Consider the following 144,179-nt stretch of genomic DNA (forward strand, 5'->3'; position numbering starts at 1 on the left):
TGCACCACAATGAACATGCAGTCTTCTCAAAACAGGAGAAAACATAGCATCAATGCTTGGCCTGGCATACAGTTCTGCCACACAGAGATCATGGACCAGAGCTAGTCCCATGGCCATGCCTCTCTATCGGGGCTTGGAAATGTGAGTGAACAGATGGAATATTTGGTGCATATATTCCTTTCCTAATAGTCCCTTCTAGTTCCCAAATATTCCTTGCTCTTTTTTTTTTTCCTTTAATGAAACAAAATCAAACCCTTCTTATGGGAACAAAACACAAACTTTTTCCACTTAATGTGTGTGGTCTGTGGGTGATAGGCAGTAGTCCCTCAATTCTTCTGGAAATGTCTCCTGTGGGTCCAGAGGACCTGACAAGTTTCTGTCCCCTCATACACTTTATACATAATAATAGGACTGCGATAGTCCAATTGCAATAGATTTCTTCTGGTGGAAAGGCAATGCAGTTGATAACATTTCTGAAACCATGAGGGTTGATATTGTGCACTCCCTTTTCCTGGGAGTAATGCACGTTTCTTAATTAGGCATTGATTCTGCTCTTAGCGGGGACTCCTTAGATGATTTTTCTCCATGGCCCCTTTCTCTGCAGTCTTGGAGGCTGTTATGGAATGAATATTTTTGTGTCCCTCAAAATCATGTGTCGAAGCCTTAACCCCTAGCGTGGCTATATTTGGAGAAGGAGCTTTTAAGAAGTAATTCAGGTTACATGAAGGTACAAGATGGGCCCCTGATCCAGTAGGATCAGTATCCTTATAAAAAGAGACACCAGAGAGCTTGCTTTTTCTCTTACTCTCTACACTGAGCAAAGGCCATGTAAAGGCACCACAAGAAGGTGACAAGTTTGCAAGCTAGGACAAGAACCTTTACCAGAAGCAAATTGGCCAGAACCTTGATCTTGGACTTCTGTCCTCCAGGGCTGTGAGAAAATAAACGTCTGTTCTTTAAACCACCCAGTCTATGGTATTTTGTTATGGCAGCTGAGTTGACGAATATAAAGGCATTTTGTTTGCCCCCATCCTCAGTGACCACATCCTCAGAGGCTGCTGAGGAATATGCTCAGCTTCCTCAGTCCCCTTTATATTCACAGCAGGTTGGGGACCAAAAGGCTGTTTACTTTCAAAGAGTCAGAGCAATTTTTAAGTCTAGACTCATGGTTTGTTTAACAGCACTGCAGTCTCTATTCATATCTGTTTGAATCTAGTCAATTCCGTGTGCCAGCAAAAAAATAGTTTTTAGATCTGCTATCTTTCTTTACTATTTTGCCAAATGCCTCTCTCTCAAATTAAGCTCCCAGACTTCTCTGGCAAAGCTATGCCCCTTCTCTGATTTTCGTCCTGAATCATTTCACGCACTGACAGGTATTACTAGCTGTCACACCATTATTTTGATGTATTTTCCTGAATCATCTTAATCAAGTGAGAAGTTTTGGCAATAAAAAAGAGGGCTACATCCTTAATCTAATTTTTGCTTCAAGGCTGAATTTCAAAGGCCTTGGTGGCTCACATATTTTCATGATTTTATCTCTGACTGTAAAGGTTAAAAGCAATTTACTGCTCCAATATTTGTATACCTTAAATTTTTCAGATTTCTTCATGACTTTTTTTTTCTGACTTAAAAACAATCTAATTGTTTTCTGAGCTCCTCATCTTTGTGTAATACCTGGTCAAATACAGTCAACAAGCAATACACAGCATTATAATTCAATTTTCCAATATCTTCCCCAAGAATTAAAAGTTCATTAAGCATTTGACCTGGCATCCAAGTTAGGTCTGATGAGTTGTACCAAGTGTTTGCCATTGCATGACATAAAATGCTATCTTTCCATTCTCATGAATCAATTTCTTAATTGGCTATCACCTGGTCATTACAATAATGCCAGTGGCAACCTCACTTCCAATGACTATACCATTACCTCTATTACATAGGATAGGATAGGACATGTCATGCTATAGTAACAACAATGAAATTTCAAGGGCTTAAAAGAACATATCAACTTCTAATTCTGAAGGTGTGCAGGATGAGAGCTGGCAGAAGATTCTGCTCCATCAGGAGGTGGGATCTATTCCTCCACCCTTTGAATTTGGACTTGGCCTATGACCTGATTTTACCAGTGGGATGATAGGAAATGTGACGCAGGCAGAGACTTGAAATGACTATCACATCAGAGTTTGCCCTTGCTTGCTACACTGAAACCATACGAGAACCACATGGACAACCCCATTATAGTGTACTAGAAGATGAGGGGACACATGGGAGTGGGGTCAGCCTTCTGTGTCACAATTCACTAACTTCCAGAGATATGAGGGAGGCCATTTTAGACCATCCAGCCCACCAGCCAGCTGTCTATAAGCACAATTGAGCCCAACAGAAATCATTTGAACTCCCTCGGACCAGAAGAACTACCTAGCCACTAAAAAAAATCATGAGCTAAATGAAATAATTAGCTTTTTAAGCCAACAAATTTATTATATATTTTTAAATTTTAGATTTTTTTGTTACACAGCAAAATCTACCTGATACATGAACTGTTATCTAGAAATGAGGTGCTGCTATAACAAAAACCTGAAACAAGCTGCATTAGTTTGAGCCTGGGAGTTGGTGAAGTCTTGAAAAGCACAAGGAAATTGTTGGTGGAGCTTGGAAAAGCGACAACGAAACTGCTATTCAGGCTGGAAATGGCAATTCGCATTATATAGTGGTGAGAAAATTGTTAAAACTGCTGTCTGTGGTAACTTGGAATATAGAAATGTACCCAAGGAATTTGAGAATTTGGCTAAATAAATTGCTAGAATTTAGCATAGGAAATTCACAAATATTTATATCTTTGAATAAACAATATTAGCAATTTTCTCTGATGGTCTCCCTTTGCCCTCCAGGCATACCTCCTACCCTTCTCCCCAGGAGGCTGAACTGTGTGGACCACAGTTAACAGGCTACTTTACTCCATAACTTGTATTAGGTTCAAAAATTTAGAAGCACTGGCACAGAATAGGAGGGTGAGAGGATAGTGAAATTAGTGTGTTTTTGCCATGGCTCTTGTCTTGTCAAAACACAGGTTGATTCTGTTGGGGCTCCACTACTGAAGTATTCCTGCCCCACTCACAGCTACAGCTCCCTCTCCAGTTTCTCTCTCCCTTTCCCAATTTTAGCCCCCAGGGTGATAATATCAGCCCACCCACCCACTAGCCCAGGAGTGCTTTACATCCTGGATGGATTTCTTTTAAACCCTCCTGGGTTTCCTACTTAGACCTTGAAGGAGCTTTTGAATAGTAAATGACACATCAGTTGAAATATTATTGTTATTATAAATATTAAGTAAGAAGACCAGTAAGAATGAGAAATTCCTTAAGAATTATGGATTACTTTTACAGGCCTTAGTTTATAAGACTTCTTTGTATTGAGCATTATAAAGACAGATTTATGATGCTAAATACTATTTACTTTTCTTGCAGCTAAAGGGGAAAAGAAGATATTTTTTCTCTACATTGCAATGACTTTTTTAGTTAACTGTTAGCAAAACCTGCAATTTTTCAAGACTGAGTGCTTGAATTTTGCTAATTAGCACCGGGAAAAAGATGCTGTTCTGAGAAATCTAATGAAGATTATATGGAAAATAAAGGACAGAATAGGATTATTAACAGATGCCCAGAATATGGGCACGTCCTGGTTTCCATTTGTATAATATTGGTACAAACGTTAAAACAAACAAAATGTAAACATAATATTTAAAAAAACATTCATCTGCGTAAAAAATCAGTAGGAAAAGCAAGAGACTGAAATAAAGAATCAGGAGATTAGTGACCTCTGTTGGAGGGAGGGGGTGTGACTGGGAAGAATTGCACGTTCGTGCATATGGCTATGTAAACATTGGTGTGTACAAGTAAGAAAAATAGATAGATAGAATCATGTGCTGTAGGAGAATACTTAAATAATGATTAGATAAATATCACCTTATATCAACTTCACAATTCATGTTGAATATATTGATTGAAGAGTTTCAAAACAAGTTTTAATTCAACATGGGATAAATCATTTAAATTAAATTTAAGAAGGAAATTCAATTGAAATTACAGTATTTACACATAAAATTCTAATCACACATAAATAATCACAATGCTATACTGTAAAGAAAGATTAAAAGCAGAAGTTACCAATTAGGATTTGAAAAGCATGTATATAATATAATGGAAAATACCGCATATATTATCCAGGAAAAAACAGTAACAAGCAGATTGTTATCCTTCTACCCTTTTACGTTTGAGCCAATCAAAAATTTTAGAAACTGATAAGATAATTTCAGCAAAAACAAATAACTAAAACATTGAATGCACCAGTCAACACAGAATTAACTTGACTAAAATGCATTTTCTCTGTTTTCTTACTTAACATAATTCTATCTTTGAGTTCACATTTTCACTTTCTTTTCAATCTAAACATAGACTTTAGACTTTTTCAAATGTCATTTGATAGCTTCATCTTGTTTTGCAAATATTAGTAAAGAAGAAGTGTCAGACAGATGTATTCCAAAAGAAACCAAACCAGAAACCAGAATGGGAAATCTCGCTTTTAATTTGATTTATTTCTGCTGCAAGCTATCGCTAAATTTTATCTAGGCATCAGGGAAACACATGCTGAAACTACACCTACAATTCTTTAAACATATGTGTTACTGGGTTATATTTTTTGAGCACAATGAAAAAGTAAAACCTGAGATTTGGAGAATAAATTCAAATTTATATAATATTAATATCTATGTTTTGTTCTCAAAGGTGGTGTGGCCCAGAGCCCAGTTCCTGATCATCTTCTCTATCTATGCTCACTTGGTGATCTCACCCACGTTCCTGGCTGTAAATACCACTATAATCTGGATGACACAGAATTCATATTTCCATCAAAGAAGGTTCTCTTAAACTTTAAGCCTGAATACCCAGTTCTCTACTTAATATTTCCACTCAGACCCCTAACTAATACCAAAACTCAATTGTCCAAAGCTGACCTCCTGATCTTCCCACCTCCAAACTGCTATAAGCACAGCCATTCACATAACATTTGATAGGAAACTCCTTTCATTTGCTCAGACTCTGGAGACATCTTCGATCTTTTTCTTTCTCACACTTCACATCCAGTTCATCAGGAAATCCTGTTGGCTGTGCCTTCAAAATACATCCAGGATCTGGCTACTTCTCTCCATCACCACTACCACCATCCTGATCTGAGTCACCATCACCTCTGACCTGGACCACTGGGGTACTCTCCCATCTGGTCTCTGTTGCCACCCTTGCTCGACTATATTCTTAAACATGCATATCAAACCGTGTGTCTCCTCTGTTCAAAACCCTGCATTTGTTCTTCATTTCACTAAGAATAAAAGCCAAAATGTTTCTTGTTTCTCATTCTGCTTAATACGCAGTGTCTCCTTGCTGCTTCTTGATCAGGCCAGGTCCATTCCTATCTCAGTTCATGTGCGCTGGCTGGAATGCTCTTCTCTCAATATTTACTTTGCTGATTTCCACACCTTTTCAAGTCTGCTCAGATGTCACCAACACATTGTGGCCTACCTCGCCCACATTGCAACATGGCCCTTGCTTCCCTTCCATTCACTCTTGATCTCCCGTACATTCCTGAGTATGTATACACACGCACCGCATATGTGTTTGTGTATTTCATTTTTTCAACAGCATTCACATAGTGTCTGGCACATATATGCTCAAAAGATATTTATTAAGTGGAAAACTGAATGTGAAGGAATGAACATTTCTAACTAATGGATGCTAAAACTAGCTAGGATGCAAATATGGTAAATCATAATTGGTACACACTGTAATGTAATTTCTAATTTCAGAGGATTAAATAATTTCAAGATCATCCTCTTTAGTAGCAATGAAATTATTAGAATTACATTTAGCTTCCCTTTTTTCTCAGGCAAATCCCATTTCATTTATATTTTAAATACCAATTTAATTTTCCCAGTTCTTACTAGCATAGTCACAAATAAAAACAATTTAAATTTAAATTAAAAATTTGCATGACCATAAAATAAACCTGGTTAATGGAGTTGTTTTAAATATTGATAAGGTTCTGTCTAAACTGCCATCTTGCTATTTGTTTTATATTTATGCCATGTGTTCTCTGTTCTTTTTCCTCTCAACAGCTGTATTTTGATATTTATACAAAGATATAATTTTGACATCTAACACAAGAGGTAAAACTATTTTATTATTACATATAAGACTAACACCTTATATGTAAGTGGATCCATAATGCTGAATTCTATTCCAATTAGAAAGATTTTACTTGTCTCCTGAGACAGGACAACAGTAATTTCATCCAGTATCTAAGTCAGTTTTGATTTTGTGACCACTGTTAGGATTCGCTTTTTTTCCACAAAAGTTTGGCACATTTCAAAGTTGTAAAATTAACTTTTCATATCTAACTAATATGTCACTTGACAATATTGCAGTTCTTCTTTTAGAAATTAAGAAAAAGAACAAGTTACAACAGTGAGCACAAGATGTAATAACTAAAGCTGGGCTCTATCCCCTGCTCACTTAGCACGAGAATTTGGGGATGAAGAAGAAATTGTAAATTCTTTGTAGATAAAAGTCATTGGAGACATTATGGCTCTCAAGAGTCACAAGGAACTAGGGAGAATGACAGCAATAAAGATCAAATTTAAACCTATAGATGTATCTGCACTCAGATTTCATCAACATAATTTTTTCGTTGTATCTTTTCTTAATCTATTGCTTTGAGCTAGCAGTAGAAAAGAGTAGAATTTAAAAACTTGAAAAATATATAGAAACTTTATTATCTTTATAATTTCAAAAGAAATGAAACTTAACTCTCACAATTTTTTATCTTCGCACGTTTCCTGAATATACTGAAATATATTTTTATTTTGAGTAAAAGAAGATAAAAATAAGATTAAAATGGATAATAATTAAAATACATTTGAAGGAAATGCATGCTTTCATTTCTTTGAACTTACTAAAACTTCATCACTCTGATAGCTACAGATCATTATTACAGTAATTTCTATATCATGCAGTTCATAATAAGAGACAGTCATTGAAATATTGCCTTTTATTCATCACTTGGCTATGAGGCCTATACTATGATCAATATTGTTCTTGAAGTAAATAAGTGGGTAGGAGAAGGATGAATAGATGGATGGATGGATAGATAAATAGATAAATCCTTGCAATGTAATCATAGAGACAAATTATTTATAAAATATAGATAAATTTCTTTAAGTCAGTAGAGAAAAGTACAGCTGTCCTGCACTGGTCTGACGCCTTGTGCGAGTATCTGGAGAGAGGTGGGCTGTCCCATTGACTTAGTTCTTCTCAAGCTTAATTAATCTTTATTTCTAAAAGAGCTTATTTTCCTGTTGCAAATGAGCCTAGAACATGAAGAATATTATTGGGAAGCAGGTATGAGGAAGGGTGGGAAGGCCTGACTCTCCAAACACCAAAGCAAATCTTTTGCACCAGTTTTTAGCTATTTTCCTTTACTAAAAGCTTTTTCGTCTTTTTTTCTCCACCTAGGCTGAAAATGCTCCCTGCGCGCCTGTGGGAACACTGCTTCCTCCGCCCCACAGTCAACGTAAACGACCAAATCGCTCACAGGTGTTTTAGAAGAGTACCATGTAGGTCACTGAAGTGGATAATTTCCTTTGAGAACAAAAAACAACTCATTAGAGAAGGAGCTGACCACCTCCAGGTGTTATTTACTGAGTTGAACTCTCAAATATCCAAAGCATCCTCTCCCCTTTTGAGTATCGTCCCCGGGGTCTAACCACATCTGACATCTTCTCCTAGGGACACTGTTCACATAGCCCAAGTTCTTCTGATGAAAACCTTATAAGGAACAAATAAAATAAATTTGCTCCTGGGTATACAAAGGCATGAAGATCAATGGAGAAAGAAGAAGGGCATGTTTCTATGTGAATCATCTGTATAGTTACAGTTACAGCTTGCTAAAGAAGAGGAGAGTGAAAAGAGAGGGCTTAAGAAAATTATAGAAGACTTGGGGTTCCGTGTGGGTATTAATTACCAAAAATTTCTATTAAGGGAGAAATAATCACAGTTAATTACTCACTGCATTGATTGTCTTTGTATCAGTTTGACTCATGTATATAATTTGCTTTATCACTTAAACTGGCCGTTTCACTAGTTGATTAACTAATGAAACCAAATAAATTACTATATATGGAAAATATCTAAATAAATGCTATCATTGGGTTTAACCTGATTCTGGCATTCTTTTTTGTAATTTGTCTTTACGTTGGAAAGTAAAAGGTAGTAATCTTCACGTCATATAATTAATAATACATTCATTTGGTTTAGCCTCTATACTTGACGCCAATTACAAAAACAAAACACTTAAGAGGGAAAGTCTAATGAAGAGGTTTGCTTGCCGTATATTTTATTTATAAAACAATAAAAATAGATAATATACTATATGCCAATCACAGATATTTTATTATCTTCAAAGATGCTTCTGAGAATACAATCTCATTATCTTCATTCTGTAGATGAGGAAGTTGAGGCTTAGAGAGGAAAAGCATTCTGCCTAGGGTAAATCATTTAAAAAATTGTAGAAAAGAAATTGAACCTAAGTTTCTCTGGCAGCAAATATTATGCTCAGCTTCTAAATTTGAACTTAAACTTAAAAAAAGCCTAAACATCAGGATTAGAAAACAGTAAGAAAGATTTTTCTTATGTGGCTTATGCAAGAATTTGCACTAATTTTTGTCATCATGCCAGAACTGTGTATTGTATATATGGAACAATTGATTACAAAATTATACCATATCAAGACAATTACGGGAGTAATTTTTGTATATTTCATATAAAATGCATGCATTTTTATATTATCGTCTGTAGCAGCCTCTGGTGACCGTCTACTAAAATATCGTCACCTGCTTCTCCTTGGCTTCCAGACCTCTGTTGGTTCCTCTCTTATGGGAAGATAGATAGCACAAATCCTGGCACACAATAGATACTGAAAATAATATCTTTAAAAATATATGGAGAGTTGTTTCTCTATTACTGAACTTTTTTTATAAACTTAAACTTAGTTTCCATAAATGAAATCATTTACTGTTGACAATTCAGGTTTAATCACAGAAAGTGCCATTTTCCTAGAATCTGTCCAATAAAGTAAAAGATTACCAAAAAAAAGGAGTATTTTGAGAAAGTTTTTTTTTTTTTGTGGAGGAGGATTAGCACTGAGCTAACATCCACCGCCAATCCTCCTCTTTCTGCTGAGGAAGACTGGCCCTGAACTAATATCTGTGTCCATCTTCCTCTGGCTTTATATGTGCACACCTGCCACAACTTGGCTTGACAAGCAGTGCATAGGTCCGTACCCAGGATCTGAACCAGCGACCCCTGGGGCTCTGAAGCAGAATGTGCAAACTTAACCACTGTGCCACTGGACTGGCCCCAAGAAAAAATTTTTATTTTACAGAGAGGCAATCTATGTCTTTAAGCAAAGTAACGTGTATCATTGCAATGGTGTAAATTAATATGTATTATAAGGTAAATTACTCTATAAGTAATACAAATCAGCATAAATTTATATTGCATTAATTTATAAATTATATTTTACTTTATATTTGTTTGATATTATAAAATATATATAACAAAATAATACAATGCATATTACTATATATATGTGTGTGTGTATATATATATAATCACATTTTTACACATATATAAATTTGGGAAAGTTAAAACCAAACTCAAAATTAAAAATAGTTTCCAAAAAATTAAAAAATGAAAGGTGGAGAAGAAGAATGTTTTCCTTTTGTTTATGGACTAAGTCAGGTCTAAATTATTAGTGTAAGAAATACATTATTGTGTTTCTTAAAATCACCCCCAAATAACTGTTGTCATTCAACCTGTAGTTGGTATTTTCTTATATTCACATTTATTTGCAGTTTGTATTACTGTGGGAAATGTTTACATTTCAAAAGAAGATTTTGAAGAAAAAGTTGTGGAAATAGATCATCTTGCCTCGGGCTGTTGGAACACTGAGACACCACCACCAAACTGTTAGGAAACACGCGCAGTAGGGAGCAGGCACAGAGAAAGCACCTGCAAACTGGAATCTCAAGAAAAGCAAATGTAAGTCACACAGCATTTTTAAAGGGTTTTTCAGTTATTTCAATAATGTTACATTTTTGGTGAATCAGACCCTGCGTTCAATCTTAGTTTAATCTAGACTTTTCAAAGGCAGTGCAACAAACCAGCATTTTCATGTTGCTCAGAGGCCAAGGTTATGGATTTGACACCAATGCTGGCCGGTTAGTTTAACCTACAAACATTTGACTTGCTGAGGAGGAGTCCACTGGCTTCTCACGAGTGGAGCTTCAGTGAAAACACTCACGTCCCAGCAGGAACTCATCACCAGCACAGGAAAAAGACTCAGGGTGGAGTTCTGACAGTCAGTAACATCTTTCTGTTCCAAAGCCAACAAAGCTAACGTTTGTAATTTTCTTAACATCAGAGGATCATTTGAAAAGAAGACTAATCATAATTAATTCCATCAACAAAAGAGTCCTAGCTATGATCATCTCATCTCCTACACACACAAATAGACTCACTTGCCACGATGACCAGCTGTATCAGTTATTGTTTTCTCCGTGTGTTTGTTTGTGTTTGTGTTTTTAACCCTTGAGCATGAGTTGTTTTTACCTACATTTTAGATATATACGTATCCATGTCTACCTATGCTAACAAAATTGTTTGTGTTTGAAAATTAAATCGATTTTCTGTGAAGATGAAAGAGCTAATAACTACAGCATATATTCAGCTGAAAATAGTATTGATTCCATTCTCTGCTGACAAAATAACTAAGACAGTACTTGAATAGACTGGCAGAGCTTGCTACCTTTGCTGTGTGGGAAATTACCTTGACGCAACAGTAAACACCAAGGACGCTAACAGGGAAGCTTTTCCAGTGGTGGTGGAGCAGAAAGGTTCACAGATCAAATGAAAATGCTTGAATCACAAGGCTTATAAGTATGTTTAACGCACATGGAATGAAGCAAGGAGAAAGAGATGGAGTAAGTTAACACATTTAGAGAAGAACGCAAGTGTGTTGGAGGGACCATATTACCTGAATCGGTGGTACCCAATGTTCAATTGTCCTGTCTCTCTGTCTTTCCTGTGATGAAATAGTTACCAGAATGAGTGTTGAGGTTCAAGCAAGGGAGCCCACTGGGGGAAGATCCTCAGGGCAAATACACTCTGGCTTTATCAGAAAGACACAGGACAAATTTGCCTGGATAATAGCTATAGCTTGCCAATTAACTTGCTGAAAAGTCACGGGTTTTATGTGAGTTTGTTGGGCATAGAACTGTCAAGAGCAAAATAAGTGTCACCAAGGGGTGGCTGAATTAAGACCTCATGAATAATGAGTACTTCATATGTCTTATGTATATTTAATGTATCCTGCTATTTAGTGCCTCTGGTACCTCATGCATATTTAATACCCCATGCATAATCAGTGCTCCTGGTCCTTCCATCCTCTCTAGGTTTAACTCATACATGCTGTACTAGCTTCTTATCTATTCTTAACAAAGCTTATGAGTTTCATCCAGTTTTTCCTTGCTAGAATCAAAGATTCTCAAACAATACAACACATAACTGTTCCTCACCTATCAAACTCTAAATTATTTTAAACCAGCTGATTATTAAAAAATAATCAGGATTTTTAAAACTTAGGAAAAAGATTATATTTTCAAAGATGTGTGTGTGTATGAGTGTGGATGGATGGATAGATAGATAGATAAAGGAATGGTTGTATTCACACATAATGAGGATTAACTGGCTTAAATATATAAGAATTATTTTAATGTGGAAACATGGAATCACAAGGTGCATAATTATGAGAGAGAAATTTTGTTTCTTTTTTCAAAATTAACTTATATTTAATTGATAGGAAATTCAACAATGAAGTTATTTTGAAGCAATTATTTTTTACAGAATAAATTATTTTTTACAGCTAAATTACCAGAAGCACCAAATTATTTTATGAAATTAAATGGATGGATGTGGCATTAGCATTTTTTATCCTTTTGTTTCTTGGAATAAAAATGTACCATTATATGTCATCAATTCAGTTTTACACTCTCTATTATGCTAAAAATAATCCTCTCAAGTAATTACAGAGTGCTGTGTTCCCCTCAAACTGACTTATGCAAAGATAGTAATTCTGGAAGTAATATAATGTACAATATGTCCAGTTCGTGTTATTCTTAAGACTTAACCAACTTAATTACTGGGCAGGCTCACCTCGTCCACTATAAATCAGCCTTGAACATTCAGTCTGCTGGGTATGCTGTCTTGGAAGATTCAGTTGGTAAAATGTATTGATACCGACCCTGATATCAGTTTCCCCACGTTAAACCCAGCATATATGGGGTTAAAACCAAAACACTCATTCCCTGCCTACTCTCTGGAGGATAGAATACACTATCCTGGGTGGAGACAGACACCATCAAGGACAAGCACCTGGACTATCTCCTCCCCACAAAGAGATACAGACTGGTGGGAAAGCTGCTGACCAGCAAGGTCACAGGCTTCCTCCTCTCTGCAAGTAGTCTCAAGGCCGAAGACAGGCTGGTGGGAAAGCTCCGACCAGCAAGGCCATATGCTCCCCCTCCCCTGCCTAAAACCCCAAATAAAAACCCTTCCTTTTAGCTTTTCGGGGAGTTTGGGATTTGAGCGTTAGCTGCCCTCTTTCCTTGCTCAGCGCTGTGCAAAAATAAAATTCCTGCTTTCTTTCACCACCCCCGCTGTCAGAGATTGGCTCGCTACACAACAGGTGAACAAACTCACTTCAGGCTCGGTATCAGTTTTCGCTTATAAACCAGTGTGTTGATTTGTGTGTATGTGTGTGTTGGGGATAAAGGTGGTGATGATGGTAGAAGCTTCTCTCTCTATCCAGATACCAGCATGGAAGGAAGAAGGTAATGGTGCACCTGCTTGGAAGAAAAGAGAAAGGCAGAGAAGCAACCGTGATTATAATGTGAATTTTAAATTTTCAAAATAATATACCCATGATGCCCTTTGCTTTAAACAGTAGAGCCACATTGATTTCCCAATGTTAAATTTGTTTTGCTTTGTTCCTTCTGTCATCAGAATAAAATCAGACCAGTTATAGACTACAAAGTAATTTACTTTTTTGTGGGGAGATGAATATGAGAGCAAAGTGAGCTGTTCTAATCTTGAGCTACATATTTAAATTTCAAATTATACAGAGAAAAATATGTATTATCTCTTTGCAAATCAGGGATAAAATTTCAGTTCCAATAATTATAAATGTACTCATTTGAAGTTAATATCATTAACTGTCCAACTGGAAATCAAATGATGAACTTAGCCATCCATCAATCTAAAATATGTCAGAATCTAAAGATATTCTTGGGTATAGATTGGCAAAGTTAAATTAGCCTGAGGTTGTTGATCTGGCATTATCATGAACCAAGAAGAAAGGATAGTTGGCCTTTTGTTTACCAACTCTTGTTGTTCAATTGTGTCTCATAAGTCAGCACTTATGTGTCTGCTGTTATCATTTAGCCCTTTATTAACTGTTACTGTCAATGACTTCAGAGAAATTCCACAAGGCAAACACGATAAAAAAAAATGTCCATGCTATGGTTTTTCACACATATATTACATCTAAAGCAGGAACCGTTTTCCGTAAGATATAATTGCACATGGTAAAATATACAGATCGTAAGATTTAACACAAGGAATATTAACATGTGTACACTTGTGTAACCAACACTCTCCAGCAGATAGAGAACATCGCTCTCACCAAAATGCCCTTGTGTGTCTTTCCAGCCATTCTCCACTCTCCCAAGAAAACGCTATTCTAATTTCTATCATCAAAACATGCTTTTTCCTATCTTTGAACTTCAAATAAATGAAATCATGCAGTTTGCATTCTTTTGTCTTCATTCTTTTGATGAACATACTGTTATGGAGGCTCATCCTTCTGTACATCAGCATCTTGGTCCTTTTTATTGCTGCAAATCCTTTATCCCTTCCCTGTTGATGGAAATTTGGGTTGGTTGCAAGATTTTGCCACTATGAATAAAGTACTACAACACTCTTGTGCAAGTATTTTTGTGGCACATTTTTGGAAAATTTTTCATAAATAAATGAATCTAACTCTGAATGTTCTATTGCTGAATTTGATTTTATAAAACTTTGTTTTGTGCTGATAAAATAAATGTGTTTGTAATCTTTTTTGTAACATTCTTGCCAAGTTTGGGGTCAGAGTTATCCTGGCCTCACAAAGATAGTTGGAAAGATTTTTTGCTCTATTTTCTGGAAGAGTTTTTGTTTGTTCGTTTTTATTGTTTGTTTGTTTAAGACTGTACGTCTTTCTTAAACAGTTGATAGAATTCACCAGTGAAGCCATCTAGGCCAAAAAATTTTCTTTGCAGAAAGATTTCCCTTTGGAGTTCATGTCTCTAACAGATATGGGGCTATTCAGCCTGTCTTTCTTCTTGAGTTAGTTTCAGCAAATTGCAATTTTTAAGAAACTTAACCATTTCATCTATGCTGTCAAAGTTATTGGCATAAAATTGTTCATAATATTTTTATCCTTTTAATATCTATAAGATCATTGTACTATTTGCTTTCATTCCTGACAGTGATTACTGATTGACTATTTTTCTCCAACAGGCTTGTTAAGAGTGTATGAACTATGCTAATCTTTTCAAAGAACCACTTTTCTGCTTTGTTGATTTTCTCTATTCTTTCTCTGTTTGCTATTTCAGTGATTTCTAATCTTTATTATGTCTTTTCTCCTACTTATTTGGGTTTACTTTCATCTTATTTTTTCTGTCTTCTTGAGATGGAAGCTTAGATCATTGAGTTTAAACTTTTCTAATTTTGATATTGTGTTTTCATTAATGTTTGTTTTGAAATATTTTTTGTTTTCAGTTATTTCTTCTTTGACTAAAAGTTTTAAAATGTCTTTACTTAATTTTCAACTATGTGAGGTTATGTAGATTACTATTTGCTGTGGATCATTAATTTAACTCTGTTGTAGTCAGAAACATATTCTGTATAATTTTAACCTCTGAAGTTTATTGAGAAATTTTTCTTTTCCAGCCTATTGTGCATCATATACACTCAAAAAGAATGTGTTTTCTGCAGTTGTTGGATGGAGTAATTTTTAAATATCTGCTAAGTCTAGTTGTTTTACCGAGTACTGAGAGGATGTTAAAACCTTCAATTGTGAGTACAGATTTGTATATTTCTCCTTTTATTTTGATCGTTTTTTGATTCATGTGCTTTGAAGTTCTACTATTAAAATTTTTCTGCCTTTGGTGAATTGATCCTTCTACCATTATGAGATGTCCCTCTTTATCTCTGATAGTACTCCTTGATTTATGTCAGCTTTGTATGATATTAACGTCGTCACTCCAGCTTTCTAATACTTAGTATTTGTGCGTGTATATAAAGTTAATCTCTTATAAATACCATATAGTTACAGCTTGCTTTTTTTATTATTTGTGAAAATATTTGCCTTTTAATTGTAGTGTTTAAATCCATTTATATTTAATGTAATTATTCATATAGTTGTGTTTAAAACTATCATCTGCTACTTTTATAAGTATCCCCTCTCTTTCTTGTTCTTTTAATTCTGCTTTCCTGCCTTCTCCGGGAATGATAAAATATTACATATATTCAACTGTATTTCTTCTCTCTCTCTCTCTTTCTCACTTTTATTTCTCTTTTACTTGTTGCTGAGGAGCACATTGTAATCTTTGTATTTAATTTTACTTTTTTTACCACTTATTTACCACTTCAATCCTTTCTGTAAATTGAAACGTTGAACTGGTGTAGTGCTGAGGAATTTCATTGGCATTTCTTGCAGCATTAGTCTGCTGGCAACAAATTTTCTCAGTTTTACTGTATCAGAAAATATAATTTAGATTATTTTAACTGGATATAGAATCTTTTCTATGTGTACTTCACAAATACAGTTCCATTTTTGCACGTACGTTTGTGTGTACTTTAAAAATGTAGTTCCATTGTGTTTTGTTTTGCTTTTATTGTTCATGTGAATTCAACACTGTCAATATTATAGTCAATCCCCTCTATGTGTATATTTTCTTTAATGACTGATTTTAGATTTTCTCCTTATCTTTAATTCTTAGTAATTGGACTACCCTGTGACTGTTTGATTTTCTGAGCTATTTGTATTTATAGATAGATCATTTTAATTAATTTTGGAAAAATTCCATCCACTATTTCTTTAGATAATTTTCCTGCCCAGTCCTCTCTCTTTTCCTTTTGAGACTCCAATAACATCTTCCTTAGTTTATTTGATATGGTCCCATGTCATTGTCTTTTTAAAATTTTGGGGGGCTTTATTTTGGATAATTAAAATTTACCTTTTTCTAGTTCAATGATTCTTTCTTTTATACTGTTCATTTTGTAGTTTTGTATGTATTTTTGATTTCAGAAATTGTGTTTCTCTATTCTAGAATATATTTCTTTTTTATGGTTCTAATTTTATTGCTGGGATTTCCTGCCTTTTCTCTCATTCCTTCCGTTTTTTCCTGTGAATATTGATCATATACATATTATAATTATTTTAAAGTCTTTTTATGCTAGTTGCAATATCTGAGTTATTTGAGGAATTTGTTCCTGTTAAATTTATCCCACATATTGTGCATTCTCTTTCTTGCTCCTTCAAATTTCTTGTAATTTTTAATTGGATATTAGATATTGTGTATAAGGGTTGACTGAGCAACACTGATTTTGGTTTGTTTTGTTTTTTCCCAGAGAATATAAACTCTATTTTAAGACTAGTGGCTAAGTGAAAAGTTAATTCTTCAGATTTGTATCAATAATCAGTTTGCTCTGTGCCCAAGCAACAGATTTAAGAACATTTATCTCAGGTTTATGGCAGTTTACCATGCTTATAATATCGCTTCATGTATTTCTCAATAAGAGTACAATTTTGCTGTAATTCCATCATTTAAACATAAACTAAAGAGATATAGAATATTTACAAGCAAAAGTAACTTCAAACTTTCAGAGCACTAATGGTTCCTAATGTAATTGTACGTATATAATCTGCCTGGGTCATATATCCTCAAATGTATGCTTTTAATTATACAACCTGAAGAAACACCCCCAACAACAACAGAATAACAAACACTAAGTAGACAAATGTCATAGCAGAGTCTAGGGATATTTCGTTTCAGTAGAGCTTTAAGAATAAAGTGTTTCTTTCAAAAACGTTTCAATATGGAACAAAAGATTGTGTGTGTGTGTGTGTGTAAATGTGAACATCTAAGGATAATTCATTGGCCAGCAAAAAAAGTACCGTTTCAAATAGTCTTGAAAAAAGAAATTGTTAATGAGCTGGAAAATTAAGAATGTACTGGGTATAAATCATGCATATTTTCAATGACTTGAATTTATACATCTTTGCAAAATTACAAAGACAAGAAAGAATGAAAAGAATCATTTTAAATGCTACTGGAATCAGTATGATAGAAAAATATTTCCTTAGGAATTGCTTTCTTAGTGCTCATGGGGGCAAACTATATTTGTGAGAAATTATAAAAGAGAAGATAAATATTAGATCATTTTTCTGTGAACTGATATTTAGAGCTATGCATAATTATGCTGTTTATATTAACTGGTTATTTACCTTGTGATCTCAGCTTGATACAAGAATACTATGAATCTTTAAAGCCTCATATACAAAATTATCTCTTTTGTTTCAAATTCAGAAATACTGGAGAAAATATCACCAAAAAATATAAAGAAGGCATGAGAGGGAGTTATGAATAAAGAAAGAGATAAAGAAATGAAACATAAGAATTGACTATATTTCTTTCATATATATTTCTTAGAATTCCCTTATGAAGCAATTGGGAGTTTTCCTTGTGAGAAGTTTTAAACTGCAAATTTAAATTGCTTAATAAATATAGGACTATTCTGATGATCTTTTCCTTCTTCAATTACATTTAGGAGTTTGTGGCATTTAAATAATTTGTCCAGGGGCTGGCCTGGTGGTGTAGTGGTTAAGTTCACACACTTAGTGTTTGTAGCCCGTGGTTCGCAGGTTCAGATCCCGGGCATGGACCTACACACTGCTCATCAAGCCATGCTGTGGTGGCATCCCACCTACAAAATAGAGGAAGATTGGCACAAATGTTAGCTCAGCCACAATCTTCCTCAAGCAAAAAGAGGAGGATTGGCAACAGATGTTAGCTCAGGGCCAATCTTCCTCCCCAAAAAATAAATAAATGAAAATAAATAAATAAATAAAATCTGTCCTCACCACTTTAACTAGTGTCTGGCTTTCTTTAAAGTAATGATAATAATAATTTGTCCATTTAAATAAGTTGCCACATTTACCGTCATAAAGTTGTTAATAACATATACTTGTTATTGTAGCAATTGCTGTAAAATCAGTAGTGATGTCTCCTCTTTCACTCCCGATAGTGGTAAGCTGTGCCATCTTTTTTTTTCTGATCAGTCTTGTTAGAGTTTTATTGATTTCATCTATTGTGTTGAGGAAACAGCTTTGAAATTCATGAATTTTCTCTATTGTGTTTTTCTGTTTTCTGTTTCATTGCTTTCTGCTCTGCTATGTATTATTTCCTTTTGCCTGCTTACATTTATTTTCTTTTTTCTACTATTAAATACGGACACTGATGTCACTGATTTGATATCTTTTTTCTCTTCCAATAGTGCTGATAGTTCTATAATCTATGTGCTGGCACATTCTCCACGTTTTGCTATATTGTATTTTTATTTGTATTCTGTTCAAAAAACTTTACAATTTCCATTTGCTGATTTATCTTTACCCCTGAAATATTCAGAAGTGTATTATTTAGTGCACCAATACTTGGATATTTTCCAGATATCTTTCTGATATCAATCACAATAAACGTTCCTTTGAAATTCTACCAGGGAGAAAGAGTGAAAAAATACCTAGGTGGGCTTTTGGATTATAAGAAAGTGTGCGACCAGAAGCCTACACTTTTATTGGTATAATATGGAAGCTAATATATCACTTGTGTCACAGTTGTAAATAAATCATTTATCATAGCTCCCGGATTTTATAAAAACTCGATATAAATATTTTTTATTAATAAAAAGATTTTTCTACTTTGAGAAAAGAGGACAGTAAGATGAAATACAAGTTTAACAAAAAACTAGTCCAAAGGCTGAAAGCCTAAATAAATAAAATTGCATAATATTTTGAGGTCATGGCAAGATAATTGGTGCACCTAGTGGTTAATAAATATGTTGTTGTGCATGTAGAAGTTGAGGAAGATAGCAGAGGGTAAATTCCTAGTATGATAGAATTATGCCTATTTGGAAGTGTTTGTGTGACAAGCCAAAGACATAGGAATGACAGAGTATATTAAAGACAGTTGTCTTGTTATACTAACAGGTAGATCACAGCTAGGCAATGAGAAATACTAGCAGGTCAAATATATTTCTCTCAGATTAGTCACTTAAATTACAAAAATATTTCTAATAGCTACTTTGGAAATAGATATAACTGCCATGTGGAAGGAAATCTAGCAGTAATTTAGACCCAGAATCACATAGAAGTCAAATTTTCATATACAGACTAAGCACTTTCAGGGTCGTTTTGTCAGTTCTATTTTCACTTTCTTGTTTTTAAGTTAATGAAAGGAGAGGATAATTAAGTCATCAAAATAAATAATATTAAGCTGTTTTTTGTAAAATTTCCAACTATAGTAATTAACAAGAGAACTCGGAAATCTGTAGAATCTTTCTACAAATCGACATTTTTGAGGTTCACTAAATCCTTTTGACAAAATGTTGCTATACTTTATACCTCAAATGCTTTTAAAGATGCATACTAATGCCATCTGTTCGACTAGAAGCATCATATCTCTTCATGGTGATGTTACTTCACATATATTACCATACTAGAAGATTCAGTTAACATATTTCAAATGCATGTCATTACTTAAAAGTTATGATCTGTTTTTTGGGGAAGAAATGAGGTATGTTTCAATTTGCACATTGTAATGTCTACATGTTTTATATTCTATATTTGTATTATATATACCCTGTATATTCTAAAACCCACATTTTCTAGAGGGTAATTATTAATTTAATTATTGACAAGAGTAAAGTTGCTTCAGTTTTTCTTGGATCCTTTTAAATGGTTAGCATGTGGAAAGTAAAATTTTTTATCAACATCTAATCAATGTTTTTTGAAAGTATAGTCTTCTGCTTTCAAATTAAGGCAAAGGAAAATAAATTATTTCTTTTTCCTCATAATATACAAGAAAAATTAGGCCATTTTCTTATATGACACAGGGATTATCTTGAAGAATTTGAGGATAGCTGTTATGAAGCAGGTGTTGTTAGGCTGGAAGCCTAGCTGGGCTAGGGCAGTGGGGTGTCTTGCCAAGAAACCGAAGAAAGCACCCAGAGACCACGAACGAGACATATAGGTTTATTGGGTCCTACTTACAGGAGAGTGTCCAGTGGTGGCTGGCTGGACGGCAGTGTGCACCTGCAACCGCCCCTTGAGAGAAGCTTGCTTAAGCAGGCAGAGGAACAAAGGCTGCATGCTTGCCAAAGGGCTGTCCTTGGTACGACCAGCGTTCCTAGGAAGAGTAGCTCACATGGAGGGGCTCTGCGTCCCTGTAACACACAATGTTCTTCTTGCAGGATAAGGGAGGATCCGGGCTGGCCAGGCTCAGATCGTTAGAAATCCTGGTAGCTGGGCCGCCTGTCCAGAAGGGAGCCAGAAGGACACATGGTTGCAATGAACCTGGGGGTTTCTGCTGAGCCAGCAAGGCCCAGGCCTTACAGCTGCCCTACTTGAAAAGAATACAAAAGAAAGTTATAGATTTAAGATATATGAAGTTCTTTTATATTTTCCTTAATCATGTTCCTTGTCATAAACTTCGAACAATGAGTATTATTGACATAAACATTATGGTAAGAATCAAGATGCCCATATCTGTTATTAAAGGATTAACTGTTACAGGAATGGCCCTCTCACTAAAAAAGCTAAACAACCAAACAAAAAATATGAAACAACTGTTCCCAGATATGGGACAATAATGCTGGCCCCTGAAAGAAGGAAACAAACCAGGTGGTCGCTATGACGACCCCATTTTCCTTCCTGGAGGCAAATTCCAAGTTGTAGTTCAGGAGAGGTAATAGAAACCCAATCTAGCAGTGAAGGAGATAGAGATCGGAGTTGACAGAGCGATGAGGCCTAGTTATACACATCATCAGAGAGAGACCTCAGAGGGTCTCATCTCATCAGCGGTGACAAATTAACCACAAACTGAAGAGTGCTCTACACTCACTCTAACCAAGCAAGCTTTTAAAGGACCAGACTGATCTCAAATAACTTACCTATGTGAAAGAACAAAGTTCCACATTATTTAAAAGAATACAACAAAATCCCACACTTATTAACGTAAAATTAATACTATTTGGAAACTGACAAGATTCTTTTCTTGACCAAACTTTGGTGAGGCTCATCTGAGCTCTCCTTTTGACTAGACATCAATTCCTGGGCTTCTGTGTCCTTCCTTGTATAGTCCAGTTCTAGCAAGAATCTGGCTAAGTCAGTCGCAAGAATTCCCACACCCCATCTATATCTGATCAAATTCCTCATCCCGCATTCTTGCTATCTGATTGCCCTGAGCCCTGACCTGCCTTCAGCAAGCAACATGTAAAGTCAGTTTAGCCAGGATCCCCTCCTCAGGCCTGACTTTCCCTTTAGTAATTTTTCATCCACTGACCCCCTTTCTGTTCCTTGGCTATGAATTCCCACCTTTCCTTGTTGTAGTTGGAATTGAGCCCCGTTCTATACTGAGGTCTCTTTCTCCCTATTACAATAGTTTTTGAATAAAATATATCTTCACCACTTTAACTTCTGTCTGCTCTGGTTTTCTTTGATTAAAAACCAATAAAAAATTATCAGGCATAGGTGCAGCTAAGGAAAAGGCGGCAGCAGCATAGCTAGCCACATGCCTAAATTTATTTCCTCTCCCAAAAAATAAGAAAATAAGAAGGGATAACTAAATCCTGCACAAAATCATGCCTTCAGCACGACTGAAAGAAAGGGGAAAGGAAAGTACAAACTAACTGCGAGTGAAAAGGGAAAAATCACCAATCCCAGCAGGAACTCTCTCCTGTCTCTGCATTAGCCTTCGCCAGCCACCAGGCCTTGTGGAGAACAAAGTCAGAATGGGCAAAACCCTGGGGAAGACAGAAGACAGAGGCTAGCAATGGGGCCTAAGGGTGATTTGGGATGATCACCAGAAATACTAAATCCATCCCATCCCCAGAACTGCCGGAAAAATTCTCAGACAGATCAGAGCGTGGACTACAGGGAAGAGATTTCAAAGTGTGCGTGGTTTAAAGGAGCATGCCATTTAACAAAGCAGACACTAGGCAAAGACAGGCATGATTTAAAGGGACAGGCATCTATAAAGGAGTACTTTTTGAAATGCATAGCTTCTGGTGGAGAAAAATGGACATGAAGAGGGAAAAAATGTTTGACAGTTGGGTAGTGAAGGTAAAAAGGAGTGGAAAAACTTAAGTTCCCACAAGGCCAAAGAGAACCATAAAATAGGAGAATTCACAACTCTTCCTCACCATCAGAACACAGACAAGCTAACACGTCCACTCAGTGATGTGGTATATTTTGCCAATACTTTCTCCTACTTTATCAGTTGTCCTTTGACTTTTTTATGCTACTATTTGCTATGCAAAAAAGTTTTTATTTTCATGTGGTAAAATTTATGAATTATTTTCTTATATTTATTTCCTCTGAATTTTGAATCTTAGTTAGAAAGCTTTCTCCTAAACCAAGATTAAAGAAGAATTCGCCCATGTTTTCTTCTAGCACTTGTATAGTTTCATTCTTTTTACATTTAGGTCTCCAATCAATTGGGAAATTATTAGTATGTAAGGTGTGATGCATAGATCTAATTTTATCTTTTTTTCCCCAAATTGCTACCATTTCCCAGTAGAACAATGGGAAAAAGATGTGAATAGTCATGTATGTGTAGGTATGTATTTGTGCACACACAAACACATATAAACCATTTGCAAAAAGACTCAATCTCATTTATAATTAAAGAGATACAAACTGAAATAATATTGAAATACCTTTTCTCATCTATCAGACGGAGAAAATGGAAAAGCACGACAACAAATTCTGTTGGCAAGGCTATGGGGAAGCAACCCCTCTCATACAACACAAGTGGGATTAATAGAAATTAATACAGCTGTTCTAGAGGGGGATTTGTCAATAACTAACAAAACTATACGTGCTTATCTTTTGACCCAGCAATCCCACTTCTCAAACTCTACCCCAAAGATGCACCTCCAAGAATACAGAAATACCTGTGAACCAGGTTATTTATTTTAGCATTGTTTACAATTGCAAAATATTGGATATAGCCTAAATGCCCTTAAGTAGAAGAATACTGAAGAAAATATGCTACATTCACATAAAGAAATACTATGTAGCCATAAAAAGAATGAGAAAGATCTTTATGAATTGATTTGGAATGATCTCCAGCATATGCTGTTATATAAAAAAACAAAAGTGCAAAAATGAAATCTATAGTACGCTATTCTTCATGGAAAAATGCAAGAGAAGAGGAAAATTGAGAGGTATCTGCACATTGGTGCAAAAGCATTACAGAAAGGGTAATCCACAAGCTAAAGAGATTGTTTACCTACAAGGAAGTGGGTGTGAAAGGGTGGAATGGGGCAATATAGTGGTAAGGAAAAAAAGAACGCAATGTTTCTCTAAGTGTACCTTTTGTATTGCTTTGATCCCAGGAACCCTAGTATAATTTCAGATACCCGAAATTACAAATTAATAATTAAAATCACCAGAATATGAAGGAAACCAAAATGGAACACACACAGTGTATTACTCAGGGTTCTCCAGAGATAGAGAACAGCAGAACTAACCTATGTAACATTGGAAAACTACATTTTATTTAGACGTAATAAGACTAAAGATAGGACACGTACACTAGTTAGTAAATCTGTTTCCCACAGAGGCCGGCCCCGCGGCTGAGTGGTTAAGTTCGTGCACTCAGCTTCGGAGGCCCAGGGTTTCACTGGTTCGGACCTGGACAGGGACCCAGCACCGCTCATCAAGCCATGCAGAGGTGGCGTCCCACACAGCACAACCAGCAGGACCTACAACTAGAATACACAACTGTGTACTGAGGGGCTTTGGGGAGAAAGAAGATAAAAGAATAGAAGATTGGCAACAGATGTCAGCTCTCGTGCCAATCTTTAAAAAAAATCTGTTTCCCACAGGGCCATGAGTGAGAAATTCCATGGCTACATTTGTTAAGATTATTTAAATAAGTAAACGTATTGTAGATAATAAGTGAGGTTTCTTGCCGCCAAAGAAAGTTTTATACATAAGAACAGAGGGAAGACTAGAATGAAGCTGTAGTATTATTAGAATTGGACAAAACAGTGTGAACTTGTGGTTTTTTAGATAGATAGAAAGATAGGTAGATAGTTAAATAGATAGATAGACAGACAGACAGACAAAGATAGACACAAAGAGAAAGCTAACTGTGTGAGCATTGGTAGGTAGAACACATACGTCTGTATCATGCTCTGTCTGCTGAGAGGGCTGAGAAGCAGCGCCACCTCAGTAGAAAGGAGCACACTCAATCCCACATCTTGCTTTCTAAATTCCATTCTCCAATAAAGACTTAAGTTTCTATGGAAAAATAGCTGGTTTCCTGCATTTGAGCAGAGAAAATACAAGATAAGCCTGGAATATATTGTGGTGCCAGAAAATAGCAAAGTTCTTGAAAAAATGATGGGGGACATGGCAAAAGGACACAACAGCCAAACTGAAACAATTTGAGCAAAATAATAAATAGTTGTAATGTTGGATTATGACACAAAGAATAAAATTAGTGTCATGAACCCCATGCTGATATGAATAGATCGTTGCATAAATAAGTAACTGGACAAACGATGGATTTGCTCATAGAAGAATTCCCACTAATAAATTCAGGAGAAATGAAAGTAATGCAAATGTGCCATAAGGCAAACAGTAGCAATTTTGCGATTTGCTAGAATCAGTAGGTAAAAGTTTGGGGAGAAATAGAAATGAACATAGTAATAAAGTAGCCTCAATAAGATATTTTTCAATTACAATAGAAGCATAGTCAAACCGTAGTGAAGAAACTCAGCAGACACCATCTTGACCGAGTGAAACACCAGCACAAGAACGTGTATAACAACTTTGTTCTTAACAGCCAAACACATGAAAAATCCGAATGGCCAGCAATGTAAATGGATATACAAATTATAGTATTTTCACAAAATCGAATACTATTTAACAATAAAAACGAACAAATGATTGAGTCATGCGGCCACATAGGTGAACTTTAAGTGTATTATTCAGAGTGAAGGAAGTGAGACACAAAAGACTATGTACAGCCTGGTTATGTTTTGTGCAATCCCAAACAAGGCAAAGCAGACCTGTGTTTGCAGGGGTGGGAAAGCTGGCAGAAAAGAAAGGACTGATTACAAATTGCCATGGAGAATTTTGGAGTGATGCTAATATTCTGTATCTTGATTAGACTGTTAGTCACAAAACTAGATGTGCTTCTCAAAATTCATCAAAATGTACTCTTCAAATGGATGAATTTTTTTTGTAAGCAAATTTTACCCCAAAAGCCAGAATTTTTAAATTCCACTGACACTGCATTTTCAAATGACGCTAAATGAAACAATTTTCTAAAAGAAATTGGCAGGAAGTCCATTGAAATTGCTTATGCAGATCTGAGGGTTTCCTGGAGTTTATGATTTCTCACTGAGAAAAATGAGGTCTTCAGTTTCAAGCCTCAAAATATGAGACTTCAAAAGAATGAATCTTTTAGGGCTGGCCCAGTGGCACAGCAGTTAAGTTCACAAGTTCCGCTTTGGCGACCTGGAGTTTGCTGGTTCAGATCCTGGGTGCTGACCTACGCACTGCTTATCAAGCCATGCTGTGGCAGGCATCCCACATATAAGGTAGAGGAAGATGGCATGGATGTTAGCTCAGGGCTAATCTTCCTTAAAAAAACAAAAGAAAGAATGAGTCTTTTAAAGCCGGAAATGCACAGTAGTTTGGAATATGAGAAAGCTATTTGGTGAATAATGTGTTTAAGAACAAAGTAGGAAAGTAGAAGGCAAGTGAGGCAATGAAATCATAACCATAAAAATCAAGACAATAATTGTAAGAATTTTCTGTTATTTTTCAAAACTTTGTAGCTTGGACATATTTTACCTTGAAAATTATTTTCTTTCATAGAATAAATTTCAGAAGATTTGGTACCAGTGACTTACGAGAAAGCAGAACAAGGAGAAACAAATAAAAATCCAAAGCATTTAACATAAGTGACACTCAACAGAATAAAATTATAGGACTTGGCGGGGAGATGGTAAATTATTAAAAGGTTTAGCTTGATATACCAGGAAATATCTAGGTAGTTAAGTCCAGCAGGAAGATGGACATGAGAGTCTGGATCTTCAGGGTGAGGCCGGGATTAAAATTGTAGCCTTGGGCATGATATCTGAGAATTTAGCATGATGCAAGCTATCTCAATGTAGAGAAGAGAATTCAGATAGAGAAAAGACAAGCATAGAGAGATGAATTTTGGAAATTCTTACATGCAAGAGATGAGAGGAAGTAGCCAAATCAGTCAACGAAACAGAGAGAGTGTTGCAAAGGAAGCAAGAAGAAAAGTCAATAATAGAGTCCCAAATACTGGCAGTCTTCCATCATCCTTTACCCACCTCTTGCTTATGCTGCCTGGCTGTAAAATGTGTTCTGAGAGTGTCTTTACTCTTTGTCTTCAAATTTTCTTTCTTTTCTACATATTCTTGTACTCCACCTTTAATCAGAGGGATGCACCCACATCACTGTGAAGAAAATTAGGATTGGTATAGTATCCAGAGAATAGGAAGATAATAACTTATTATTTTATATTAGATTATGTTACACTTTCAATACAATGTATTTTAAGGACCGCTACATATTAATAGTAGTTAGTAATTTTGAACTGATAAAATTTCAGGGAAAAAACAGTAATGAAAACTTTCATTATAATTAGCAGTTCATTATGCACGCACATAATGTTTGCTGTGTGAATTATTGCTGGTAAATGAATATCAGTCATTCACAGTGAATTGTGTCATAAAGAACTTACAGTTGTCAACTAAAAATAGTTGTGCCATTATTTTTAACAAATGGCAGACAATGTGGACTACAATATGAATATCAAATTTAACCAGCAGATTTTTCCCCCTAATTTAAAGATATTCATCAGTCAGTACATCTATCCAAAAATGCACCTCCTTGGAGTAATATGTAGGAAGATTCATAGTATTTATTTGTGCTGGGTAGTCCTAAGCACATTAGGATTTTGTATATGTACCTCAAATACAGATTATTTTAGATATTAAATCAACAGGAAATTTGGATTACCAACTTTGTTCCTCATTATGTCAAAACAGATTACATGTACTTTACTCTGTTGGAAAATTGTCATAGTAAATTGACTTTTTAAAAACTAGACATGTTATTACTATCTATCAGAAAATTATAAATTTGCTTATCTTTGGAATCAACACATTTAAATATGTATGTACACATATATACACCTATGCATGTAAATACTTAAAACAATAAAGCTGACTATGATTTATATCTTAGGTGCCCTTGCATAGCACCATTAGACAATGCACAACTTTAAAACCATATGTGACTGCATTGCCCAAATATTATTTCGGTTAAGAAATTAATTTGCAGTTACTTCTTCAAGGAGGAAGCCTGACACTTCATGGAAGCATTCCTACTCTGAACTAGGTATTCACGCCAGCCTTTGTCCCCTCCATCCATGGAAATTTTATACAGGGTTTTACTTGCTCTTTCCTGCCCCCTCTTGCCACTCAGATGGCCTATCCAGCTAAAGCAATAGGATTATGTAATTTAAAATATAATAAAGAATATGGTTGAAGTCTTTAGTTATCTCTCCACAAGTTGCCTGGCCCTCATAAGTTCCATCCTTCACTCCTCTTCCCAGAAATAGTCAAGCACTAAATAACAGTGGTTTTATTTTTTGGCACACTGTGCAGGATTTTCTGAGAATAACCTCTGCTACTCACTCAAGACAATATTAGCATAGTCACATTAGTATTAGTCTTATTCTCCCACAGGAATATGATAAAAAGATACTTTTTTTCCTAAAGAAAACTGAATGATAAAACTGGAAAGAATATTGGGAGGTTATTTGGTGTGTCGATGAAAATAATCCATAACCAATCTATAAATGAAAATTTGGGAGATTTATTCTGAGCTAGAATGTGAGGACCATGGCCCGGGAGAGTCCTTCCACAAAGGAACGGAGCACTCCAAAGAAGCGGGGGTATACAGGGTGGTTATATACCCTCAAAGAGGATGTTTCACATATGATTGCAATGTCCCTCTTACAATAGCCACAAGATTGTCCTGTCAGCACAGCATTTGATGGACACAGCAGGTAGTGGGTCTCTTATCTCAGCGGGCGCAGCAGGAAGCAAGTCTGTTGTCTGGAGCTGAGTGGTCACAGGTGAGCGCAGCAATCAGTTCCTAGCCTAAGGAAAAATGCTTAATCTTTAAGGAAATGCCAACGTTGGGAGGGGGAGGGAAGTTGTACCTTTATCTCAAGGGCCTTTGTTCTTGCCGTAGGGACTATCTAAAACAGATATACAATGCATGCTCAATGGCCATGGTCAGGCCCTTTTGGAAAAACAAGGTCAGGCCGAATTAGGTTTACACAAAATGGCTTTCTCATATACTCCAATATATACTATTGCTTGCCATTTCTATTTGTCAGGTGTAATGACAATTTTGTAAGTAGAAAACTGAGATTTGAAGATGTCAAGGGATGGGCCAATGCTGGCATCCATAAATATCAACAGAACTGCCAATGAAACCCATCTTTACTGAATCAATCAATCTACTCATTAAATCTCAACTTTTTTTGTACTAACTAAAATGTAGAAAAATTTTCACAGTGTTCCATAATAATGATATAAAAAGTGTTAAGGCAATTTTTTAAATGGGGCTTTTAAAATTAATATTCATTTTTATCCTTTGCAGTTTTAGGGAAAGTTATCAAAATAAAGAGTTTGCATATTAAATCACATGTAAAATCAACCATTTTTTTAGCAGAGAGATCTGCATTCTTAAGGAAATCTTGATCTGCTAATAACTAAATGTTACTGATACCCAACCTCCATCTCAAGATTGTGAGCCTGATGCACAGTAAGCCCAACACTGAGACATGGGCGCTTGGAGATGGAAAAAGATTTATTCGAATTGGCCAAAATTAGTAGGTGGGAGCCTGGCTTTGCTCAAATCCGCCTCTCCAGGAACAGAAAGCAGGGGGCGTTTATGGAGCTAAGGGGTTTGGCAGGAGGAGCGAAACACAGGGGTCACCCTCCCAACAATCCCCTGGGCTATCTGGCTTCTGGGCTTTCATCTTGCAGAGGGCCGGCCATCCGATGATCACAACCTCCCTGAAGGCATTCTCATTCTTCTGCAAAACAGTTCACAAATCCTCTAGAAAACAAACTCACGACTCCTGAGATTCCTGAGTCACCCCTTAAGTTAAACAGGAAAACAGTTCATTGGCTTAATATCTACAGTAACCCTCAGGTACCCGGCTTCGTTACCATATGCTTCAATCTTTTGTGGGCTAATATAATCAGGAAAATTGCACAGAAAAAACTTAAAGATTGGTTTATTTCAACTCATAAAAACTCAGTGAAATAGAGCAGAGAGGAAGGACAGACAAAACCACCACAACATGAAATGGAAAACTAGGAGTGAACACAGATTAAGTCTTGTGGTTCACAGAACTGGCTAAAGGGCGCATGAAAGTGCCAGACTGGAAGCGGCAGTCGTGAAGTGCTGCCTCTGGAAAAGGATGAGATGCAAAGAGGCGAGTAGGAAAAAAAGCTGTGCTTCTTAAAGAGGAGGCAATGAAGGTAAAGAGGGGGAAATTAGAGATCTTGCAGAAATGAAAGAGAAATCAGATCCACCAGCCCTTTCTCATCCCCTCCTACTAGCAACAACACTCTCCATAAAGAACCTGCACGTCAGAGCATTGAGCTGATAGAAATGAGCACTCCCAAACTGGAAACCCTGAGCTCAAAATGAATAGGAGTAGAAAAAAGCAGACCACGTCCGTTAACCAACAATACGGCAAAAAAGTTGAAAAATATGAATGAAAGTTTTTCTGTTGATGAAAAATCTTAGCAAAATGCCATCAATAGAGCTAAAGATAACTATAACACAACATTCCAAGATGAAATAACTATCTCAAATAAGATCTGGAGAATATTTAGGAATATGAAAAAAGGGGCCGGCCAGGCCAAGTGGTTAAGTTCTCGTGTCCCACTACGGTAGCCCTGGGTTTCGCCGGTTCAGATCCTGGGCTTGGACATGGAACCATCCATCAAGCCATGCTGGGGCAGCATCCCACATAGCACAATCAGAAGGATCTACAGCTAGCATATACAGCTAGGTACTGGGGGGCTTTGGGGAGAAGAAGAAGCAAAAAAAAAGGAAGATTGGTAACAGATGTTAGCTCAGATGCCAATCTTTAAAATCAAAAAAGAATATGAAAAAAAAGAACTTTTAATCAAAAATATAAAAATTAAGAAAAGATGGGTAAAAACCCAGGAGCAATTGAAACAAGACTTGAATGAACTTATGAAAATAATACAAGAAAAAGGCAAAATCATATGAGAAACAGAGACAATATTACAAGGTTCCCAAGGGAGAACAGATTCAAATGAAAACGTAATAAAAATGACTTGGAAGAATAGGAAATCAGCCAAGAAAATGAAAATGAGATAAAGAAAGAAACAAAATGATCCCAGGAAAAAATGGTTGTGAAGGAAGACGAGCAGGTGAGGTTTGAACACACACAAAATGGTGACTCTGAAGAAGAACATCAAAATAATGCAATAGAAATAATAGTTAAAAGAGTAATTCAAGAAAAAATTCCAGAAATAAAAGACAATGTGAATCTCCCTTTGGAAGAGCCTACCAGTTACCGGGGGAAATTGGTCAGGAATAAACAACTCTAAGATACGTGCTAGTGAAATTATGACTTTAAAGGTGAAGAAAAAATCCATAGGGCCTCAGGCAAAGAGATGAAACTGATTGCAAACACAAAAGAATCTGAATCCTCTTTCATTCTTCTTCTAAAAACATGCAATAAAAGGCAACGTGGAGCAGAATTTTCAAGAAACTTAAGGAAATAAAGTGAAAACCAAAAAACTTAAAGAAAGTTCTAACCAAGCTATCCTTCAAGTTTTCAGGGCATAGGGAAACAGTCTTGAATGTGCCAGAAACCAGGGAATACCTTACAAATGTTTCCAAGGAATCTACTAGAGGATGCTCTTCAACCAACCAAACGATGACTGAGTCAAGAACGTGGAAGGGCTGATGCATAAGCATTTGATTTCCTTTATTGCAAAGCTGAGATTAAAACAAGGGAGGGTTCATGGATTACAAAACAGCCTGTCAACATTAATAGCACTTTTATTTATTTTGACAAAGAGGAAATAATGCAACAAATAAGATAAGAGGAGGAAAAAAGGGACAGTAAAATAAGGTAAATTGACTGCAGTACAGCAGAATGGATGGGATTCAAGGACTATCATTTAAAGTGTTCAGAAAGTAAAAGGTTAACTAAGAGAAAAGTGGTTTAAGCATCCACAAATTCTATGAATACAAAAGCAACTACTAAAATAGAAAGGCAAATCTTCCTAAAAACCTAAAGAAATTGGAATGAAAAAAACCCCAGACAACGAAATAGATAAGAAACACAGTAAACACAAAATCATACAAACAGTAGTTACAACATAAAATAATCTGACAGAATTGAAACCAAAAAATATAAGAATCATAGCAACAAATAGGAATGGGCTTAACCTGCCTATTTAAAGGAAAAGATTTTAGTATTGGCTCATAAAACAAAATCTAAGTCTATGCTGTGTACAAGAGACATACTTCAAATACAGTGATTCAAATAGGCCGAAAATAACAAAATGCATAAAGATTACCAGAAAGAAAACAGAGCTTGCAAATCTGATACCAAGGTAGGCTTCAAGCCAAAAAGCATTGAATGAGACCAAAAAAGATACTTTATAATGTTAAAAGCCACATTCTAAAGTGAAGATGACAGTTAAGCATATCTATTTAGCAAATAATGCAGAAACTGTCTGTGATGATTGATGTCCTGTGTTAATTTGGCTGGCCCTTGGGGTGCCCAGATTAAATGTTCTTTCTGGGGGTGTCTGTGAGGACTTGAGGATGACATAAGCATTTGAATCCGTGGACTCAGTAAAGTAGACTGTCTTCTCCAACGAGAGGAGGGGACATCATCCAATTCCTTAAGGGCCTGATTAGAACAGAAAAGAATTTATCCCCTTCTGCCTGTCGGACTGAGCTGAGATTTCAGTCTTCTGTCGCCCTTGGACTGACACACCGTCAGCTACTCTAGTTCCCAGGCCTTTGGACTCAGACTGGAATTACACCGCCAACTTTCCTGCGTCTCCAGCTTGCTGATGGTAGATTTGGGGACTTCTTGGTCTCCACAATCATGGGAGTCAATCCCTTCCCAGTTTTGGAGGCTGGGGAGTCCAAGGTCAAAGTGCCCGATTCAGTGTTTAGTGAGAGTGTGCTTTCTCACTGTGCCCTCCCCTGGCCAAGGGCTAGAGAGCTCTGTGGGGCCTGTTTTGTAAGGACACTAATCTCAACCATGAGGGCAGCCTAATCACCTCTCAAAGGCCTCACCTCCTGAAACCATCACCTTGGGGATTAGGATTTCAACATAGGAATTTTAGAGGGACACAGACATTCAGACCACAGCACTCATTTTATTCATGAATAAAACCCAAGGTTGTATCAAAAGTATGATTCTGGCCTTAATCTGTTGAGCCCCCTCAAGAATGTTGTATTAAACGATCCTGCTCATGACCTACTGACAAGAGATTTTCACATATTGAGGTATGTGGGTAACTATTCGAGTTCAAAACTGATGGGGCTTGAACTAAAAAGCCTGAGTTATGGCCTATCAAGCATACGTTTTACATCTGCTTAACCATCAAAGTAAAGAATGCACTCTCTTAGGATAGGAATGCAGACCTCCCCTCCTGCACCCTCTTAGTAAGGCTCTATTGGTCCCTTTCCGGACATGGAGGTCCTGTTGACCTGGTAATTTGCAACTGAATGCTTCTTTGAAATGTTGATAGAAATGTATCCTGAGTGTGTTTAATGTATGTTGTTTGTTCTAAAAAGCTCTAAGACTGTACTGGAACCCACACTTCTCCAGAACACCTTCTAAGGCCTTCCCGGGTTGTAATCCTCACTCTGGCTCACAGTAAACTCACCCCAATTTTGGTTTATAGGTTGGTTATGGATTATTTGGGTCGACAATACTTAGTCACGTCATCTTCCTCTTATTTTCCACACTCCAGGAATTGCTGCTATTTATATCACTATAGTCCACCAAAAATAACTGTATCAGAAAATCATAAATAAGAAGAAAGGCAATACCATTGACTCAAGATATTGGCAAAATTCAAATGAATGTGTTCACACATACACACACATTCACATACTGAGCCCTGAGCATAGTTGAAAAGCCATTTCAATACGATTCAGCTTCCCCTGATGATACGCAAATGAACCAAGTGAGCTGTTCTAAGTCACTGATGTCACATCATTCAGCACACAATTTCCAAAAACAAGTTAATGAACCAGTTTTTAGAAGTCATTTAGAAGAGGCACAGTTTGACACATACCAATGAAGCCAGTTCATTTGCTTGCTGAAATAGACTCTGTCTTGGGTTCTCTCTAAACTAAAGTAAGCTTGACATCAGCTATCATCAGAAATGGTACAAAAATAGAAATGAGCGAGTGTATCCCTAGATTGTTGCTAGAAGGACTGTTTTCTTGATTTGCGTAGGTAAACTATATTCAAACGACCAAAATAACACCAGGAGAACTACATGCCTAATGAAAAGTTGAAACTGAACTCATATTTCTCATTTTGTTAAATGTTCTTGAAGTAATTATTCAAAGAACTTGAATAAGGAGAAAACAGCGTTCCTCGTTCCACAGTACTTGTGCATCATTTCTTCCTCTCTGTGTTTGGATGTGTGCTTGTCTGTGTGTCTGGCAGTTTCTGCTTGAGTGCCGACAGAAGAAACTTGGACTTTTTTAATCTGTAGTTTCATATACACATCCACTAATACAAATATCCATATGTATTTTATTGCTCTTGGAAGTGCTTCAATTCAGAGTTTATACTCGAAATATTTTTAGATAAATCCAGCAAGAAGTATTCCCTGGGGATATGAACTGTTTTTAGGAACATTCTCTATGGTCCAGCACCATATCTCCTTTTCATCACATTTTCATGCCTCTTAACTGTTCCAGTCTATAAGCATTTTGCTAATCTAAGTAACCCTGTTAGTTTATTGGCGGTCCTTCATTCATCTCAGCAACATCTGCAATTTTCAGAGTTTTAGTTGAAAAAACACTAAGGTTCTATCTGATATCTAGTTCTACACTGAGGAAAACCTTTCCCCAGAAATTCTGTGGTCTACTGACTGTTTATTCTTCCAAGATCATATATCATGGTCTGATGCTTCAATGTTCATTGTCATTTTTATACCATTACTTTCCACTTCATATGAAAATTTCCACTTCTTTCGTGATCTTTCTTTCCAATATTGTGAATCTTTATTTCCAGCACTGAGTGTACTGGAGTACTCTTCATTGCTGCCAACTCACCCTCTCTCAGTTTCACTGTTCATTCACTGAGGATCTGTGTGATGAACTAGAAATTTCCCATCTCACCCTAATTCTTGCCATTACCATAAAAGACATACACATGTATGCCTATCAAGGTGTATGCCTTATCCAGCAAAACAACCTCAAAATTACTTAACCTCTTAACTCTAACAATTGTCAACTACAGTCGATATCAATAAACCATAACCAGGCTCATAAAGTAGAATTTATCAGAAATAAATGTCCCATCTCTGAAATCATAAACATTGCACACTCCGACAACAAGCTCCTTCCTTCTACCTCGCTCACTGTCTTCTTTTACATTATTTCTGCTTTTCAATTTCATTCAGACAAAACTGTCTGTTGCCACCTGCTCCTTTGCTGTCACATAGCTTTCAGTCTAGCAAGTGACAAGGATGGAAACCGTCACAGTGCAGTGTGAGTCAGTCCGTGATGAGCCAGCACTTTCTCAGATCCTGTGCGTTCCATCCACTTAATATCTCTCGAATTTATCCACTTATTTTCCATCCCTACTACATGTGTTTAATACTTGATCACAGTCGTCTCTTGCCTGGGCGACTCTGACATTTCCTGAGTGACTCTTCCTCACTCGTGGATTATATGTGTTCAGTCCATTCCTCATGAGGCAGCCTGAGTGATTTTTCTAAAGTGAGCATTTTATATTCCTTCCTGGTTTAAAATATTTCAGTGGCCATCCTATTGACGTTGGAGTAAAGAACAAATGCTTTAACATGATTTATAAGGCCCCTGGGATATTTCCTCTGCTGTTGTCTCTCTGTACTCTCACCTTATTTCCTGACATGAAATCTACAACACAGCCTTGCCTCATTGTTTTGGGCAAATTATGCTGCTTCACACTCAGCAACTTGGCACATGTCATTTTTCTGATGTGAACACACTCTTATACTCAGTCCTCCCAACTTCTAATTAATTTCTGTTTCTTTGGTGCCTGGCTTTTTACCTGTTGGTGAGGAGAATGATTTTCTGTTGTTTTTTACTGTATTTTTCAGCAAGGTAGGCTGCCAGGTACATACACAACCTAAATTCTACATGGATTTGTTTCTTGAAATAAAATGTACTATGAATTAATAGTGTCCATGCCTTTAAATAAAAGGTGCTATGATTAGTAAGAGGCATTAGGTTCACTGTCTAAATTTATTCTTTCCTTTCTGTTGCTTTCACTCCATTCATGGCCAAGTGAGGAAACTAAACTGTGTGGACTAAATGTGTGGACTAAACTGTAGGATTCACAGAGCTGGCCCATGACGAAGTATTTCCTCCCTGCCACGTGGATCTCAGCTGGCTCTGAATGTGCTCATCAGATATGCTCTACCCTCAGGCGTAGATCTCAGAGAACTGGACTGTGATACCATCTATAATGGTTCTCAAAAGTTCAAAAAAGAAAACGTGATAAAAGAACAGAGGTCCTAACTATGAAAGGAACATGCCATCCTCTTGGGTACAGTATGGCTTGAAGGTATTGCAAGCCAAGGGCTGTAAGAGAATTTGAAACATGTGTGCCTGGTAGACTGTCCATAAATCAGATCTTCATATGAAATCAAAGAATAACTGAATTTACTTTAAAGACAGGTTTCTTTAGTTTTACCTTCAAAACAGAAGAAGTGTGAAGCAGTGTGGGTGTGAAAGAATTATAAAGGAAAACAAGCTTGTTAAACTGGAAGAAGAGAGAGAATTCCTTAGGAGAATGTTTGAGATCTTAGAGAACACGGTGGACAGAAATGAAAGAGAAAAAGAAATGAACTAGAGTCTAGCTGCTTTTGAAGAGAAAATTTCAAAAGAAAGATGTTTTAGGCATTGCTAGAGCCAAGAGAGTAATTAATACCCAAAGAAAAATGAAGAGAGTCGGGTGGAGTGATTCGTCCAGAGGGATCTCAGATCCAGTAAAGTGTCTGGAGCCACATTGTTAATGCGCAGAGTCTGTAATGAGAGCAATTGGTGAACAACCCCTTGCAGACTGAGGCAGCTTTGCAAAGTGGTGACATAGACGATGGACATATTTAAGGGGCAAAAAATAGGAATATTAAAAATGTATTAAAATATCATTAGGAGAGTTTAACATAGCACAATTACTGTGGTTGGAGATGCAGGAATTACCTGTGCCTCAAGGGAACATGCAACATAAATTTTAAAGATGAAACTTTAAGGGAAGTGATAAACGCTGAATATGGAACATGAGCTATACTGAAATGGGTCCTGGCAGGACCACGATAGACTGAACGGTTGTTTGGATTCCTCGTTAGCCTGATTAGAACACACCTCCTGTGCTATTTCTTTTTTTTTTTTTTTTTAAGATTGGCACCTGAGCTAACAACTGTTGCCAATCTTTTTTTTTTTTTTTTCCTGCTTTTTTCTCCCCAAATCCCCCCGGTATATATAGTTGTATATTTCAGTTGTGGGTTCTTCTAGTTGTAGCATGTGGGACGCCGCCTCAGCATGGCCTGATGAGCAGTGCCATGTCCGCGCCCAGGATCCAAACCGGCAAAACCCTGGGCCGCCTAAGAGGAGCGCGTGAACTTAACCACTCGGCCATGGGGCCGGCCACCACCTGTGCTATTTACAACTCAGGCAAGTAAAGGTTGGCAAGATTATTTATGAAAAGCGGAAATGTTTTGCTCACTTAGAAGTGACTGAATTTATATTTCTTAGTAAGAGTGAATTCAAAAGAAAAAAAAATCTAAAGAATATGTCTGAAAATAAATGTGCGAGCCTGAAAGCAAAAGCAAAGTTAAAGGTGAGGGGGTGTATTGCCCCCTAACACCAGATACACAGAAGTGAAGAGGCCAACTTCATAATCAATTACAGAAGGGAGTCCATCAGAGGAAACCAACACCCTAGTTACATATCTCCTGGCTGCTAAGATGTAGTAAAGAAAGATCAGCACTTTCCCAAGCTAGAGTGGTCAAGGAACTTGTGTGTGAAGAATTCCCTCTTTCCCCAAAACATGGCAATGATATAGGAACTATAAAGGGAGAAAACAGAGATATCCAGCTCAAAAGTAATGACTATCTCTATTAGTTTTCTGTTGCTATGGTCACAAATCAGCACAGTTTAATTGCTTAAAACAACATAAGTTTATTTTTTATTTTTCTGTATGTTAAAAGTCCAACACAAATTGGCCTGAAATCTAGGTGTCAGGAATACTGTGTTTCTTTCTGGATGTCCTAGGGGAAAATCTGTTTCCTTGCTTTTCCAGACTTCTAGAGGCTGTCTGAATTTCTTGGCTCATGATCTCTTCTTCTGGCTTCAAATCCAGCAACAGTGGGTTGAGTCCTTCTCATATCACGTCCCTCTGACCTTCTCCTCTGCCTCCCTCTTCCACTTTTAAGGACCCTTGTGATTACATTGTGACCACTCAGAAAATTTAGGATAATTTCCTGATGGTAAAGTCAGCTGATTATCAACCTTAATAATATCTGCAACTTTAACTCCCCTTTGCCATATATTATAGCATTTTAGAAAATTCCAGGGCGTAGGATGTGGACATGTTTTGTGGGCTATTATTTTGTCTGCTGTCTTAGTCAGTTCAGACTGCTATAACAATACCCTAGACTAGGTGGCTTAAACAGCAAACACTCATTTCTCATGATTCTGGAGGCTGGAAGACTGAGATCAGGGTGCTAGCATGGTTGGGTCCTTGGTGAGGGCCCTTTTCCTGATCTGTAAATGGCTTCCTTCTTAGTGTATCTTCACATGGCAAAGAGAGATCATTTCTTTCATGTCCTACTTATAATGGCACTAATACCATCATGAGGGCTCTACCCTCGTGACTTAATTACCTCCCAAAGGCCCCACCTCCAAATACCATCACATGAGGGATCAGAGCTTTGACACGAATTTCAGGGGGACATAACATTCAGTCCATAGCACCTACCACACCATCTTTATAGAATAGCAATGAAATGAAAATGAGCAGGGCTAAGTCTATGGGCCCAAAGGCAATGACAACCAGGGAGTTTGGCTTCTGAGGAACATCAAGCGCTAAACAGCCCTATTAGTCATGTTAGAAAATATTCATAATTAAAACAATTTAATGAGTGGTGCTAGGACGCCTGGATATTTGTATAGGAAACAAAATAAAGTGAGATTCATTCTCTACCATATGCCAGGATACATTTCTGAAATCTAAATATAAAATATAAATCACACAAGCACTAAAGAAAAACATAGATAATGGGGAAATATTTCCAACTATGACTCAAAATGCGTGCAAACTAAAGAAAGAGATTAGTAACTTGATTTTTTTTAAAAAGGAAAAGAGAAACTTTTGTGCACTAGCTTTATGAAAGTTGAAGCAAAGCTTTCCTAATAAATTGCTCATCTCCTCCCCCAAAAGGGGCAGGGACTTTCCTGGATAACTAGAGAAGTAAAGACTAAAACCAATTGTCTAACAGAAAAACAAACAAAAGAACCTGGGGAATCTTATAAAATAATTTTTATTCTGCTGGTCTCATTTGCATGAGAGTCATCAGCTAGAGTCACAGCCCTCATCTCCTTCCCCTCTTTCTCCTTCTCCCATTCCAAGAAATCTAGCATTTCTTTGAACTTGATATGTTTCAATTGATTGGAGCTAACCCATTAAACTACTAAAAGTGGGAATTTTTAATTTATTTCAGTTACATTAGTTATGAACATCATCTTGTGCAATCATCTTTTTATGATCCTTTGGGTGACTTTGGTAAAATTCTAATTTTAAGTTTAACATATCAATCTTTTCCTTTACATTGAATATTTTGTGTATTGTGGGGGCCTGGAATTGGCCACCCCAAGATATGTCTTTTTGGCATGAGGATTATTTGGGGCTGGTTACTTTTAACAAACTTCAGACAGGAAAGCAACTGAAAAGTAGAATTTACTTACCCTTTGTTAAGAGACATTTACATTGTAAAGGAAATCTCCATCTGTAAAGGTGTCTCCCTATCTATACCAGGAAGAAGGGGGGATAACCTTATCTCTAGAAACTCTTAATCAATGCCAAAGGCAGGGACTTAAATCTGCATTTGTTTACTGTGCTTGTCTGGTAACCTCCTGTAACTGACTCCCCCCACCCCCAACATCCTCCTTTGTCTTTAGCTGGATATGATATTTAAGTTGGGGGCTTCAGCCGTTTTGGCGAGTTGCTCAGCTTCCCTGAGCCTCTCCCACGTATACATGTTATAAAGCTTTGTTTAATTTTCTCCTGTTATTCTGTCTCATGTGAATTTAATTCGTTCTCCGGCCAGAAGAACCCAGAGAGGGTAGAGGAAATGTCTTCCTCCCCTACAGTATGGTTTAAGAAGTCCTTCTTTTCCCTTAGATCAGAAGGATATGCTTCTACGTTCTCTTCTAAAAATTTAATAGCATTGCTTTTCACATTTAGCTTTTTATTCCACTTTGACAAAAAGAAGACAGAATAATCTTTAAAACACTGGGAAAATCTCAAAAAAGTAGTTCACAAACAGGATTACCCAAATAGCCATAAACATATGAAACAGTGCTAAACTTCACTAGTAATTACAGAAATACAAACTAAAATGACAATGAAATGCCTTGACACACTTTGATTGGCTATTTTTAAAGTCTGACAATTCCAAGTATCAGTGATGGTGGGAAACATGAGACATGATGATACTGATGGTGGGAGTGTCTAAGTCAGAAATACAGGCATTATTTGATAAATCAAAGATATACATACACCAAGTCCACTAGAAGAAATATATCCTAGAGAGACTCTGCATACACACCAAGATATACAGACGGTCCCTGACTTATGACAGTTTGACTTTTGATTTTTCAACTTTACGATGGTGCAAAAGCAATACTCATTCAATAGAAGCCATACTTCCAATTTTGAATGTTGATCTTTGCCTGGGCTAGCGATACGTGGTACAATAACTCTCTCATGATGCTAGGCAGTGGCAGGGAGCCACTGCTCCCAGTCAGCCACATGATCACCAGGGTAAACCACCTGTACACTTACAAGCCTTTTGTACCCAGACAACCATTCTCTTTTTCAAGTTCCTCTCTGAATAGAGAAATGATAAAAAGGTGTCACTTCTTCCAGATTCACACAGAAACACATCAAGTGTGTGGCTTAAGAGGTAGGACACAGGTGGGATTTCAGCTTCCCGTTCATGTTTGCCCTGAGTGGTCTTGAGGAGGGCAGCCCTGGGTAAAAGTTTAACCTCTTAAATGGACTTGGTCATGGAGAAGAGCTAGGATGTCATTCATGTCGCTTCCTGCCTTAAATTCCTTTGTTGCCTCCTCCTGATTGCTTAGAATGATTGTCAACTACATAGTTTGCCTTAGACTAACCTCTGCCTACATCACCCTCACCTTTTGACAGTTCCACCAAGGCTTACATCATTGTAGTCCCAGAGACCCGGTGCTCTCTGGTCTCCATGACTTTCCCACTGCAGCCTCTCTGCCTGGGAAATACTCAACCCCTTCTTAAACCAGATAATTCCAGTTCAGCCTTTGAGTTTCTGCTAAGTCTCCATATCCTGAAAGAAGCTTTCTCTGTCCAACCTACATGGATCAGGTGCCCTTTGCATGATTGCCATGAGAGCTTATTTGCCTTTATCTTGGCATTTATCGAGCTATATTGTAGCTGTTTTCTTTGAATAGACTCCTTTTAATACTGTGCCAATATCTCCAAACTCACTGTATTAGTTTCCTAGACCTATTTTAACAAAATATCAAAAAACGGGTAGCTTAAGACAGTATAAATATATTGTCTCACATTTCTGGAGGCTGTAAGTCCAAAATTAAGATATTGGCACTGTCATATTCGTGGTGAAAGCTTTAGGGAGAATCTTTCGCTCTTCTAGCTTCTGGTGTTTGCTAGCAATCCTTGGCATTCTTTGGCTTATAAATGCCTCAGTCCCACCACATGGCCATCTTCTCCTTGTCTGTCTTCACATCTTCCCTCTGTGCATGTTTGTTTCTGTGTCCCAGTTTCTCTTTTTCATAAGGACATGAGTCTTATTGGATTAGACCTAATGACATCATTTTACTTGACTACCTCCGTAAAGACTGTATTTCCAGATAAGGTCGTATTCTGAAGTTCTGAGGGTTAAGAATTTGAAGGGGTTCAGAGCAAACCTCCTCAAAATGGTGCCATTTTGGCATGCAGATTATTTTGAGCTGAAAGCCATCAAGACCCAGCAGACTTAAGAAAAACTTTTACCTCTCCCTTAACTACTGAAAGAATTTAGATAAGGGACCTGGCCCAGAAAGAGAGCTATTACCAGAGATAACTTTTTATCTTAATGACCTATTGGTATGGCAGGGCCAACTTCTCTTTACCAAACATCTGCTCTTCTTATAATCCTGTGAATTACCCTTCTCCCCTCGTGAAGCCCCAGGCCTCTATGCCATTCCTTAGCTCAGGATGACATGAGCCTTAATTGCCCTACTTGTCCCTGTTGTCTTTGTGGGGCTCCCGTACACACGTAATTAAATTTGTTCTTTTCCTGTTAATCTGTCTTACATCAGTTTAATTAATAGACCAGCCACAAGAACCTAGAAGGGTAGAGGAAACTTCTTCCTTTCCTACAACTTCAAGATATATTCTGGGGTATACAGTTTAACCCATTACACTCCCCAAACTTTGATATTTTTCCTCTACTGCAATGTGACAGGTGAAAAGTGAATCTCATCGTTTTAATTGGTGTTTCTAAGAGTAATAGTAGAACTGGGCTTAGCTTGTTTGCATTAGTTCTTTTCTCTGCTGAAGAAATCTCCCTCATTGTGTTCTTAGTTCATTTTTCCGTTTTTAGTTTTTGATAATTTATTTTTACCTCCCCATAAGACAGCATGAATTTTTGTTGTTTTTTCACAAGTATATGTCAAGTGTTTTCACAGTTCCTAACACATAATAAACAACTAATAAATACTTGATGAATGAATAAGTGAAAGTATCTTTTCAAGCATTTGTATACTGTCTTCTTTAAACCACCTGTTTATACTCCTTACTCATATTTACTAAATTATTGATCCTTTTCTTATTTATTTGTATATTTCTCTTTTTATTTTTTTAAAACAAATCATATATTTGATATAAATATTTTCCCCAGTCTTTCACTTGTCCTTTAACTGGTTTGATAATAGGTTTGGAGTTTTGGGGTCATAGAAAATATTTTTTAAAGTTGATACAATACAATCTTCCTCTTTCTCTCTTTCTTTTCCTTCTCCCTAAAGCCGCAGTACATAGTTGTATATCCTAATTATAGATCCTTCTGGTTTTTCTATGTGGGACACCACCTCAGCATGGGCTTGAAGACCGATATGTAGGTCTGCACCCAGAATCCGAACTGGGGAACCCCGGGCCACCAAAGCAGAGCATGTGAACTCAACCACTATGCCACCAGGCCAGCTCCTATCAAGTTTTTCCTTTATGGTTTTGACTTTTTTGAATCTTTATCGCAAAATTATATGTTTTCTACTTTTTATTTTTTAAAATTTTATTTGTTTATTTTTTGTGAGGAATATTGTCACTGAGCTAACATCTGTGCCAATCTTCCTCCATTTTGTATGTAGGATGCCACCACAGCATGGCTTGATGAGTGGTACGTAGGTCCACGTCTGGGGTCTGAACTGGCAAACCCTGGGCCACCAAAGCAGAGCATGTGAACTTAACCACTACACCACCAGGCTGGCTCCTCCTTTTTATTTTTTAATGGTTGTATAAATTGTGTGGTCTTCATCTTTGTATCACAGTGCTCAGTGCATAGTAGGCATTTTAGGATAATTGATGAATGAATAACTGAATGGGAATACAGAGACAGGATAGTAGCAAAGCTGAAAAACCTACCATCTGCCATGATGAGGGTGTTCTCTGTCTGAGTGATTGAAATACAAATCAAAGTAACCAAGAAAGGAGTGGGACATTCAGTTGGATCAAAGCTGGCAATAGCTTACAGATAGGAAAGAACATGATTCCTAGACATGAGAAATGCCATATGTAAGTCAGATGGACAGCAGAGTGGTGACTTTAGATAATCAATTCAGTCTGGAGCAGGAGTCTACTTATGGCTTGTGTTATAGGTCAGTAACCATCTCTGGGAATAGTATTGTGATGATATGAACATAATTCTGAAAGAACCAGCGTGCAAACAAATAAAACAGTGAGATGCTTGGGTATAGAACTTGGACAAACGTACCATGGTTGCAGAAAAGATGATGAGTTAGTTATGCAAGTAGGTACATGGGGTTCAGCAAAGCTACACGTGTAAGATGTAGAGAACAGCACTGCATACAGACCCCCAAATGGTGGTCAAGGGACTACTGGAACCTCTGTGAAGAAACTGGAAAGTGCCCTTCGAATTAAGATTATTATGAAGAAAAGAGGAAAAAAGGCGCCACAGTATTCAAAAACATTTGAGTTTTAAGCCAACAGGTTACCTGGTAGTGAATTAACCTTTAGCAAACTAATTTTTAGGGTAGGTATCCTGTCCATAATTATATAATCAGCAATTCTTTTTCTGATCTTAACATTCTAAGATTTAGGAACATGAGAAACAGCTAAAATCCAAGGGTGTTAACACCTAGGAAAATACAGCTAGTAAATAAATAGAGAAATTAAAGTTATCCTGGCTGCTAATAATGAATCCTGAAGGCATGTAGCCCTCATTGAACTCTGCTCTACACTGCGTTCCTTTGGAGGACAGGATTTAATTTCTGAGCAACAAATCTGCTGCAGCCCAAACATTTTTTTAAAAAAATGTGAGAAAGGAGGGAAATAACTTTCAAGACATTGAATCCTTTCGGAGTCGCATTTGTGATTAAATTGAGCAATTTCAGCCCACTGTTTAAAAAAAAAGACTATATAATGCAAAAATTATGCATAGAGAGAATAATAAAAGATGTGACTGGAGAGATTAAAAGTTAAACAAACCTGCAGAAATCACAGCATGACAGCAAATTCCAGATGGCTGCAAAATCCCCGGGGTCCTTGAGGAGCTCTGAAAGGGCAGGTTGCATGTCATCTAACAGATTTTCTTCCCTGTAAGCCTATAAAGGAAGAAAGGAAAGATCCCGAAAATACACAACTTCAAAGCACAGTTGTTTTGAGCTCAGTGTGGGCGCCTGGCCCAGTTCATGACCCAGTCACCCAAGAAAGCCCACACCCAAGGGATGGGAATGGTCCTAACAAGACTTTTCCCCTCCACCCTCCATGCTGTTCATTTGTTTTGCACATGTATCCAAAGACAACTCTGAAATCGGCTCTCGTATTTTCTTAACTTTTTAATAAAGGTCACAGGAAAAAGTGGGATTGGGTAATGCAGGCTTGACTTTGGGGCCTCCAAGCGAGACCAACACTCCTGATGGATGAAGAACCCTGGGAGTGTGGGAGGCTCTGCTTCTAGAAACATTTTAGTTTTGCCTTTATGGAAAAGAATTTTGCAGCGTGTTCTAGTTGAAAAGCATATAGTCCTTGGGAAGGACAGACTGGTTTTGAATCTTGGATCTGCCACTTTGCTGCTGCTATGCTCCTTAATTGTAATTTCCTTGAGCTTTTTAAAGAGGTTACTAACAATGTCTATCTTAAGAGTTTTGTGAGGATTAAATGAAACATGCCACTCATAAAACCCCTGACACATGGTAAGCACTCGATAGATATAATAGTGCAAATTTATCTCCCTTTCTATGTACCGTGTGTATATGTGCCCCCTCACACTTTGTCTCTCAAGTTTTACTCTGGTGCGAAATAGTCTCATATATACAATTGAGAATATAATGTAACATACACACAATATGCCTGGGATCCTCCATGCCCATAACACACATGGGCGTGCACACACCCACTTGCACACAAATAACTCATGCTAGTTACATTTCAAGTACCCAATAGCTACATGAAGCTAATGACTACTGGAAAGGTAGTTTTAGAGTGTTAGGGATGCAAATTTAAATTTTGCTGGGCAGCAAGTGTTCTGCTATGTTAGCTCTGAATAATATTCCTTATATCGTTACAGTAATCCCATTCTATGCTGCTAGCAAATTCACTCTCCCTCTTTCCAAGCTATGCATTTCACATTTTTTCCCTTGCCTTTTACCACTAACACTACTTGCTCCCCCTCATTCAGCTAATGACCTTGCTTAGAAATTCACAGAATTAAAGTAATCAATGTTACCTTCTTCATCTTCCCACTATCAATAAGCACACGCACATAAGCATTCTGCCTTCTCTTCAATTAAAACAGATGTGCTGCCTGTGCTGTTACTTAAGATAAACTTCACCAATTTTTCAACGAGTCCTATCTCCTCCAGCCTACTGAAGAATTCAACTCTTAACAATTATCTCCCCTCCTTCAAATGGATTTTCTTCTCTTCTGTACAGAATTATTCTCACCAGCTCTCAAAGATGCTTAATCGCATTAAGTGATAAAATAAAATACCCATGATCACATGTCTTCTTACAGCCACTGCCATATTTTTCTGTCCCCCTTCACAGAAAAACACCTTTGATACTTACTACATTTAATTTATAATAAAATTCTATCTGGTCTGATTAAATCATATATCCTGAATACAACCACTTCTCTCCTGTCTCTTCCTCTATTCCCACCTTACGGCAAGCCATCATCACCTCTCTCTCCACAATCATAACAGCTGCTTGGCCAGTCTCCGTGCTGCCACCCTGGCCCCAGAACCTCCTTTCTACACAGCTATTCATCTAACAATTTAATTCGATCATATGACTTCCCTGTTGTCAGCCATCCAAAGGCTTCCCATCACACTTGTAATAATATCCAAAATCCTGATAAAGCCCAACATAATATTACTCTTGGCTTCTTCTCCGAAATCATTTATCACTCATTGCTCCAATATCATTGGTTTATTAGCTTTTCTAGTGCACACAGCCCTGTTTTCATCTCAGGCTTGCACTTTCTGTTCTCTCTGTCTCTATTACAGATCACCCCAGGTAGGAGAAAGCATACTCTCTCACCTTCGAGAGATCTTTGTTCAGAAATCAGGAGGACTTCCCTCACCATGCAATCAAAAATAGCACCCCCTGCCTCTCTCCAATCCAGGGCTCATGTTGGTAAACATTTTCTGTAAGGGGTGAAGTAGTGAATATTTTAGTTATCACAGGCGTAGGGGAGCAAGAACTATTCCTCTACTCTCAAGGTGCCTCTGCTGAAGTAAGAATTAAATTAGCATGAAACAGAATAACAGGAGAAAATCAAATAAGTTGAATAATATGTATACATGGGAGAAACCCAGGAAAACTAACTCACCAAAATGGCTGAAGCCACCACCTTAAATACCATCTTCAGCTAAAGACAAAGGAGGATGTTGGGGATAGTGGTTTGGAACCTCAAAGGGGAGAGAGGCAATTCACATGGAGATGGAAAAGCAAATATTTGGCCAACGAATGTTTGTCATACCTTGCAAAAACAATGGCACACAGGGAGGACTTTGATCAAACGGGCCTTGCTGGGTTCCTCCCTGTCTCTCCCACGTAGTTTATGTTTTACTTCAGTTATCTTCTAGTATGGCTCCTTCCTGAGACAGGTCTTCTATATTAAGTTCATTTAGGCAGTTAGGGGGAAGGTGAAAGTTTTTGAGTCTTTGTTCTTAAAAATAATCACACCAGAGAGACACACTTTGGAGTGGCAATTTCTGATCCCCACACAGACCACATACAGTCTCTGTTGCATATTTTTTTGCTTATTTTACAATACTTTTAAAGTATAGAAAGAATTCTTACTTGGCAGGCTGTGCAAAATCAGGCCTTGGGCCCCATTCAGCTTATTGGCTATAACTTGGCCTCACCCCTGCTCCAGTCCAGTCCATTGCTTGGCTGTGACTTTCTTTATACCACTTAGCCCCCAGTATGCATATATATGTATTTATTTTCTTGGCTATTTTTTTCTCCTGGAATAGAAGCCCCATCGGGGCAGGGACTCTGTAACATTCAATGTTAGATTCCTAGCACCTGGAGCAGTGCTTGGCACACAGTAGGTGGAAGAGGAGGATAGGGTGTTAACATTTCAATTCTAGGCTTTGCTGGCTTTGACTCCTACCTGCCTAAGCAGTCTCGTTTCTTCCTCTGCCCAGAATGCTCTTGCCTTTATACTCTTTCAGTTTTGTGCTTAAATGTCATTTCCTAAATGTGGCCTTTGCCTCCTTAACCTAAAATATCCCTCCTCCCATCATCTTTACTTAAAATGTACTGCATTTTGCTTCAATAACTCTTAGAAAAATTGAGACTCTGTTATTTGCCTGACTATTTGTTTATTATGCCTCCCTTACTAATCTGAAATCTTCATGAAGGCAGAGATTATGTTGTTTTTTTCATCTTCGTATTCCTAACATCTAGAACTATGCTTGGTATCTAATAAACACTTAATATTACCCTAATAAAATCTGTGCCTCCTTATGGTTAGTCACCTAATGGTGTCATATTCAAAAGCAATGTTAAAAGTAATTAATACTATAAAGTAATTTGAGTCTTTACTGAAGTCTCTGGAAGAGGCACCATATGGGTGATTTCCTTTCATGAACACATCTGTCCCCCGAGTGCTCATCACAGTCACTCCAAATGCCACCTCTCTTCCTCTGTATCTATATCTACGTATCTCCCCATCTATCTATCCCTCTATCTACCTATATCTCCTCCATGTTATGACTTAGCTCCTCAGTAAATAGATAAATTTAATCTCTTCAAGATCATTTAAAACATCTCAATATTCCAATCATGACAAATAATCCCCCCAAAGCTTTCAGATAAATACAAAAATATCCTTATCAATCACCAGGCAAGTGGGTGTTTAAATTCTTCTAAGTACTTGTCCTTTCAAAAATGGATGAATGGATGAGTGATTGAACCATGTTCTACGTGTGACTCAGTGCACTGTAGTGGACCAGCACGGACTTCAAATCAGTCTACCTTGGCTCAAATCCCTTCTGCAGCACTTCTTACTGCTAAACATTGAAAGGCTAATTACCTCTCTACACACCATTGTTCTGGTCTGGGAAACGGCAGTGAAAGTCCTCACCACGTGTGGAGGATTGCGAGAGTTGCATGAAATGAACCGTTCTAAAATTAGCAGATTAGACTTTGAAGCATAGTAGAAACTCAACAGATATACTAATGCTTTCTCTTTACAAAGGCAAATCGTTCCCAAAAAATTGTATTTTTAGTTTTTAGTACTGGATGCTATTTCAATTTCTAGAACACTTTGTGTCAAATACCTCACATTAGCTTAAGAATGCTGTCTCAGGGGAGCTGCATTTCTGTCTCTTGAAGAGGAGGTGAGAATCAGCAGATGCTTTCAGTCACTGACCAGAAATTGTTTAGCATCTGTTTATCAAATACCAAAAAATTACGATATAAATTTTACAAAATTCCTGTGGAAAGTACTTTTTTAATTATTTGTAATGTATTCTTACACATCACCAGAGTTAGGAGACACTTTCTGAAATTTGATGAAAGAGGTAGTGTTATTATGTTCCTCATTCTTACTTTTATTGTTTAGCATCTGGAAAAAAAGATACAATGAAATTGCCAATTCATGTCCTTCCCTGCCGTTGAGAACAGCTGGGCTCCGAAAGACGACTAGCACCTCCAGCCGGCTCACTCCACAGTTCAGAGACTCCTTTGAAGCTGAGCTGAGAACTGAGAATGCTATTGATTCCACATCCGAGATGACAATTGATGGCTAATATTTTCTCTGTGGAAAAACACATCCTTAAGGAAACACACTTTGCACACCTAACAGTGAATTGTGGTATAGCAACAATAAAGCCCCATCTTATTCTCAAAATTTCAGCAACAAAAGTAGATGAAAGATGTGATGTCATAAAGTATATTTTATAATATTTGTTACAGTGATAGAAGGTGAACTACATGTTATTGTAAAAGAAAATCCAATTTACTGCCTGCTGCCTTCAATTTTGATTTGACAAATGCTCACTCTTGGGCTGGATTTCAACTCTCTTCATTTATCTTCTGGAGCATGTACTGTAATGTCTCCTCAAGACAAAGAAAACAATCCATTTAATTTACTAAGGATGCTCATGTATATTTGAGTTTGCTACGTGCAAATATATGAAAATCTATTTCTGTTAAAGATTCCTTTGACAGTGTAAAATCAATCCTGACTTTATTGTTTAGGTTTGAAACTACTGATTGCATCCTTATTTGTGTGACAAGAAGCATGCGTATCAAAACTATTTCTATTTTCCACACACGTGCATCATATAATTTAGTGATCCATATCAAATCTGTTTAAACAACTTTGTCAAGTCAAAATATTTAATTTTTCACCTTAAGTAGTTTAGTTGGATATGAAAACAAAAGTTTTCTATAGGTTTTAGTTATTTTACAATTTGCATTTAAAGCTAAAAGAAATATCATGGAGTAATAAAATGTTAGTTCTGTTTATTCATTCTTTCCTAGACAATTATTCTAGAAAATTGCCAAATATTATGTGGAGGAATATCTTGGAAACTAAGTCTCAAAGTTTTAAAATAATCACAAAGACATCTAGCTAAACTTGTCACATGAAATATATTTGTTAATTGCCACTCTCTCCAAAAGTTCCAACCAAAAGACCATAAGTGAATAAAAGGTATGTATTCTCTAACACATAGAGAACAGAACGGAAAAGAAAGCAGGTGAATTATATCAACAGTATTTTAGGAGGGTGAAAAGTGTGTGGATGAACGCTGCCTGACTTTCAGAGTAGAGAAAGCTGAAATCCAGATGCCAGGTGAGGAGAAAGCTAGTAAAACCCAATTGCATGCATAGCAAATACTCAAGAAGAGCTTAGGCATCAAAGGCAGCAGGTGCCTCCTGTAGAGTTGCCAGGTGAAAGAGAAGACACTCAGTGAAATTTGAAAATTAAATAACATTTTTTTGGCATAAATATGTCCCAAATATTGCATGGGACATACTTATTCTAGAAAAAAACTTCCACTGTTTCTCTGAAATTCAAATGTAACTAAGCATCCTCTAATTTTCTATACTAAATCACCCCATTCTGAGAGTGGGGTGAGAAGCGGTGCTGAGGTGTGTACACTGTTTAGTGGAAAGTGCTTATAAGAAGCAGGGTAATCTCTAAATATCCTTGCCCCTCCTCCCCCCATAGAGGAAAATACCCCTCCCTCAGCCCAGCAGGAAATGGGGCTTTCCTCCCTAGAGAAATTGAAACAGAGAGACTGAATTTAGGGACATGGACTCTGTATGGCAAATCAGGGTGAGTCAACATTCTGAAAACACTGGGATTAAGGAAAAGTCTAGATAATGAAGAGTGGGATCCTGTAGCATCTTTTCCCAACTCAGGCTACAGATTCTAGAAGGCAGAACTACCTTTTCCTATTCCCATCAAGCCAGAGATTAGAGACCCCTTTTAGGAACAGGCTCAAGAGAAAAGGTCCACAGATACTGATGTCTGAAGGTCATCAAACCAGAAGGTCCATCTCTCCCTGTGACCACTCCAGAGTAAAACAGATGCTGACAAGGTCAATCCATGCTCCTAGGAATTCTTATTAATTTTCAGTACGTCCTTTTTAAATAAGAAAGACTGCCAAATATTCATCTATTCATTCATTTATTCATTCAACAAATATTTGTTGAGTCAACTACTGTTCTAGACACTGAGATACCTCAGTAAACAAAAGATCAAGATGTATTTGACAAAACTTTCTGACATGAGAAGAAGAAACCAGAACAAAAGAAAATGGAGGGGACAACCTGGTGGCACAGCGGTTAAGTTTGCATGTTCTGCTTCGGCGGCCAGGGGTTTGCCTGCCTGGATCCTGGGTGCTGAAATGGCACCACTTGTCAAGCCATGCTGTGGCAGGCTTCCCACATATAAAGCAGAGGAAGATGGGCACGGATGTTAGCTCAGGGCCAGTCTTCCTCAGCAAAAAGAGGAGGATTGGCAGCAGATGTTAGCTCAGGGCTAATCTTCCTCAAAAAGAAAAAAAAAAGGAAAATAAAGAGTAAAGGAGAAAATTTATAGTCAATATACTCAGAGAAGTGAGAAGATATTTTGTCCCCAACACGAAACAGTTTATTATAAAAAAGGAACAAAAATAATAACAAAAAGCCTTTGGAAATTAAAAAAAATATATTACAGACAAAAATCATTAGAAAGATGACAATAAAGTTGAGAAAATATCACATACAGAAGAATAAAAATCAGACAAAAGAATAGGAGAGAAATGACAAGACAATTAGATAATACAGTTAGTCCAACCAACATAAGTTACAGAAAGAGAAAAAAGGAGGAAAATGGAGCTGAAGAAATTATTTAAAAATTACATAAAAAATAAAATTCCAGAACTAAAGAATGTGTTTTCACAGTGAAAGTTGTGGAAAATGTTCAACACAATAAGACACACACACACAAAGTCACATCCTACGTGAGACCGCAAAGCAATAGAGAAAAGGAATATCCCGAAAGCTTCCAAAGGGAGGGAGAAAAGTTCAGGTCCTCACATGAAGGACCCGAAGGACATTGGACTTCTCAGTAGCCATACGAGAAGCAGAAGAGCTTATAAAACTATTATTTGGTAACTGCTATGTTTATATTAGAACAGATAATGAATTGGAAGTTGTTTCTTCTGGAGTCTGGGGTATGAGTGTTATGTTTAGTACAAGGAATTGTGGTTTTTGTTTGATGCTTTTGAGTACTCTGCCATTTTAAACTATGCACAGAAAATGCTCTGGTAAAAATACAATTAAACAAAATAAAAATTCCACAGAGGGCTACGTGATCCAATTCCCCCTCTTAACAGAATAAGGCACTCCAGCAAACATCGTATAAATTGAAGCCATAGAATTCCAATCATCTTTTGGGATTGATTTGTGCGGTTTGGCTAAAACATTCGTTTAACTGTGACTTTAATTACTTGAGCAAAATAATGCTAACAAAGCAATGTAAGAAAAGCCCAAAGATTCATATAATCTCTAAAGCAGAAAGTCAATAAAACGTATTTCCTGAGGGTATACCATTTACCACACTTCTTAAATCCACTCCATGTCATCTAGTGACATAAATACTATGAGATGACATGTGTTCCTGAAACTCTTCACAGATCTAAGCTCTTTGGTTCCAAACATCACATTCCTTGGTGATAAAATTTTCTTAGTTAATCGCAGTCTTGATGGTTAAAGTGGAGGTGATTTCTAGCTCAATGATGAAAAGGTAGATAATAACAGGTCCTACCAAGGAAGTCAAGCAGGAAATTGATGAGTCTATTTAAAAAAAAAAAAACCAAGATAAAATGATAGCAAAGGAGCGAGCCAGTTTTACACTGCTTCAGTTACCCCAAAGTAGTATTTGGACAGACATATTGATCTAGGATGGACTCCAATTGACATGAGCAACAGACGGCTTTCTCTCTTTTCCATAATTGTCACTTAAATTACCTATAGAACAACAGGGCATGCTTAGAATGAGCACCTTTATTTGTACCAAATAATTCTGGTATATGTTAGAAACAATGGTACCCAATAAAATAGGTCCATGGCTAGCAGCTTCAGTAAAGCCTTAGCCAGACTCCTTATCCCCTCTCTATTTGGTCCACACACCTTTCATTCACCTTGTGAATAATACCATAATAATGAGCGTGCCTCTCTAAAACATGAGGGAAATTGCTAAAAAGCTGAGATTCCTATCATGCTTCTTACTACACAATAGAGCCAGGGTGATAACTAGTGGTGGAACCAACCCTTTGAAGGCAGGGTGTCTATATCCAAACCAGAAAGTATAGAGCGGTAGAGTTTTCTGATGCCATACAGGAGTCAAACAAGAGGAACCTAGGGAGGTTGTTCGGGGGAGGAGGAGACAACAGACGCAAGGATAGGGTGAGGCTGATCTTCAGCACATAGCATTATTTAGTTATTCAATTATATTTTAAAAACTAATAAATTGTGACTATTATGCAAACGTTCAGCATCTCTACTAGAAAATTCTTGTTACCCTGGAAATTATTCCTAGATTGTTTTATTCAGCCATTCAAAAATATTCATTGAATAAAAGTATTCATTCAAAAATACTTACGGAGCTCTCACTATGTACCAGGCATTTTATATGTGATAGGAACAAAATTGTACCGGGAGACAGCATTATCTGCTCCAGCGAAGCTTATATTCTAATGGGGAGACAAGAGGCCCAGGATAAATCAAATATATCAGTGAAATACGTATTATGCAAGATGAAGAAAAGTACAAAAACAGGAACAAAAAACCCCAGTTAGGAGAATATTTAATGATCTAATCAAGACACGTTGGTGGCTTGGACCAGGATAGAGGTGGGGGTTGGGAGGTAATAGCAGCATGGTTGCATGGTTGTAAAAAATTTTAAGAAAGCAATTTTCTAAATTAGACCACTGTATTCAAGGAAAGTGTTTTGGATGATCTCATGTTGCTCTTAAACAGTTTTTAGGATGAATTGATGTTGATGTTGAAAATTTAGCTTGTAGGTCAACATTTTGAAAGTTCTTAAATCACCACCAACAAATCTATAATTGCAGAATTTACCTAAGCTCTTTATGAATGGATCAGTTAGCCTGTCTCCACTGACCGTTCCTAACCTCTGTGTGAAGCAGTGTCTCCTAAACTTACTTGTTTGTAACGATTGGCTGTCTTGCTTTTCAATACTGGAGATTTCTGAGCCTCGCTGCAGACTCGGTGAATCAGAATCTGTGTATATGAGACAGAACAGCAGTTTTATCAAGCAGCCTGGGTCATTTACCCATGCCTGAAGGTCAACCAGCCTCTCATTTGCTAATGTGATATGAGAGAACACATCTTTATTCACTCAGCTTATACCCTTGTATATTCAGAATTCTCAGTACAAGATCAATTAGACTCTACTTTCCAGGCTTATGGTCCTCTATACACTTACTTATGATCAGGGGATCACCATAAAATGATGAGGGTCAGGCTGCAGGGCCCCTCATTCCTATGGGCGTCTTCCCAGGCCTTGTGCTTCACTTTGTGATAATCCCGAGACCACATAAACCTATGGTCTCACCAAACAGAGGGGGCCCCTTATATATATTCTTTTAGAGAATAATCTTTTGCAAACCAGAAGCCAGAGACAAGGTACACAATAATAGAAGCAAAATTACAGCCCAAGTTCTCTTCACATCCAAGATAAATCACACATTTGCAATCAATTTAAACAACTGTCGTTTCTTGATTTGAAACTACTTATTAGCATTTTATATTGGATTGTGTTAATATTTTTAGAGAAAAAGAAAATTTTTTATTTGAGGAAAAAACATTAATCATCCAAATGAACATCTACACTTAGCGTTCTTCATATTGTCCTATGGACTTACTACTACCATATATACACACACACAAATTCACAAAAAGTTTATATTTCAGATTATCAAGAGGTCATTTGAGTATAGAATAATTATGTTATGAAAATGTGAAAGAAAAAGTTTGCCAGCTTAGAAACAGATGCCTCGATGAGTTAAATACTTAATTGGTCTAATTGTTTCAAAATATTTAATATGGTCCTTCCATATGTTTTCAGATTTGTAAAGTAGCTGGTGATTTATCTTGTAAAAAGAAAGTATTGTAAAATTACTTTTCAAAATGAAAGAAGTCCTACATTGGCTCCTATTTTCTGAGTTCATCAAAGCCTGAAGAATAATTATTAATTCAATCTTTGTTGTCACCTTGAGATACCTACAGACGAGCCCTCATCAGGAAGGAGAGGAAGCACACACAAAGTGCTGGCAGATTATTGAGAATGCAATTTTTCTGGTATAGAAGATATGGTTCTAGAAAACTAGGAGTTCCTTAAGGGCAATAACAGATGTTTCTGGAACTCTCATAAACAGCACAGTGACTGCAATGAATGCAGAGTTAGCATTCAAAGAATGTTTGATGATGAATAAATAAATCAATGAATTCAGATCCATGTTCTTGACTGAAAACTAAGGCGATTTCATCACCATGTGCTTGAATAAAGAGATGTTTAATTACAAACTTGATCACGACTGCTGCTTCAATAGTTTTTAGACTCTAAATACAATAACCAGATCCATTTATCACCAGACCACTAGTCATGATGCAGCATGATTTGTTCAGGATTGAGACCTAATGGCTTCTTCCAGGCTAGACCTTCAGATTCAAACATAATCTATTTACAGGCATCAGGCTGACATCCAATTTCAGTTCCTATAGAAACACATTAGAGAAAATGGGCATTTTTTTAAGAATTGTTTTCCTTGACATGTGTTGCGCTGTGATATTTACACTGCTGTCTGAGCTCGTTATGGATTGCATTGATTATACAGCAGGAGTGTCAACGTAACTGAGTGGTTTATTCTTCCGTGGGACTGTAGCATAAATGAGGTGGTCTAGCTTACCTCAGTGTGTCCTTATTGCCTAAGAAAAATTTTCCCAAATAAAATCCAATTACTTTTCCTGGCCCTGATTTAACCATTGCCCCTTCCAAAAAGACCCCAAACAAACAAAGGTCACTACAGGGACATTTTTAAATTAATTGCAGAAGTTGAAAATTAAGAGAATGATGCATCTGTCAAACAATGGACTAGCAGAAGGTGAACCCTGTTTGTACAAAATCAGGTGATCCAAATTTATACCAGTGCATTCAGGCTTGAAATCTCCTGTGTAATATTTAAAGACTTTTTAAAGTAAGAATGGCAAAACAGTATGACTTTTGCACTTTTATTTAAACAGAATTTTATGATCTTTGGCAGGAATTTTTTTAAGAGAAGACAATAAATCCTGATCCTAAGAGAAACTCTGGTCTATTTGACTATGTTATAACCTCAAAAGACGTTATTCAGAGACAGAAAATATAAGCCACAGGCAGAAGATATTAGCATCACAAAGATTTTATATTTAGTTTTATGAGAAGCTCCTACCAATCCATAAGCAAAATGAAAAAACGACATATCATTTTTCATAAAAGAAGATAAAAAGGATAGCCAATAAGTGGCCAATAAGTTAAGGCCATGCAATGGATGTTAGAGCAACAACGTAATACTTTAATATCCAAAGAATGGCTAAAAAGAAAAAGACTGACAAGGCGAGGCACGGCAAGGATACAGACGGAGGGAAGCTCCTCTGTATTGCTGGAAGCAGGGAAAACTGATAAATTCACTCCATGAAAAATTTGGCCTTATCTATTAAAGATGAATGTGCACTACTGCTTCTACTCGGCCACCCCACACCTAGGGACATAATCAAAAGAATGTGTGGGCGCGTGCTCCAGGAGGCATTTACAAGAATAAGCACAGTGCCTTTATTTGTAATAGTCAAAATTGGAAACTATTAAGATATCCATCAACAGTAGAAATGGATAAAAAGAATGTATACATATAGTGGAATTATAGACAAAAATAAGAATAAACTACAGCATTACATGACATGGATCAATACCACAAACGTAATGATTATGAAAGAAGCTCAAGGAAAAGATGGCAAACTATATAATCTCAATTTGTTGAATTCCCTTCAAAGTGCAACAAATTAGATATTAGGTTTTGTGAAGGTTATAGAATATAAAAATATGAAAAAATTAATTGCCCCAGCAGTCAGATTAGTTATTCTTAGGTGGTAGGGAAGGAGTTAAGGTTGATGACTTCTGGGGGAGTGGTGATTTTTCTCTCTTGAGATTGCTCGTGGTTATGTGGGGGTGCACTTTATAATGATTTCTTAAACTTTACAATTGTTTTAGACTTTTCTGTATGTGTTATTTCACAACAAGAAGATTAAAATATACAAATGTCAAATATGTGTATTTTAAAACTTCAACCCTATTAGTCATCAAAGCAATTCTAAATTGGTAAAATATCAATTTTGTGTATTTAATTACACGTAATACAGGAGATTGTGTGATGGCATCAGTATTACTAAGTACTGTTAGTGAATATGCTGATCAAAAAAATTCTAGAAAATAATTTGATAATCTGTATTAGATGTTTTTGAATATTCGTTCCAATCTCATTCTAGAAATCTCAAGGAATTAATCCAAAAGGGAAAAAAATGTATTTAAAATAGATTAATCATTGTACAATTTACAGAAGCAAGATTGGTAACCAAACAATGGCCAACAATAGAGAGTATGTGAATTATTAAATTGACAATTGGATTTTTAAATCAATTTTTGACTATTATGTATGGAAAATTGATATATAGCATAGAATATAGGATATGCAGAAAACAATTTCTCAGAAACGTGAACTATGACTGCTATGGTCTGAATGTTTGTGTCTCCCCAAAATTCACCTGTTGGAATCCTAAAGCCCAGTGTGTTGGTGTTAGGAGGTGGGGCATTTGGGAAGTGACTAGGTCATAAGGGTGGAGCCCCCATGAATGGGATTAGTATTCTTAGAAAAGGATCCCACAAAGCTCCCTAGACCTTTCTGACTTGAGAAAATGAGACCCAGAAGAGAGCCCTCACCCGACAGTATCGGCACCCAGATCTAGCGCTTCTAGCCTCCAGAATTGTGATGAATAAATTTCTGTGATTTATAAGGTGCCCAATCTGTGACAGTTTCTTATAGCAGCCCAAACAGACTAAACCATGCCAAAATGTTAACTTTGGCACATTCTGGGCAGTGGAAATATGGATTGTTCTTTCTTCATCATTCTTTTTTTGTTCTTCCATATTTTATGCACCAAATATATTTTATTCCCGTAATCTGAAACAAAAACATATAAACTTAATTCATCTGATAATTTTTCTTTTACATCTGTTTCTTCATTCCCAAACTGAATACATTTTGTTTCTTTTTCTTGGCTGATTGCATTGGCTAAAACCTCCAGTACAAAGTTGAATTGAAGTGGCAAGAGTAGACATCCTTGACTTCCCTCCTATCTAAGGGGAGAGCATTCAGTCTTTCACCATTAGGTAACTGAGATGTAGATTCTTCAATAGAGTTCCTTATCAGGTTTAGAAATTTCCCTTTTATTCCAAGTTTATTGAGAGCTTTTATCATAAATGCCTGTTGGATTTTATCAAATGCTTTATTCTCCACATTTAGACAATCATATGATATTTGTCCTTTATTCGATTAATTTGTTTAATTAATTAAATTTCAAATGGTAAGCCAAACTTAAATTCCCAGGATAAATCCCACTTGTGTATAACGGTCATGGTGAATAATCCTGGTTCTGTGTTGCTGCGTTTAGTATGCTAATATTTTGTTGATGACTTTTACATCTATATTCATGAGGGATTTGATCTGTTGTTTGCTTTTCTTGTGGTATCCTTATCAGGCTTCAAGGTAATATTGGCTTTATCCAATGGCTGGTAAAGTGTCCCTTCCACTTCTATTTTCTGGAAAAGTTTATAGTGTTTGAGAGTGGAAAATTCTCAAAACTACCATGCAGCAATGGTGAGGTCAACCTGGAAGCAAAGAGGAAAAGATGCTGAAGCTAAAGAGTGTAAGAAAGCTGAGGATTTTTCAGAGCTTACAGCTAAGAAACCTCTAAATGAGTTTGGCAAACCTCTAAATGAGTTTGGCACAAATCCTCTTGCAACAGTAGGCACTGGGGCAGGAGAGGGAGGCCGGCAAAAAACACTGACCCTGACTAGGAAACAGAAAAAAAGTTCACCTGTCATGGTTGTCAACAAATTCTTGTTGTCAACAAATTCTAGCACAACTTTACATTGGCAATCTGGAGACATCTGGGCCAGCTGCCATTTTAACCAGGAAGAGGGGAGAGACTTCCCCTGGCTATGGGATAGACAGCTCTGTTATGGGGTAACAGGGCTTAACTTTGAATTGCCTAAGCAATGTCTGGAGACTGTTTTAAACCGAAGACATTGTTTAATCCACAAAACCCATTGTTGCTTTTAATTATCACATTAATTATAAATATTTCTCCTCTCATTTCATTGCTACAAGTGGTAGGAAAAATAAAAGTGCTAGAACATTGTTTTCATTTCTGAGATGTGTAAAATTTAAAAACTTCCAGGTTTACTTTCCTTATAAAAATATATTACTAAACCTGGACTGTTTTCATTGGCTTTTTTTCTTTTTCTTTTCTTTTTTTTTTTTTTTGATCAACTGGCCAAACTGACTAACTCAAACATAGAGGACCAAAACCTGGAGTTCCTGGAAATCCTGAGGACCAGCTTAAGTGTGAGAATCGCATCAGAGCACATCCTACTGGGGAGGTGTTGCATCCATAGAGGCAGAGGGGAGGGTCGGAGTGTTTAATCCGAAAGGTTTAAATCATTCAACATACAATTAACGTGTGTTTTCAGACATATATTCAGTGAAATTATATGCACAGAGCACTTTTTTAGTATAAAATGCTCACTGGTTCAAACAACCAATGGCCACCAGTCCTAAACTATGTTATTATGTTATAAATTTTCAAATATTTATAATTTAATCTAAAAATAATTTCTCCGTTCAAGCTAACTTTTCTAGAAGTAGTTTTAAAGAATAGATACGACTGAGCCTTACCCAATATAACAACTGGAAATCAAAAAATTTTTAATAAAAATCAATCTCTTTCATTCGAGAGATAAACATATAGATACATATCAGGAAAAGTTGTTTGAAGCAAACATTTTGGAAATGTTCTTACAATAGAAATCACATTACTACTATTTCAATTACACCGCCATTTCATCAGCTTCTTCCTTAGAAAATCAAGAGCATTAATACTTGGTAGAAAAATTTGGTTTTTGTTTTTTATTGCTTTCCTCACACAAAAGAATGAATCTGAGATATATAGTGGATTAATAAGATTAGAATGTTACTTATATCCAATTTTAAATTACATTTTCATGTAATTTATTTCCCAATAGGGGTTGCTCATATGGCCTAAGTAGTGAGGAGTTTGAGAACAAAATAACTGCATCCAATTCTATTTACTCTATTGTCAGCAGTGTCTCTACTCCACACTAAATTCTGCTCTGGACGGAAAAAGCATTTCTCTAAACAGACATAATCAAATCCCCAAGCAGCATCATTATTTCTTTCCATTGTTACCAGAAAAACTAGAGGAGAACTATGGCTCTCCATTCCTGATGTTTCACACAGGATTTACTACATTATACCCAGCTGGCAAATAAGAAATTTGACTTCTAAGTAGCTTTTTCCATATGCTTAATTTAGAGCTCAACCTATCTTCAGAGCGGTCATATATTATTAATCTGCCACACCTACTTGAAAATTTTTCATAGAAATTTTCTGTTCTTAAGCCACAGATAGATTTGGTCTCAATATTTGACAATGCCTCTTTTCAAAATTTACTTTAAGGAATGCACGTTTGAGAGCTCAATGCTCATACACACGCATATCGCACACACACTATTTATATGCACACACACACTGTACATATAAATTGTTCACATATGCATCCACACACTATCTACACACACCTAGTCTCAACCATTTTTTCATATTATTACTACAAATATCCTCCTAAGGCACAGACAGTACCTACTGATTTGATTTTTTATGATGAAGTAGGAAACTGCAGCGGGAGTGTAGCTTATTTTCTCTTATTCCCCAAAGGCTGTTATCTCATGCCCTAGGCCACAGATTTAATTATCTCCATCTCACTTTATCTCCACCCTTACTTTGCAAACTAGAGCTATTGTTAGCAATCATTTAATCTTTCCTTGAATCCAGTCACAGCATTTCAATATCCTCTTGGAACTGAAAAATCCACAATTTCATCACATAATGTACATGGGAAAGGGAGGATATTTATTCTAAAATCACTTTAAGTTTTATCTAGATTAATTGGTTCTGTCAAATAAAACTATTTCATGTAATGCCTGAGCTTATACATTTTTCTCCAGTAGAGATAAAACAGGCAAAGGGGCTTTAAGCTCCTTAATAAATACTGAAGGAGAACGCTCTTATCAGGATAAAAGAGTCATAAATGCAAATTTTGAATTCGCATTAACTCTTCCATTTTTTTTCCCTGATTACATCTTGCCAGTTTGAAAGGAATTTGAATCAAATCTCTGGTGTTTCTTTATTTATGGAAAATAATTTTTCATAGTAAGTCTCACTTACTTTGTTGAAAGACAATTCCACTTCAAAGTGAAGGGGATGAATTTGTTTCAGCACACCAAGCAGAGGAGAGGGCGTGCCTACCATCTTTGAGGAGGCTCGGATCCAGACACTGGTTTTTAAAAATAATAAAAGCATAATTCCTGTTCCCAGACAAAAATCAATCTAGGATGAAACCAGACAAGAACTAAACATTGGATGCTATTTGAAAATTAATGAATGCAAAGTAACTTTCTCCTTGTGGTGTTCAATATCATAATACCATATGTGATTGAGAAAATTATCCAGTCAACATTTTGTAATGAACATTATGACAAGATTAAACTCTGCCACATTTCATCTGAACATAAATAGTGATAATAGGAACATGTATAGACTGCTAACCGCGTGCAAGACACTGTTTTAAGCTCTTCATAGATATCATTACATTTAATCTTATAAAAGGTATTTTAATTATTCTGTTTACTATTAAAGTAACTGAGTCATGAAGACATTAACATAAATTTCTAATGGTTATAGAACCTTCAGAAATTTACTTTAACATTTTTTAATTAAAACTTTGGCTCCCTGACTCCAGAACCCACGCTCTTAAGCCCATGAAGTACCCTTTACCTTCTAGAATAATAAGTCTTCAAGTTTATTAACTTGCCGTTTAGCACTGGCATTTCCATCTTGTTATGTCTGTACATGCTTTAAGAAGTCACGAAAGTTCTATTGAAAAACTGTGATATTATTCTGAAAGTTTAAAATTTCAAAGTTAAGTGATACATCATTTTAGAATCATTTAGATCTAATTAGATCACTTTTTTAACTTCAGAACTTTCATTTGTCATAAGGTGGAAATAATTTTTTTAATGTGTAGGAGATTTTTTGCAATTGAAGAAAATAATTTAATCATTGTCTGGTGTTACTTTTCATTTTTAATGAGAAATATAAAAATGTTTTATGGTGTGAAAACTGAAATAGATTAATTTGGACTAAGTAATCTATAATATCTTTAGTAGCTCTAAAATCTAGGACAATGAATTTATTAATATCATTAGCAAAGATGTATTATTGTGATTTATAGGGAAACAATCTCTGATAACTGGAAACTTGCAAAGGTTATTTATATCATATTGTAATACAATATAAACATAAATAAACAAAAGTTTTATTTGAATTAATATACCCTAAAATCTTGATCACTTCAAGCTTTCAAAAATATTTCAAAAATATTAACCAGTCAAAAAATAATTGCCATTTTAATTCACATATTTCTTAAAAACTGACTGTGTTAGTTTGCTTGGGCCGCCATAACAAAATATCAGACAGGGTAGCTGAAACCATCGAAATTTACTTTCTCACAGTTTTGGAGGCTAGAAGTCTAAGATCAAGGTGTCGGCAGGTTTGGTTTCTTCTGAGGCCTCTCTCCTTGGCTTGTAGAAGGCCACTTCCTCTCTGTGTCCCCACACGGTCTTCTTTCCATGTGTGCCCATCCCTAGTGTCTCTTTGTGTGCCCAGATTTCCTTTTCTGATAAGGACACAAGTCAGATGGATTAGGGCCCACTCTGAGGGTCTCCTTTTAACTTAATCGCTTCTTTGAAGGTCCTGTCTCCAAATGCAGTCACATTCTGAGCTGCTAGATCTTAGGGCTTCAACAGTGAATTCGGGCAGAGGGGACACAATTCAGCCCATGACACTGACTTTTGTCAATAAGAGAAAGAGAGAACTCGTACAACATATTGAGTTAGTTTATATGACTAAAGACTGCAAAATTCTTAAAGGTACTGATAATGGATGATGAAGTAATCATTTCTTTGCACTATGCTTCTCAGAGTCATTTAGTGAATTAATTTCCATCATTCCAATATCTTCTTCCCATTGTATTAACAGTATGACTTGGATTTGCTTAGACAGTTGTCAATTAGTTGGAAAGAGGCAGTTTATACTCTTCAGTTCTACACAAAGGTACAACTCTCCTTACTTTGCAAAGCCTTTGCATATAATTGATTTCTAAAATGTAGCCCATATTTAAGAGTATACACAAAATCATTTGTTTCATAAGTTTCGAGGTCTTAGAAATTTTAATATATTTATGTCACCAGAAAAAGTAGAACTTTTGGGAAAAATTATACTAAGGAAACATAGAGTTAAATTTTGACAGAGATGATAGTATCTCGGTTCAGTTAGATTTTCTCTTGCTTTTAATTCACTGATAATATTAGTGTGATAAAACTTCTTTGAAGGCAATTTATCAATACTTATTAAAATTGAATAGCTAGTAACATGCTTTCACTTTAGTCTAGCTACTCAAACCCATAAGTTTAATGGACAGAATTTTAAATGTGTTTTATGCTTGTCTGTATATTCTGATTTTTCTAAAATGAATTTGTATTCGTAAACAAACATTTCAAATTATGTTGTTATATTTATTCTGGACATCTCTCAACATAATTACAAAAAGCAAAGATTTAGAAAAAGTAGGTTCCGTCAAATATTCTGGACCTCAGAATTCTTTCTAAGTTTGCAAGCCCGCTATAAAGTTACAGGCAATAATTACAATTACTATTAGAAAATAAGATTCGAGAGATCAGAAATTTAAGAGAAAGCAAGATGAATCCTTGAAACTACTCTTTGACACGCAGTAGGGGCTCAATAAATAGTTCTTGAATGGATGAATGAGTGAATGAATACAGGCAGATCACAGTACTTCAATGAAGTTTCCCTGCCATTTGTGTCGTAAATTCACTTCCAATGGTCATATATCAGGTACTTTTAATCAATATCTTGTCAAGGAAGGTAACCGGCTCAAGGTAACTTGCTTGCACCAGTAGATGAGGAGACCCCTGAAGCCAAACCCAGTGCGGTGTGCCAGATTAAGACAGACCACTTCACTAGAGCAGCCTCTCACATGGTCCTCAATTTGATACACATGCACTTCATTGTAAGGTTAACATTTGGTCACCTGCCCACGGAGGTCATTGAGGATCAGCCAGCATAGCCAGAGAAGCATCACCAACAGAGGGCTAAAATTATATACCCAGCTAATTAAAAAAAACTACTGCCTAATTTCCCAAATACATCTCCCCTGCCCAACACCAGTGAAAACACAACAGAAGATTGGCACATGGGAGAGAAGCAAAGAGATGATATACTCCTCAAGTTCGACTAGCTTGCTGTGAAACCTGGTCTGTGGTGGGGGATGAGGAGGGCTTGAGCATAAGCTGGATGTGACATGGAAGTTTCAAATAGGACAGTAATGATGGATTAGTAACAATGGAATGTGTAGCCAAAAAGTTAGGAGATCTCCCTAAAATGTTAAGGGACACATGGGGCAATTTAACAGAGAGACCGTCATGGCTGTAAATGGAGAAAATAAGCTCGTTTTCTGTTTCTACCATACTGAGTTTAAACTATTCAACGGAATGGTTGCATTTGTGATTGAGATTCCCTGTCAGTTTTCTAAGACTGTTCTTCCTGTCTACTTTAAGGGGTGTCTGGTGATGACAAGGGAGTCACAAGGAATGCCAAGGGTAAAGTATAAATCAGTAAACCCGTCCTTGAAATTAGAGAGTCCTTGCTCTTCGTGGTTAAAAGCCTAACCCAGTTTCTACCATGTCTCCCTGACTGAAGGTTCTTCTCTGTCTCTGCAGCAAGAACTTCTGTTTCTTATAGTTCAGTTTGGCAAAACAGAAAGGAATGAGGAGAGTAGGGAGTAAAGGTGAAGTTGCGGTGCATGTGAGGGTGGAGTGTGCCGTCACTCACAGATGTCCCGATCACTATTCCAGGACCAAGCACCAGTTCCATGGTTCCAGGACACCCACCAGCTCTTTGCATCATATCTTTGAGTTTGAGGCATTCTGGAATCATTTCTAGCATTTTCAAGAAGCCTTTCTCACTGTGTTTTGGATTGAGGTTTTCTTGATGTCCGGGCAATCTCATCTTATAGAGAGCCCTCAAAATTGGTATTCTACTCCTGGCACTTTTCTCTCTCTCTCTCTTTTTTTCTGATACCACTAAGTTATATACTCTTAAATGCATGTATTTAAATAAAAACTCATTCCTAAATAGATGTAAATTCAATAGCAAATCTTCAGTTTAATAATGTCACTGACCTACCTGAAAATCTACCAACACACTGCACTAGGTTTGGGAAAACACCAGTTGTCTTACTTAGGCCCACAAAGCCAAGCAGGACTGACCTCTGTCTGCATCTCATCTCACACCACATGCCCCCGTCTTCTGAAGGCCTAGACTGATACAGTGTTAGAACTCAGAAAGTACTGAAGTGGTATTGGTTGAGAAGAGAAAAAACTAGAACCATGGAGCTGGCCTACTTCATCCCCTCAGGAATATTTTTGACTCTTATATGAATATATTGTAAGGAAAAGAGAATAATGAGTATCTGAAAAAAATACAGAAAGGAGACACACCAGAAAACAATGACCAAAAAACAGAGGAAAATTATAAATCTAATAAATGAGCTGAAAGATATGAAGAAAATGCTAGAAATTAGAATAAAAGAACAAATTAGAATTACAAAAGCTTATAAATGAGTTGGGTAAATAACAGAAACACATAGAAAGAGATCTGACAGGTCTCAGAAAATAAGTAGAAAATACATTTTTAAAAGTTCAGATATGAAGGTTAAACTAGAAGGAAACTGAGCGCGAATTGCACCAGGAAAGTGGTGATATTAATCCTTAATAATCTGTGGAGTGACGATGTTTATTGTGGGCAAACATCTACCAAAGCAATTAAACATACATGCAAATTACCTTGCCAAAGCAAACAGAATACTCCGTCTAGTGAATGAACCATTTTTGCTGATAATGGCTGATAACTGGAGGTCCTGTAATTAAGCAATGACTTGATGACAAATAATTTGTTGGGTCACTGTGAGCACAGTGAAATGAATGTTTTGGGGTTAATTATCAATTCAGAGTCTGACAAAAGAAGAGACGTTACAGTCAAATATTTAGAGAGCCAGCCATCACCCTGTTTGCCAGTGAACTCTTTGCTTCCTTTGAGCAGGACACTGGCCTAGGCTCTGCAGGACTGGGGTTCAACCATCTCATTGTGATACTCATGTTCCTCCCTGTTTCTAACAAAAGCTCTCTAGTAAAGAGCTTTTACTTTGGCAAAGTATCTGCTAAGACATTAACTTCAAGCTTTAGACCAAATTCAGTAGGGCCAGAAGAAGGCAAATTCTGTCTGTCTTCAGTACTTCAAGCTTCAGAAATAGTAATAATCGCATAACAGCTCTGATGTATCGACCATTTACCGTCTACCAGGCATTCTGCTCACCATCTTTTATAATGCAATTTATTATGAAGTGGGTAGTAATTATTTTTATCATTGTGTAGATAAAGGCATTGACGGTAAAGTTAAGCAGTTTATAGTAAGTAATTGGTTCAAACTGGTTTAAATCTATACCCATCCAATTCCAAAATCTAGGCTCTTACCTATTAAGCCACACTGCTACCAGGAAATTGTCTTTTCTACTTTATTCTGTCTCACTTTTGATCTTTTATACTAAGCCCTAAATTTCAACATGAAGGAAGTCATAGTGGGATTTCCTTGTTTTCAGGTACCATATCAAAACCTTACCTGATTAATGCTTTGGCTGAAATATAAAAATCATGTAACATTATGAAATAGTGTTATAAAAAATGCCGAAATACTAGAAAGTACTTTTATTAAGGAAATAAAGCAAACTCAGATCAAACAATGCCTTAAAATAACTAAATGCGTAGAGTTAATACATTATATCACTACCTGAGAAGATTTGTGTAATATGACAAAATGAAATAATTGGAAGTGATATAAAGCATTATTTGTAATCCAAATCAAATTATAAGGCTTCAATAATTTTCCTAATTTCAGTAACCCTTTTGAAGTTCCATCTACTGGTTCATTTAGATTTACAATTGTTACGTCAAGGGAGATCTTAAAATGTAACTTAGTAGAGTATGTCTTAAATGCTTATTGTGTAATATATATTGGAATGTGGAATTCCACATAGAATAAGAATTCATTGGTGAGAGGAAAATCAGAGCCCACGCTTTATTTATTTGTCTTCCTGGTATACATACTTTAGCGATGTGAATTATTCCATATAATTCTTAAAATTTCATATGTATATTACTTCTGTGAGACAAGAACTGAGAAAGCAAAAGGTAGAATTAATGTGGCTTATTGTACTATACTGGCAGTGACTAGCTAACTTGAAAAGAGAAACTAAATATTTATTCACTATAATAATTGAAATCGGTGATATCGTTCCGTGAGTACATATGAAATATTTGTAAAATATGAAAAGAAACAGAACAGTGGACTTTGAAAAGCTTTACAGATGAGAAAACTGAGTTTCTTCCAGATTAAACATTTGCCTAATGCCAAAAATTAATTAATGGCGGAAGGGGACTAGAACCTAGGTTTCTTGAGTCAGAGTTCCAGTGAAGATTACAAAGAAACCACAAAAGTCAGGCTAAAGGCGAAGGATTTTTAAATTTTGGTTATAAGTCTCATTCAAAATAAACAGTATGTTTGTGGAAGATAATCACCCTTACATGGAGATCTGTTGGGAACAGAGATCGATCTGCCATAGATTCAGATTTAGTATTGATGGAACGCCATATAGCCAATTACGGTCAATAGAAGCCATAATTCCTATCTGAAAGATGCTTGGTTCTTTTGGTTCCATAGCCAGAAGTAAAAGTCATTTATTCCTAAACAACTAATATTTCTAAACAATTCCTTCCCTTATAGGACACATACAAAGTAGGAATTATGATCAGCTGCAGGACTCAACGATTCCATGGTGTAAATACAAACAATTTGCTCTAAAAGAGAAGTTAAGAAAGAATTGAGTAAGCAGGTGGTATTCGTTGTCACAAACTGAAATAAAAGATGAAATTGTAGAAGGAAAACTTTCTCCTAATTAGCAAACACAATCACGTCTAGAGGGCGACCCCAAATCACAGTGCAGTTTTGAGTCTCAGTACTTTCAGAAGTGTAACAACACAAACATAAAAAAGAATCATTGGAAAGTTTAATTACTTAAATTTTCTCTCACATTTCTTTTTGAGTGTTTTGAATTTTGTATATAACTTTAATAACTTTAAGCAGGGAAATAATAGTCATTATGAGAAAACTCTTTATATGACCAAACTTAGTGGCATCTCCAAAGATGGGGCGACTGAACCAGAGATTAAAATGAGCCTGGAAAGTATCTGATTCAAATACAGTCCCTTTAGGTCACTTCTGTGCCCTTGTATACTTCAGTCCTCAATAAGGAAAACTACTTGATTTTAAGTCATAGGTGTAAAACTTACAGGATTAGAATAAAATATTGCCTGACTCATTCAAATATTCATATTTCTTCAGAATTTTATTGATTGAATCATTTTTAAACGAGCATGCCAGTGTTAAAAATTCAACAGGTGAGACTCTAGATTGAATGTTTTATTATTTAATGCAATTATATTTTGTAAAAAATATCATTAAGCTGTTGCTACACTGAATTTAAGTTAATCACTGAAAGATTAATCTGATGTATATAATCAAGCACTACCTTCTCTTTGGGAACAGAATTAACAGATTTTGAAGAACTTCATTAAATTAAATGTCCACATAGCCAAACAAAAAAAGACACTTGAATGCCTTTAGTTTATGCAAATTTTTTAAAAAGCAATAAAATGGTTTTGATACATGTTTATATTTGCCACTAAATAATTCAGTTAAGTTTGTAATGTAAAATGCATGGAATTTAGGGTCAGCTGAACCAAGTTTGAATGTACGTTTCTGTTACTTTCTGGCTGAATGATCTTTATCAAATTATTTAAACACTGACCTTTATATAATTCATCTTTTTTCCCCCCTTAATGTTAAGGATGAGGATAAAAATCAAATTTAAAAAAAGTTATATATAGTCAAAGATGCCTCCTATGCATAACTAAATTTTAGAAGATGGTGGAGAATCGTCAACATTGCTTTGAGTTACAGCATTTTAAGCTACATTGCTTCTAGGCTGTGATCAACAATTATTTATGCACAGACAATTTGTGTTTGTGTAACATCAGAAACTCTATCTCAGATAAAGTGGTAAATATATGATTTCAGAAAAAGAAATTATTTGAATATGTACATGAGTTAACTGAGAGATGAGTCAACACTAAGAACTCAACAAAGGGAAATTCATTGTATCAAACGATTTTTACTTTGCCAAGTAAAACTATACTGCTCACAACGGTCAACTGGCTAAGAGTCCTGGAAGAATCGTCATTTAACACAATTATACACGATGGAATTTGACACACAATGCACTCATATGAATATGGAGAGATTGAGGCTCTAATTGATGAAGAAATAATAGAATTATTTCATTATAATTTGGCATCTTTCATTAGAGAAATATCTGTGTATTAGGACCCATGCAATCTTCTGGAAAAATTGTTCCACTGGTCAGAATTCACCATGAACTTTAGGGCTCTCATATAATGCCAATTATATAGAAGGGAATAAAAAGACAAATAAAAATCACTGTGTGCCTGGAAAAGAAGTCCAAAAGACAACCTGTTAACATATTCAAGCTTTTTTTTTTTTTTTAACTGTTGAGGGCTATGGACACTTTTTATTCTTTCTGTCCTTATTTTCCTAAACTCTCTTTAATGAGCATCAGCTTTTAATAAAACTAGTTGATAAAAATAAAGTGGATATAGAAAAAGAATGTACTTATAGTATATTACACAATTATAAAGAATTTATAATTTGAAATAGTGCTTAATTACAGACATAAATATTTACCGGATCTGCCCTTCTATTTCTTGTTTTTCACCTCATAATTGATTGAACACATATCCAGTTACTTTTATTTCAGCTTAAAATATTATACACTTCCTTGTATTTCCAACCACAAAAATACCTCAACCCTTTTCCTGCTGGTATTATTCACAGCCCTCGTCAGTTCACTTGTGCATGAAATCTTGGTCTACATACTTTAAATTAAAAAAAAAAAAAAGACGTTTCTCATTCAATTTAATGCATTTTTCATAAAAATTATTTGTCAACAGGGCTATCAAAGTGAATGATTAGGCCCATTCATCATGTACACTAAAATGAATTAGGTCGATAGTTATGAAGGGACCAGGGTTTACACTTGGTAATATAAGCTAAACGGCTGAATGGTTTCATTTTACTGTGGTTCGCTAACCGAGGATTTATCATTTTTTCCTTGCTTCTCCTTGTCACTGGCAGGTAAAAAACCAAGAGATTTAAGATCATTGTCATTACTTTCACTATTTTAAAAAAAAAGCAATTTCAAGGAAATGAAGATATTAAATACATTTAAACTAAAATATTTGCTTCATTCTAGTTTCTTACATGGACTACCGAGTTGTAGAAGAGACAAAGAAATTAGAAAGCATAAAATCTACTCAGCCAGCTCAGCTATGCACCTTCCACTGAGCGATTATTAGTTTCTTAGTAGGTAATATAATAGCATAATGTATTATAAAGTATTACACGTCATTGGCAAATCCGTTCATTCCACTTTTAAATTGTCAAGTTACACCAGGGGATCATATGACCCACTACACAGACATATGTACCCTCTATCCTGCCCCTAATCTCCTTACTTAACAACTTTAATTTTAAAAGTATATAAAATTAGTAATGCAATGCACTGAATAAAAATCATGAGGAATTCATAAACTATAGATCTCAGGAGCAATAGGACCTATACGATAAAAGATAATAGTACTCGACAGCTGAAAATATGCAAACGAGATAATTCTCCTGGAGATGGGAGCAGCTGTTCTCTCAGCAAGAACCAATGAAGAGCCAAAGGCAGAGGGGACTCTGGGGCAGTCATCATGTGATCAGCTGGGCCTGTCATTCTGGATTCTGGGCCATGTTTGATGGCAAACTCTAAGCCCATATCATCAAAACCAGCATCCCCGATAGTTAAAACTGAACGCACCAAAGATGAATTAACAACCATGAGGGAGAATAACTGGACTGCAGGGTGTGCTAGTAAATGTTTAATAACTGACTTTTAAGAAAAGAAGAAGAAAAGCCCTGATTCGTGGCATTGCTGATTTCTATTGTGTAAATCTTTCCACGTGACCTACTTTAAGCCAACAATGTGAACTCACTGAATGGAATATTAGGGAGAGATGCCCACGATCGGCTCCCTGATCCAGTCTGAGTTGGCTCCAGGATGCTGACGACTGGTATACAGCGGGTCGCTAATTTTCATTCACTGTAAATATGTTCATTGAGCTTTTCCTATACCAGATATTGCTTAAGGTGTTAAAGGTATGTGGTGAACATTGCAGAAGTGGTCCCTATTTTTTTAAGGCTTACACTTTAGTTGGAGCAAACAGAAAACAAAAGTTTAAAAATGGCTGAGGTAATACCAGATTATTGATAAGTGCTATGAATCAATAGAGTGACGGGGGGTATAGTGGGACCAATTTAGAACAAGCAGGCACATCTCACTTTTAAGCAGATGCCTGAACAATTAGAAGGAAACAGTCAGGGAAAGTTCTGAGCTGAGCGTTTCAGGCAGAGAGAACAGCAATGGCGGGAACTAGTCTGGTGTGCCAGGTACAGAAAGGAGACATGATGGGTGAGGCAGAGAGTGAGGAAGGAAGTTGGAGGATGAGACCAGAAAAATGGCAGAAGTCAGATTACATCAGCCTTACAGAGAATGGTGAGGAGGCTGAATTTTATTCTAAGTGCAAAGTGCAAAGCAGGACAGTGACCTGAAATTATTGATATTTTGAGAGTATCATAAGAGTAAAGCAGGAAGACAGTTATGAGTATGCCACACCCACAGGTTGGTAGAAAATATTTGCCACACTTATATCAGACTAAAGACTGCCAAGAAGTTAAGAAATCTCACAACTCAACACACACATCCATTAAAAAATGGACAAAGGGGCCAGCCCAGTGGTAAAGTGGTTAAGTTCGCATGCTCCGTTTATGCGGCCTGGGGTTTGCAGGTTTGGATCCCAGATGCAGATCTATACAGCACTCATCAAGCCATGCTGTGGTGGGTCCCACATACAAAATAGAGGAAGACTGGCACAGATATTAGCTCAGGGCCAATCTTCACACACACACAAAAAAATGGGCAAAAGGTTTGAACAAACAGCAAAAGGAGATCTATGATGAACAAGCCCATGAAAAGATGCTCAACATCATTAGTCCATGTATGACACACCTATTATAATGGCTAAAATTAAGACTCACTTTAACAAACATTGGCAAAGATGTGGAGTAAATGAAACTCTCATACGCTGCTGTTCCTCTCCTAGGCATTTAGCAAAGAGAAGAGAAAACATATATTCACATAAACTCTTGTACACAAATATTCATGGCAGCTTTAACTGTAATAGCCAAAAAGCTAGGAATAATCAAATATCTGTCAACAATTGAATAGATAAACAAATTGTAGTATACCCACATAATGAAATATTGGTAGGCAACAGATGACAAATCTCAAAATAATTCTATCAAGTGAAAGAAGCCAGAAAAAAAAAAGAGTAGATAAAGCATGATTTTATATACAGAAAATTCAAACTAACTTTTAGTGTCATAAAGCAGATCTCTGTTTGCCTGAGAATGGAGAGAAGGGAGAGAGAGTTATAAAGGTACATGAGAAAACCTTGGGAGGTGATGGATATATTTATCATCTTGATTAAGGTTTGATTGATGGTTTCATGGTCGTATACTTATGTCCAAACTGATCAAATTATATACATTAAGTATGTGCAGTTCATTGTACTTCGAATTGGCCTCAATACAAATAGAAAGGAAAAATAGCATCCACTGCAGATCTAAGCAAGAAACTGTGATGACTTGATTTGAAAGAAAACAATCTCAGATGAAAGGAAGCATCAGATTTCAAATATATTGAAGTTGAAGCTGACAGGAGTCTTAGGTTGCTGGCTTAAGGAGGAGAGTCGGGACAGAGGAGTGCATGCTGATTCCAAGGCGTAGGTATCTGGAAAGGGGCTTTTTACTTTGTAATCTTTCACCTCCTTCACTATCTTGCACACCTACCGGGAGAAAGCGGTTTTGGTCTTTAATTACAAAATATTTCTGGTTCATCTTCACCGCATTTGTCTCTGCTAATTTAAGTTCTAGCCTCTAAAATATGTTGAAAATAATAATTTGTTCAATTAGATTCTTTTTCTGACTTTCGTCAGTTTATTACTCTTGCGTTATAGATGGAAAAGCAGGATGCTGAAATTTCTGAGACGTGAGTTGCGTGTTTGACTACAAATGGATGTGCCAACATATTGCTCGAAGCAATATTAGTCAGTGTCAAGGAAGAGGGGAAAAATTCATTATCTATCTAACATATATAAATTAATGCAGAAATACAGCAAAAGTGGTAATACTCTTGTTAAGACAACATTTATCTAGTATATTATATGATACTTTTTAAATAAATGAACCATTTAATGTTTATAATATTTGTTTGCATTAAAAACATTTTACAAACAAGATGGTTGAACCTTAGAGAATCTAAATAACATCCAAGGGCAGCCGTACAGCTAGCATTTGATGCTGTTAGACTGAACTTGAGTACTCTAATTCTTTCTATATCAAACTGTCACTGTCTCTAATACATTTATTGTAATCTTAGAATATCATTTTAAGCAATTACCTTATAACATTTTAATTTCAAGTTACTTTCTTTCCTCCAGCTCCAGCATTAACTTTAATTTTCTTAGCATTAAAAATTTATCAGAGATTGAGCTGTCAGAATTGAGCTAGATTACTTTTTTTATCCAAATGTACAGAAAACGGTGGAAGTAGTAGCCGCCCCGCATGTTACTGAGAGAACAGTAACTAAGGAACAATGCAGTACTTTTTTTCCCTGGAGCCAAAATGTGTGAGTCCAGGAACAAAGGGGTGAAAATTGGGATGTCACTTGTTTGGTTCATTCAAAAACTCTGTTTCATCTTTATACTTTTGAATTCTCCTGGGTTAGAAGCCTTAGTACCAGTAAAAGTAAGGATAAGATAGGTTATGCTATGGTAAAGCAAAACAAAACAATTAAATCTCTTTGGCAAGAAAAAAAGGTTTATTTCACACACTCATGATAGTCTGATGCAGATCAGGCAATCTTTGCCGTTTGGTAACTACAACAACTAGAACACGTGGCCTTCAACTCTATTGCAGAAGGGGATAAAGGGCTGTAGGTCAAATGGGATCCTTTTAAGGACTACACCTGGAAACAGCTACCGTTACTTCTGACCACGTTCTGTCAACCAAACCTCAGTCACATGGCTCCAACCAAACTGCAAAAAAGGACGGGTAACGTTTTCCTCTGGGCCTTGAAAGAGAAAGCAATATTGTAACTCATAGTAGGGTTTCTGCCATGGAAACCAAGAAAGAAATATCTCTATGTAGTGAAAAAAACATTGATTCCATTGAATTGGAAGCTAAAACTGCTGAAACTTGCCATTAATGGACTCCCTGTAGCACAGAACGGACCCAAAAAATGAGCTATCACGTTGACTGGGCAGATTGATCCTGATCATCATATGGAATAATGTTACTGCTTCCCAATGGCTGCTGAGAGATGTGTGTTAGGAATTTAGGGTATTCTTTGGGATCTGTGAGTGCTTCCACATAAACATTAAAGAAGACTACAGCCAACTTCAACAGGCAAAATCAATGAGGCATCAATTTCACGTGGAATTAACGTTTGGCCTAAAGTGCCAGGTAAAGGGCACTGACTGAAGGCAAAGGGAACATAGAGCAGATGGTGGAGAAAGAAGGTCATATAGAGATGATAATCTCTGGACCATTTGCACAAATGAGTGCTCTAACGAAACATGCATTTATTCTAGCATCGAACCTCCTGTCTTTTATATATATTGTCTTTTAACTGATTCTTCTTTTCTTATCTTTGTAACATTTTCTGTACTATTTTATATACAGTATAATTTTGGAGATTTCCTTCACATATTATGACAGGTTATAGAGTATCAAGATGGGCTTTGAGGAGGCAGTGTAGGGATGGACGTCACCTAGGTATCTTGGACTTGGTGCTGTAAGCATTGACTGCTGGAGCTCAGGGCTTTGAACTTTTTTCAGGAAGTGAGGATATTCCTGTCTTTTTTAAAGGAGAATTGCATCAACTTGCGTGGCATCACTTTTCTGTTTGATAATTTAAGAATACAAAATGGGTATATGTATTGACATTGAGGAGACAACACTGTATATTTATCAAATTTTGTGGGCACCCAGAATTTTTGGACACTCTTCTACCTCGTATTAAGATATTTACATTAGATCCTACGTGCCCAAAGAAGAAGCTAGAAACTCATTTTCTCAGCTTTCTTGAACACGGGCCACAGGCACATAACCTAAGCTCTGCCAACGAAATGCAACTGCTTAAGCTCTTGCTTTGGAAAAGTTGCATGAGGAGGTAGGGGCCCTGCAGGAGCTAGCATGTGATTGAGAGGTAAAGGATGTGTCACACCTCCAGGTGCCTCCACGGTGGAGGTTTTGACATCTGATGCACAGCATCATTGGTGTGAGCTGTGCTGTCTGTGCCCTGGGGAGGCAGCAGTGTGCACTTTCCTGCAGCAGCCAATGCAGTGTGATGGGGCATTTGTCCTTGCTGGGAAGTCTCCAGATCTGATTCTCTGGTCCTCCGAGTGTTGATTGACTGCGTAATAACCGTTGATGAATGCTTTTCTTCTTTAACGAACCAAAGTGATTTCATTGGTTGCATTTAAGAATCCTGGCTGGTACAATGTCGCTGAAGTTTAGAGAAGCAAATTAACTCACCCCTGGTCACTCCACCGTGGACAGAAGGGTCCGAATGGGCATCATGTGTTCTGCTTCTGTGACTTGCACCCTTACTTTCCACTATTCCAGGATTACAGTTTTACATTTTACTTTGGACAAGTCTGATTTCATGTCCTCCTGCTTCTCCCCACTCACTTCTGAGTTAAATCTAATTTCCTAAGCACTAAAAGCTGCTTGGCTTTTACATTACTTGGGAATTTCAGGGCTGGAATTTATTTTAAATTTACTCCCCCATCATCAGAAATAAAAAAAGCAAAAAGTAATGTAATAAACTAGATGGGGGAAAAAACACAATAGGGAGATAGATGAGCAAATTAGCAATTAACTAATTACCAACGGTTATAGTTTATCTTCATTGAAATACTGAGACAAGTGTGATTGGCAAATTGAATGTAAAGGGGAATGCATCTCATTTAGGACTTAATAGAATAGGCAGGCCCAGACTCACAAACGGGATTTACTATGCATTTAAACTATTTTATTTTCTCTTAGTGCCCTCTAGAAAACATTCTGAGAAGAGTAAGCGCTCTCTTTTTCCAAATATGGAAGTAGGTACTGTTTTCCCAGAATTTGGGGGTTAAACCTTGCCGAGCAAATCTTTACTCACTTGCTAATGAAATTTGGAGTCCCCTAAAAAATTACCAAATGATCAGGTAAGAATGATTCCAAATAAAGACTGTGTTTTCCCAAAGCCCAGTCATCAGTATCTAAAGGAAACTGGTTACGAATACATTTTCCCAATCAATATCAAAGATACTTTTAATTCTTTTGAACTTGTGTGTGTATGTGTGTGTGTTTCAGTAGAGAGAAAATGGCAGGACCAAACTGTTCATGCAGGAGTCTGATCAAAGCTTCAAGGACCTTAGAGTGCAGTGGCGGGAAGTATTCTGGTGTCCTGATTCAGATCTAGGTTAGCCCCAGTCCAAAGAAAGTTAGTGCCCCAGAGCATCTTTTATTTACTTTTAATATACAGTAGAGAGACATTGATACTCTCAAGCAGGTAGTTGTGCAAAATAAAAGCCACAAAAATTCTCCTGTTAAAATATGTCAACAATGAACTCAATCTTGCCAAAGAAAAAAATAGCAAATATTGGGCTGCTTTCAGTACTGGTTTTTACTAACAATAACATAGAAACTGCATTTATATGCCAAGATTTGTGCTTGTACCCAGAAATGAAGAACTCTAAATAAGCCAATTAGCTATGATAATTACAAATATGTCACAATTCATTTGCTTAAACTACTAAAGAAGAGCACACTTCACAGAGTAAGTAATGACAGCCATAAAGACGCAACGAAGATGTGACCTTCCAGTCCCTCACACTGTCCTTCGCTTTGCCCTGGCATGCTCTATGTAAAGAGAATTTTCCAGCGTGTAGATTGAAAGCATTCAGACACTAATGGCCCAGAATTCACATTTATAATTTAAAAGACTTACAACTCTTTTTTGGAGTACATTTAATATGGACTGGACCGCACAGTGGTTGCCTACTCCTCCATGCTGCTTAATGCTTAGCAGTCACTCTCTTTCCAGGAACAGATACTCGCTCACAATGTACATCTGGAATTAATAGATTATGAATTTCGATGAATATGAGAGTTGAAAACATATCGACTTTCAAACAAAACTTATTTTACTTCTTAAAATTCTTATTTTATGGTGAAGATAGAGGGAGCTATAGAATTCTCTGAAGTCTTACTGAATGTTTAATAAATAGCTCAAGATTTTTATTGTATTTTTAAGTTAAATTGATTAAAAGCACATTAGAGAAAAACAATCTTTGTTCAGTTAATTCAGATTAGTAGTTCCCAAATATAGTTGTTTAAAAAGCAGATGACTTTGTAGGGCCAGCCCCAGTGGCCTAGTGGTTAAGGTTGTTGCACTCTGCTTCAGTGGCCCAGATTCAGTTCCAGGGTGTGGACCTACACCACTCATTAGTGGCCATGCTGTGGCAGCAGCTTACATACAAAAAGAGGAAGATTGGCAACAGATGTTAGCTCAGGCTGAATCTTCCTCAGCAAAAAAGGGGCAGATGACTTTGATATGTTTAAACAAAATTAACAAAATTCAGGTAAGCAAATAAGGAAGGCAGTCATGGTTATTTTTCATCTTTAAGTTATTCCAACTAATATCATAAAAGAGAATGTAGTTTATGTTGTGCTGAAGTATTTATTTATTTTAATTAAATGTGACATTTTTTCATTATATTATGCTTTTAAATGACTATTTTATGATTCTTAAGAAAATACATTATATATTCATATATAAATATTTATTGTTGCAGAAAATTCATCATCTAAAAACATATTCTTTTTTAGAACTTCTTGGGCCAACAAAATTATAGATTGTTTTAGAAATATTTACAAATATTGACCTTAAACACAGAAACAAAATAATTTTTATAGATATTTTTATGTACAGTCTTGCTATTAACAACATTAACATATTCATACTATTACCAGCTTATTCTAATGAGCAGTTGAACCAAAAATGCCACACAATTTCCCAAAGTAGTTGTATTTGTCAGTTATTTTCATTTTAGCCATTCTATTGGGTATAAAGTCTTTGAGTTAAAAAACTAAAGATACTAGCTATCTCTAAAGAAGTTATTCCCTGATTCTAATGATCATGGTATTAGAAGTTAAAAGAGAACACGTGACTCAACTAGGCAAAATAAAAAAGAAAAAGAAAATGGATTTCCAAGAAATAATCTTAGGAAAATAATCTTAGTAAATAATCTTAGGGAAATAATCTTAGTAAAACCTACTACCTTTATATCTGAAGAGAAAGAAAAAGATCTCAATTCAAAAATGCCATTGATTTTCTGACTTGCTATAAGACTGGAAAAATCAGCTATTGCACAAAATTTAGAGGCATGACTACAGGAAAATGGTATAAGAGACTTCATCATACTAGCACTGGCAAATCGTGATCTTCTCACTGGGTAATGAGATCCTTACTGATGATGGGGCCTTAATATCCACTGCAACAAGTGAAAATAAAAGGTCAGAGAACACATGAAAGAAAATGCAAATTTGGGGATTCTTTTAAGGCTCACAATGGTGACTAAAATTTCAGTGAAAGGACCTTTGTCCTAAAATATTATTAACACACCTAACGATCAAACACAAAGATAACACAGACGTGTATGGTTGCTTTAAGATTATTTGCTTTTATCTTTCCCAAAAGTTTTATATTATTGTATTGCTTATTTTAATTGTAATAAACTTTATATACAGATAAGTTCATATTATTGCATTTTATTGAATATTCAAACATTAAATCTTTGGATTTCCAGTACTATATTGAATAAGAGTTATGACAGCAGATATCCTGTTTGTTATGCATCTTAGGGGGAATCCGTTCACTCATTCACTATTAAATATGTTAGATGTAGGTTTTTTTGTAGATGTTTCATATTAACTTTAGGTAATTTCTCTCTGTTCTTAACTTGCTGATAGTCTTATTTTCCTAATCATGAATGGGTGTTGAATGATTTTTCTGCATCAAATTATGTGATCATATGATTTTTCCTCCTTTTCTATCTTATGGTGGATTACGTTGATTGATTTTTGAATGTTGAACTAGACTTGCCTGCCTTGGTCATGGTTTGTAATTGTTTTTATAGTTGTTGGATTTGGTGTGCTAATATTTTGTTGAGGATTTATGCATCCAAGTCCATGAGAGAAATTAGTCTGAGTTGTTTTTTGTATTGTCTTTTATTATTACTATTTTTTTGGTATCAGGATAATAGAGGATTCATAAAATTAACTGGAACATACAAAAAACCACTTGTATTTCTATACAGTAACAATGAAGAACCTGAAAATGAAATTAAGAAGGCAATTCTGTTAACAATAGCATCAAAAATAATGTAATACTTAGAAATAACTTTAACGAAAAAAATGAAAGACTTGTCCACAGAAAATAAAACATTGTTGAAAGAAATTAAAGATCTAAATAAAGAGAAATGCATCACATGTTCATGGATTGAAGACAATATAGTTAAGATGGCAATACTCCCCAAATTGATCTTCTGATTCAATATAATCCCTATCAAAATTCCAACTGTCTTTTTTGCAGATATGGAAACCTGATATTAAAATTCATATGGAATTGGATATGATTGCTAAAACGATGTTGAAAAAGGTGAAGAAAATTGAAGAACTAACACTTTCTGATTTCAAAACTTACTACAAAGCTACAGTAATCAATACATGTGGTACTGGCATAGGATAGACATATAGGTTGACGGAATAGAATTTGAGAGTTCAGAAATAAACTCTACAATCTACAGCCAATTGATTTTGACAAGGGTGCCAACATCATACAACAGGGAAAGAATAGTCTTCTTAACAAAAGATGCTAGCACAATTTTTGCAATGTGCAAAGAATGAAGTTAGGCCCTTATCATATACCACATAAAAAATTAACTCAAAATGAATCAATGACTTAAATGTACAAGATAAAACTATAAATTCTTACTATTGACATCAGAGTAAATCTTTATGACATTCTATTTGGCAGTTGATTTTCTTTTTCATTCAAAGTTATGTTTCTCAATAGGTAATGGGTCACTTCTCTCTGGCTGCTTTCAAGGGTTTTTTTTGTCTTTATTTTCCAGAATTTTAGCTAAGATGTCTCTTGGTGTGGATTTCCTTGAGCTTATAGTCCTTTGGTGTTCATGCAGCATCTTAAGCCTGTAGATTTGTTTCTTTGACCAAATTTGGGAAGTTTTCAGCCATTATTCCTTCAAATACTGTTTCTGTTCCCTTCTCTTTTTCTTTTCCTTCTGGGGCTCTGATGATATGAATGTTGAATCTTTTGTTATTGTCCCACAGGTCGTTGAAACTCTGGGAGGGTGGTTCCCTCTGTTTTTTCTCTATTGTTTAGATTAGGTGAATTCTCTCGATCTGTTCTCTAATTCACTGAAATTATCCTCTGTCATTTCCACTCTACTGTTGAGCCCATCTAGAGATTTTTTAAAACTTTCGATTATCTTTTTAGTTATATCAGCTCCATTTGATTCTTTTTTATTACTTCTATTCATTGTTGAGGACTTATTTATTTTTATTTGTTTTAAGTGAATTGCCATTGATTTTGAAAACTTTTTAAGATAGCTTCTTTAAATTTCTTGTCAGGTCGTTCTAATACCTCTGTGTTGGTATCACTTGGTTTCTTATCTTAATCAAGTGTTATTTTCTGATTCTTGGTAAGAAAGTGATTTTTGTTTGTATGGTGAGCGTATTGTCTATGATATTAGGAAAGCATGGATCCTATTTAAGTGTTTTATTTTATCAGGCAGTCACTTTGTTTAGGTTAAGCCAGCTGTTCCTACCTTGCCTCTTTGGTCTGTGGTTCCATAAGTTTAATTTTCAGAGGCTTTGTGGTCATTATTTTTGATCTACTTGGTTTATCTGATGCCACTGGGACTCCCTTGCATACCTGCTGGCGGTACCTGAGGGGGTGGGAGGGTTTCCCCAGGCCAGTGTATCTTGGTCGGAGAGGGACTCTCGGGCACACAGAGAGAAGCAGTCTTCCAAATTGGACTGTTGTGATGGGCTTTCCCAAGTCAGTGTCACCCAACAACTTGGTATTATCAGTGTCTCTTGAAAAGCAGTTTGTAATTTTGATGATGTTCATTTTATCATTTTGTGTAGTATATGTGTGTGTGTATATATTTTTTTACTTTTATGCTTAGTGTTTTATGCATCCTAAAAAATATTTCCTACTCAATGTTTTTGAGGATGTTGTCTTCTGTTTTTTTTAAAGAAATTTTTTAGTTTAACTTTTATGTTTAGGTTTGTGATCCAAAACTTAATTTTAAAGTATGATGTGAGATAAAAGTTAAGAATAATTTTTTCCTTCTTTTTTCTTTTTAATTTTTTTTTGTTTGTTTCCTTTTCCTTTTCTTTTTTTTTTTTTTTTTGAGGAAGATTAGCCCTGAGCTAACATTTGCTGCCAATCCTCCTGTTTTTGCTGAGAAAGACTGGCCCTGAGCTAACATCCATGCCCATCTTCCTCTACTTTTTATGTATGGGACACCTGCCACAGCATGACTTGACAAGCAGTACGTAGGTCCACACTCAGGATCCGAACTGGTGAACCCTAGGGCCACCCAAGTGGAACGTGCGAACTTAGAGCTGTGCCACTGGGTCCATCCCAAGAATAATTTTAACAAATATTTTTCTAGCTGTTTCAGTTCCATTAGTTGAAAAGACCATCGTCTTCCCTTTGAGTTACCTTAACTACGTTATTAAAAAATCAATTGACTTTACACACTTGGGCTAGTTCTGGACCCTCTATTTTGTTCTATTGATCGATTCCTCTGAATTAAGCCACTACCACACATCTTGAGTATTATGGATTTATAGTAAATCTTGAAGACAGATTGTGTTAGCCTTCTAATGTTTGTTTTCTTTTCATGAAGTTTTGACTATTCTAGGTCCGTGGACTATCCATGTAAATTTAGCATCAGATTGTTAATTTGTACCAAAAAAAAAAAAATCCTGCTGGAATTTTATAGAAATTATAAATAAATTTGTAGAGTTTTATGTGTTTAATTGCATCATCCCCAAAATTCAGGTCCCTCAATACCAACCAAGTCCCCAATACCTAGAAATATGGCTTTATTTGGAAATGGGGCCATTGCTGATATACTTAGTTAAGATGGAGCCATACTGAAGTAGAGTGGCTTTCGAATGCAATGACTGGTGTCCTTAGACAAAGGGGACATTTGGACACAGATACATACACTAGCAGAATGCTATGTGACATGAAAGTAGAGGTTAAGTGATGCACTTATAAGCCAAGGAACACAAAACATTGCCAGCAAGCCACCAGAATCTAGGAGAGAAGAATGGAAGAGATTTTCCCTCACAGTAGACAGAAGGACCTTGATTTCAGACTTGTAGCTTCCAGAAATGTGAGACAGTAAATTTCCATTATTCAAGCTACCCGGTTTGTGGGACTTTGTTATGGCGGCCCTAGAAACTAACAGAAGGAAAAAGGACATCTTAAGAGTATTGAGTCTTCTAATTCACAAGGCTGTTATCGTCGCTCTTATTTATTTAGGTTTCCTTTAACTACTCTCTGAAAAATTGTGTAGTTTTCATTATAGAGGGGTTTTGCATATCACTCATTAAGTTTGTGTTTGTTGATGCATTAGGAACAATATTTTTTAAAATTTCATGTTCTAATTATTTGCTGCTAGAATATGAAACTTCATTTGATTTTCGTGTATCAGCCATATGCTCTGCCTCATTAAATTCGCTTGTTAACTTGCGTCGTTTCCTTTCTAGGATTCATGCTTTTATTTTATTGCATTATTGTCCTGACTAGGACTTCCAGCATCATGTTAACTCAAAGAGGAGGGACTTGTCGTCCTTTCTTGTTTCTCATCTTATAGGAAACATTTAATGTATAACTGTTGAGTATTATGTTTGATGTAGGATTTTCTTACATGTCCTTTATCAGATAGAGGAACTTCCATCTCATTCTTTGTTTGCTCAGTTTTTATCATGAATGAGTCCTGAATTTTGCCAAATGCTTTTTTCATATGTAATGACATGATCATCTGATATTCTCCTAGATCATTTACTAACTTAATTTAGGTAGGTACATATAGTACAAATTTTCTTGAATAACTAATGTACTTTTCTACTCCAACTTAACCTAACTCCCTTTTACTGTTTCTGCTTATCAAAAACACACAGTCAAAAATAAACTCATTCCTAATAAATTCTCCCAGTCTTCAAAAATGAAGGGCATGCATTCTTCATATGACAAAGATGACAAGATTATGTTTATTCATTATCTTTCCACTTTACATTGAGTCAGGCTTCAATGAGTTTAATTACTGCAATCACTGTGGTATAAAATTTGTAATGTGTGGCAATCTACTACTTAGTGATATAAAAAATTAAGTAGTGATACAAGATGTTCAGAAATATTAAGTTTTGACAGTGTCACATCATTAATACATCCATTATAGGCCTATCTATAATTTTAGAACTTTGACCTTACTATGTTGAATATGGTATGCATATTGGAAAAGACACATTTAGCATTTGGCATTTCTCAGGAGGGACTGACTCAATTATCATAAGATTTAACCATATGTCAGGATAAAATTGGAATCACTTAGTCCTAAGTAAGTCATTTAGGTCATTTTTTCTACTGATCCAAGATAAAACCTAAATCCACCTTAATCAGAGGGTCTAGAATCCCCCGGCCAGTTGTCATAAACTTTCAAAATTATTAGCCAGGATAAACATGTGATTATGTCTATTCTCTTATTTGCTACTTCTAAGGAAATGATTAGGCATTATTTACGCCTATATGTCTCAGGAAAGTTAACATAAGCTATTTTGAAGGTGATTAATTTTCTAGTACTTAGTAAAACTGACCGTCAGTTCTACTAATGTGTAGGCTTACATTATATGCTACATTTTCTTTAGTCAGTGCAAAAAGAGAACAGCTGGGACCTACGGTCAGAGTTGATGACTAAAGAATACGTGCATTCCACAGTGAGTGTGGAACATGCTGTGGTGTGCCATCCCGATTCCTGTCAGGAGCCTAGCATGAAATTTCCCAGCTGCCTCTGGTCACTGTCCTCTCCAGAAGAGAGCTGGCTGCCCTTATTTATGACCTCTTCTCAGAGGCAGCCCACATTTAATGGCAGGTCAGTGCTGGGATACTAAGGCCCAGCCCATTCCTGTTGACTGGGGACCACCCTGAGGGACTGTCCAGCTCCGGAGCTTCAGAAGATCTCCTGAGGCTTCTGTTCCAATGACACCATGGTCCAACTTTTCTCTCGGCTGAGTCCTGCTTCCCCTTTTAGTGAAATTGTTCCCAAGAGCGCTCCCCAGTAAACCTTCTGCAGCAAATCTCCTACTCAGAATCTATTTCTCATGGAAATCAACCTAAGATAATGAGTCACAATGTGTTATTTTTCAAGACCACTTTACGTTTAGAAAGTTGTTGTTTATTTGTAGAATACACTCTGTTGCTCTCTGTTCACCAGTTAGGCCTTCCTTATCCTGCTAATTATTTCAGTACCAGTTCAAAAATAATCTCCTCTTAGAAGACCTCACATGATCTTCACCCCTGAGAAGAAATGGCTGCTTCTGCTGTGTCACCGTACTACTCTGCTCACGGCTGCTTTCCAGCGTGTATCATACTATAAGGTAGGGAATTATTATTAAATCAGATTGAGAAAAGTATATTTAACAGAATTTCAGAGGGATTTAGATAAGCAAAAGTATCTGGGGAACTGAAGAATGGGGGAGTAAGGTAGCCAGATTGGTCTCATGAGAGAAGAAAGTAGAGTAGAGAATAAGGATACACTGTCCAGGGTGCCCACACGGAAAGTGGATAAATGAGAAGGGAGTAGATAGGCTCTGGAAGGCAAGGGCGTCTCAGGGTGGATGGCATTGATGCATCTGAGGCTGTGCATGCCCTCTGCACTGTACACTGAGAGTAAAGAGTAAGGTTACTATACCCAAACACTGCTGAGTATGATTGTATCTTTTATGGAAAATAGTAAAGGAAGCCAAGTTTCCGTCCAGTTTGCTGTGGACAGAGCTAATACAAGTTTCAAGATCTCACAGTGAGAAGCATAAGGAGGTGAGTAACACATAGAAATGCAGCAACGGCACCCATGGTGTCCATACGCAGACCCTTAAGAGTCTGGGCCTTCTTTCCTAGAGGCATTTGCAACCTATGGGTGGACGATGTGGATCTTCATCATTCTTCCAGTGGTAGAGCTGCAGGATTGGGATCAGTTTTCAGTGTGTCCTCCTTACAGAAATGTTTCCTCATAACTGTATATCTACATATCTCCTGAAGCAGTGTCACCCCAGTTCTAATCCTTTATAGCAAAACCAGCTTTTCACTCGTCTTTTCTCTTTCTCCCACTGCCATTATATCAGAAGCAGGAATTTCTCTCTCTCTGGGCTACATCCTCCTAAGACTAAACAAAGCAGTGAGGACTATTATTATAAATGCTAACTGTTGCGCCTTATTAAGAATACAAAATTTATCCTTAATGCATATAAAAATATTTATCAAAAAGGTATTCTTAACTGACAGACGAGTATTTTACTACATGAAAACATGATTTTTATAAATTACAATTTATCAAAAAGTTTAAAAATCAGTATGCCCTGATTCAGTATATTTTGTACTTGTATAAAAGAGTAAAGATAATTTACAATTAATTGATAAATTACAATTTCTCAATTACAGTAGATAGGGAGCCTATCTACTCCCTTCTAATTTACCCACCTGCCATTCTCTACTCTACTTTCTTCTCTCATGAGACCATTGTGAAGCAAACAAATACAGTATTGTGAATGCATAATATAATACAATATAAGGCAGAGAGCTAATAAAATGATATGCCAGGAGTTAGGGCTCTCCTGTGTTGTGTAAGTGTCTTGTAGCCAAACATTTTATAAAAGACTATAAGAATTATAAAGAAAAATGTAGGAGAAATACTTGATTTCAAGAAACAAGGTTATAAAAATGATAGAGGCAGACTTAGCAATATCTCTACAATCTCGGAGAATGATAGAGTTTAAAGGTCTTCTATAAACCTTCTCTTTTATTTTGGGTATTTTGATAGAGCCTTCAGAACTAAAAATATAGCAATCCGTGGTCTCTTAGCCCGACACCGGCTGCTTATCACAACTTAACAGAAAGTGAGATGGAGGTTGTCAAGAAGAAAATATGGAGCATTTTAGTGGAAAATCCCTAAGACTAGGATGCATACAATTATTTGATAAATTTAAAATAGACCAGATTGTCAGAATTATTTCCCAGCAAAGACATTGCTGAATGACACAGAATTGACGTGTTGCAGAAATAGCTGATAAGGGACTAGACTGCAGCCAACACTAATCAAATTCCAGACTCTAATGGCCCAAGGGAGTTCAGACTCTTCAAGCCAGGGGCACAAACTACAGCCAATTCCATCAGAGTCATTACAACAATATGCTTATATGGGCAAGCGTGTCTGCCCTCGGTTATCCCAGACATAAATGATAAATGCTAACCTTCTCTCCTTCAACAGCCCCTTTTAAACACCCATAGGGGTTTAAAAGCCAGGCCAAAAGCAACCATACATTAGAACCTATTCAGAATACCAGGGCGGTAGTATCTTGCACTTCATATTTGGGGACCTAAGCAATTTGATTTATCCCTCTAGCTATGTCTAGTTAGCATAAACTGGGACACCTGGAGGTATTTGGACTGCTTTCATGGGGCGGTCTTAGATTGCATTCCTCAAAGGCAGACCCTGAAATAAACACTTGGGTACATGATATTAAGGAATTCTCCTAGGAAAAACTGGTAAGGGAGAGGAAGGACAGAGGGGTGGTAACCAAGCAAGACGCCATCTCAGGCAAAGTCCTGTCGTCTCAGGCAACATCGGCCTGAGCCCACCGGGAAACTGCAGTGTAAGCCCCTCTTGGGTTATCCTCAGCAGGGTGCTGGACTTTCACACTCCAGCATCAGTTTGGTCATTGGCCAAAGGCTTCCGCCAGGGGATATCAACTCCCAGGCACCTACAGCTCTTACAGCTTGTACCTTAGGGCAAGCAGACTCCAGTAGCCCGAGGGCATGCCTCTGATAAAGAGCTGCATACCTGCTGTTGGAAGGGAAAGCACACCAAGGTGGGAGTAGGAGAGGAAGGGTGGGCACAGAAACAGTGAAAGGGAAAGCTGAGCAGGACATCGACATTTTTCACTCCAGGGGTTACCCCTTAAGGGTGATTGTACAGCATAATTGCACTACTGTGTTCACAACTCTTAGGACTATGTTGACTCAAGCTATAAGCGGACCCAAAGAGAAAAGCCCAAGAAAGGAGCGCCAATATCTAGTTTAGGCACAGACCAGGCAGGAAAAGTCACCGTTACAGAGGAGGCATTCGAAAAAGCCTTTGAAGGATAAATGTGCTTTTGCAAAAGAGCATATGTCATATAGCAGTCTAGGAATAAAAGGATGAACAAAACTGTAGAGCTAAAAATATGCAGGATAATTCTGAGATCTAGCGAATAAAGCACTCTGGGTTATCCACTAGAGGTAGGGACTGATATGCTTTGAAAAGTAAATAAGAATACGTTAGGAAGCCTTTTTAATCAAAATCATTGGTCATTAAATTGTCAGCAATAGGGATTTATTAGAGTTCTAAGAAGTGAAACATTATGATTAAATTGATGCATTAGGAAATATAATCTAGCAACCCTATGTTGGATGACTTCAAAAGGGCTCCAGTCAGAGCCCTAAGGTCTTGAATTTGGGTCCCAGAAAAGAGAATGGAAAGGAGGAAACATTGCAGAAATGGAATCTATAAGATTTGACAGCTTCCCAGATAAAGAATTAAATGTGGGTGTGGCTTTTAAAATCTGGGTCACTGAAAAATTTTGGTGTGTTTAATTGCAGATGAAAATCTGGAGCTAGTCTGGGAAGAGCAATAATTCAGTCATTTTGTTCATTTGTTTGTTTTTGCACACCCTGATGATTTGTAAAACTTATCTGAGGGAAATTACAATGCTAGAAATAAAATAAATTATAAAAATAAGTCTAAAAATTCTTTAATAAGGGGAGTAAAAGGGTTTCACTAAAACACAGGAACAAAGAAAGAAAGAACAAAGACAGCTTTTAAACGTGTGACGTTTAACTCCAGCTGGTGCCTATTATAATCATTAGTAAATGTCTGTTTCTTTGCACATTTTTGATCACTAAATATTATATGGATAGCACGTGCCTAGAAGAAAACAGACTAGCCCTAGGATTATCCCCAAGGACAGACCATGTTGATGTCAAACAGGTTAGACTAGAAGGGCAAACACTGCACAAATCATGATTTGGTCACACAGGGCGTTGGGTGTCCATGCCTGATTTGGGTTTGTATAGAAGTGGGCTGCATTATTGGGCTACTCGGGGAGTAAAATTACTCCAGGAAGATACCTTGTTGGAATAAAAACATAGGAAGAATCTTGTGTAAATATGTAAATATAAAAATATGTATTTGAGACCTTGTGGGATCTAGCATACTTACTGCCTATCCCGCCACGGTCGGTCAATGTAATCAATCAGTTCTATGGTCTGATAATCACATAGCAATATGTGGTCCCTCGTATGTTTTATTAGCTAGTTGACATCTCTGCCTAAAAAAAATCGCATTTGGGAAAAGCAGGAGATTCACGCTCCTGGTGTCTCCAGTGAGTGGACTTGGATTGCAGCAAACCAGGCTTGAAGGTCTCCCTGTCACTGTCATCATGCCCGAGAAGTGGCCATCAACAATCACTCTTCTATTCATTCATTCCTTCTTTACAAGTTTATTAACTACATACATACTACAAGCCCAGTACAGAACATTGTTACCGAAAATTTAGTAAAAAAAAAATATCCTAACTGAGACACAAAGAACACTTACCCTAATGAAAAATATTGATAAATTGGTCATTAAAAATCAAAAAATGGTGATTAATTTAAAACCTCCCTTAAAAGTATGCAAAGACAAGCCATAGTATGGGATGAGATGTTTGCAATATATAATTAATGAAGGGCTAGGATCCACAATACATAAGGAGCTCGTATAAGTAATAAAGAAAAAGACAGATAATGGAATAGAAAAATGAGCAAAATAATTAAGTAGAAATTTCACAAAAGGAGATATCCAAAAACCCAGCAAACGTTATGAAAATATGCTTAAGTGCTCAACCTCATTAGTAACCAAGAAAATGCCAATTTAGAATATAATACTAGTTTAATGTGAAATACTAGTACACATATACCAGAATGCCTAAAGTGAAAAAGACTAACAATTAAACTATTGACAAGGATATAAAGGAAGCAACTGGAACTTTCATACACTATTCATAAGAGTAAAAAGTAGTTTAATCACTTTGGAAATTAGCACAGTGGTGTCACCCAAAATTGAATACACCCATGTCCAATGACTATGCTATTTCACTCCTACTTATATATCCAACAGAAACATATATGCATTTGCCCCCAAAAGATAGGTAATTGATGATTATTCAAATAAGCATTAATCAGAATATTCTCAAATTGAAAACAAACAAAATGTCCATCAACTACAGAATGTGTAAATAAATTGTGGCATATTCTATCAGTGGAATAATATACAGGGGTGAAAATGAAATAACTATAGTTCACACAATAAAACGCATTAATTTCAAAGTATAAAGCAAATAAAGCTACACACACATACATATGCAAACGCACAAGCTTGCTATGTTACTCAATTTGTGTAAAGTTCAGAATACGTGAAACTAAAATGTTCTTGAGGAGAGTGGTTACTTTTGGAATAGAGAGAGCAAGGAGAGATTCAGAGATGGCATGAGATGGCATGAGGTGGCATAATCTTCTTGAGTACAAGCAATATTCTATTTTGCGTGTGTGTGTGTGTGTGCTCATGTAGGATTGGCCCTGAGCTAACATCTGTTGCCAATCTTCTTTTTCTTGAGGAAGATTGTCCTTGAGCTAACATCTGTGCCAATATTCCTCTATTTTATATATGAGATGCTACCACATCATGGCTTGCTGAGAGGTATGTAGGTCCACGCCCAGGCTGTGAACCTGCTACCCCAGGCCGCCCAGGTGGAGCACACAAACTTAACCACTACCCCGCCAGGCCAGCCCACAATATTCTATTTTTATCCTCATTTTTTCATGCCTCATGTGTTCACTTTGCAGTATTTTATTTAATTCTATATACTTGATATTTTCACTTTCTCAATAAGTGCTTTATATTTCTATAAATAATTTTTTTTCTACTTTAATATAATAATTTTCCTTAATATGCTTTTAGGAGCTAGACAGGTTAATGTAAATAAAATATTGGAATTCCTTTCTAAACCGGGATAAAAAGGCTTCTTGAAAGAGGCTAATCAGTGAGTTATTTAATAAGTCATTACAAAAATTAAGAAAGCTGAATAACTTTTGAAGCTTTTGTCTTTAAGATCTGGTCTTAGGCTTTTCTTCTTTTGAATAAGAAATATAAACAGCTTCCTCGTATGCTTACAACTGATTTTGTCATAAGTCAGGTTAATAAACCCACAGATATTTACAACTATGCTTTTCTCATTGATAGTACTACTATAGAGGAGAAAACTGCTTTGCTGGTTTTTTCCAGTTACAAAGTCAAAAGTATTTTTTATCAAATGCAATCAATTACAATTTGGTTACAATTAATTTATTAAATATTGCAATAGTTCTTGAACTACTTAAATTTGAGGCTGATAATGGCATTCAATGATCATTTTGCATTTTTAATAGAATAATTGAATTATTAAAAAATTGGACTCTCTTACAATCTTGTTTTTCTAGTTAAATCTTTGTGTCTCAAATTATAATGGAAAGAAGTTTAGCATTTTCTGTGTGAACCATCACTAAATATAACGTTAGTCTTTAGAGTGTTGTCATTATCGGTTTCAATCTAATAAACATTTTTTAAATGTAGACTCTGGATATGAAAATTAAGAGATATCATAATTCGTTTATTTCACTTATATTTTTCCTTTTATGTACATGTGGCAGATAGCATAATGGCATCCAAAGATGTCTACATCCTAATTCCCAACACTTGTGAATATGTTAGCTTGCATACTAAAAGGTATTTTACAGATGTGACTAAGTTAAGAATTTTGAGACAGGAAGATTAGTTTGGATTATCCATGTGGGCCCAATGTGATCACAAAGGTCTTTAAAAGAGAGAGGCAGGAGGATCAGTCAGAGAAGCTGATGTGATGACAGAGGCAGACGGGAGAGTTGGGGAGAGACGTGGGGTGAGGAATAGACGGAGGAAGGAAAGGAGACAGGAACGGAGGGAAGAAGGGACAGGGAGAGAATTTGAAGACGCTCTGCTGTTCGCCTTGAAGACAGAGGAATGAGCTGTGCCAAGGAGCGGAGGCAACCTCTAGAAGGTTGAAAAGGCAAGGAATTGGATTCTTCCCTTCTGCTCCGGAAGAAACAGCCCTGCTGACCCATTTTAGACTTCTGACTTCCAGATTTCTGTTCCAAATATATGTTCTTTCAACTATTAAGTTTACGGTAATTTGTTACAGCAACAATAGGAAATTAATACAATATACAAAATGGTGGTGATGTATGAACGAGTTCAGAACATGCTACCCCAAAATATGCCGCTTTGGCATGTTGACTATTTTGAGTTAAAGATGTTTGAAAAACAGTAGATGCAAGAAGGACACTCTGACCTTCCTATCTTATTCCTGAAAGCAAGAGATAAAACCCTCATGAGAAAGATATCCTCCCAATACCAGGACGAAAGAAACATTATTATAGCCAGGGATAAGGAGTCGAGGCTGAGAGAAGTCTGTATAAATAACCTTGTTAAGCAAATTCTTACCTTCCTGGTCACTTTTTCATGATTAAATACCTAGCCCAACTCGCTTTTTTCTTGTCATGTTTTCGTAATTTACTACTCTTTGTCCAACTTAGTATATAAGCATTTGATGCTAACTGATTCTTTGAGTCTTCATTTTTCTTGTGAAAGCTCCCATGTGCAGGTAAAAAGAGAATAATACATATATGCTTTTCTCTTGCTAATTTATCCTTTGTCTGTTTAATTCTTAGACACAGCTGGAGGTTCTAAAAGGGTAGAGGAGAAATTCTTCCTCTTTTACGTTAAAAAAAAAATCTCTGTCTAAATGAGTTGTAAAGATCTTTTTCCAAAAGCATAAAAGTATTTAAATAAGAAAGTTTTATATTATTGTTTAATTAAAAGTCATTTGTTTCTTAGTAATAGGTAAAAAATAGTCGTATTATCTTAAGTTTGGTGAAATACAGAACGTATTTCTGTAATGGCTGGATTTTGCATAATGAACTTGTAGTAATTAGAAAAAATATGTACGTATAGGAATAAAGAGGGATTAAGTGTATCTGCTTTCTTCCTTTAAAACTCATTCCTTACTTCAAAGAACTTACTATAGATAGGATTAACTGTAGGATACGTTTATGAAAACGATGGCAAGTGAATTCATTTGGGTGGGTGGGCCTCACTGGCATTAACTGGGAAATCCTTAACAACTGTGAAATAAATAGATCTTGTCACTACTCATTGGACAAGCTACTTAGAGCTGTGTACTTGACTGTCAAAATAGGCTTCTTTAAGGAATCTTTTTGAAACAGTCTGACCCTCCAGAGTAAACTTTGAATGTGTCACATAGCATGTATTCCAAACCAGACTATCCCAAACTGACTCTTCAAAATTTGGCAAGAATTCATCCAGCAGTTTTCCCACGATACGATAAAAAGTAAAGAGAAGTCAGATTAAAAAATCCTTTTGTTTACACAGATTAGTTTTGTATTGAGTGTAACTGGTAAAACATTAGGACATGCTCCACACTGCCGCCATTGCTCTCCGAATCCACTCTCACTGCCTTGTACTTTAGGATAGAGACCAGGACAAGGAGTAAGTCTGGCTATTGTGAGTTGAGACATAGTCTGAGATAGTTGCTATAAAAATGGCAGAAGCACCATGTGTAACGATCCACCTCACTTATTCCAGATCAGAATACCTGGATACCATTGTAGGCACTATTGCTCTTTCACTCACGCCTGGAGCACACGGAGAACAGGCTGAGCGGCTAAAGAGCTTTGAATCACAGAGAGTGATGGCAAAAGACTGGTTTTATTAAACCATTTGCTAAGAGGTAAGTTTCCATTTTAAAAAATAGCAGTTTAGATAAATGTCTAAAGGACCTCTTACAATGCAAAATACCATTAAACGTGTGTCTGTTTCCTTTGAAAGGTGGAAAACAGATCAACTGGTTGCTGCACCAAGTTTCAGATATTTATTCTTTCGCTCCTGAAGAGTTAATTTTGTCCTATTCTATTTACCTTCTAATAACATTTGCCATCATATTTTGAAGGCTATGGCTAAACAGGCAATAGCTTAGATTTTTAATATTTCAGGATATTAAAAAGCCAGTTTTTTTTTAAGATTGGCACCTGAGCTAACATCTGTTGCCAATCTTTTTCTTTCTTATTCTTCTCCCCAAAGCCCCCCAGTACGCAGTTGTATATTCTAGTTGTGAGTGCCTCTGGTTGTGCTGTGTGGGATGCCGCCTCAGCATGGCTTGATGAGCGATGCTAGGTTCCCACCCAGGATCCGAACTGGTGAAACCCTGGGCTTCTGAATCAGAGTGTGTGAACTTAACCAATTGGCCACGGGGCCGGCCACCAAAAGCCAATATTTAGGATTTATTTTTCCACAGTTATAAACACAAAGGATATTTATTTAACATTTCCTAAAACAGAAAGGTTTATAAAAATCTTACCTACATTTTCATGCTAATAAAAATGCCAATCCCTATTAATTAAGTTACTTAACTCAACATATCATGTAACACTTAGAAAACCATCAAATTTTAAAAATATAAAAAGTTATCATTTTGAAGTTCTCGACTCATCTGACTTTACTATATTATAAACTGTTTATTTAATAATATACTCATTCCCGGCAAAACTTTTTAATAGAAGTTTATAAAGAAAATTACCCAGCTGTGAAATTGGAAGCAAAACTGTTGCAGCTCAACTGAATTTTATTTTTTACTATTTTGCCAACAGTAATCTGCACTTGTTTTTATAGCGTCTCCAACTAAAAAGGATTATCTAGTCAGAATATATCAGTACATAATAAATGGGCTTCATTTCTTCCCAGTTCTTTTAGCTGACAGCCAAAATGAATGTTTGTCTCAGTGCTGGCACCAGGGGTACTTCTGCTGAGACTATTTCATGGTCCATTGAACCCTAAAGGACATTGTTTTTAAAGGCATATTATCAGAAATGGAGAAGCAAGCCATCGGAGAGGCTATTACAGGTACTCCTGCAACGAGTACATACTTCTAGCTTGGCTGGGATTTGAAGACCTGCTATCCCGAAGATGTCAGCTATAAATTGTGCTTTTCTCCAAACCTTTATAATTTTATCCACCTGATAAATAAAATATCTATATGTATGTACTTGGAAGGTTTGGCAAGATAAAGATGCAAGTGATAATGTCTTACATTGGAAATACTTACAGACATAAGACCTTTACTTCTTATCATTGAAAGCTTTCATCAGATGGCCCAGCCTCCTCGAATCCTCACCTGACCTTCCAACCACTAGAAAAAATCATACACTTGGTAACCTTGTATTTCTCCTCTCTTGTTGCTGTCATCGGCTTACAATGTTTATTGATGCCCTTATCACGAAGCAGTGTGCTTGTTTGTTTATATGTGCCTTCCCTACCAGATTGAATTACTTGAGGGCAGACTCCAAGGGTTTTCATCCTTACATCCTAATGTCAAGCACAATGACTAACAATGTTGAAGGTGTTTAATTTTTTGAATATAGAGCAGCTATCAAAATAAATGATACTAGCTACATCACAAATGTTGTAGAAGGTCACACCACCTGTATGTGTTATGTTGGGTAACTGGCATAATTTCCTAATGTATTTTTGTTTCATGTTTATTCTTCTCTTATCTTATTGAACATTTTCACACACACAAATATACACCTTCTTATATTATTACACCAAAGATAGATCAATTAACCAAATCCAAAGCACTTGGTGAGCAGAGACCATCTCATCATTCTGTTTATAGACAATAAATACATAGAGTTTTCTTTTATTTTATTTGAAGCTTTTTGCTAATGCGTTTATTTAATTTGGCAATTTATTAAATCGAGTTTTCTTTTTTTGAGGAAGATTAGCCCTGAGCTAACATCTGCCACCAATCCTCCTCTTTTTGCTGAGGAAGATTGGCCCTGAGCTAACATCCATGCCCATCTTCCTCTGCTTTATATGTGAGACACCTACCACAGCACGGCTTGCTTGCCAAGTGGTGCCATGTCTGCACCCGGGATCCGAACCGGCGTACCCCAGGCCGCCAAAGTGGGACCTGCACACTTAACCGCTGAGCCGTGGGGCCCAACGACTGAGTTTTCTAATTAGAAAATGCTAAGAAGACTATCTAGTCTAACTCTGCTATTTACTAGTACTATTCTATGGCAACTTTGTAAGAAACGTCTGACTACCATTTGCATATGGCTAAATATTTTAAAAAAGCATTATATTCAAGGCTGCCTGGTACATTTTTATACATTTATATGTTACCTATTTATTTACTTAATTGAAAATATATATTAAATGGTTTGAAAAAACTAATAAAAATATATTTTAACTTCTTAAATAAAGAAAGAATCAGACTTGGAATGTTATAAACTAGAATAGAATGACATAGCCAAGATGAAAACTTAGACATGCAATAGCTAAGTAAAAAAATCGACTTTGCTTTTAGATGCCAACGGAAAAAATGAAATGTATTTAGTTACATCCTTTCCACTTTTTTTTTCATGGGTGAGGAACTAACAATTGTTTTTCATGGGTGGCCCTGAACTAACATCTACTGCCAATCCTCCTCTTTTTGCTTGAGGAAGATGGTTCCTGTGCTAACATCCATGCCAATTTTCCTATACTTTGTATATGGGATGCCACCACATCATGGCTTGATGAGCAGTGTGTAGGTCCACACCCGGGATCCAAATGTGTGAACCCCAGGCCTCCAAAGCAGAGTCTGCAAACTTATCCACTATGTCACTGGGCCAGCCCCCATTTCCACTCTTTGAAGGTAAAATTTTTAAAGATACAAAAATTTCCTCAGCAAAGTAAGCTTTCCAAACTTTTAAATCTCATTCAGGCCATCATTTAGAGAATCTGGAGAGATGCAGTGTTCTCAAGAACATTAACTCAATAGCAAAAAAATAAACAATTCAATTAACTAATGGGCAGAGGATCTGAACAGACATTTATCAAAAGACATACAGATGGCCAACAGGTGCATCAAAAGGTGCTCAATATCATTAATCATCAAGGAAATGTAAATCAAAACCACAATGAGATATCATCTCACTCCTGTTAGAATGGTTACTATCAAAAAGACAAGTGATAAGTGTTGACAAGAAAGTGGAGAAAAGGGAATCCTTGTATACTGTTGGTGAGAATGTAAATTGGTGCAGCCTCTACGGGAAAGAGTTTGTAGATTCCTCAAAAGATTAAAAACAGAACTGCCATATGATCCAGCAATCCCACTTTTGGGAATGTATCTGGAAGAAACTCAAACGGGGCCTCAAAGAGATCTGCAGGTTCATCTTCATTGCAGCATTATTCACAGTAGCCAATATATGGAAACAACGTAAATGTCCCTCAACAGATGAGTGGATAAAGAAAATGCGATATATGTACACAGTGAAATATTATTCAGCCATGAGAAAAAAAGGAAATCCTGCCATTTGCTACAACATGGACGGCCCTTGAGGGTATTAAGCTACGTCAAATAAGTCAGACAGAGAAAGACAAATACTGCATGATCTCACTTACACGTGGAATCTAAAAAAAACGAACTCATAGAAACAGAGAGTAGAGCAGTGGTTGCTGGGGGCTGGTGGGAGGGGGAGGTGGGGAGATATTGGTCAAGGGGTACAAACTTCCAGTTATAAAGTGAATAAGTTCTAGGGATCCAATGTATAGCAAAGGTGACGATAGTTAACAATACTGTAATATATACTTGAAAACTGCTGAGAAAGTAGATCTTAAATATTCTCACTACCCACACACCCAAAAGGATAATAACGTAAGGTGATGGAGGTGTTAACTAACTCTACTGTGGTACTCATTTCACAATAGATGAATGTATCAAATCATCACATTGTACATCTTAGACTTACAAAATGTTATATGTTGATTGTATCTCAATAAATCGGGGGGAATAAAATTGAGCAATAGATAATCTAGGCAAAGAAATTACTGATAAAGGCTGAAATGTGTTTCATATTATTGATTAAAGGCAAATTCCTATACTTTGGAGATTGAATGACTCATTGGTAAGGTTTAAATGCCCCTGTACAAATGTGCCTAGATAACATTTTTCAACATCATTCATGGTCAGCTGTGTTAGTAGAGATAATTAATTCTAGCCACACAAGCAGATCTCCAAAACTCAGCATCTTCCGACAATAATGGCTAGTTCTGACTTAAAAACAAAAACCAAAAACAACATCCACACAAAAACCTGTGCATGGATTTTTATATCAGCTTTATTCATAATCACCAAAACTTGCAATCAACCAAGATGTTCTTCACCAGGTGAATGGATAAATAAACCGTGGTATAACAAGACAATGTGATATTATTCAGTGCTAAAAAGAAATGAGCTATCAAGCCATGAAAAGACATAGAGGACCCTTAAATGCATATTACTCATATCACTAAGTGAAAGAAGCCAATGTGAAAAGGCTACATATTGTATGATTCCAACCATATGACATTCTGGAAAAGGCAAAACTATGGAGAAAGTGAAAAGATCAGTGGTTGCCAAGGGTTACGGGGGAGGGAGAGATGAACAGGCAGAGCACAGACGATTTTCAGGGCAGTAAAACTATTCTGTATGATACTACGGTTACGGCACACGTTATTACACACTTGTCAAAACCTATAGAACGTACAACACCAAGAGAGAGCCCTAATGTAAACTATGGACTCTGGAGGATAATGTTGTGTCAACGTAGGTTCATCAATTGTAACAAATGTACCACTCTGGTGGGGGATGTCGACAGTAGGGGACGTTGTGCATGTGTGGGGGCAGGGGATGTATGGGAACTCTGTACTCTGCTCAATTTTTCTTTGACCTAAAACTATTCTAAAAAATAAAGTCTATTTAAAAGTGGGGTAAAAAAGCTGAATGCGGCTTAGAAATCTCTGCTCTATCTTGAAGCTAGTCATGTGGAACACTTGATCCCCAGTGTCGCCATGGAGTGGAAGAGAGGAAGGTAGAAGATGCTGCAGCCTCACTGCTCAGGATCAAGATAACTGCGATAATTAATTTAACATGTCGACTTGGCTAGGATATGGTGCCCACTTGCTTGGTCAAATACCAGTCTAGATGTTGCTGTGAAGGCACTTTTAAGATATTATTAGCACTTAAATAAGTAAACTTTGAATAAAGAGGATTAGTCTCCATAATGTAGATGGGCCTCGTCCAAGCAGTTGAAACCTTTAAGACTGAGGAGTCCTAAAGAAGATAAAATCTCCTCAAGACTACTATACAGAGACTCTGACTGAGTTCGGACTCAAAATTACAGTATCAGCTCTTGTCTGAACTTCCAGCTTACTGGCCTGCCCTACTAATTTTGGGCTTGCCAGTCCCCACAATCTCATGAGCTATTCCTTAAAATCTCTTTCTCTCTAATATGTATATATGTATACAGATTATATATCTGTATACATATGTATATACACACTTATGTACTCTCTAATATGTATATATGTATACAGATTATATATCTGTATATATATGTATATACACACTTATGTACTCTCTAATATGTATATATGTATACAGATTATATATCTGTATATATGTATATACACACTTATGTACTCTCTAATATGTATATATGTATACAGATTATATATCTGTATATATGTATATACACACTTATGTACTCTCTAATATGTATATATGTATACAGATTATATATCTGTATATATGTATATACACACTTATGTACTCTCTAATATGTATATATGTATACAGATTATATATCTGTATATATATGTATATACACACTTATGTACTCTCTAATATGTATATATGTATACAGATTATATATCTGTATATATGTATATACACACTTATGTACTCTCTAATATGTATATATGTATACAGATTATATATCTGTATATATATGTATATACACACTTATGTACTCTCTAATATGTATATATGTATACAGATTATATATCTGTATATATGTATATACACACTTATGTACTCTCTAATATGTATATATGTATACAGATTATATATCTGTATATATATGTATATACACACTTATGTACTCTCTAATATGTATATATGTATACAGATTATATATCTGTATATATGTATATACACACTTATGTACTCTCTAATATGTATATATGTATACAGATTATATATCTGTATATATGTATATACACACTTATGTACTCTCTAATATGTATATATGTATACAGATTATATATCTGTATATATGTATATACACACTTATGTACTCTCTAATATGTATATATGTATACAGATTATATATCTGTATATATGTATATACACACTTATGTACTCTCTAATATGTATATATGTATACAGATTATATATCTGTATATATGTATATACACACTTATGTACTCTCTAATATGTATATATGTATACAGATTATATATCTGTATATATGTATATACACACTTATGTACTCTCTAATATGTATATATGTATACAGATTATATATCTGTATATATGTATATACACACTTATGTACTCTCTAATATGTATATATGTATACAGATTATATATCTGTATATATGTATATACACACTTATGTACTCTCTAATATGTATATATGTATACAGATTATATATCTGTATATATATGTATATACACACTTATGTACTCTCTAATATGTATATATGTATACAGATTATATATCTGTATATATGTATATACACACTTATGTACTCTCTAATATGTATATATGTATACAGATTATATATCTGTATATATGTATATACACACTTATGTACTCTCTAATATGTATATATGTATACAGATTATATATCTGTATATATATGTATATACACACTTATGTACTCTCTAATATGTATATATGTATACAGATTATATATCTGTACATATGTATATACACACTTATGTACTCTCTAATATGTATATATGTATACAGATTATATATCTGTACATATGTATATACACACTTATGTACTCTCTAATATGTATATATGTATACAGATTATATATCTGTATATATGTATATACACACTTATGTACTCTCTAATATGTATATATGTATACAGATTATATATCTGTATATATGTATATACACACTTATGTACTCTCTAATATGTATATATGTATACAGATTATATATCTGTATATATGTATATACACACTTATGTACTCTCTAATATGTATATATGTATACAGATTATATATCTGTACATATGTATATACACACTTATGTATACATCTATATAGATATAAATCTCACTGCTTCTGCTTCTCTGGATAACCCTATTATAACATTCATCACTATACTCAAAGTCCATTGGCAAGAATTAATTACGTTAACCACATGGTTCCAACCAAACTCAGCAATAACCAGAAACTAAAGGGAAAAACATGAGTTATATGATGACCACCATCATCATTAAATCTCCTATTTCTTCATGGAGATTGATTAAGGTATTACTTGCAGATAAAGTCCAGGTTTGGAAGGGGGATACCATTTGTATGCCTCAGTCAACTCTCTAGTATTCCCTACTATAAATAATAGGCAAAATAAATTTGGATGTTGTAGATTTAATTTCAACAACATATAAACCTTCATAACAGATATTACTTAAGAGTTAGAAAAAAAATAAATGGAAGAACACTTTTTCTGAAGCAAAAATTTCCTCTTTACATTATGCCAACAGAGAAAGAAGGACAACTTAAGAAAATCAGAGGCAGTTGGCCAGATAACAAAAGTATTTCAGATAAGAGAAAGACAAAGCTACACTCCCCTGATCCCCTGCCACACACACACACAGGCACACACACTTGCTGATAACTAGCAATTGGTATAGGCAAAGAGCAGGACTGAACATTTGAAATTCCAGGACCTTGCCAACGTCGGGAGGGGAAAGATCCAGAACACACTGTCTGCTGAGCTACTTCACCTCCATATGTGTTCCACATTCCCTCTTGCCTCTGCACATGCTGCTCTCACTGCCAGGGGTGCACTTTCCTGCATTGCTCTTCATTAAACGATTTGCAAATTGTTCTGCAAAACAGAGCTCAGGCAGAATTTGATTCATCTCACACCCCCATCTTTTCTGGGACCAACAGAATTTAAGTTATGACAGCATCATTGAAGTCTAACTCGCGAATTAACTTTTCTTATTTGGAAATTTTGGTGATCTCCATCTGCCTGCCTGCTCCTCATCCAGAAATGTGTATCTGTCCAAGTTTCCTACACATACCAAAACGAGTCATCCCCGTTCAAGGGAAACAAGTCAGCACAACTGCGGAGGATCCACAAAGACTACAAATACTGTAGTCCTAGAGTCACAGATAAACCCAGACCACCCTAACATCAGAAATTTCAAGAAATGAAACAACATGAAAATGATGGACAAATCTGAATTAGCAAAACAAGTGAAATTAGAGGAGTCTATTGATGAAAGGAAAAGAAGTTTTAATGGATCTATTCACAGCAAGAGATGGAAAATATAGGAGAAACATAAGAAGACACGTGGAGACAGAGCCAGGAGACAGAAAGTCTGTGTAAGTTAATTTCGTAAGGAAGAACAATTAGTGGAGGAGAAGAACCAGGAAGAAGAAAATATAATCACCAGAATGAAAGACATCGCCAATGGCCGAGTCAGATTCTAAAATAAGACCCATATTTAGAAATATCTTGCTGAATTTTCATATTTATGAGTGTAAAAAGCCAAGACAAAAAGAGAAATAGAAATAAAGAAATGAAAATCAACTGTTGTCACATTTTTGATAGCCAGCCTATATCACAGACAACGATAATGTGTTTAAGTATTAAGAATTCACTCAATTCTTAGAATAATTGTTCAAATTTTAAGGCAAAATTAAGTCAGATATTCAACTAACTCAAAATATCTTGCTCGAAAATGAAGAAAAACAAGATCTCAGAACAAAAGAATGGAGATTTTTTTGTGCGTGAGGAAGATTGGCCCTGTGCTAACATCTGTTGCCAATCCTCCTCTTTTTCTTGAGGAAGATTGTCACTGAGCTAACATCTATGCCAATCTTGCTCTGTTTTATGTGAGATGCCACCACAGCATGGCTTGATGAGGGATGCTAGCTCCATGCCCGGGATCCGAACCTGTGCAGCCCAGACCGCCACAGCTAAGCGCACAAAATTAACCACGATGGCACCGGCCAGCCTTGTGGTTTTTATTTTCTAAAGGCAGCTAAGTATGACTCAGCAGATATGAAATGTTTGAAAAAAATTAAAGAAGATTGCATTAAAATATGACATGTAGAAAATCATCCATTGACTAGTGGATATTAAATAGCATAGAATTACACTTTGTCTTTCATTAACTTAAAATAGTTAACACTATTTTAGGGTAAAAGATTTTTTATATAAGTTTAATGTTTTAAATGTATTTATGGTTTCAAACTCTTAGCATCAATCTATCAATAAAACATAGAAGACCATCATATTTAAAGAATAGTTTACAATTATTGTAAACCTGAACTATGCAAATAAAACTATAATGAATAGAAATAGAAGATAGAGATTGGCAGAAGACATTCGCGGAAAAAGAGGAATAACAAATAGCCTCATAGTCATTAGCTTGAAATCAGTAAATTCTGTGTCTAATGAACAAACAATCAAATTTGTTTTAACTATATAATGTTAAATGATATAAATACATAAACTATAATTGTTATACAAATGTAAATATATAGATTATATAAACATATAATATAAATGAATAAATATCTACAACATTAAGTTAAAGAGAAATCAGCAGGGAAACTATAAAAATGTCAGTGCTAAAAGTAAGAAGATACTAGAGGAAAAGAGAATGAAACAATTATAGCAAGGAGCCAAGAGATCGTGTTCAAAATGAATCTATCCATAAGCAGAGAGATAAGTACATAAATATAAATTTATAATGCAATCATTTGAAGAACTAAATAAAGAAGAAACTCTAGGCAGTGTTTGCTTCAGGAGACTGGGCTTCAGAAGGAGTGTGGTGAGGAAAATGAAACCTTCTCTTGCACATCCTGTACCCTAATGGACTGTTGGGGCTATTTTTTTTTTTTTTTTTGAAATGGGTTTGTTTTTTTTTTTGAGGAAGATTAGCCCCGAGCTAACTACTGCCAGTCCTCCTCTTTTTGCTGAGGAAGCCTGGCTCTGAGCTAACATCCGTGCCCATCTTCCTCTAGTTTATACGTGGGGCGCCTACCACAGCATGGCTGCCAAGCAGTGCCATGTCCGCACCCGGGATCCGAACCAGCGAACCCAGGGCCACCGAGAAGCGGAACGTGCGAACTTAACCGCTGAGCCACCAGGCCGGCCCCTGTTGGGGCTATTTTTAAGTGGTATGCACAGACTACCTCACTATTATATCAACAATAACTAAAACTAATAATAGTAGTAGAAGCACATTAACTCTTCCAATCTTCAATATTTATTGTGTGTAGAAAATCTGGTTCTTTATGAACCTTGTGTTAATTTAAATAATCAAAGAGTTTCAAAATTTTTGATGAAATAAAAAGAACTCTAATAGAGGCTCACATTTAATTTTACTCCCATATGTGTAGAAGAGGAAGTGCTTAAGAACTTGTGTTGACCTCATAAAAATCAAAATACAAGTATTTATAGCTTTTAGAAAACAGTGATGTCCATAATACAATTTTCAATCATAATTATATATTATGAGAAGTTAAAGGTAATTTTCACAGGCACCGAAATAATCCCTAAATCTAGGCATTCTATAAGATGCCTTCATGGGAAATGATGTTTTGAGGAACAGTTACGAAGCAGAAGAGTATTTACTTTAATATAGCTGCATGGAAAGAATGAATCACCTTCTAACTTTTTGTTTTGTTGACCAGCACTGAGAATGATCCTAAGTCATCATTGTAAAGAAAAAACCTGGACTCATAAGGTTGAAACTTACCATATGGGAGAAAATAATGACAGAATGAGAATTTTAACAAATGAGTATGAAGTTTGTTGTGATTTGTAGCTACATGTGAAATAAACTATTTACCATGGGCAGAAATTCTTTAAATTGTATGTCAGTTGTAAATTGGCTAATTCCTATAAGCACCTTTCACAGAAAAAAAATGTAGTTAAACTTCTTCCTTTATTAGGTAAAAACTTTTCAGGCCTCACACACAGATCAATGAGACAGAATAGTGAGCCCAGAAATAAACCCACGCTTTTATGGTCAGTTAATTCATAACAAAGGAGGCAAGAATATGCAATGGGAAAAGACAGTCTCTTCAATAAATGGTGTTGGAAAAACTGGACAGTTACATGGAAAAGAATGAAACTGGATCATTTTCTTACACTATACACAAAAATTAACTCAAAATGGATTAAAGGCTTAAATAATTCTTTAAGAGCTGAAACCATAAAACTCCTAGAAGGAAACATAGGCAGTAAAGTCTCTGACATTGGTCTAAGCAGTAGTCTTTTGGATCTGTCTCCTCAGGCAAGGGCAACAAAAGCAAAAATAAATAAGGGGGACTACATCAAACTAAAAATCTTTTGCACACCAAAGGAAACCATCAACAAAACGAAAAGTCTACCTCCCAAATGGGAGAAGATATTTGCAAATGATATATCTGATAAGGGGTTAATATCCAAAATATATAAATAACTCATGCAACTCAATATCAAAAAAACAAAACATCTGATTAAAAAAAGGACAAAGAAGCTAAATAGGCATTTTTCCAAAAAAGACAACAGATGGTCAACAGACATTTGAAAAGATGCTCAACATCACTAATCATCAGGGAAATGTAAATCAAAACCACAAGGAGATAGCACCTCACACCTGTTAGAATGGCTATTACCAAAATGACAAGAGAAAAGTTTTGAGGAGGATGTGGAGAAAAGGGAACCCTTGTGCACTGTTGGTGGGAATGCAAAATGGTACAGCCACTATGGAAAATGGAAAATAGTATAGAGGTTCCTCAAAAGATTAAAAATGGAACCACCATATGATCCTGCAATTCTACTTCTAAGTATTTACTTGAAGAAAACAAAAACACTAATTCAAAAAAATGTATGCACCCCTATGTTCATTGGAGCATTATTTACGATAGCCAAAATATGCAAGCAATCTAAGCTTTCATCCATAGATGAATGGATAAAGAAGATGTGGTATATATATACCATGCAATATTGCTCAGCCATAAAAAAGAATGAAATCGTGCTATTTGTGACAACATGGGTGGACAACAGGGTATTATGCTAAGTTAAATAAGTTAGACAGAGAAAGACAAATACCATATGATTTCACTCATATGTGGAATCTAAAAAACAAAACAGATGGACAAACAAAACAAAACAGAAACAGACTCAGATACAGAGAACAATCTGGTGGTCACTAGAGGGGAGGGGGTAGTGAGACTGGTAAAGTGGGTGAAGGGGATTAAGAGATACAAACTTCCTGTTATAAAATAAGTAAGTCACCGGGATACAATGTAGAGCATAGGGAGTATAGTCAATAATATTGTAATAAGTTTGTATAGTGACAGATAGTTACTAGACTTATCATGGTGATCATTTCATAATGCGTATAAATGTCAAATCATTATGTTGTACACCTGAAACTAACGTAATAGTTTATGTCAACTATGCTTCAATTAAAGCAACAACGACAGAAATCAGATGCCTCGATTTTTTTTTTTTTTTAAGATTGGCCCTGAACTAACATTTGTTGCCAATCTTCTTTTTTATCCCTCCTCTCCCCAAAGCCCCTGAGTGCATAGCTGTATATTCTAGGTCCTAGTTCTGCTATGCGGGATGCAGCCTCAGCATGGCTTGATGAGTGGCGCTATGTTCACAACCAGGATTTGAACCAGCAAAACACTGGGCCACTGAAGTGGAGCATGTGAACTTAACCACTCGGCCACCAGGCCAGCCCCAGATGCCTTCATATTTTAAAACAACAGCATCTTGGAATCAAAGTGAAATTTGGTGAAATATGAATAAAGTCTGTGTTTCAGCTAATAGTGATGTCTGGATGTTAATTTTTTTAGTTTTAGCAAACGTATATCATGCCTATATAGCATGTTAACATTAAGGGAAACCAAGGGAAAGGGAACTCTTTGCTTTCTTTGAACTTTTCTGTATCTAAAATTATTTCAAATAAGAAGTTTATTTAAAAAATGAAAAAAAAAGTTTCAAGCCTTGAATTTAAAAACAATAAGTAGACTATCATTCTAAAGGCAATACATTTCCACAGTCCCGTTAGTACTGCTCTCATCTGTAATTAAAATCAAGAACTGGCATTGGAAGGAACACTTTTTGAAACTGAATTCTCTGCGGAACTTAGAAGGCCAAAAGACTTCTGCCTTTTCTTGCATAATTTGAGAAAATGGAATGGGAAATATTTTACAGTCATGTTCTTTTTAAAACCCTACTCTGCAGTTTTTAAAAAGATACTTTTCAATATATTCCATTAAGTGTTAATAAATCTCCCATCTTTGTTTTTCCAAGATTTTTAGGCACACAGATATTCCTTAATATACTAATTCCAGAAAAGTGCTACATAAAACACAATTTCTATTATTTACCCTTATTTTCCACAGATTCCCAAGGTGAAATTTAAATTGTGTATTTATTGAAAAACAATAGCTGCTAGCAAGCTCATAATGTACATTGTGAGTGATGATGACAGACAAGTTCGTCAAGTGTGAAGAGGAAAACCAATGAAGTGAGAAAAGAAAGAAGCCAGGAAATCGAAGGGAGAAAAGATAAAGCACAGTAATAACACTACAGTGAGTAAATTATATTTCTTCCTGCTTATCCTCTGCAAGGTTTTTCAAAGTCTATCTCACACATAGTAGAGGTCTTTTATGTGCTTAGAGCTAGGTCCCAAGAAAGCTTTGGGGGTGTCTTATCTAAGCTCAAGGCAAGGAGTGGAGGCAGGTCAATCAGCCCAGTACTTGCAATATGGTTAATATGACCATTCTGGGTTTGCCGGCCACAGTCACAATTTACCCCTTTGGCCCATGTAATTACTAATAGTTCCCTCTTTCACTCTGACAGTCATCTTGATGTAGATATAGGTGTAAAATTACCCGTGTGTTAAAAGCTTAACTAAGAAAAGCTTAACACTCAGTCACATCAGAAAGAATTGTGACAACATCCTTTTTCTTTGTAAGGTGGAAAAAAAGATTAAAAAAAAAACTGGCTTAAGAAATTCAAAAATTGGCTGACAAAACTAAAAAATTCGGAGGTATTTTGGCTTTAAGTGTGACTGCAATGAAGAGATTTAAAAATTGTCATCATGTCTCTCTCTCTCTGTGTCTCTCTGTGTCTCTCTGTCTCTCACTGTCCTTTCTTGAGGGATTGACTTCATCCTTGAGCAGGTCCTTGAATTGAGGTGACAAAGTGTATGTCAAGGGCTACACAATCATATCTTTACACTTTCAAGTTCAGCATAAAAGAAGCCATTTCTCCTCTTTGCAGAAATTGCTTAAATTGGACCCCATGCCCATGCTCAAATGGATCCTGTTGGCCAGGGATAATAGAGTGATTGATGTAGGCCCCAATGAAATGACTGTCACAAGAGTTGGTAGGTTGAGATCACAGAAACGACATAGATAGAGAGTGAAGGAAAGGTGACGAAACTAAAGAAAATAAAGATTCCATCACCACAATGGAAAAATAGATGCCAAGTCTTCAAACAACAGGTGTTCATTTAAGCAGATAAAAACTCAACTGACTAAAACTTCAACTTCGAAGTTCATTAAGAACCCCAGGCAAATTGGGGACAATTTATTCCAGAGGATTAATTGGTTAACTTATTACAATTCCTCCACTATTAATATGACTCCATTACCCTCTTGCTCTCTTCTTTGCGATTTTCCCTCCAAACCTCCTGCTACCAAGTAATATACTCAATTACTCCATAATTCCCAGAATATAGTCCCACTCAGGTCAATATGAGGTGTCACTAGAGAGACAAAACCAGATTAATCAGGAAACTATCTCTGGCAGCATCCTTGAATAGGGACTACAGGTGGAGCCGTCTCCCCTAGAAAGGGGAGTAGGTGGACAGATAAATATTTCAATATAGATATACAGGCAGATACAGATTGGTTATCTATTAGTTATTTTTCTACATATATTTACATAATGTATCAAAATGACTAGAAACATATATACCAAGGTGAAAACCTTTGGAAAGGACTCTGGAATTGAGGATAGTAGTCACTTATTAATTACAAAAGAAGATTAATTAAAAGAACAATTCCTCTATCCTGTGTCAAGAATAAAAGCAAGGGAAATTTCTATATATGCTATAGACACTAATTTCTGAAGATATATTATCTGTATAGAAAAAAAAAGTAATTTGAAATTTGAATGTAGACATGAAACCCAAAACCTGGCGTGAATGCTCTTTTCTCTTTCTTGTCCTGAAGAAGTGGCTTAACTTTTGTTTCCCTACAAAACACCAAGAATTGTGCGTAACCTCTCTCTAGCAAAGCTCCTAAATGCTGAGCCGTCCTTCCCTCTTCTGTAGGGCTTTAACACTCTGCCTGTTACTACAGGGAAGACCTTTTCTGTTAATATCAGGAATGCGGCTTCAAAAGTTTTCCTATTGGTAAAGAAACAGATAACTCGATTGTTAATGAGTATTCTGGGGTGCAAAGACTGCTGTGGTAACCACACCTTTATGGGCTTCTTTAGGACAAAATGAACAAACCTCTAAAATTAAGAAAATAGTGTCCAACTTTAGCTTGCTGTATTTTATTCAGCACTGTAATTCATGTGGCATGAATTCTCTAAGTGTATATATTAAAAACTAAATATCCTTGGCTATTTATTCCTCTATCCTTGTGCTATTTATAAATATAAACTATAACAGTAGAAAATACAAGACAGGTCAGGAAAACAGGAGAGACAAATTCTTTCCAAGGAAATTCAAATTGATTAATTGTCTTTACTGGCAATTTCAACTTTAGAAGAGAAAGCTGGAAAGGGGTACTAGAAAAGCAACAAAAGATTTTCTAAACCATACTCATCTTAAAATAAGAAATTTAGATGAGGCAATCCCTCAGGCCACTTCAGAATCACAAATCCATTATTCTGTAATATTTCATTAATTAATACATATTTCTACTTGTTACTACATATACAAACATGTAAGCTACAGATGTCTAAATTTTATTCTGCATACATGTATACACACATACATTTGCCTTCACCATCCATATTTTTACAAATGTCAATTAAAGCAAATGTCAATTATCTTTATCCCATCACTTTCCATCGTGTACCTTTAAACTTCTCATATGTTCTCTCAAAAAAAAGTCTTAGCCCATTTATTAACCTTCCTGTTTGTGATAAGCAGAAAAATAGTCTCATGAATAGTCTGGATTAGTTGACTGAGGAAGAGAAATGTTGAGCCTGGTTTACAGATGGTTCTGAGTGATAGGCGGGCATCACTGAAAGTAGAATGCCACAGCACTACAACCCATTTCAGGGGCAGCCCTGAGGGATCAGTCAGAACTTGGAGCAGTACACCTGTCATTCATTTTTCCTGGAAGAAGAAATGGACAGAGGTACAAGTCTATTCAGGTTCATGGGCTGTGCCCAAGAGTTTGGGTGGATGATTCAAAGATTTGGAAGGATAATGACTGGAAAATTGGTGACAAGGAGGTCTGGGGATGAGCTATGTGGATATCCTTATCTGAGGGCAAAAAATATGAGAATATTGGTCTCCAATTTGAAGGCTCACCGAAGGATGCCCTCAGCACAGAAGGATTTTAATATTCAAGTGACCAGGATGACCCATCTGTGGATGCCAGTCAGCCACTTTCCCAGCCACTCTTGCCATTGCTGAATGGGCTCATGACCAAAGCGGTCATGGTGGCAGACATGGAGGTTATGCGTGGGTTCAGCAACATGAACTTTTATTCTCCACAGTTGATTTGGCTATAGCTACTGTTCAGTGCTTAATCTGCCAGTAACAGATACCAACACTGAGTCCCCAAGATAGTACCATTCCCTGGAGTGATTAGCCAGGTGTCTGATCAATCATATTGGATAGCTTCTACCATGGAATGGGCAGGAATTTTTTATTTCTGAAATAGATACTCTATATGGTTTTGCCTCACCTGCATGCAAACTCTCTGCCAAAACTACCATCCATGGACTTACAAAATGTCTAGTTCACCACCGCGGGATTCCACGGCATGGCTCATTGTCAAGGAGCTCATTTAACAGTAAATGAAATATAGTGATAGGCCTGTATATATAAAGGAGATTACCCTAACTAGTCTGTGCGGGCCTGATTCAATTAGTTGAAAGGTCTTAAGAGCAGAATGGAGGCTTACCTGAAGAAGAGGAAATTTCTCCTGTAAACAGCAGCTTCAGCCCATGTCTGAAAGTTCCGGCCTGCCCTTCCTGACGGCCTGCTCTACACATTACAGACTTACCCAGCCAGCCGCCACAGTCACATAAACCATTTCTTTGAAAAACATCTTGTAATGTATATCCCCTACTGGTTCTGCTTCTCTAATTGAATCCTAACTGATAGACTATTTTTCCTAAATGTAGAAAACCATGAAAATCCCACCACTTTATATCACAAGCTGAGCTGCAGCTCTCTGCCAGTCCTCATTCTGAATACCCTGATCAAGACTGAGCTTGCATCTTGGATGCACTTGTATCTTTGCTTTTAGAAAAACGAAACACTGTTATTATTGAATACAAACCAGAGAAGTGTAGAAGCAGTATTCTTAAAGAAAGCACGCCAAGAAATCAAAGTGTATCTGGAAAAATTTCTTGTTAATAGCTATGTGTTTTACAGGAAACTATGAGGGAATTCTTTTTCCGTTTAAAAAACTCAATAAATAATTGATAAGCTGGATATCATGAAAATTCTGCTCTGTGAAAGACTGTCGAGAGAATGAGAAGACAAGACACAGACTGGGAAAAGATATTTACAAAAGACATATCTGATAAAGAGCTATTATCCAAAATATACAAAGAACACTTAAAATTCCACGATAAGAAAATGAACAACCTGATTTAAAAATGGGCAAAAGACCTGAAGAGACACCTCACCAAAGAAGATATACAGTTGAAATATAAGCATATGAAAAGATGCTCGAAATCATATGTCATTAAGGCATTGCAAATTAAAACAACAATAAGATACCACTACACACCTGTTAGAATGGCCAAAATTCAAAGCACTGACAACACCAAATGCTGACAAGGATGTTGAACAACAGGAACTCTCATTCATTGCTGGTGAGTATTCAAAGTGGTGCAGTCATATGGGAAGACAGTTTGACAGTTTCTTACAAAACTAAACATACTCTTACCATTCAATCCAACAGTCATGACCCTCCATAGTTACCCAGAGACACTGAAAACTTATGTCCACACAAAGACCTATACACAAATGTTTATAGCAGCTTTATTCATAATTGCCAAAAATGGGAAGCAAGCAAGATGTCCTTGAGTATGTGAATGGAAATAAACCGTGGTACATCCAGACAATGGAATATTGTTCAGCACTGAAAGGAAACAAGCCATCAAGCCATGAAAAGAGATGGAGGAGTCTTAAATCTATATTACCGAGTGAAAGAAGCCAAATTAAAAAGGCTATATGCTGTATGATTCCAACCATATGACATTCTGGAAAAGGCAAAACTATGGAGACGGCCAAAGGATCAGTGGTTGCCAGGGGTTAGGAAAGAGGGAGGAATAAATAGATGGAGAGAGGATTTTTAGGGCAGTGAAACTATTCTGTATGTTACCGTAATGGTGGATACATGTCATTCTGTTCTTGTCAAAACTAATAGAATGTACATCACCCAGATGAACCCTAAAGTGAACTATGGACTGTCGGTGGTAGCGATGAGTCAATGTAGTGGCTTATGATTGTTGCAAACATATCACGGTGGTGAGGAATGTTTACAGTGGGGGAGGGTGTGTATGTGCGAGGGCAGAGGGTATATGAGAAATCTCTGAACCCTCTGCTCAATTTTTCTTTGAACATAAAAGTGCTCTAAGAAATAGGCTATTCAAAAAAAAATCTCCTTGAGACTTTGCTACCATCACTAAAATGAATTCAAGACTATCAAAAAAATTAACTATTACCAAGTTATTAAAGCTGGGGGGTGGGTGAAGTTCTTTTTCTAATTACAGAACTCCTTAATTAAATGGATTGATAAAATTCAAATTCATCTAATTTTGCACCCTCTGAAATTTTATTATGAATTACTGGGATTTATCATGAGACACTGAATTAACCACTTTGACAAACCTGAGATAGAAAAATAATCAAAATATTCACTAGACAAATCATTTATAACCACAAAATTACAACTATGACCAACTTAATATAAATGGACTTCATTAAGAGTGTATTATATTGTGATCTCATTATATATTAAATTACCACAATGCGACTGCCTAGCTAACATAGTAGGATGCTGTTTACATATGACACAATATATTTAGATGTCTGAAAGAATCTGAAAGAGAAAAAGCTATTTTTAAAAAATATCCTCCTTACTTATTAGGAATCATATTTCACTAGGAGGAAAAATTTAGTGAGGGAGTTTGCAACGCTGAAAGGATGTGACATTTACAATAAAATGAATCTTTGCTTGGATAGAGAGAGTACATTGAATGTTTTGGTTTAACAACCACGGTGTCAAAGTACTGATTATTTCACTACAAGAAAGATCTACCAGTAGCAAAGATGTCAGCAACGAACATTAACACAGCATACAGGAGACAGATCATTGCAGCTTCAAGCTAAACAGGAATAAAAGAATCTATTATTTTTTACACTTCTCAAATTTTCACCATTTCCAAAGTAATCCATATCATAATTCACTGCATCAGGGACTCGAACCCACATATACATCCTATTTGATTCAATTTTTATTTTTCACACTCAGTGTGGGACTAAGTCTTGTGGACCGCTAATATTCACCTCAACCTACTCTTTTCAATTGTCAGGGACCCTTCCTAGTCCTAAGACCCACACACCTGCCTGAATTAGCAAGGAAACAGTGACATCAGCCGCCAGTTAACACCTTTCTGTACTCCTATAAATCATATATTCAATGGCAGCTGTAACTTTTATTGAACAATAGTGAATTCCTAACTCTGACAGAATAGGAGAGGAAAATTAACATACGTCTGAAATCAAAACTCATTGAACAAAGGTAAGTAACCCATTCCCACAAAGATGGCTATGATATAAAATCTGTCTTTGGAGCCTCTCAGAGCTACTTTCAAAGCTTTCATACAAGTCTTTGATATCCTGGTCTTCACTACAAGTTACCAGAGTTTTGTCAGCTCAACCCCACGTGTCCAATTCATTCTTTTTCCCCCAGATAAACACACATATAAATAACTCCTTTACAAAAAGTTCCTCCTTTTTTCCAATTCACCTACTACCACAGTGAAGAACAATAGATTATAAAGTGTTTCATTTATATATGATAACAATTTAACGCATTCACCTCTTCATTTCAACAGAATAACACTATATTTATCCAAGAAATAATATAATGTTGGACTCCCAGGCAGAATGACAATTGGGTCAAAGTAATATTTTGGTACATACGGACTTCCATCATGCAAGACAGTAGCTCACATTTTATAATCTTGACAGGAATATGATTTTTCCACCCTTTTCCCCAAACCTCAATTAATTTTGATTCCTCTAGTCATAACCTGGGTTAACTGTCTTCAAAGTGGTATGTGTAAGACAACCCATTGAAATGTGGGGAAAATACATTAATTTCTTGTTCCGGTTATCAAATACATAACAGACTACCTCAAACTTTCCTCTGTAAAACGACAATCATTTATTGGCTCATGAGCATGCAATTTACACAGAGCTGAATGGGGGCAGCTTGTCTCTGTTCTACATATCAGCTAGGAATGCTCAAAAGATGTCCAGGGACTGGAATCACTGAAAGATTCCTCACTCACGTGCCTGGCAGTTAATGCTGTCTGGCAGCTGGGACTTCAGCTGGGGCTTCCAGGAAGAACATCTACAGGTGACCCGCCAGCACTTGAGTTCAGTCCTCAAGTTAAAGAGTGATGTGTTATTTACTATCAGTGAATTATCATCAAGGAAGTGTGAAAGTTCTAGAACACAGAGATGTCAAGAGTAGTGTCCTTGATTCTTCCTTCATTTCTAGCCTGCTGTGATGTACAGTAGGTTATAGGAAGACCATTAGACAATATGAAAATGATAATGACCTAGTCATATGAGAAAAGAAGCTACCCAAAATATTTGTTTTAAATGATGAAGAGGACCATTTGAAATATTGAGGAAGAACATTCCTCTAAATTGACAGTGTACATTGAGTTGTTAGCAAATAACATGAAGCCATCATGATTTGCAGACATTTGAAAATTAAGCAACCAAACCTTGAAGACAAACCTTTAAGACCATACAATATTCATAGCATTAATGTACTTAATGTCTCTAAATATAAGGAAAAATATTTAGAAGACAATTCCGTGGTTTTTAATATAGCAGTACAATATGTATGTGTAGATAGGTAAATAGAGATGCACAGAAAACTTAAAATAACTAAATATTTACAATTATATATATAAATACATACATCATTAACATGTATAATATATATATATATTATGTCTATATGAATCTATATAAACTCTCTATAATATATATGAACAAATACACATGAGACTTTTTTTTCAGCTCTTATTTTTTGAAGTTTTTGCTTGCTGGAAAGCCTACATCCATGTAAGAAGTTCCAAAATCATGAAAGATTGTGCTGCATGGAGAGAGAGAAGCCACATGGAGGCAGTCGAGGCACCAGTCATGTGCAGGAGCCCTCCTGGGCCTCCCAGCGCAGCCTGGCCATGGGCTTGGTGGAGTGGAGTACAGGACCCTGTCTCAGCGACAGGGAGCAGAAGCCCTGCCTAGGAGAGCACTATCTGGATCTCTGACCCATACATTTTAATCAAATGAAATGAAACTGTCGTTTTTTTTAACTCCTTAAGTTGTGGGGTATTTTTAAGCAATGATAGAGAATAGAAACAGTGAGCGTATGTAGATGCTATTTTGTTATCTGGCCTTTCTTGTGAAATTTTTTGACACTCACCTTAGAATGTATTGCATTTCATGAATTGTTAATGCCTTTCAGAAACTCAGAAATCTCTGGTGTTCAGAGATTTGTTCAAAAAATGTGAAATTTACATAATTTTTCAAATAATATATATATCTTGCAAATAGATACGTATTTTTCCCAAAGCTTATATTTGAGTAATCTCTCTTAGAGGCGGAAGGGCCAATTAGAAGACCTGCCAAAGCACCATCCAGTCCTAAAAGTCTACAAAATATTTGTGAACCTACACAAATGTTTTAAATTTTTATAGAAAATAAAAATATGTTCAGTTTTCTTGGAAATCATATGCTTTATCCTGCAATAGCTACGTATTAGCCCCGTGACCTTGGGCAAATTACTTAACCTCTTTAGGCCTCTATTTTCTTACCTTCAAAATAGGCATTATAAAAGTACCTACTTCATAGGATTGTTTTTAGGATTAAGTGAGTAAACGTATGTAAGCACGTCAAACAATGCCTAGCACATTTTAAGTTCCTTATACGTGTTACCTATAATTATCACGGTTATTTATATAGGTCGGTTCTCTAACAGAACAATCTTTTTGGTTCCCTACAGTGCATTTCCTGACCGTACCTGCTATTGCAATTCAGTCTCTTATAGATTCACTTGCAGGACATATTTAAAATAACAGAAATTTACTGTATGAATCTTCTCAGGAAAATCTCTTATATCAACTCATTCATTTAAACACTTATAGAATAATTGAAGTTTATCAGACATAAGTGCTAACGCTAGATAATGAATCAGCTTTAATCTCTGATCTTAAGAAGTTAATAGTTTTTCAGTGATATAGAGAGACAAGCAAACCAACTCATGGTAATACAATATAATAAGCACTATAACTGAGGTAGCGGGGTGTACGGCAGCATTAGATGAGGGGGAACCTAGTCAATGTTTTATGAAAGGGTTTTGGGTGGAAGAAGTCAATAGACGACCCCATGGGGAAAAGTTAACCTTGAGCTGAGTCATAAAGGATGAGAAGTACTTGGAAAGGCAGAAGTTTGTAGAAGGGAAATTTCAAAAATTTAGGATACAAATGAAATTTATACGGATGGAGAATATGGAAGAGTAACAGCTGATGAAATTCAAGAAAGATACAAGGCCAAGATCAAGATAGAAATTTTTAATGTGAAATGATGAGTATTAACTTCATCTTAAAAAGCATAGAGTCATTGAAATTTTTCATTTCAATTTATTGAAAACACCTGATTAGATATCTGTGTTACAAAGATTATTGTAGAGAGTGGACTGGGAGATGCCTAGAGTACACAAGAAAGCCAGCTTGAAGATTGTGATAAAGTCTGGTTGATGACAGCTAGTTGCAAATCAGGAGTAAAGTGGTTAGAAAATAGGACACAGATATTTAGAAGGTAGAATCAACAGAACTTGGTGATTAGATGAAGTCTAGGTTGACTCCCAGGTGTTTACCAAGAGGAAAACTATTTTGATATTAAAAATATAGCAGGGGCATTACATAGTGCTGTTATATAAGTAATTTCTTTATACTGAATTTCACTAAAATAAAATTGCAGTTACGTATACTTTCTCATAGTCAGCTAAAACCATTTATTTAAAAACTGTCAAGTCTTCTACGAGGATTGAAATGAGCAGTGTTGGGAGCAAAGTGTGGATGTGGAGCAGAGAAGTGAAAGAGCGAAGGAAGCCTCGCTCCACGGCACTCACTCAAACACTAGGAAGTTTTAATGTGCCTTTAGAAGTGAAAAGAGAGCTGGCATCAGGAAATGGAACAGGCAGAAATATTCTGATTAATATTATGCAAATACTTAAGTCTTTCTTCCAGTGTCTTTTATAAGTTATTTAGTTTCTATTAAAAGTATAATGATAATTCAGATAGGAGCAACAGATAAATACAGAGAATTACTTTTAAAGTGAAAAGTTCATTTTAGATAATTTTAAGTACTCAGTTCATAATTAATTTGCATTATGATGGATTTCTCAACCTGATGCTTCAATCCAAGAAACAACACTTTTCTTTTCTTTTTTCTTTTGTTTTTGAGGACGATTAGCCCGGAGCTAACTACTGCCAGTCCTCCTCTTTTTTGCTGATGAAACCTGGCCCTGAGCTAACACCCGTGCTCATCCACAGCATGGCTTGTCAAGCAGTGCCATGTCCACACCTGGGATCTGAACCAACGAACCCCAGGCCGCCGAGAAGTGGAACGGTGCGAACCTAACTGCTGCACCACCAGGCTGGCCCCAAGACTTTTCTTATAAATATAGGCATTAAGAGAACATAGAAAGCTAATTATTTACTCTTTTTACGTTTTTCCATTTTTGACTTCGTAGTCTTTCCAAAACCTATATAACGACCCAGAAAAGTGGCAAGGTATACTCACATGGTAAAATTATTAAAAAAAAAAAAAATAGTAAATGAACACATGTGATCAAGTTGGAAAAAGAACCACCATCTCAACTTTTCTTTAAAACGAAATGAGAAAGTGAGTGAAACAATTCTTCCAGGGTACTTTTAATAAAAATATGTAAAATCTATGGGCCATTTCATAACCACACTTGAAAAATATTTTTTTCTCAGAAAAAGCATTTTCCTTAGAAGTAACACTTCTCATCACTCATTCTCCAAAACACACGTACTCATCTTAGGGACTTCATATTTCTCAGAGAATAAACTGTATTCCCTGCATAAAATATGTCATTATCACAAACATTAACGTTAGTATTTGAATATAGTCTATATGTTGAATATATAATAGAAAGAAAAGTATTCACGACGCATCTTCAGTTTTTAGTGAATTGAAAAAATATCTTGGATTATCAAATCTTATGTTCTGACAAAAATGGTCTTCTTCAAAAAGATACAGTAATAACTAAGCAGTGGAGATATGTCTTTACATAGCATATTAACTATATGAAAGCAGTATTTTTAAGGTAAATTTTAAACATATTACTTGAAGATCATATAAAGAAAACCAATTTAAGGCCATTAAGGCATCTCAAGATTAAATTGAGCAACAATTTCTCCTACATTAAAAACTCCAAATTGGCAGATAGCAGATTAAAGTTAAATTGAAATTCAACATGGGCTATAAATTTTAATTAATAAAGATATAATATAAAATTGTTCCATAAGAAAAGTTATTGATGTAACTTTTATTTAAAAATTAATAAAAAGCTTGGATTTAAGCCAAGATACATTTTTCTTTTATTTCTGGATGCATGTTTGTATGTACCATTACAGAACTTGTTTTTAGAAAATAACTTCTCCCCCTATATTGGCAGAGGCTCAGCATTGTCAATATGTATCCGAATAGTTTGGAATGTACAAATGTGATAAGTATAATTTTGGAAGTTTCAATGACATTAGCGCAAGAAGATAAGTGATGTAAAATAAGAGAGAATAGATTAAAAAACACGAATTGTCTAGGAGGATCCACACCCAATAGTAAGAGTTTCAGAAAGAGGAAAGATAAATTTGTCTGGAGGAAATATACATACTCTCAGAATTGCAAGAAATGAATCTATAAATTGAAAGTGCCCAATACATGCTAAGAAGGATTAATATCAAAGGTCCTCCATCACCTAAAAGATAAAAATGGCAAAATTTCTGAACCCTAATGATAATGAATAAATCCTATAACTTTCCAGTCACCAAAACTCAGTTCTGTAAAATAGAATATGAATCAGAGTGGCCCTTGACTTCCCAATGGCCACATTGGACACTAGAAGACCATGGGGGAAGGTCTTCAAAGTCCTGAGGGAAAGTGATGTTCAGCCTAGATTTCTAAAATCAGTCCTGTCCATAATTCAAGTTTGGAAGTGAAAAGATAGATATTTTGATACATGCAAATATGTAGAAGCTTCAAAAATCACAAGTTATCCCTAAAGGAGGATTCTTTAGATCTGGTGCCCATGAGACCATACTCTTCTGTTTTTCTCCAACTTCTGATAGTTCCTTCTCTTTCTTTGCAGGCTAATCCTTCTTTATGTAAACTTTACCATATGCTCTGTGTGTGTGTGTGTGTGTGTGTGTGTGTGTGTGTGTTGGTAATTTTTTTCTTTTACCTTTTTCAGATAACCATCACTCTAAATATTTACCTGTTATTATATGTATGCATATATATGTAAATATGTACTGATAGAAACACACACTCATATCCACATACAATAGAAAAATCTTAAGTTCAGGTTTTTTAATTTGAAACCATTCAAAAAATGATACGGTAGTGTTAAAATAAAAAGTCAGACCTTATTTTTCTATTAATTTACCATGTGAAATAAATGTGTCTAACCTTCCTTTCCCAACTCATATATCAAGAATTAGAAAGAGCAGGAATTGATGGATTCTGATCCCAAAACTACCCTTTGGCAAGCTATTAGATGTTGGAAAGGTTACCAATTTGCTTTCAGAATCCACTTCCTCATCTTTAGTACATGAATGATGATAACAGTAATATCATTGGTGGAGTGGAAGGCTTAAATGCTCTTATGTAAGTAAAATGACCACATACAGTCACTGCTCTGAAAACATCTAATTGTTTTCACCGCAGCTTGTCCTGTTTCTTCCCTCAGCCTCAGCATAAATAGGAAAAGCGGGATTCGCTCTAGGAAATAACTATTCAAAATAGAAGAGGATCCTGGCTAGAGAGTGTAGAAAAGTGAAAAGAAGTCAAGATTATCTGTGACTTGGGGGCATACATGCAGCGATTTTATTAGCTGCCATGTGTATAAACTTTGGGGGTAGAAAGTCAAACCTAAAAGGTAAATTTTAGGAGCTTTGCTGTGTTTTGTGAGATACAATTCTCCTTTCCTGAATTTCTGGAAATAACTTCAAGCCTTTTTCCAAGCTTTTGGAGTTGAATTTGTGTGTCTTTTGAATATAACAGCTTACTGATACTTATCTTGAGGCAAGAGAAAGAAAATTGAATGCTGTTCCGATGCAGAAGAAATCACTGCAAATAAGCTTTTTATACTTAGGTATCACCTTTATTGGCAGTCCCCTCTAAACAGACTTTTTACTAGTCACCTTTTGACCAGAAATGACCCTATTTGTCACTTTGTACTATGGCAAAAGGCTTGTGTTTAGAAATCTTCGCTGTATTTCACTTTGATGCTATTGAGAAAACTTACCCCTTTAATGTTCAGTGAAATTTCAGAGTGGCCTCTCACGCAAGTCACCCTAAGATAAATTAAATCCAATTCTTCATTTTGCAGATGAGAAAATCCTCACCCAAATAAGTGAATTGAATTTTCCAAGGTCACACAGCAGGCAGCTGGCAAAGTTGGGCTCAGAAGCCACATCTCCTGAATCCTCACTCAATTTGTAATAGAATAACCTCACTTTATATTTTTCTGAATACTCAGAGATTCATTAAATAATTTAAATGTAATTACATCTCTCTAGAATTAAGCCAATATGACACCTTAATTTTCTCCAATAACGTTTTTTCAGTGTACACCCCTGACTGCTCAGCCTTAGTCCTTGAGGAAATCTACAATTGTTTGCTTGACTTGAAACTCAAGCTCGTTGCTGAATAAAACCACAGCCACAGAAAGCATGGCTTTTGAGAAGCGTTTCCAAACAAAAACATCCATTGCAGCAAGAATCACTCTTACTTAAATTTATTTCTAATATTCAATATAGTCTCCCATAATGATTTCAGTTAAAAAAATCATAGTTGTGTGACTCCGTAAGAGAACTTGTAAAAACCATTCATTTCCCTATTTGCAAAAGTTTGTAAGCTTCACCTCGGGATTCAGCTGGAAAAGCAGTTTGAACTGCTAGCTGTTACAACTCATTGTCATGTTTCCTAGTCACTGAAGCAAAGCTGTCCTAAATGAAGACAAAGTAGAAACATTACGCCTGTCAAATGAAGTTCCTGGGATCTGACAGGAGCCGTTATTGCCTTCGCACCACATTTCAAAGTCTTCTCTGCATGATCTGTTTCATTATATGAACCTACTGCCATGGGATTTATTTTTTTCCATAACAGCTAAAAAGTATTTTGTTTTATTCACCTACGTATAATGATTAGATTAACAGGCTGAATCCAAAAGATATCATCAACAGTGACATTGCCATTAATGTCAACGAGGTCAGGACAGTAACACCTGCAGCTTAGTAACAGAGGTGGCATTACAGTTTTTGTATGAGGAAAAAGAAACTAGCGAACATACAGAGAGAAGATTTGGAAGCGTTTGCAGTCGGGTTATATGAAAAATGAAAGTTGTTTGAATTAGATTCCTTGGAACTTTCATAATGAGTTGCCAAAAATTTAATCCGAGAAGAATTTAAGTGTGATGTTATATGATATAGCAAGATATAAGCATTTCTGAGATATTTTCTTTTTCTCTTCAAAAATAATTAGCATAGGATATCTTAATACTTAAAGACCAAATGTTTTATTTTTGTGGCTCTTATATTTTAAATTTAAGTAAGCATTTATTAATTTAATCGTCATATCTTTTAACAATGATTTACTTTTTGTCCACAAAAACGTTTTACTTTTTTATATAGTCAAAATTATCCATAATTTCCATGTGAATTTTCTTTTGATTTCATGTTTATAAAGACCAGTCTCATGAAAATATATAAATATTTGTCAATATTTTGTGACAGTATTTTTGAAATTGAATATTATTTTTAATATCTATGCATTTATTTCATCCGTAATTACTGTCTATGCATTTTATGATTTGAGGCATAGACGCATTTTTTTTTCCAAATAATGAGCCAGGCCCCCCCAGGACATTCATGAAACAATTTATTCTTTCTCCACTGTTTTAAAATGCTGTTTTTATAATGAACGAAATTCATCATAGTTCTCCGGGACAAGATTTTGGTCTTTTATTCTCTGATGGATTGACCTATGTGATACTGTGAAAATATCACAATAAATTGTAAGAAAATTATAGTGTATTTTAAACTATATGATTAGAACTTGTCTCTCATTACTTTTTTTTTTAGCTCATTTCTTCATGGAGGTAAATGTCATCATTGAGTAAGGTTCTTAAAAAATGCCTCTGTGACGATTTTGGGAGATATCTATTATGTATTCTAGTACAGAAATGTGTTATGCCTCTCCTATTAATATCACCTTTTTTTTTCCATGGCAGAATTTTGAACATTTTTGTATGGTTCAGCATATTTCTTTTTTAAGTTTATTCCTTAGTATTTTATTTATTATTTATTCACTGCTTATTGTTTCACTTATTTAGTTGCTATTATATACGATATTTCTTTCCCATTTTATTTTTAATAGATTATTCCTCATATAGTAGAAATACATTAATTCTGTATATTTAACTAGCATGCTGAATTCACTTAAACGTTTCAGAATGTTTTAGTGATTCTCTTTGATTTTCTTGAAAGACAAGCATATGATCTGCTAGTAACGATATTTTGCAATTTTTCCCCCAAATTTGAGGGTTTGCTAAGTTCTTTTTGGTGTTACTGCTTTAGCCAAAATTTCTAGAACAATGTTAAATAAGAATGGTGACAGTAGGCATATATATCTTCTTCCTATAAGTTCTTTGAAGATGATACATAGATAGATAGATACTGTCACTGTGTGATGTAAATTCAATAATATTCTGTGACTCCCTTCAACGAAAAGGAAGGACACATTCTTGTCCTCTATGACTCTAGAAAACAGTACTATGATTCTTACATAGGAAATGTCCAAAAAACATTTGCTAATTGAATGAATAAGTGAATAAGAAGTAAAGAAAAGGAAATTTTAGGTGTACTATATAATAAATACATATCTGAATACATAAAAGGTACATAATAGCTACACAAGTACCCGTTTCACCTCAAACTACATTTGCTTCTTCTGCCTTAAGTATTTTTCTCACAGTGTTCAAGTTGCCTTCCCTGTTCTTTGTCAGTATCTTTCTCAGCGTTCTGAGCTCTGCTCCTGAATACCATTCGCATAGCTGGAAACCTCAAACTCTTCCAGGCTTCCCCTGCACTGAATACCCCACCTGGTCAACATATCACCGCTTTCGAGGAACCATCCATGACAAGCACACTTGGCGGTGCTGGCCTAGAGCAAAGTAACCTCCTTGCTCTGAGAACTCCCCTCAGCTGTCGTATCTCTATTCTGTGACTTTGGCCAGTTTCCTCTGTCCGTCAGACTAGAAGTGGACACCAGACCACAGCCAAACCATAGAGACTCTGTGGAGGAATTTGAAATTGAGGCTGAGAGCTGGGATGCTGAATGGAGGAGACGTAAACTTGAAGGATACCTAGAAACCATATTCTACCTGACTTGTGCCGTGCAGTAAAAAGCTGAAAGACTGGTTTGAGAGAGAGTGAAGCAAAAAGAAAGACAGACAGCGCGAGAACATATGGAGAAAAGTTTACCATGATATCTGGTTTATTTTTTAGCATCTTATCTTTTCACATCCTAATAGCTTTGTCTCTGCTTTTGCTTTGTGTTAAACACCTTTTTATTTCTATGGAAAATCACTCATTTTATTAGTAGCTTTGGCTGGCTTCTGTGACTTGCAATCAAAGTATCTTAACTAGAACATGATCAGTGTGGATCTCCCCCATTTTAAGAAACTTAATTGTCTCTCCTAAGACACTTAGATCTCTACATTTATTGATTCAGCAGTTGTGATTGACTGTATCTGGAGTCGGCCTGCCTGAGTTTGAATCCTTTCTGTACCACTTAGAAGTCCTGAGTCATTCTACAAGTTACTTAACTTTCCCATGTCTTATTTTCATCATTGGTAAAATAGTGATGATAATATACTTCCCTCATAGAGTTATGAGAATTCAAGCAGGTAATATTTCTAAGGTACTAGAACAGTGTCTGATACATTGTGTGTGTGCAACTCCATAGAACATTGGACAATATCATTTTAGATGGTTTTGCTTGTTGCTATTATGAGTGTTCTTTATTTATTTCTAAGCATATGCTCTCATTTTGTTCTTTAGGCTTCCTTCTCTTCTTGCTTTCCCTCATATTAAATATTTATTTATATTCTTACATCAGTCAGGGTCCTGTCAGGAAATAGTTGGCAGGCACACTCAAAAGTGGTGACTGAAGAGAGGCTAAAGAAGGGACAATTTACAGAGGTTTAGGTAGAGTTAAAGAAGCAAAAGTGAATGACAAAGCACTCAAAAACTATTACCAGCTGGAAGTCAATCACCTCCTGGGACTGAAGGGCAAAGAGAAAGAGTCAACACTGGAACCCAGTGAGTGGAGGACGTTAGTAACAGAGTGCAGGCCATGCCCCTCAAGATGTGAAGGAGTGGGACAATTACCTCAAACCCTCTCTCCTCCTGCTCCTAATATCTGCTGGTGCCCCATTGCCCAAACTCAGGAGGAGGCCAGGGGGTATGTTTGGTGCCATGGTCCACCAAAGACCCTCCCTGGGCAGAGGAAAGGGAAAAATAGGATGGAGAGTGAATCTAAAGGGGAAAATGGAGTATATGAAGCATGCCTTAGAAAAAAGCTATTTAGAAATGCTTTAATATTATTTTCAGTAACTTTTCTAATTCTACTCTTTAGATATATTTACAGGCTTTGGATTTAATTTCTCAACCTTATATGTTAAACTATGCATTACTTTTAGCTTTTGAATCTTTAATTGAATATGATTTTTAGGGGAGTGATGTCAGAAAAGTGGCAGACTAGATTGTTCCAGGCATCAGTTCCCCTCACAGAAAGATCACCTAGCAAGCATACATAGAGAAGACGCCTTTGTGAAAATCCCACAACATGGTGGTGAGGCTGAAGCAACCCCTTTGACCATAAAAAAAACAAGGAAAACCACAAGAGACAGGTAAGAGGAGTGGTTTCACTTTGATGTCATCACCCTTTCTCTGGCCAGCACAGTGACGCATTGAGACAGCACTCTGGGTCTATGGTTTCTCCAGTGGGAAAAAGAGCCCAAGGTGGACATCCAGCTTCTCCAGCACTACAGGATGCTTCCCAGGAGGCCCACTTAGTTCTTGCCTCATGGAGATTCGTGGGGGAATGAGTCCTGAGTCTAGACTAAAGCACAAGGGGATTGGCTAGAGATGGAGAAGTGGGTGGAGCTCACAGTAACCAGCACAGATTTGGGCAGACTGCATTTCCCAAGCAGGAGCGTTTAAGCAGAGGTCTCAGCCAGCAGTTCTACCCCTTTGGAGAGCCAAGCCAGTGCCCTGTCTGGCTAGAAAGCTTGGTCAGCAGTTCTGCCTGTTTTGGTTCCCAGCAAACAGGTTGTACCAGCTGCGGAGCCCATCTTACAGCCTGCCCCAACTCCTGAGCACAGTTTTCAGCCCCACCTGACAAGGGAACTCATCAGCAACCCCTGGACAGCCTGAGAGCACAGCCCACAACCCTGCCCAGGCAGGGAGCCAAGCAAAGAGCTCCACCCAACTGCTGAGCATGGCCTCTAGACCCACTCGCAATGGAGCCCATCCAATAGCCATGCTCTGGTAGAAACCAAACCAGCAGCCCCTCCCAACTGGTGAACACAGGTTCCAGCCTCTCTTGACCAGGACACTCAGCCAGCAACCTCACAGAACAGCAAAGCACATCAAGTGATCTGCCCAATCATGGAGACCAGCTTGCAGCCCAGCCCAAATGTGGGGCACAACTTGTGGCCCCACCTAATCACAAAGCCTTGCCTGCTGCTCTGCCTGAACACACAGTCCAGCTAGCAACACCATCTGTCTAGAAAGCACAGCCTGGGGCCTCACTTGACCAGGGCTCACTGTGTACCCCAGCCTGCATTTGCTTCTCAAACGTGGAGTCCAACCAGTGACACAGCCCTGCCAGGAAACATATCCTGCCACCAGAGGTGATTATAGAGCACAGATAGTGGCCCTGCCTGACCTGGAGCCCAGCCAGCAGCCTTGCATGACTAAGCAGTACAGCTAGAGGCTCCCTTGAGGGAGACCGTTATGGGTTGAATTGTGTCCCTCTCCAAACTCACATGTTGAAATGCTAACCCCCGTACCTCAGAATGTGACTTTATTTGGTAATAAACTCATTGCAGATATAATTAGTTAAGATGAGGTCATATTAGTGTAGGGCGGGGACCTAATTCAATATGACTGGTGTCCTTACAAAAAGGAGAAATTTGGACACAGACATACACAAAGTGAGAACATCATGTAACGATAAAGGTAGAGTTTGTAGTGATACAGCAGAAGCCAAGAAACACCAAAGATTGCCAACAAACCAGAAGCTATGAGAGCAGCTTGGAATAGATGCTCCCTCACAGCCCACAGAGGGAGCCATCCTTGCCAATATCTTGATCTTGGACTTCTAGCATCCACTCTTTCTATAATTTTGCTTTTTCCAGAATGTTATCTAAATGGAATTACGCAGTGGTAGCCCTTGAGTCTGGTTTCTTTCACTGACTATAATGACTTTGAGATTCATCGATGTTATTTCATGTATCAGTAGTTCATTCCTTCTTATTGAAAAGTACTACTCCACGGTGTGGATGGACTCCACTTTATGCACTAGTTGATTGCCATGTGAGGTACTCTAGTTTTTGGCAATTATAAATAAAGCTAATGTTTTATTAGAAGAGGAAAAATAACTTTCCCTCTATCATTCTGAGTTCTTAGCTGAGACCCGTGTAATAAAACACATATTAACAAGAGAAAAATAAGCAGAAATTTATTAACATGTCTACCTCATGTACACGTGAAAGATACCCAGGGAAAAAGGAGTATCTCACAGAGGTGTCTTAGAACTCTGGCTTATATGGCATCTTTAACAAAGTACAATAATTTTGTGGAGAAATGATGGAACAAAGGTAAGCAGCTTTAGGCTTCCAGGAGTTGAGATAAAGGCTAGTTAGTAAAGTTCGTTATATAAATTCCTCTGGTGCTGCCCCCAGGCTCGTAGGGTCTAAAGTTGCCTTGGGGAATTAACTTTTTGTCCTTTCTGGTAGAGAGGGGAGGAGAGACACCTTTGTAAATGTATGTTCTGCTTTTAGGCAAGTGTTGGGGGAGCAGGGAGCTTTTCTTGTATCTGCTTCTTCTCAGTTGCCTTCAGCTCAAAATAATCCTTATGCCAAAGTGGCATATTTTGGAGTGGCATATTTTACTATCTTTCCCTACTATAAACATTCATAAACAGGTTTTTGGGGGAGAATATGTCTTCATTTCACTTGGGCGAATACCCAGGAGGATACTGTGTATGTTTAACAAAAAACTACCAAGGTGGCTGTACCATTTTATATTTCCTCTAGAAATTTAAGAGAGGTCAAGTTGCTCCAGATTCTCTCTAGCATGTGGCATTGTTAATTTCCTTTGTTTAAATTTTTTTATCTTAGCCATTCTAGTGGGTGTGAAATAGTATCTCAATGTGTTTTTAATTTGCATTTCCCTAATGACTAATGATGTTTAGCATCTTTCCTTTACTTGTCAACCAATTAACCTTTTTTATTCAATGTGTTCCCACAGGAAAGATCATGATTTCCAAAAATTTCACTGTCAAAATGGGTAGATCCCTGAAACAGTTTGTGAATAGAGAATTATCGGCAGATTTGTAGAGATTAACCTAAATGGGAAAGCTCTTATGTTATGAGATTTATGTACAATTTTACATAAAATGACTCAATTCTCAAAACATGACAATTCTCATAACATAATGTGAAGTAGGTATTATGGTTAAGCTTATTTTACATATGAGGAAAGTGAAGCATGGAGAACTTATGCCAGGTCTTGTGGCTAGTCTGTAAATCTAACACAGACCTTAGTCAGAGTCATCTAGGAAAGTGCTCTGCTAAACCTGAGTGGTGAATGCACACTGTGAGGCAACATCTTTCCTTAGAACTACCATAAAACTAGATATTTTAAACCAGAGGAAATGAAGATTTCCAGTTCAGTTCATCCTTCATAGAGCCTTCGTTCAGCTTGTCAACATTCATGGTAGGAATATTATAACAAATCTACTGAAATTTGTACTGCGCTTATTGTAGAGTTGTCATTGTGGTTATGACCTACATCATTACAGTGTCCCCTCTGTGAAGATCCTCAGAAACTTTTCTTTGAGTCCAGCATCATGAGTAGCTGGTGTCATCTGTGTGTATGTATGTGTCTGTTTGCGTGTGTAGCATTTAATCGTATGTGATATCATTTACCATGTTCCTTTTTTATACTAGTTCCTACAAAGTTTAGAGCCAAATTTGTGGCACACCTATAATGACAATCTAAGACGACTCTACAAAATACATTTGGTAACTTTAATCTATCCTGGCGTCATCTAATTTATTTTTAACTTTATTTTTCTTTGCCCCAGTTCTCTCACCTTGTTTGTAAGTTAAATTTTATTTTGGTATATTGTTTTTATTTCTATAAGTCATGCTAAATGTTTTTTAGAATTAGAAAAGTCATAAATAATATGACTGAATAAATTAATGAATAAAGAAATACAACAAATACATGTTGCATTTCTATTTATATTGCCCGTTATCTATAAAGCACTATTCTGCGTGCTTGGAATACATCACAGTTAAAATGGCAACAGCTTTCGGCCCTATTGGCACCAGGAAGGAGGCAGGAGAGTGGGGAGATGATAGTGAGGGGAACGAAGAAATGAATGAACAGTTAGGCGCTGGAATATGAAACCATTGACACATTGTGCCTCCATTATCCATATTAATGGATGAAACTGCAACAAGTTTGAAAAGAGAACGCTGAGGAAGTGCAGCCAACCTTACTAACTGGTCCCAACTTAGCCTAACACAATCGCTTCTTCTAGCCTTCTTGCCTACGTTTTTTGTTTCTCTCAAATACATTCAGTGATTTCTCTGTCTGGCATGTCACTCCTACACATAGACCTCTTTAATGCTTCCACGTCACTTTACTGTGCACTTAAAGCTCTCGAAGGCAAAGCCTGTGTCTACCTCTGCAGCGTTACCTACAATTCCCAACCTCACAATTCCCCTCGGCATCATTCGTATAGTAACTTAGAATATAAAACAGCCTAATGTAAATCGCAGTTTTATAGAATTTTAAGCTTTGGTTTTATTGCCCTAACTGTCTTTCAAAAGATAAGAGAATAAGCTTATTTGTCTTCAAGATGTTAGACAAGTTTTGCTTCCCAGGATGTTTAAATAAGACACTTGATTTCAAACACTTATTCACAAGGGAAGCAATCAAGCCTATTATCCAAAAATGAGGCAGAATCTGCTTTCTGTATTTAAGTCAGACTGGAAAGGATGGCTGGTGGCAGTGGAGCCTTCCTGGTGAGAGGGAGCCTTATCTGGATAAATCAACAGTTAGGGAGGGGGAGAGTAAAAGAGTTCATTTGTCCTTTAAGTATTGAAATGAACACAACTCAGCAGAGATGGATTTCCAGGAACCAGAAATACTCTCCACGGATGTAGTGCAGAGCAAGATAGATACCCAAGCCAACAGCCTCTCCAGAGTAGCTGGGTCCTGCAGGAGAACTACAAAGTGTGGAATGGAAAGGGTGAGGCTCCGAGAGCTTCCAGGACATCTACCGAGGTGTCCCATATAAAGTGGCTCTCTAGAGTGGAGGTGCTTTCCGTGTTGTACCTTAGCAAAGGCTCACAGATTCCTGGAAATGTATCAGCAGTCCTCACTCTGTCAAAGTAATCAATCATAGCAGTCTGTTCAGAGGTTGAAGGGCCAGCTTTCAACATCAGGACAATGAGGCAGTGAGGAACAATTGCATCATCATCATTATCACCAAACACTCAGGCTCTCCTGCATGGAAAAAGAGGACCAAACAGATGGTCCTCCCGTGTAAACTATGCAAGCCTCAACAACACCCCACCCCTGCCACACACACAAGAAAAAAATGTATTGTTCTTGGATGATCCATGAGCCTTGGGTTAATCCAAGAAGATAACACTGGACTTCCCAGCAATCCAACAGATGGTGGCCCAAGCTAATTTTCTTTTGATGTATAGAAATAGGAGTTGTGACTCTACAGGCTGAGATTTGTGGAGCAATTCAAACCAGTTATATAGGCTCAAACAAGTGGCTTAGATCCTAAGAAGTCTTATTTCCCTCCCTTACCTTCACTAGTTCCATATCTAACCTATTTCAGGCAGTCGGGAATTCATCCATTGTTTAGTGCTAATAAAGAAAGATTCCAGTGTACATTTTATGGCGTTAATATACTTCGATGGTTTTTTTTTTGACCAAAATCAATCTTTAGTTAGCTTCACTATCTAAGGAGTGAGAAACGTGACATGTTTTTTTCCCTCTTTCTCATGAGTTGGAGTGACAAAAACCATTATAAAAAACAGTTAGGAAAACTAATCTGTCAGTGTTGTCTTAAAAATGTAATTTTTAAGACAAAACAAAGTTCATAAAGGCAGCATTTTTGACAGGTCATTTTTCCACTCCTAGAATTTAAACCACTGACATTTAGTAAGTTCATAAATGAGCCCGAAGTTTACCAAGTTTTATATCCACAACATCTATAAGAAATTCAATCAGAGCCATGTTTTGCTGCCCAGTTTTATAGACTGCCCCAGTTGTAAAGTGTATTTGAAATTTCTTGTCAGACTTAAGAAAACAAGCCAGTTAATCACTTAAAAAATTCTGCCATTGACAAAAAAATTGATTTGAAACTTAAACATTTTACAATATGCATCTTTTCTCCCAATAACATTTATTGACCTAGACCTACCATTTGCCGGGCTTTTTCATGAACCACATAACTGATGAGTTAATGCAGTGTTTCCTGAAATGAAATCACTGAAACCTGGATTATGCCCTTTCACCCTACTTCTAAGATGTTTTGAGAAAAATGGTGTCCTTGTGCAAATAAATTTTAGAATTCTGCATATTTTTGCAGATATACTATTAGAAAATATTAAAAATTGTAACTTCATATCTGTTTAATAGAGAATTCTAAAATTTATTTGGCCTTTGAAATTAATATGTAAAATATATCTACTAATGGGCTTCAAAATCTTTGGTCTGTAGAACATATTTTGTGAAATTCTGAGGACCATGAATCTCCCAATGTGACTAATTTATAACTAAAGAACAGCAAACCAGAAGAATCTGACTTGTGACGTTTTATTTTTTTGCCATTCAAATTGGCATAGACTTTAACAATGAGACCGTAATTGTGCAATTGACATGCAATTACTGTATTTTATCTAGTACTAGTCTTCCAGCTCGGCCTAAGTTAGCCTTCCTTTCTAATCACAATTCATTCGGCAGGGAAATGGCATCATATTTAATTTTACTTGCAACTTGATAATAACAGCCATTGCCTTCCAAATAAGATGCAAGCAATTAAATAGCCTTGCAATAAGCCACCTGGTAGCTTAATTAGCTGTGTATGCAATTTTGGAGGTGAGGTTAATTGCAAAAGCGAAAGTTACAATTTGTAGAATGAAATTTAAAGCTGAAAACGTGACTCCATATTCTTTTAATTTTCATTTGCTGATTCAAGCTCCAAACGCTTGGATTCCAAGACGTTCTAGAGAGGAATATCCTGATATTGTTAAGCATGGATAGCTTGTACTCCCATTGGAAAAAAGTGGAGCCTAAATAAAATATGTGACTAAGTGATCACGGCCTTTGAACAGTGATGCTGAGCATTCAACATTAGTGGTAAGAGACTAATCTAAGAGATGTTTCTCCAAATGCCTTAAATATGTCTATGTGAGCAAAAGCAAACTTCACTTAACATATTTATTATTTTTCACTTGTCAACTTCCCAAAAAAGATGTCATATGATATGATAAAATTAGACATACAGTAAAAAACGTAGTGGCTATAATATCAGTGAAATGTGATTTTCTTCTTTGTATTTAGTGGTATTTAATCTTTTTATTCCATCTGAATTTGCATATGCTTTGGAGAGATTGTCAGTGAGTGATTGGAGGGAAGTATTTTATCAGGAATACAAAAAGAAAGACTACATTTTATTACATTTTGGACTAGCAAATGGAATGCTTTAATTTAAAAAATGATTTTCAAAACCAAACGTTATTGAAAAAGAATAGATTTTCTAAATTCATTTTGTTTCCATTTAACTTATCAAAAGCCAAACCTAAAGACTCACATCAGAGAATTTGTTTCTTAGAGTAGAGAGTGCATTCTCTTGGCCCACGATGGGTAGGTCATAAAGCCACCTGCCATAAGATAGAAAGTTAACATGACCCAAAGGGTTAAAAGAATTCAACATACTTCTTTTTGCCTGGGAAATTTGGGGGAGACGACAAACACAGTTTGGAGAAGCAGAAGTCACATACCTGAATACAATAATACCCTCCTTTGACGTACTTTTTTTTTTTTTTTTTGAGGAAGTTTAGCCCTGAGCTAACTGCTGCCAATCCTCCTCTTTTTGCTGAGGAAGACTGGCCCTGAGCTAACACCATGCCCATCTTCCTCTACTTTATATGTGGGGTGCCTACCACAGCATGGTGTGCTAAGCAGTGCCATGTCCGCACCCGGGATCTGAACTGGCCAACCCTGGGCCTTCAAAGCAGGATGGGCGAGCTTAACCACTGCACCACCAGGCTGGCCCCTAACCTATTTTGATAGGTGAAAGGCTCAGAGAAAAGGCGTGTTTAAGATAAGTTAAAGGGAATTATAAGGATAGACTGCATTTGGTTCCAGTTAAAGAATCAAATGGGACTGTGAGAGTATATAGCTAAACAAGATTGTCTCACTCCAAAATGAGGTAGCCTTAGCCCAGTAATAAGATCAGAAAGAAAAATGAAGTCACCTGGTTGTACTCCCAAGCCTTCTTTAGTTCTCACGTGTTAAAGAGATATCCAGAATTTTCCACACTCCTCAGGAAGATGTTGATATCAAAGGTGAGGATTACATGGGAGAACATAATGGCAAGACATGAGGAGAATTGCTTAAGGTAAGAGCCGGGTAAGGGACAAAGGCAGACTCAGAAGGGTCTGGGGGCCAGCAGGACTCAAGGCATTATCAAGGACCGAAAGCCTGAAATAAATTTCGAGTATTGTGGGTAATTGTTATTGGCTGAATTATGTTCCCCCAAAATTCATACATTGAAATCCTAAACCGCAGCACCTCAGATTATGACTTTATTTGGAGCCAGGGTCTTTAAAGAGGTAATTAAGTTAAAATGAGATCATTAGGGGCAGCCCTGTTCCAATATGACTGGTATTCTTACACATGAGGAGATTAGGACAAGACATGTCCAGATAGAAGACTATGTAAAGATACCGAGAGAAGACGGTCATCTGCAAGCCAAGGGGAGAAGCCTCAGAGGAAGGCAGCCCCATCTTGATCTTGGACAGCTAACCTCCAGAAGTGTGGGAAAATAAATTTCTGCTGTGTAAGCCACTCTGGCTGTGGTACTTTGTTATGGCTGACCCAGCAAACCGAAACAGGGTTGGTTCCCAGCAGTGGGGTGCTGCTGTAACAAATGCGTAAAAATGTGGAAGTAGCTTTGGAACTAAGTAATGGGTAGAGGCTAGAAGAGTTTTGAGGTGTGTGCTAGCAAAGCCTAGCTTGCCTTAAAGAGATTGTTGGTGGAAATATGGACATTAAAGGCAATTCTGATGAAGTTTCAGACAGAAATGAGGAACACGTCACTGAAACCTGGAGGAAAGGGAATCATTGCAACAAAGTGGTGAAGAACTTGGCAGAATTATGTTCTAGTGTTTTGTGGGAATTAGAAGTATAAACTTGGATATTTGGCAGAGGAGATTTCTAAGCAAAATGTTGAAGGTTCAGCCTGGTTTCTCCTTGCTACTTAGAGTAAAATGTAAGAGGAGAGAGAAAGTGAAGAAGGAATCATTAAGCAAAAAGGGACCAGAAACTTGAAGATTTGGAAAATTCTCAGCCTTCCTATATTGCAAAACATGAGAAAGCACGTTCTGGAGAGAACCTCAAGATTATGGCTGGGCAATCATTTGCTAAAGAGATTACAGTTTGTCTCATGGATCCAGCCAACCACTTCAGTAGGAGCCAGGAATACAGGTGTGTTTATCCAGGAAAAATCTACTGACAAACCCTCTTGTCTGATGGCTGCAGCCCCATGAATTTCACGGGAGGCCAACAAGTCTTTCGAGAATTTTATACCAGCAGAAATGCTGCCAGCTTAGACTGAGGGGGACAGAGATGGGATGAAATGAAAGGCTGTCAGACTTCTGGGATTCTGCAGGATGGGCCAATAAACCATCCACCTGCAAACATGCTTTGTCATTCAAGAAAATGGAAGAATGACTTCAAAGGCATCTCAAAGGTCAGCAGGGCTGCCACTGTCTCCAGGGGCCCAGAGGGCACAGATCCAGTGGGTTGAAGGAACTGTCCCCTCCTTAGTACCAGAGAGTGGGGCCACCTCCTTGGTTTCAGAGAGTCAAGCTGCCTATGCCCAGTGCAGAAGGGGTGGGGCCACCACACTGGTGAGCCCAGAGGACAAGGCCACTTTCCTAGTGGGTCGGGAGGACAGAGCATCAAGCCAAAGAGGATAATTCTCAAGCCTCGAAGTCTAATGTGGTTTGCCCTGCTGGGTTTTAGACTTCCTTGGGACCTGTAATTCCTTCTTTCCATCTGGTTTCTCCCTTTTGGAATAGGAATGTGTGTCACATGCCAGTCCCATTATTGTATTTGTAAGTGGTACTTAAAGACTTAGTTCCAGCAACCTGATACAGTAAAATTAGCTATAATGTTTAGTAGTAGACTCCAGGAAAAAAACCAGGAATCAGATAAAACAAATATTTTTCAGGACATCCTGGCCAATGTGCACCCATAAAACACTAAAGGCCAGGGATTTTTCTCTTTCCCCCAAGTGCACAGGTTCTCCACCTTCATATACATTGATGACATCTTTGCAAAAGAAGTAGGGGATATTGGAAAGTGATTCTGAAAGAAAGAACATATAATCCAAAAAGACTATGCACATTAACAGAAAATCTATGACTGCAAATATTAAAATTTAGTTTTTCTCCTTTAGATAGCACATTCGAAGCTCATGAAGAAAGTGACATAAACTGTAGGAAAAAAGTGCATATTCTTTACATATCTGAGTGGGGTTGAAGCAAATTTGAAATTTTGCTTTAAAAAAACTAATATATATATAGAAGCTAATATACATATATTCAATTAAGGTAGGATAAAGGAGGATAGAGAAAAGAGCTAATTTCAAGAAGAAAGTTTAGATAAGGACACATAGCTGATCTGTGCATAAAATTCAATCCTAAATCTACAAAGAAAGAAAACATATCACAAATTAATGGGGTTTATTTTACAATTAAAAAAAATCATAACAAATGTTAGGCTATTAATACCAGACTTCTAAAGACTAAGCTTCCTAAGTATAGAAACCTGCCACCTTTTATTTGAAAATAAGCAGTCTGAAGGAAGTAGGCAATTCCACAGACCATTTTTAGTGGAATTTCAGGCCACAACAAACACATCATTTTTTCTAACAAGAAAGAACCAAGCCCTTTGGGTAAGGATTATTTCTGGTCCTTGAAGTTATTTTTTTCTTTGAAATCCTTATGGAATCTTTTTCTCACCTCTAAACAGCGCTTCAACTGGTAATGTTTAATGCTTCTGCTCATCCTGTTTTTTTTTTTTAATTTGAACGTAAAAGTTAGAGTGGATTCCAAGCAGTTTACATTATTTTCATATTTTCTCTGACTATGTTAACAATTTAATTAGCTGAAAATTTGCAGTAGAGACATTGTATATTAATCAGATGCTGAAGAATAAAAGCTATGATTTATGTAAAATTGCAGATATTTAAAAGAGAAATTTCATTTTTGGTATACCGTAATCACGTACAAAAATCATCACCAACTGTTAAGAACAACAGCTACAAAATGTGGGTCAAGTGGCAACAGAAGCAAATAAGTGCACTTGGCAGAAATCTTAGAATTATAATGTAATTTGTAGTAATAAACTTGACACCAAAAACATTTCTTTACTTTTTGGACCCATTGTAGACTCTTACTTTGTCTTCAAATCTGCAGAACCAAAGTTTAAATACAATTATATTTGCAATATTGTTAGATAACAAAATACTTAGAAAAAATTAAAAATATTTAAGACCTCTACACTGAAAACTACAAAACATTATGGAGAGAAATAAAGACTTAAACAAAGATCTACGTATACCATGTTCACCGAGTGCAAGTGTTGAAAGATTTATTCTCCCCAAGCTGATTTATAGATTTAATACCATCCTGTTTAAAACCACAATAAAAATTTTTGTAGAAGTGACATATAGATTCTTAAATTGATATGAAAATGCAACAGATCCAGAAGAGTAAAAAAGATTCTGAAAAAGATGAACAATTTTGGAGAGTCGGAGCCCCTGATTGTAAGATTTATGCAAAGCTACAGTAATAAGAGAGTTTGATGTTGGTGTAAGGATAAACACATAGATCAATGAGACTGAGTAGAAAGTCCAGATAATGACCTGCCCATTAGCTGTGGAAAATAGGGTCATGCTAAATGTGCTTCAATAACTGGTAAATAGATGGGGAAAATGCATCTCTACTCCTGCTCAGACTACACACAAAAATTAATTTGAGATCGCTCCTGGACAGGAACATAAAATCTGAAACTTCAAAGCCTCAAGAACAGTGATTGGCAAACTTTCTTAAAGGACTGAATAGTAAATATTTTAAGCTCCAGGACCATAGTCTCTTTGTCACAACTACTCAACTGCCATTGCAACACAAAAACAGCCATAGACAAGAAATAAATGAATGATCTAGCAGTGTTTCAATAAAACTTTACAAAAGAGGCAGCTGATTTACAGGCTGAAATCACCAACACTTATAAGATAATATTTTTATGAACTTAGGATAGGCAGAGATTTTGTAGGGAAGACATAAAAACACTAAATGTAAGATAAAAAAATGAATCGAACATCAAAATTTAAAAAATAATGTGTGTTCATCAAAGGCAAGTTTAGTATGATAAAAATACATGGCATAGACTGGGTGAGGCTTTTTGAAGTAAGTATATCTGACCAAGGATTATGGGCAAAATGTATAAAGAATCCCTACAAAACAATAATACTAATAAAAGAGTTAAAAATGGGAGAAAGGCTTGAACACTTGACAGAAAGAAAGTATATGAATGGCCGTAAACACATGAAAAGTTGTTCAATATCATTATTCATACTGAAAATACAAATTAAAATCATTAGACTGGGTATAATTATAAAGATCAACACCACCAAATATCAGCAAGGATGTAGAGCAATAAGAAATTTCATTGCCAGCGGGAGAAGAAAACGTTACAACCCTTTAGGAAACTGCTTCACAGGTTCTTATAAAGTTAATCGTACATCCACTCTGTGACCCAGCCATTCAACCTAGTATTTCCACAAGAGAAATGAAAACACACATCCACAAAAAGCTTTGTGTAAGAATATTCATGGAAGCTTATAATGGACAAAAATTGGAAACAACCTAAGGATCCATCAAACAGAGTAGATATACTGTGTATATTTATATAACGTAATACTACTCAGAGATTAAAAAAAAGAATAAATTATACACACAACAATATAGATGAATCTTCAAAGCATGATGATGAATAAAACAAGCCATCAAAAGATGAGAATCTACTGTATGATTTCATTTCTGTGAAATTCTAGAACTAGCAAAGTTAATCTATAGTGATAAAAATCAGAACAGTGTCTCCCAATGGTGGTTTGGATTTCTGGGGTGATATAAATATTACACATCTTGAGAGTGCATGTGCATCACTCAGTTACTCTTCAAGAGACCCTTCTGTAGGTAACATAGTTAGCTGACAGCCCAGCTGTCACCCCTGGTCAATGCGAGAATCATCCAGTGAGCAATTTTTGCTCAGGGATTCTCCATCAGCCTGGCTGAAACTTCCTCAAAACTCTACTACGGTCCCAAACATCTACCCAATCCTTTCCAACCCTCTCCTTTCCTAGATGTCAGGCTGTCCCTGCCTACTCCACCTTTTTGCCTTTTATCCTTCACAGGCATTTCCCCAATAAATCTTTTATACATCTAATCCCACAGGCATCTGCTTCTCAGATGATACATACGGGTTTCACTTACATGGTTACTTATTTGTCAAAACTCATAAAACTGAACACTATGCATTTCACTGCACTGGGATCTGTGCATTTCACAGTACATAAATTTTATATTTAAAAATAAAAATCCACAGAGCCATTCTGTCTTCAAACTTGCGAGTATTTTCGTGTAATGTGTCAGTTCTGGAAAAAAATACTTGACACTCTTTCTAGGATAATATTTCAATCACAGACAGCCACAGACATACACATTCACCGTATAGTTTGTTAGTTGCTTGCCTTTCAGAGAGAGGTGCATACACATGATGATTCAAGACCAAAGGATCCAGGTTGAAATGCTCTGTGGTAAGCTAGGTTCGCTCTCTAGTAGGTAAGACTTCTGGACAGAAGTCTACCTTCACACAGGTTATATCTTAGTATATCCTTAGTAAAGTACACAAGCTATTACAAATCTGAAATCCCAGAGCTGTATATGGTACCAAAATATAAATGGTACTCAACAAGTTCTAAATGAACATCCTGCTGTGTAAGTCAACTAAATTCTTCATTTTTAGTTCTTTACTTTCTTCATGGCTATGGAGGCAATGGATGGTCATCTTTTACCTAACTCTATACATTTTTTCCTACTTTCTAAGGTTACATATGCCTCATTAACATGTATCTTTCCTGAGGTTTTTTTTTCCCACTGCTTTTAAAATTCTCCAGAAATTAGATTTCTGAAAAGATCTTTCTTTCATGCTTTCTCAAAACTATTCCACATTCATCCTCTTTTGATGTCTCACTCCCCCACCATTAACCCTTCTCCCACTCACATCCCAATACAACATGACTCTGAGATGTAATGAGTGATACGTGTAAGGGTTATTTTCCTATATAATAATTATCTGTAAACCACAAGAGATTTTAGTAAATAGCTGTAATTGCCGTTTTTAGTATACAGTGAAAGTGAACTTTTCTTTGATCATTTCAGGAGACAATATGGATGGATAGACTGAGCCTGATTCAGAGTGCTAAAATGACACTGACAGGGAGAAGTCGCAGCATGGATATGCCCTTCTTCCTCTAGTAAAAGAAAAGCATGAACACACAGCAAACTCTTACTCATCATCAAAGGTTTATTTGTCACCTGCCATGTGTATGCAGGCACTGCACCGAGTACACGTGGGAATATATACACAGACATTTTCTCAACTCAAGAAACTCTCAATCTAATGAAGATGTCAGACAAGCAAACCAACAGTTCCAGCAAAATATAAGTGCTCTGATGGACTCACTGAAAGAGGCCCAAGTTGCCCAGTGTGAAAGACACAATGCCCAGGACACCTAAGAAGATGATTGTAGTTAAGCTACTGCAACAGAGACGAGGTTCATTAATGACGAACATCTCAAAAAAGATGGAGAAACCCTGGGGTTTTATAAAATAAGAGAGTCAAGAGGAGGGAAGGAGATGGGTCTCATCTGAGTCATTGAGGGAAGGTGAAGGTGGGTTTTATCTGAGCATGTGAGGGCAGGATGGTTCTTTACAAACACAAAAGGGTGGGAAGATTTCTCCACCACCGTTGCTTTCTGGGAACACAGGCCTAAGACAAAGTTCAATATTGATATTCTTTCTTGAACATCTCACACCTTCACCCTCTTTTGATGTCTCATTCCTCCAGGGAAGCTGCGGAAGAGGAATCTAGCAGCGTGGATGTGCTTGGAGAGAATGGGGATAAGAGCTTCCGGAGGAGATCACCTGTGATCTGGGCCTCAAAAGGGAAAGGAGGGTTGACTCACATGGTAAAACAAGAAAGGGACATTCTACAAAGATAAAAACAAAACAAACAAACAAAGTCAGGTAAATTTGGCGTACATCAAGTAATTTTGAATGGCAGAATTATAGAGTGTGAGTCAAAGGATGGCAGGAGCTGAGACCTGACATGTCTAAGAGAGCAGGAGTAAGAAAAAGCATTTAAAGAAGTTAGGATTTGAAGATGAAGGTGTTGATGAAATACTGGATTCTTTTAAGAAAAGACATTACATGATCAGATTTGTGTAAAGAAAGATTGCCGAGAAAAATGTATATAGGCTAGATAATGGAAAGTGATACGTACAAACAGGGAAAACAGAAAGAAAAGTGCCTTAATAACATGTAGGACGAATGCTGAAAGTCTGAATTAAGATTATACAGGGAGCACTCAGGCAGACCATTAACTCTTAGGTGACAGACTCTCTTATGATTTGTCATCAATAAATGGCCTGTACGTATATATTTTTTATTCCTTATTTGCCTAGAAGAACTCGATACTTGACGACTCCTCTAAGACCAGATGTTAGAAGTCATCATAGCATAGATTTCTTTGAGAAATTGAATCTATCTGAAGCAATATTTAGGGCACATTTACATTCTCCCTTCTGCCCTTTGTTTTTCTATTCTCCTATTTTAGTTCTATATTTATCTATTTCTGCACCCCCCCCCCCACCCCTCCACCTCAGCCCCAACAAACTCTAGTTGCCAGCTCCTTTAAGGAGAGAATCATCCTGCAAATGTCTGCACCTGCAGCAGCATTTTCACCTTTTGCGTCCTCAGTAAATGGTTAATTAACAAGGACGTGCAGACGTCACTCTGATGCAGCTTTGGATCAGGAAATCAGTGGATTTTAATGACTGACATTCAGAATCTAACTCGCAAATTATTTCAATCTACATTTAAATGTAAACATGTGTGTTGCATATTTAAATATATCTACATAATGTATATTTAATATATTTACATTGAAATTCAGCTGGGAGTGAAATCTGAATGCATAAGTTGCTGACATTTTTATTTTTCTGGCTTCCCTGTCTTTGGAAAAAGCTCAATGTCAGTGAAAGAGATTGAGGTGTAGAAAAAATGGCCATTTCTGCAAAGGCTTCCGCATGCTTACCCAGCAAGTGTTCTTATTAGGATCAAAGCTATAACTTCCTATTATTATAAATGTGCACATATTTTAGTAAAGAATAAAAAAATATTTACTATATCAATCATCTTGTAATTCAGCCTGCAGGCAAGAGGCTCAGAAAATGGTACCTGTAACCTCCAGGGACATCTTCCATCATTAGCTTAACAATCGCTGAGGCAACCATACATCACAGAAACAGACAAGTGCTGCACCAGCGATGCAGGAATAATAAGCAGAACAACGTATGGTGTCACTTCATGTAGGAAAACGGTAGACGTTTGTAGACGTGAGAATCTTGTTTGCTTTGGATAACATATAATCACCACCTCTAGAGATAAGATAAAATAAAAGATGAATCAAAGGGACATACCTGTTTATCTGGTTGGTCTGGACTGACAGCACAGAATGGCAATTAAAGCATGGAAGTTAGAGACTAGATTCTGCATAGGCAGTGGTGCAACACTGATTTTTCACTCATTTAACCTAAACATTAAACTGTTCTCAGCCTCAAAGAGAGCTTGTTTATAAACCTGATTTCCTTTGCGCAAAGAAATAGACTAGGTTAAATAATGTATATTACATACAAAACCGAATTCTTTCTTCCCTTATCACATATTTCCATTTTGAAATGAGGATTGCAAACACAGATATTGACCTTGCTCTCCCTTATAAACTTAGTGAGTTACCATTACAGTTCTCTTAAAATTGTTTGGAAAACAACGTGGATTTATCCCAGAAGTACGGGGAGATGTGGCCACCTGTTGGATCTGCACTGTAGGTAATTATGATGTACATACTCATGTGATCTGAAGCAGAGCACTTCTGATGTAGTCAAAACTGTTCAGCTCTTAGGGCTTTCAAATAACTGTGCAATTCACCGAGCCATTCAGAACACGGCTAAATTCTATGAGCATCAAATTATAAAAAAGACAGGTCATATTAATAAGAGAAAATTTTCCCTTTTTGATGTCCTATGCAAAGTGATACATCACAATATTTAATTCTTGATGGTTGGATGTCAGAAAAACCTGTATTCTAATCATTTGACTTAGGCAAATAATTTAGCTACTCTGTACCTCAATGTCCTTGCATGTAAAATGTCAATATTTATCTAACAGAAAAGATTACGTTTTTAAAATTTAATTTTAAACATTATTGTATCATATCATACAGATTATGGTATTATAAAGACTAAGTGTACGTAATCATCTAGCACAAAGTAACTGTTCTCAACCTGAGTACTAAGCTCATTGAAGTTTGTCTGATTTTAGGACACTGGAAAATATGTCAAAGGGTAGTGTTTATGCTGTTCAATAAACATTAGAGACATAAGGGACAGTGTAAGAAACTAAAAACTAAAACTTTATTAGTTTACTTGTAATGACCTTTCAAGTTTTCCAGAAAGCATCTTGATTTTTCTTTCAAATTCAGTGGCTTAGATTGTTAGCTATTAAGCCAAAAATTCAACTGAAAACCTAAAATGGGAATTATATTTGGTCAAGTCCTGATTCCAATCCTTTCCTAAAAC

The 144,179-nt window shown here is 36.4% G+C and overlaps 1 long non-coding RNA gene across 2 annotated transcripts; it reads left to right on the forward strand.

Annotated features, from left to right (window-relative positions):
- The first annotated feature begins 12,746 nt into the window (after positions 1-12,746).
- On the forward strand, positions 12,747-108,385 carry LOC139041461 (uncharacterized). Of its 2 annotated transcripts, none has more exons than XR_011496648.1 (3): positions 12,747-12,852; positions 15,156-15,281; positions 108,220-108,385. It is a non-coding gene; the product is annotated as an uncharacterized lncRNA (long non-coding RNA). The 2 variants fall into 2 exon arrangements; XR_011496647.1 differs by lacking the exon at positions 108,220-108,385 and adding an exon at positions 49,434-50,565.
- The last annotated feature ends 35,794 nt before the right edge of the window (positions 108,386-144,179 follow it).

The sequence above is a fragment of the Equus asinus genome, chromosome 21 (genome assembly GCF_041296235.1).
Source record: "Equus asinus isolate D_3611 breed Donkey chromosome 21, EquAss-T2T_v2, whole genome shotgun sequence".
NCBI classification, from domain to species: domain Eukaryota; kingdom Metazoa; phylum Chordata; class Mammalia; order Perissodactyla; family Equidae; genus Equus; species Equus asinus.